The sequence below is a fragment of the Carassius carassius genome, chromosome 47, assembly GCF_963082965.1.
Source record: "Carassius carassius chromosome 47, fCarCar2.1, whole genome shotgun sequence".
Taxonomy (NCBI): Eukaryota; Metazoa; Chordata; class Actinopteri; order Cypriniformes; family Cyprinidae; genus Carassius; species Carassius carassius.
In genome coordinates this window covers 10,274,280-10,418,458 of record NC_081801.1, presented here as the reverse complement: position 1 = coordinate 10,418,458, position 144,179 = coordinate 10,274,280, and the positions used below count along the sequence as shown (strand labels likewise).

Genomic DNA, 144,179 nt, shown 5'->3' with positions numbered 1-144,179 from the left:
GACTGGTTCATGTCAATAGATCTGAAGGACGCGTATTTTCAAATACAGATAGCGTCAAATCACAGGCGATATTTGAGATTCGCCTTCGAGGGCCAGGCATACCAGTTTACAGTCCTGCCGTTCGGCTTGTCCGTAGCTCCTCGTACGTTTACGAGGTGCATGGACGCAGCGCTCGCTCCTCTCAGACTCAGAGGCATGCGAGTGCTGAACTATTTGGACGATTGGCTAATTCTGGCTCAGTCATGGGCGGAGCTCGTGGAGCACAGGGCCGTTCTACTCGATCACCTCGAGAGACTCGGTCTCAGTGTCAACTGGGCGAAGAGTTCGCTGAACCCCAGTCAGACGATACTGTTCTTGGGTTTAGCTCTGGACTCGCGTTCCATGACGGCGCGGCTGTCACCACAGCGCGTTGAGCATGCGGCGCGCGGTGAATTCTCTCCGCTGCAGCGTGACTGTTCCGCTCAGAGAATGCCAGAGGATGCTGGGTCTCATGGCCTCAGCATCCCCGGTTCTGCAACTGGGCCTGCTCTGCATGCGCCCCCTACAGTTCTGGCTGAAAGCGCGGGTACCTGGTCGACTGCGTCTCAAGGTCAATCAAGGCTGCGTTACAGCCCTGAAACCCTGGACAGAGATCGACTGGTACCAATCAGGTGTAAGCCTGGGGACTTCCTCGACAGTGAAGATGGTGTCGACGGACGCCTCCACGTCGGGATGGGGAGCGCTGCTCGAGGGCAGACCGTCCTTTGGCCTGTGGTCAGAACGGGAAAAGCTCCAACATATCAACTGTCTGGAAATGTTGGCAGTGGAGAACGCGCTGACGCGTTTTTATCCCCAAATCAAATGCCACCACGTCTTGGTCCGTTCGGACAACATGTCTGTGGTGTCCTACAGAAATCGCCATGGCGGTCTCGGGTCCCGAAACCTGTACAGGCTGACGGAACGCCTCCTGGTTTGGGCTCAGTGCAACTTGCGCTCGCTGAGAGCAGTGCATGTGCCTGGGCTACAGAATCTGGGGCCAGACAGGCTGTCCAGAAACAACATTCCCACGGGCGACTGGTCTCTACACCCGCAAACAGTCCGGCTGTTGTGGGAGAGATTTGGCAGGGCGGAGGTGGACCTTTTTGCGTCCCACGAAAACGCTCACTGCCCCGCGTTCTTTTCCAAGAACAAAAGCGCGCTGTCACAGAGATGGCCGTGCTGCCCGCTTTATGCTTTCCCTCCCGTCTCCCTCCTTCCGCAGGTGATAGAACGGGTGAGAGAAACGAAATGTTCCATACTGCTTGTAGCACCTTTTTGGAAGAACCAACCATGGTTCCCAGATTTGATGCGGTTAGCAGATATCGCCCCGTGGCCAGTGCCTTGGAGGAGGGACCTCCTATCGCAGGCCAGGGGCTCGATTTGGCACCCTCAACCGGAGTTGTGGTCCCTCCATGTGTGGGCACTCAACGGTTACCCGCTGATCTCTCAGTGGGAGTGCTAAATACTATCACTCAGGCTAGGGCTCCGTCGACGCGACGGCTCTATGCATCGAAGTGGTCGGTGTTCTCCAGCTGGTGGACAGCTCGGGGATGTTCACCCTTTAGTTGTGAGGTGACGGAGGTTCTCTCCTTCCTGCAGGAGCTGTTGGATAAGGGCAGAGCCCCATCCACGCTCAAAGTCTATGTGGCGGCCATCGCAGCGTTTTCTGAAACGGCGCTGGGTCAGTCAATAGGAAGGAACGATTTGGTCATCCGCTTCCTTAGAGGAGCTAGGAGGCTGAATCCTCCCAGACCTCCGTCAGTCCCTGTATGGGACCTCGCGACGGTTTTGGAGGCCATGAAGGGTTCCCCCTTTGAGCCTATCCAATCGATTAGCCTCCAGCATCTGTCATTCAAGACGGTATTCTTGTTGGCTCTCGCTTGTGTGGGTGACCTGCACGCGCTCTCGGTGAGCCAGTCGTGCTTGGAGTTTGGGCCTAATGACTCTAAGGTCATACTCAAACCTAGGCACGGTTATGTGCCAAAGTTCAACACGCCGTTTCGGGCCCAGGTTATTGCCCTGTCTGCCCTGTCGGTGTCAGGAGAGGATGGAGACTTGAGTTTTCTTTGCCCTTTTAGGGTTTTAAGAGCTTATGTGTCTCGCTCTGCTATTTTTCGACAGACTGAGCAGCTGTTTGTCTCGTTCAGTGGATGTTCCAAGGGAATGGCTGTTTCAAGACAGACTCTATCCAGATGGATAGTCGACGCCATAGCGTTAGCTTACGCTTCCAAGGGCCTTCAGTGCCCGCTGGGCGTCAGAGCACACTCCACAAGAGGCGTCGCCTCGTCGTGGGCGTGGTCTACTGGGGTCTCCTTGCAGGATATTTGTATGGCGGCAGGTTGGGCCTCACCGCCTACATTTATCAGGTTTTATAACCTGGAGGTTCCCGCCTTGCAAGCATGGCTGCTGTCGGTGTAGCCGAATCAGGGCCCTGATGGGAATTCTGAGTTCGTGAGCGTTATGCGCTACCGACTGTTATATGGGCAGTATTGTGTAAGACCCGGATTGCCACATTGGTCAGGCCTTGCCTCGACTGTGTGATGGTTGTATTGCCGCATCTACGGGTGCCGCTAGATATGGGACGGAAGGCTTTCCCCCCTCTCCTGTCCTGGGCTCTCTGTGAGTCCCTCGGGTGACTGTGCACTGTTGCTTCAGGTTTATTGGTGTGTGATCCCTGCGCGCACGGCGTTTTACATGGGGTTCCCGTAGCGTCTTAGCTAAGACGCAGTACGAGAGAACTCTCTTAAGAGAACGTACTCAGTTACTTACGTAACCTCGGTTCTCTCTAGAAGAGGGAACGAGTACTGCGTTCTCTGCCGTGCGTATGATTCACTCTGGTTCGCTTCGGCGATGAAATAAATCAGGTGAGTCAGCCTTTTCGAGCTCCTTTTATAGGGTTGGGCCACACCCGTTTCGGCGGGAAGTGGCGTGATGGGCGCGAAGCGTCCTAATTGGTCTGATATTGCATCAGCCTGTGCTCGATAGGCTGTGCACTTGCTGCAGAAGCAGCCAATGAGCGAGCGAGCCATCTCGCCTATGGCTGTGTACTGCTGCAAATGCGCTTTACAAAAATTCAAAATTAAGGATAATTTTTTGCTTCAGTATTTCGTGAAAAAAGACTTTTCCCGTAGCGTCTTAGCTAAGACGCAGTATTCGTTCCCTCTTCTAGAGAGAACCGAGGTTACGTAAGTAACCGAGTACGTTTTCTATCCATAATATTTCTTTCTCCAGAGGAAAAAATAGTTTTGTCTGAATCAGGAGATCAAGCACTGTTTAAAGGCTAAAACAGTTGTAAACATATGTCAGTGGAGTCTGATGTGGACAACGGGAGGAAGTGTTATTATTGTGGACTCATATTTTGGCCATTAGCTATGTTTGAAGTCAAAACATGTTAATAATGTAATGTTACCACTGTCAAACCATCATTTTTGCAGCTTTACAGTAATCTAAATAAACAATTCAAATAAGTATAGACTAATTATACTAAATTTATAGTCAGAATGATAAATATTTAGAAAATTATTTCTACAGTACTTTTGTTTTGAAGGCCAGTCTACTATCCTTTCAATATATATATATATATATATATATATATATATATATATATATTGAAGGAGTGGATGCCGAGTTGCCATATCCTTCACACTGATATTAATTATATTATTACATGATTTCTTGTTTGACTATTAATCAAGTTATGGCAAGAGTGAAATGTGTAACCTTATGTGCGCTTATGAGATATTAAAGAATCCTGTTCTACCCTGTATTTCTTTTCCTCAAGATTAATGTCCACATATTATGTGTGTGTATCCAACCGTAATGATAAGACACTCGTCAGTGCTAGAAAGCCTTGAATTTTAGATAAGTTCTCTGTGTATGTGTGTTAGTATCTGTCTGTACAGGGAGAAGCTCAGACAGTCCCAGGACAAACGATCAACTGCCAGTGTCCAGCGTATCAGATATACGTCTTTGGAGAGTTTATCTAGGTTTTGGAACCAATCAGAATTTTGTTAACTTATGTATTGACGCAATGAGTATTATACCTCTGTCAGGGTAAAACTGTGGTTGATTTGGAGTTTTACGGGGACGGCCTACAAACTCCGTCGAGAGTATTGAAGCTGACTTCTGCTGATGAAATTGCAAACTATTTTCTTCAGTAAAATTATTATTATTAATTGAACTCATCTCTCACTCCTGGTCTTCATTGCGACATATCTGGTCCTTGGGGTTTAACTGTAAATTCCCCTACAATATATATATATTTTTTATTTATTTATTTATTTATTTATTTATTTATTTATTTATTTATTTATTTATTTATTGTAAGAGTTCGTTTTAAGTTAAATGTATGTTGGTCTGTACTATTTCTTCTTTGAGTGGTTATCAGATGTAGCTACACTTTCTTTAGGGCCAATGAACACGCTGATAGAAGTGTTTAATTATCTTGAAAGTGATTCAGTGATAAGCAGTAACTGTTAATCATACCATTTACATTTTTCAGTGTTTCTTTGGGCAGCCAATTAGGAGGGTTGAAAATTAGAAGCATAATGAGCAGCCAATCAATCAAGGAATTTAGTTTTGCAGTTTTTTCCACTTTGACATAAAGTATAGTAGCTGATCTCAATGTGAAAAAACAAAAAAAACACACAAACGTCACATTTTTCAATATGTTCTTAGGCCAAAGAGCACATTTAAAACACATCTTTAAGCTTCCGTTGTCAAATATGCTTAGACCGATTGACCTATAAAAATGCAGACTCTTGTCTTTAGGCTGTAAAATAACTTAATAATTGTTTTCCACTTGCTAACCATTACAGTGTGTTTGTGCTAAAGTGAGGTGTGGGGTTGTGTGTGTTGGGCCAGTTAAATATCAAACTGTTGTGCTGATTAACAAAAAGCAGGAAACTGATTAGTATTCTTGTCTATCCATTGTGACATGAGGCATAATTGGTGTGAGCTTTTTGGTGTGAGTAATTGGCTTATGCATTCTAACCAGGGACGCTATGGAGGATTTATTTGGTCAGATTATAAACTAAAAGTCTAAAACTAAAAGCCTTAAACCAAATCTAAAAATCTAAATTTGAAACTTAAAGTCCAAGTCGAAAATTAATTTGGTATTTAGGATTGGGCATTTGGTATTTAGAATAGGGCATTTTGTATTTAGGATTGGGCATTTTCTATTTAGGGTTGGGCATTTGGTTATTTAGCCATTTTGGATTTAGGATTGGGCATTTGGGGATTTAGGATTGGGAATTTGGGTATTTAGGATTGGGCATTTAATCATTTAGCCAGTTAGGATTGAGGATTGGGGATTTGGGGATTTAGGATTGGGCATTTGAGGATTGAGGATTGAGGAGTGTATGCAAATTAGGAGGCGTGGCCCAAATACTGGAGGCTGGGTTTGAAATGGCTGGTGCGCAGAGGCACTTTATGGACAGCAGAGGGAGCTCCCAGTGCTAAGGAGCACACTGTAATGAAAGTAATGTAATTGTAATGTAATTCTGTTTCTGTAATGAAACAGAGCGAGTGAGCGGCTTGAGCGAGGACTGTGTGGTAACTTCAACTTAATGACAGCTTTGTAACATTTGTGGCCTCAAACACAAAGTCACCAATGAAAGGAGTGCTATCAGTCTGACAACGAGAAAGCAGCAGACAGTGCAGCAGGTAAGATGCTAACATTAGCTACTAGTTATATAAGCTGAAATTGCTAACATGCTTTAGTAGGGTATTATTATATTGGGACATGCTGATTTGTTTAGTTTTTTGTGAGAGAAAAGAAATTAGGCTTGTTCGACTTGAACCGGCGCTGCACACTGCAAGACTGATCGGTTTATTAAAATCAAAGTACTCATTAGTGATTCAAAAGCATAAGGAGCGTCTACTCTCTTTGATGTCATATGTCGGGTGTGTATGTATATACTCAGACCGGCCCGTCTGGCACCAACAACCATGCTCATGTTCAAAATTGCTTAAATCACCTTTCTTTCCCATTCTGACATCCAGTTTGGAGTTCAGGAGATTGTCTTGACCAGGACCACACCCCTAAATGCATTGAAGCAACTGCCATGTGATTAGTTGATTAGATAATTGCATTAATGAGAAATTGAACAGGTGTTCCTAATAATCCTTTAGGTGAGTGTATACATATACATATATACATACACACACGACATATGACATCAAACAAAGTAAACGCTCCTTATGCTTTTGAATCGCTCTCGCAGTACTTTGATGTCATAAACCGATCAGTCTTGCAGTGTGCAGCGCCGGTTCAAGCCAAACAAGCCTAATTTCTTTTCTCTCACAATCTTTATAAAATATATATAGGCTATATAGCAAAAAAAAAAAAAAAATCAGAAACAAGACCATCTAGTGCCAATGTGAAAGGAGTGTATCTACTAATGTTAGAGGGGTTAACCATGTTTAAAAAAACAAAACAGCATGTCCCAATATAATAATACCCTACTAAAGCATGTTAGCTATTTCAGCTTATATAACTAGTAGCTAATGTTAGCATCTTACCTGCTGCACTGTCTGCTGCTTTCTCGTCGTCAGACCGATAGCACTCCTTTCACTGGTGACTTTGTGTTTGAGGCCACAAATGTTACAAAGCTGTCATTACAGAATTACATTACAATTACATTACTTTCATTACAGTGTGCTCCTTAGCACTGGGAGCTCCCTCTGCTGTCCATAAGGTGCCTCTGCGCCCCAGCCATTTCAAACCCAGCCTCAGTATTTGGGCCACGCCTCCTAATTTGCATACACTCCTCAATCCTCAAATGCCCAATCCTAAATCCCCAATCCTCAATCCTAAATGGCTAAATGATTAAATGCCCAATCCTAAATACCCAAATTCCCAATCCTAAATCCCCAAATGCCCAATCCTAAATCCTAAATGGCTAAATGACCAAATGCCCAACCCTAAATAGAAAATGGCCAATCCTAAATACAAAATGCCCTATCCTAAATACCAAATGCCCAATCCTAAATACCAAATTAATTTTCGACTTGGACTTTAAGTTTAAAATTTAGATTTTTAGATTTGGTTTAAGGCTTTTAGTTTTAGACTTTTAGTTTATAATCTGACCAAATAAATCCTCCATAGGACGCTGCACAAGATCCCGGGCCCTAATCGAGTCCTAATGCCCCCCCCCCCCACCCCCCACCTTGAAAATATATATTCCAGACTTTTCAAGGGCCCTCTCTTCCTTTGGGGCCCTGGTAATCAGTACTGGTTTTACCCCCAGTCCGACGCCCCTGATTCTAACAGGTAATATATTTTTATTATCTCCAACGAAAGTGGATTATAAATATGATTTAATTGACTACTTTGCCCTTTTTTATCTCTGCAAGTGCGCTATTATCTTACAAATCTGCATTAATAGTTGCAGTCCATCTATCGTATTTTAGAAGTATCCACTCTTTTATCACTGCTGGATGAAATTCCATTGTGTGAACTCTTGCCTCTGTGACAGTTGTCAAAGGACATCTCCAGAGAGGTTTATAGCATGACCTTGGCTTAAGTTTTGAATATGGAAATTGTTTTCCTTTTTAGGCCTTGATTAAGTGGCCTTGCACACAGCATTCTATGCCTATTAAGTATTTAATGAATGCTCTTATTAAATATCTCTGATGAGTTCTGAAACCTCATAATGAATTTGACACAGTGGCCATGAGCTTCTGTGAAAATTAGCCGTTTACTCTCATGTCTGATCATGGTCCATTACATGTCCAGCTGTGGTTAGTGGATCTTACCTGCGATGCAATACAGTGGATTTTGGACCTTGGCTGAAGGATTTAAAATGTAGGTCATTTGTTTGGTGCATTATATTTTGCTATCATAGTAGGAATGGAAAAAGGATATTAAAGTAGGTTCAGGAGGTGGCCGAATGACCAGAAGGAGGACGAACAACAGAGTCCATGGTGGCAACAGAAGGGAACTGGAGCCGGAGGAAGAGCCAGGCAGGAGCCAGGCCACAGCCATGATGGCGGCCCACGGTGGAGCCTGCAGAGGGAGGAGTCAGGGTGGAGGAAGAGTTGCCGAGAAGAGTGGTGGATTAGCCCGGTGCAGAGACGGAGAGCTGATGAGCCAGGGCAACACAGAGGATCCAGAGGGCCTACTGTAGGTGGAGCAGATGGCATCGACAACCGAAGAGGGGATCTGGAAGGCCGCGGTGGAGCCGGAGCGACTGAGGACCAAGGTGGAGCCAGAGGGAAGGAGGAGCCTGACAGAGCCAGAGGGGTGGAGGGATGAGGTGGAACCAGAGGAGTGGAGTCCCAAGGCGATGAATTGTCGATAGCAGACCAAGGTTGAGCAGGAGGGATGAGGGAGCCCGGTGGAGCTGGTGAACTGATGGGCCACAATGGAGAGGAGGGAGCTAGGAGCCATGGTGGTGCCACTGGGTCGAAGGGAATCCAGGACTCAGAGTCTAGAGGCGGAGACAAGGGACCCTCCAGCCACGATGCCAATGGAGACTGGAAGACCCACGACGAATCCAGCACACAGGTGGTGAGCTGAGAGTGAGCAGAGGTGAAGACAGGAGACAGCATTTGCTGTGGTGAATCAGGGATGACAGGTGGAGTCAGGAAAGGGGGGAAGGGTGGGTGGTAGTTCAGGATGCTCAGGGGGCTTATAACCAGTATGTGCTGTCCACACACACCACAACGCTAGACTGGAGACTGGACAACCAAAGACTGAACAAAATGCGGGGATCGTAAATGAGGATAATTACTAGACACACCTGAACATAATGACACAATCAACAGGAGACAGAAACTAGGTCACAAAGAAAACATGGGGAATGAAAAACACACCAAAACGTCTGTAACTTTGACAATAGTTTTGTATAATTTTTTAATTTATTTATGTTGTATTTAATATATATATATATATATATATATATATATATATATATATATATATATATATATATATATATATATATATATAAATGTATTTACATTTTTGTTCCAAATATAATGAAAATGTTCACTGGTGGTTTCAGACCTTTTGACCCCACTGTACATGTAATTTCTGATTACAGTGTTATTGTTAATAAGGCTCTGACTTTATCTTATGTTTGTGTTATTATAGTTATTATCTGGTTTACTGTAGTTTCACTTTCCACTTTCTACGTGCCCAGCAACAGTTAGGCCAATCAGCAATCCCCCTTATTTTTCTCCACCAATCAGACAGTCTCTACTAGCGCAACGCCGAACTGTTGTCAGTATGCATGTAAATTTCATCGGAGACACTCGCTCCATTCCTGATCCGATATATCTAGAGAAAATATCTTTATTCTTCAGTTCTGTTTCATGCGTCCATGAGAATGTGAGTCTATGTAAATATTGTTATCTTTTCCTTGCTTAGATTAATGGTGTATGTGTACGATTCCGTACACTTTACATTGCCTATTGATGTGTGTTTTCCTGGAGCTAAATAACCAAACCAAATTTAGGCTACATTATAGTTTCACACTTTCCCATTTCTTTGATAATGTTTAGGCAGTTTAATCATTATATCTGTGCAATTCAAGATAGTATTGTATGTGCCATTTGTATATGTACTAGTTGTATAATGTTTGGCACTGTTGAGATTGTTTATTGTTATATTCTATCCATTGTAGCGATTTAGAAATCTTCTTTTCATACCTCAACTGCATTTAATGTTACAATGGTGATGAATACTTATTATTCATGAGTCCACTTTGATTTTCTGTTTTATTTAGAAACCATGAACAAAACCATGAACAAAACCATGGACAAAACTCACATCGTCTATGTCAAACTGTTTCATTAAAGAGTGGCATGAGAGTGTAAAATTCGTCCTCATTATTGTTCTGACCGGACAACCTGGGGAGATTGAAGATTTTGTATCAACCCTAAGTACAGTCCTTCTCAGAGGTCACAAGTTTGGGTCTCCTCCCTGACACCTCTTTTATATGGTCCTTCGAGCCGGATCTTCAGTTTCCTCAGCTCTACAATGGAGCACACTCGCCCTCGCCGTGATATCCGTCGGCCTCGCTACCTCGATGACTTTCTGGTGAATATTCCGCCACGTCATCCTTCTTCTCTCACACTCCATGGCCACTCCAACGAGGGAGCAGCTTTTCAACCTCATGCTCCAGTCATCACTCCAGATCCAGTTGGACCTGCATCTCAGAACCTCAGCTCTGAAGCAGTCATGTCAGCTTTGCAGGAGATGAAAGAGGAGAACAACCAGCTCAGGCGAGATATGCAAATCCTCTTCAATTCTCTCTCCCTGAGATCAGCGCCTCAGCCTCAACCCCTCGATCCAGGGCATTCTGCTCAGTTTGGGGATAGCGCCACCACATATATGCCTTATCAACTTCCTGAGAGAACATCCACTCCTAATCGCAATCTTCAAGCAGTAGTGGATGATCTTCCGCCCTGGCCTGACGCTGTACCAATTCCTCCCTGGATCGAGCCTCTACCTCCTCCACCTCCAGATGACGTGCCACTACCTCCTCCGCCGCCTCCGATGTCATATTTGCCTTCATATGAGGGAGGGATTCACTCCACTCCAGCGTATGTAGAGCCGTATACTCTCCCTCACAATACATACTCTGTGGAGGCGACATACAGAGGTCCAAAGCCGGACATTCCATGTTTCACACATGATGATCCACGACAATTTGCCCGCCTCAAGATAGCGCTTGACAACCTCTTGCCTAGAGATGCAACTGAGCGGTTCAAATACCAAATACTAGTTGATCACCTCAAGTTCGAAGATGCGCTCCTCATTGCAGACTCCTACTGTAATAGTCCAACCCCCTACTCGAAGACAATGGCCTCACTGACTGAAATGTATGGGCAACCTCACAAACTAGCCCTGCAGCGCATCAATGAAGTCCTGGCCGAGCCTCCAATCAGAAGTGGGGATAGTCAAAGTTTTCGCATCTTCGGCCTCAAAGTCAGAGCTCTGGTCGGTATGTTAGATCAACTGGGCAAGGAGGGCAAGACTGAGCTGGATTACCCCATCCGCACTCCGATACCTACCTTGGTGCACTTCTCTAATTGGCTTGAGTACGAGGTCCGTGTTCAGGATGAGGACTATCAACCTTACCATTCACGGTCTCCACGAGATGAATATCAGAAGGGCTTTAAGCCCAAGTTGCAGAAGTCCAGTGCACGCCCTACCACAGTTTTGCTTGGCTCTGATCCTTCTCCTAATTCACCTGAATCTCTGTCACAAGTTCGACCTCACGTCAGCACTAAACTTGAGAAACCTAAGAAGTATTGCCCCTTTTGTGACGACATTCAACATTACTTCAATCAGTGTTCAGAGTTTAAGAAGTTTTCCACTGATCAGAGAGCGTCATGGATCAAAACTGCCAAGCGCTGCTGGAGATGTGGCAGAAGTCACCTTGCTTCTCAATGCTATCTCAAGGCTAAGTGTCAGCAGTGTAATCAGACACATCTTGATATACTGCATGAGGTCAACACTCCCGCAGCCAAATCAGCCCATCCAACTGCAGCGACTGGACAACCAGCTACCTACTACCTCGATCCAGACCTCAGGAGTAGCTGTGTATTGCTGAAGATGGTCAAAGTTCTTCTCCACAATGGCAAACGCAGACTAGAGACTTATGCCATCCTCGATGATGGCTCTGAACGCACCATCTTGCTTCACAGTGCCGCTCAAGAGCTACATCTCAAGGGACAGAGTGAGGACTTAGCGCTCAGAACTATCCGTCAAGATGTGAAGACTGTTTCAGGAAAGTCAGTGTCATTTTCCATATCCTCATCTGCCCATCCTCAGAAACAATTTCGCATCCACAAAGCCTTCACTGCGGTAGAGCTTGGTCTTTCCAAGCATTCTCATCCTGTTGAGGCCCTACGGAAAACGTATCGTCATCTCAGAGGCCTCCCGCTACATTCAATCAGCCAAGGGCAGCCACTTCTCCTCATTGGTTCAGACTACCCCCATCTTCTCTCTCCAGTTGAGCCTGTGCACCTAGGCCCACCAGGGGGCCCCGCAGCATTGAAAACTCGTCTCGGCTGGACTCTGCAAGGTCCTGCCAAAGTCCTGCTGCACCAGACGTCCACCCCCCAGTGTCTCCTTATTAACACTCCCACTTCCTCTAATGACCTTCTCAATCACGTGTCCAGATTATGAGAGATGGACATTCTTCCCTATCGTAGCGAAAGGCTCATCACCAGGTCAAAACAGGATAAGGCGGCCATCAAACTGTTGGAGGAGAAGACAGTCAGAGTTAACATTGACAACGTGCAGAGATATGCCACCCCACTGCTCTGGAAGGAAGGTCTTCCTCCTCTCAGTGCCCCAAAAGAAGCTGTCCTGAGTCAACTACGAGGCACAGAGAGTCGTCTCGCCAAAGACCCAGTCAAGGCTGCATCATACAGCCAAGAAATCAAGAAACTGGTGGATTCGTGTTACATCAAGAGGCTCACATCACCTGAAGACCAGAGCAGGCAATCGTGGTATATCCCCCATCACATGGTCCATCACAATGGAAAAGACCGCATTGTCTTCAACTGCTCATTCACCTTCCAAAACACCAGCCTGAATGAACATCTACTTCCAGGGCCAACCCTAGGTTCCAGTATTCTTGGTGTCCTGCTCCGTTTCAGGCAATATCCCACTGCGGTGAGCAGCGACATTAAGGGCATGTTTCATCAGGTCCGCCTCCTGTCTGATGATCAGCCCTTCCTCCGCTTCCTTTGGAGGGACATGAACCGCAGCAACAAGCCTGACATCTACCAGTGGCAGGTGCTCCCTTTCGGCACCACCTGCAGTCCCTGCTGCGCGACCTTTGCCCTCCAAAAGCACGTCATTGACCACAGCAGCCATGATGAAGATACTTGGTTTTCAGTGGAGAACTGTTTTTATGTAGACAATCTTCTTCAAAGCTTCCCAACCATCTCAGAAGCAAAGCAGCTCATTCACAAACTTCAGACTCTGCTCCAATCAGGTGGTTTTGAGCTGCGTCAATGGGCCACCAACGTTCCAGACATCATCAGTCATCTGCCACCTGAACTCAAATCCGAGAGCAGAGATCTGTGGCTATCAATGGAGGGTGCAGATCCCCCAGAACGGACCCTAGGGCTGCACTGGCACTGCAAAACAGATACTCTCACCTATCGCCTTCGCCACACAAAGCAATCTGAGCCCACAATGCGCAACATTTACCGAGTCCTAGCTCAACAATATGACCCTCTAGGACTGCTCATTCCCTACACCACTCGGGCCAAAATCCTGGTGCAGAGCCTCTGGGGAAAGAAACGGGACTGGGACGATCCTCATCTTCCCGAGGATCTGCTCCAGCTGTGGCAGGCGTGGGTGAGTGAACTTCCATTACTTTCTAACGTTACTGTTAATCGTTGTTATGTCCACTCAGATACCGACCTCCCAGCGGCCTCCCAGAGCATCCACATTTTCTCAGATGCATCAGAGAGGGCCTATGGATCGGTCGCCTACCTGCGTACTGTCAGCGCCGCTGATGATGTCCAGGTAGCGTTCCTAGCGGCCCGTTCCCGTGTTGCTCCAGTCCGCCAGCAGTCCATCCCCAGGCTGGAACTCTGCGCTGCCCACCTCGGGGCCCAGCTTGGTGCAGTCCTGAAACGAGAACTCACAGTCTCCATCTCCTCCGTCACCTACTGGACCGACTCCACCACCGTGTTGGCTTGGTTGCTGTCTCCTTCCTGCCGTTACAAGGTGTTCGTCGGTGCCAGAGTTGCGGATATCCAGGAATTAACTGAGAGCAGCTCATGGCGCTATGTCCACTCCAGTGAGAATCCCGCTGACGATATAACTCGCGGACTGACCCTCTCACAGATCCAGAGTCACAGCCGCTGGAGATCTGGACCTGCCTTCCTTCATGAAAGTGAGTCAACCTGGTCTTCCTGTCCAGACATTACATGCCTTGATGATTCAGCAGAGCTGCGCAAAGCCAAGTTTTGTGGTGTCATCTCTACTTCCCCTCATCCACCTTTACCCGACACTAGCCAGTTTAGTAGCTTCCCAGAGCTGCTGGAAGCCACAGCTCGAGCATGTCACGGGGCGGCCACCGACTCTAAACCCACAGCTGAGTCGTTCAGACAAGCTGAACTCTCTCTCTTCAGACAAGTGCAAAGTGACTGTTTTCCAGAGGAGTTTGCTCTCATCTCATCCCAAAAGCCCATTCCATCCAGCAGTAGGCTTATCACTTTGGCCCCAGAATACGACCCAGAGACTCAGTTAATCCGTGTCGGGGGCCGACTAAGACACTGTGAATATCTCAGCTCAGGCACTTTGCATCCCTTTGTCTTAGACCCTCATCATCCTATCACAAAGTTGATCATTGCTGATTACGACAGCAAGCTTGCACATCCAGGCCCAGAAAGAGTCTTCGCTGAGCTACGCAGAAGGTTCTGGATTTTGCGAGGCAGAGAGGCTGTGCGCAAGCAGCAACACCACTGTCCAGAGTGCCGCAAGTGGCGTAGCCAACCCATTATTCCCAAAATGGCCGACCTCCCGCCTTCCAGTCTAAGGTTACACCATCCAGCTTTCTACTCAACTGGCATGGACTGTTTTGGTCCTTTCCTCATTAAAATAGGGAGGCGCAATGAGAAGCGATGGGCCATAATATTCAAATGTCTCACCACACATGCAGTCTACCTAGATCTGCTGGCCAACATGGACACTGACTCGTTCCTCATGAGTCTACGTCGTTTCATCTCTAGACGGGGAAAGCCTCATGAATTGCTGTCCGATCAAGGTACAAAGTTTAAAGGTGGCAGCTCAGAACTTCAAGAGGCCTTCAACTCACTTGCCCCCGCTCTGCAGTCACAACTCGCTAGCCAGCAAATCCATTTCCGCTTCAACCCACCTAGTGCCCCTCATTTTGGGGGTTCCTGGGAGCGAGAAATCCGCACCATCAAGTCAGCGCTGCATGCCATACTGGGATCACAAACGGTCACCGAAGAGGTCCTCAGAACCATCCTTACTGAAGTTGAGAGTATTATCAACTCCAAACCGCTTGGTTACACCTCTTCTGATGTGGCAGACCCAGATCCAATCACTCCAAATGTGCTGCTGATGGGGCGGCTGGACCCATCTACTCCGCAGGTTGTTTACTCAGGTACAGAGCTCCTCAGTCGACGCAGATGGCGACACTGCCAGGTCTTAGCGGATCATTTTTGGATCCATTTTATCAGGAACTACTTACCATCCCTCCAGAGCCGCTCCAAATGGCAACAAGACCAAGAAGACATCCGTATTGATGACATTGTTCTTGTTGTTGACCAGCAGCTTCCGCGTGCCTTGTGGCTTGTTGGCAAAGTCACAGAAGTTTTCCCTGGAGCGGATGGCAGGATTCGTATTGCTCAGATTCAGATCAAAGACAAATCCTACACCAGACCTGTCGCCAAGCTCATCAAGCTGCCTGCACTTCCTCGAGACATTCCTGACTGACTCGTGTTCAACTTTGCTGCCCAAAGTTGGGGGCGGCTGTTAATAAGGCTCTGACTTTATCTTATGTTTGTGTTATTATAGTTATTATCTGGTTTACTGTAGTTTCACTTTCCACTTTCTACGTGCCCAGCAACAGTTAGGCCAATCAGCAATCCCCCTTATTTTTCTCCACCAATCAGACAGTCTCTACTAGCGCAACGCCGAACTGTTGTCAGTATGCATGTAAATTTCATCGGAGACACTCGCTCCATTCCTGATCCGATATATCTAGAGAAAATATCTTTATTCTTCAGTTCTGTTTCATGCGTCCATGAGAATGTGAGTCTATGTAAATATTGTTATCTTTTCCTTGCTTAGATTAATGGTGTATGTGTACGATTCCGTACACTTTACATTGCCTATTGATGTGTGTTTTCCTGGAGCTAAATAACCAAACCAAATTTAGGCTACATTATAGTTTCACACTTTCCCATTTCTTTGATAATGTTTAGGCAGTTTAATCATTATATCTGTGCAATTCAAGATAGTATTGTATGTGCCATTTGTATATGTACTAGTTGTATAATGTTTGGCACTGTTGAGATTGTTTATTGTTATATTCTATCCATTGTAGCGATTTAGAAATCTTCTTTTCATACCTCAACTGCATTTAATGTTACAATGGTGATGAATACTTATTATTCATGAGTCCACTTTGATTTTCTGTTTTATTTAGAAACCATGAACAAAACCATGAACAAAACCATGGACAAAACTCACATCGTCTATGTCAAACTGTTTCATTAAAGAGTGGCATGAGAGTGTAAAATTCGTCCTCATTATTGTTCTGACCGGACAACCTGGGGAGATTGAAGATTTTGTATCAACCCTAAGTACAGTCCTTCTCAGAGGTCACAAGTTTGGGTCTCCTCCCTGACACCTCTTTTATAGTTATATACTCAGCATCTAGGTTATAATTGCAATAATGAATTGCATGCATACATTTTCATGGTGTTTGGTGGTCATAAATGGCTTTTCTGCTCGATTCTTAGTGCCCAAAGTTTGAGAACTGCTTTCCTACCCCCCACCGCTCTCTCTCCCTTCTCATAGTCACAACCTTTCTATTTGACTTACAAAGGACATAAGGATAGTGAGAAAGTCCTTTTGCCACTGATGAGATAAATATTTATGAGCGGGCGTGGAGGCAATTGAAATGACTTTCTTTAGACTGAGGGGCTTCATTAAACGCCAGGGCAAATCACTGAGGTCATGCGACTGAGTGAGATCCACGTCTGAAGTTCAGCGCGTGGGCTCTCTGAAGTGCCCATCAGTGGGCTGCTGTGTAGACATGTAAAAAAAAAATATATATATATATATCTACATGCTGGTATCTTCATATCAAAGAGAGCTGATTACCACCAAATATTTCAAATTGCACTTCCCTCTTTCCCTCTTCAGCATGAAGAGTCCCTTCAATCCCAAGTCCATGCACGGGGGCCTCAAGAACTTACGACAAATAGCATGAAATAACCACATCTGTTGGTTTATTGCAATGTTGGTGAATTTGCTGGACTGTTAAAATGAGACAAGTAAAAGAAAAAAAGAGGAAGATTTTCTTGTTTGTATTGGTTTGTTGTTGCTTTTATACAATTAAAAACTTCTAACAACTTTCAGGAATAACTTTCAGTTTCTTCTTTAGGGTGATAAGGCAACGCACAATGGGAGGGAATTTTTTTTTCTATCACATTCAACCACAGTGTTATGCCAGCTGTCACTGTCCTAGACTGTTTGTTCTGTTTAGTCCAATCAACGTCAAGTCACTTTACATGGAGTACTGCCCCTTTTTGGGAGATTTCACTCTGAGAATCGTCCAAAGTGTTCTTATAGACTTCCATACAAATAATTTTTTTTTAACTGCATGGACTGCTATGCAATTTGTCCCGGGAGGAAGGGCTTGCACTAACGTGCTTTTGTCATCATACGTAAACTGAACTTGTGCAAAGATTAGTGGGAACAAACATACCTCTGTTTGTTACCTTTAAGCTGAATAATGTTTTCTGTCACTCGACCTGCACCCTCATCCTTTGGCAGAATCACAGCTGTGCAGATGTACAGCCATATCGCACTCCTACTTATGTGATATTGCTCATACAGTCAGGTTAAGGCGACTGGTATTGGTCTGTTTGCATCTCCATGTGATGTATGTGAATACCATGTTTGGTATTGTAGCTTGACTTGTAGAACAAAAATGCTCTAAATAAACAAATGTAATGTTTATTTTTTCCTTACAGTTTTTACTGTTGCACGATATACATAAATTGTGAATTATGAAAATTATATATTTTTTTTAATCTCGAAAAATTATTGCAGAAAACATAATTTTGTGAGAATCATCCTCAAATGTAATCTCAACCTTGATAAAAAAATCTTTATTTCAAATGTTTCAAGTCTTGATATTTTTCCTTTTGTTACTGGGATGTATGCCAAATTTGTTGGACGTGGCACCCTATCCTAAAAAAATTCACCAGCCGCCACTGCTTATGAATGATTCTATGATGACATAATACTGAACCATTTAAAATAAATACACAATAAATAATTAATTGAGTTAATTCAATTTATTGCTATACGTTCTACAAGAAAATAATATTTCAGTATTTCTAACTCAAAATTTCACATTTAATTCAATATGTTACTTACAGAATTTGTAATTGTTTGTGAAATTTACCAGCAAGTACTGACTGAAAACTGCCCCTGTTCATAAGACAAAAGACATATATAACATAGACCAATATAACATACTACACATCTTAATACAACAAGGGCGTCACTCAACTAAATAAATAAAATAAAATAAAAACAATCAACTAAATTTGAAGTTGAAAAAAAAAAACTATCCTGACATTATAAAACAACAATAATGTAAAAAAAAGTCTAAGAAGGCAACTGTAATTATTCATCATTATTCATGTTATTTAAAGAAACCAATACTCTATTAAAATTGTTTTTTAAAAGGGTGAAAAAGTATTTAAAATATAAACATCAGATTTTAAATTCAGTCTATACATTAGCTATAATAATTTTTTTATAAATTATATTTAAATTAAGAGTCATAGAAACTACTGTCTTGTTATGCTTTGTAAGTTTTACAAACACTGCTTTTTTTTACTGTTTGTGCTGACTTCTGCAAAGTTTTCCAGTCTTTTCCCTCAGTTGTGAGTGAGTTCCTCTCTGTGTATTATTGTAAAGTTTCTTCAAGTAGTTTGGGTTGGTGGGAAAAGTCAGGCATTCTTTCAAACAGCTGGTGCCGACGGGTTAACATATGTCTAGAGGTGATAGCTGGATGACCTTGTCCTGTCCATCTCTGTGTGATAAGATGATCTGACAGATAACTCCCATGAGCCCCTGGACATGTGTTGCTTCATAGAACTCCAACCCTGACAACAGCATGTTGTTCTGAGAATATTCGTCTTCTCCTTGGAATGCCATCTTGTTCAGTTGAACTATTAATTATACATGAGGAGAGTTGTTTGTATGTGTATGAAGTGACATCTCAATACGGCAAACACCACTGCTGATCAGAACTTAATGCTTTATATACACCTGCAGTTGTAATGGATTCCTGATGTTCAACAACTCTTAATAACATGGGTGATGTGATGAGTGTAGTTTTTTGCTGACACTGCAGTCGACACTTTTAATGTCACTTTTTTTCTCAGAAGAACACGTGTGTATTTTTAAACCTACACTTCCTGTAATGCTCAAAGTATGATGTTCCTTATTGTGATAGACTGGACACAACTGCCAGTCACAACCTTCCTACAACTTCAATGTTCAGGCATCACATGCTTCCCTTTAGGTCCAAAGTACTGATACCACTAGTAAAAATGCTTATATTTATATTTTTTCTTAACTGTTTTGAATAATTTCTCATTACAAGAGCAATTCAATTGTGTTGGAACATTTTACGTGTGGGACTGAAATGAATTTAAAGTCTTAATATTTGGTTTGTCTTTTCAGGTCTCAAGTCTATGGCTAGAGTGGGTCAAATGAGTTTTTTTATTTTTCACAAATCTCTGCATAATCTGCAAAACTCATACATAATGAGCTTCCGAAATGTTTGGCCCCTGGTAGACCACAGAGGTATTACAGGGCACCGATTTCCCAAGCTAAATCAATCCAATTAAAAATGTCTGAAATGTTTTTCTTATAATATCAGTTTAAAATATATATCAAAACTAACCAATGGAGATTTTGCTTAATTATTGTTATTTTTTATTTTATTTTTTGGGAACCTTACACCTCTGAAGTTTGTGAAGCTCAGCTCTAGGGATATTGTTATTGCAAACAATAAAATTTTCAATAACAATTTGTGTATGTCCACATACAATTTATTCATATATTAGAATGGTCACAATTTTCAATTTGTGGAAAAAAAGAAAAGATTCTTGTCAACAGGTTTCTTTAAACTCAGTTCAGAACATTCACAGAACAGACCTGGACTGAGTTTTTCAGTTGGCGGTTTGAATCAGACTCACATGGTCAATGAATCAACTCTGTGAGTATTTTTCAGTTATGTCAATACTGAACCATTAATTGTTACTGTGATGTATAAACTTACATCAGTCTATTTTTTAACTAATTGTTCATATGACGTTAGATGCAAACATTCACAACAGAGTTTGATTGTAAAAAAAATAATAATAAAGTATTCTATAATAAATGTATGTCAGCAGGATCATGTGAAAGTATGACACACCTACTAGGAATAGTTCTGAAATTTTTTTTATTGTAAAATTGTTATTTTAAATTATTATAAAATTAAACTTTTTAATTAAAAAACTGCTTACAAAAATGAGACTTTACACCACTTTAAAGCTGTGTAACTCAAGTGATCATTCAGTCGTCCTCTTATTGTTTGTCCATTATATGCCATATTTATTTTAACGATTAGTCTAAATCAAGAGCATCTTCTCCCCAGCAATTTAGACAAACAACACAATCTTGTTTCACTCTCATAACAAGAAAAGCAATTATTTTTCTGAGCAACATCTAAATGGTTTCACACAAGGACCTGTTTTTGTCACCTAAACACCTTTTTGAGGCTAAATGGAAATTTTCGGGTTATGTGATGTAAAGAGACAAGAAAACTCTTGGTCCAGCACACACTCATAGCTGGCAAAAATATATATATACACTCACCTAAAGGATCATTAGGAACACCATACTAATACTGTGTTTGACCCCCTTTCGCCTTCAGAACTGCCTTAATTCTACGTGGCATTGATTCAATAAGGTGCTGAAAGCATTCTTTAGAAATGTTGGCCCATATTGATAGGATAGCATCTTGCAGTTGATGGAGATTTGTGGGATGCAAATCCAGGGCTCGAAGCTCCCGTTCCACCACATCCCAAAGATGCTCTGTTGGGTTGAGATCTGGTGACTGTGGGGGCCATTTTAGTACAGTGAACTCATTGTCATGTTCAAGAAACCAATTTGAAATGATTCGAGCTTTGTGACATGGTGCATTATCCTGCTGGAAGTAGCCATCAGAGGATGGGTACATGGTGGTCATAAAGGGATGGACATGGTCAGAAACAATGCTCAGGTAGGCCGTGGCATTTAAACGATGCCCAATTGGCACTAAGGGGCCTAAAGTGTACCAAGAAAACATTACACCCCCACACCATTACACCACCACCACCAGCCCGCACAGTGGTAACAAGGCATAATGGATCCATGTTCTCATTCTGTTTACGCCAAATTCTGACTCTACCATCTGAATGTCTCAACAGAAATACCAGTCTTCAACTGTCCAATTTTGGTGAGCTCGTGCAAATTGTAGCCTCTTTTTCCTATTTGTAGTAGAGATGAGTGGTACCCGGTGGGGTGTTCTGCTGTTGTAGCACATCCGCCTCAAGGTTGTGCGTGTTGTGGCTTCACAAATGCTTTTCTGCATACCTCGGTTGTAACGAGTGGTTATTTCAGTCAAAGTTGCTCTTCTGTCAGCTTGAATCAGTCGGCCCATTCTCCTCTGACCTCTAGCATCAACAAGGCATTTTCGCCCACAGGACTGCCGCATACTGGATGTTTTTCCCTTTTCACAGCATTCTTTGTAAACCCTAGAAATGGTTGTGCGTGAAAATCCCAGTAACTGAGCAGATTGTGAAATACTCAGACTAGCCTGTCTGGCACCAACAACCATGCCACGCACAAAATTGCTTAAATCACCTTTCTTTCCCATTCTGACATTCATTTGGGGGTTCAGGAGATTGTCTTGACCAGGACCACACCCCTAAATGCATTGAAGCAACTGCCATGTGATTGGTTGATTAGATAATTGCATTAATGAGAAATTGAACAGGTTTTCTATATGATACAGTGTGTATCATATAGAGTTGAATATTTCCAACAGATTTATCTATGGAAGCCAGTTTCTGCCCAAGGATAAAAAAGCAATTGAGACTTTATTTATTTATGTTTCCCCTCAATTGCAAGTTTATAACTCACAATGTGACTTGGTCTTGCTTATAAGGCATATCAATGTGATATTGAATTATGTTTGTATAGAGTCCTGCAGCACCTAACGCTGATAACCTGCAGTGGCCTCTTAGAGCTTTTGCACTTTTTTTCCATTATTGCTAGGTTCATACTGACCCACCTGTTCATGGGGAACACACATGAGTGATTGTGAGCTGGCTTTAATCTGTCTCACTGCACTATGCCTGGGGAGGGCTGCAGGTGGCTCAGACTACAGTGGAGCCAATGCCAACAGCACAGTACTTCCTAATACACAAAATCTCTAGATCAGCACCACTCCAGCACTGAAGTGTGTGCTTTTCAATATCTGCAGATATCAGAAAAAACTGCAGTCCTTCAATTAATTATTAGATTTTCTGTGTCTGTGCCTACACAGTACTGTGCGCAAAAAATATTGATATTCATTAGAGACGTCTCTCACAAGACTTTTCAGCTGCACAGGAAAACAAGTAATCGATGGATAATTAAAATAACATTGAATAATCTATCATTTTGAATAAGGGTTTTCATTAATGATTTCTTGGATCCTTTATTCTGCAAATTGAATCTTAGTGAAGAAGAAAAGGAATGCTCTGAGACAACATTTAACAAAATTTAAAATCTTGGCATAAATGTAAAAATGTATAATATAGAAAAGTCAAAAACAATATAGCATTATGACAAATGAATAAAAGGATACTTAAAATGATGCACTATTTCTAGGTCACTAATCAAAAAAGCAATACAAAGCTACATTTATTTGATCAAAAAACACAGTAAAAAAAAACATTAACACGGTGAAATATTATTACAATTTAAAATAGCTGTTTTTGTTATTTTAAATATTGTAAAATATAATTTATTCAGAATCTATACTCCAGTCTTCAGTGTCATATGACCCTTCAGAAATCATTTTAATATGCTGATTTGCTGCTCAGGAAACATTTCTTCTTATTAGTGTTATAAATGGTTCTGGTTCATTATTCTTTGATAAATAGAAAGCTAAAAAGTACAGTATTTATTTAAAATAGAAATCTTCTGTAACATTAAAAAGAAATTACCGTTAATTTTGACCAATTAAAAGCATCCTTATTGAAGGAAAGTATTATTCCTTCTAATAAATTGTACAGTGTGTTCTTTTTTTATTAACTTTAGGATCTGAGACATTTATGTGACTTTAAAATAATACGTTAATTGAAGTCACAAAAAGTAAACAGTACTGTACAAAAATGTCAGCAACCTTTAATCTAGTTTTTATGTTTTGTTTAAAAGTCATTTCACACTGACCTGTGCCCCGATGGCAAGCCTGCGTTTTTTGATAAGTCAGTACTTTCCTCTCACATGAGAATACTTCTGCCAAACAGACCAACATCCTTTGCCAGTTTCCTGTAACCATAGAGATAATGAGTTCAGCCAATCCCCAGACAGGACTGTGTGGAATGTTTTCCTGATCTCTCTATGAATTTCCTTCCACGACAAACGCTCTCTCCCACATTTTTAGAGCACAACTCTCAGTTCCTCGTCAGGAATACTTCTATGGAATTCTGAGGAAAAAGTAAGTTTTCAAAATTCCTTTAAAGTTTTATTTCTGCACAAATATTTCAATTCTACAGTGTTATAAGTTGTATAAACCTCAGAAGACTGGATGATTATGCTGTTGCAAAGTCTGTATGTCACACACTCCATCAGTTCGACTGCCTCACAAATGCTTCAATATTGGCTCAGCCTCAGCAGCTCTCTGGTGTGCAAGATTCACAGAAGCCTTTGATTAAATCTATATTAGACCCGAGATCTCCACAGGATGGCCATCTTACTAGACTGATCTCAGCAGGTTAACCACTTATTACTTATTACACATATTTCAGTCCTTCACACAAAGGTTCATTCTGTTCCATTGCTGTTTTAATTGAGCTCCAGAAGTCGCCATCAAACCCTGATCCAATTCCTGGGACTGCACACCAGGTTCTCCGGAATAGATGTTCAGCAACGGTCGCCTACATTTGCCTCTGCTGAGACACTTTCAAACGGGGGATTTTATAGCAATGCCATAGAAGAATCATTTTGGTTCCCCTAAGAACATTTCTTAAAAGAACCTTTTTAAAGAACCTTTTTCCACTTTAAAGAACATTTTGCTAAATATAATGTTCCATAGATGTTAAAAGTTCTTCATGGAACCATAAATGCCAATAAAGAACCTTTATTTTTAAGAGTGTGTGGTTGTGAAACAAATGTCTGGATTGACAGGAGCTATGCCCACAGACAGAAACTTGATTATTTGCCCTGTGTTCTTCTCAGGAAGCCATCATCTGTGAATCAATCATCCATGGAATGTGCCTCATCTCTGCCCCATGTTTGCAGGGACTTTGAGCTCCGTTTGGCTGTGGTGTTGATGGTCTTGGCTGGGATTTTGATCTTGGCATTGCTGTACTGGGTGCTCTTGCTGCGCCACAGGCTCCGCATCGCTCAAGCCAGGAATGCTCTGGAAAACTTTGGTTTCTACCACATGGCTCAGTATGATCTAAAAGAGCCCAACCTGCCTGTAGTGACCCCTTCTCTTCCCTCCCCACCTCCACCTGTTCCCCAGCCTCCTGTTCACTTCACTCCACCTCCACCGCCCATGCTGAATGCGTCTGCCCCCATCATCCACACCACCCCACGCAGCCCTCACCCGTCATGTGGAGCTGGCTCGTATGCAGAGGTGTATTCGCGGATAGGAGTCCTACGACCCTCAAGACTCTCCAGCGTGAGTCAGACCCAGGTGATCCTGTTTGAACACTCTGCTCTTTGACGGACTGATGCTTTCAAGTCCATGCACAGCTGGTTTCATTTCAACTGTGGTTATTTTGGGCTGTTTTGTCATATTTAAATTGTCAGGGGTAAATCAGACAATCACCATCTTTCAAGTACATTAATGGTTGAATTATTGGGCCCCTTTTATTTTTTACTAGATGTGTTACATTTAAAAGCTTTCAAATGTGTTTCCTATGTTAGGAAAAGTAACAGGAAAAGCATTCCTATTTTTCCTGAATCTGCCTTTGTAATTTCCTTTAAAGGGTGGGATTTCCTGAGGAGACTTTCCATTGCTTTGTTCCTCTCTGCCTCTTAATGTTCAATTTTCTTTCACTCTCACTGTCTTAGCAAATGTACATCAATTAAATATGTATTATAAAGTAAATAAAATAAAGATAAATAAATAAGTCAAATAAATATATCTAAATATATGTACTACCATTCAAAGGTTTGAGTTTGGTTAAGTTTTTTACATGTTTTTGAAAGAAGATTTTTATGCTCACCAAGGCTGTATGCACTGTTATTATTATTATTTGTGTTTTGTTATCATGTTTTGAAAGACAGCTGTTTTCTATTTTAATATATTTTAAACTGTAATTTATTACTTCCTGTCATGGCAAAGCTGAGTTTTCAGCAGTCATTACTCCTCCGTTTCACAAGATGTTTTTAATTGGCTTATTTGGAGCTCAAGAAACTTTTTTTATTATTATCAATGTTGAAAATGTTTTTCTTGAAACCATGCAACTTTTTTTCAGGTTTCATGTACAAACATTCTAAGGCCACAACGTATATCTGAATAATTGATGACTCTCTACCACTTCCCTTTCTCATAATGTATAATTTAGCATTGTGAAATAGCTGTGGGAGGAATATGATAACTGTGGAGCAAAAGTTCACAACCTTTTTTTAAACTGAAAACTTGCCATGGATTTTATATTGCACCCTTATGAAAAATAAGTTTATTCGTGTGATAGTAGTATACTTCTTTTAAAAATAGGAAAGTATGCTTTTAGTTTACTTTTTATGTACTTCTCAGAAATAAACTTAAAATTACTTTTAAGTATACTTGACTTATACTTACAAAAGTAAGTATAATATATTTGAGCTATACTCCTAGAATCCGTGTTTTCATTATTATAAGGTAGAGGGCGCTAGTAAACATCTTCTGCAAAGAATTTCCAAAAAAACACAAGTGAAGAAGAAAAAGAAAAAACAGATACATTATATAACACATGTAACATGATCATTTGACATGAAACAGCATCAAAACTGTAACGTTATGGAATAAAATGTCGACCAATGAAGAGGTAATAATTACAGTAAAGTTTTGGGGTGTTGATAGACTCCTCTACATTTTGATTATCATTCTGAATCCTTTTTTTCTGGTTTTTGATTTTGTTTTATGAAACTTACACACATTAAAGTGTTTTAAAAAAAGAATAAATGAAGCTAGAATAAAATGTTTTTGTTCACGAGCAGATACCCTGTTCTTTCTTTGGATTTTTTGTATGTTCAGATATTCATAGAACAAAATAAATACAAATTACAACCTAAATAGGGACATAGTACGTAGTATACTCAAAGTATGATGTAAAGTTCACTTAAAGAAAACTTATGAGTATACCTACTTGCAGTATAAAACTACTAAACTAGTAGTTTACTGAGACTATACTTCAAAGTGTACAAAGTATTTAATTAGTGAATGATCAGTAAACCTATAAGTTCACTTTTACTATAATTGCAGTACGAACTACAAACATAGAGGTAAACTAGTAGTGTACTCAAAGTTTGCTACTGTTATACTAAAAGTGTACACTTTTATATACTAGAAAGTGGGTCAATTTAGTCCCAAGGAGTATTGAAACCGTACACTTACAAGTATACTACTACAAACCGAATTCCGGAAAAGTTGGGACGTTTTTTAAATTTTAATAAAATGAAAACTAAAGGAATTTCAAATCACATGAGCCAATATTTTATTCACAATAGAACATAGATAACGTAGCAAATGTTTAAACTGAGAAATTTTACACTTTTATCCACTTAATTAGCTCATTTAAATTTAATGCCTGCTACAGGTCTCAAAAAAGTTGGCACGGGGGCAACAAATGGCTAAAAAAACAAGCAGTTTTGAAAAGATTCAGCTGGGAGAACATCTAGTGATTAATTAAGTTAATTGATATCAGGTCTGTAACATGATTAGCTATAAAAGCTTTGTCTTAGAGAATCAGAGTCTCTCAGAAGTAAAGATGGGCAGAGGCTCTCCAATCTGTGAAAGACTGCATAAAAAAATTGTGGAAAACTTTAAAAACAATGTTCCTCAACGTCAAATTGCAAAGGCTTTGCAAATCTCATCATCTACAGTGCATAACATCATCAAAAGATTCAGAGAAACTGGAGAAATCTCTGTACGTAAGGGACAAGGCCGGAGACCTTTATTGGATGCCCGTGGTCTTCGGGCTCTCAGACGACACTGCATCACTCATCGGCATGATTGTGTCAATGACATTACTAAATGGGCCCAGGAATACTTTCAGAAACCACTGTCGGTAAACACAATCCGCCGTGCCATCAGCAGATGCCAACTAAAGCTCTATCATGCAAAAAGGAAGCCATATGTGAACATGGTCCAGAAGCGCCGTCGTGTCCTGTGGGCCAAGGCTCATTTAAAATGGACTATTTCAAAGTGGAATAGTGTTTTATGGTCAGACGAGTCCAAATTTGACATTCTTGTTGGAAATCACGGACGCCGTGTCCTCCGGGCTAAAGAGGAGGGAGACCTTCCAGCATGTTATCAGCGTTCAGTTCAAAAGCCAGCATCTCTGATGGTATGGGGGTGCATAAGTGCATACGGTATGGGCAGCTTGCATGTTTTGGAAGGCTCTGTGAATGCTGAAAGGTATATAAAGGTTTTAGAGCAACATATGCTTCCCTCCAAACAACGTCTATTTCAGGGAAGGCCTTGTTTATTTCAGCAGGACAATGCAAAACCACATACTGCAGCTATAACAACAGCATGGCTTCGTCGTAGAAGAGTCCGGGTGCTAACCTGGCCTGCCTGCAGTCCAGATCTTTCACCTATAGAGAACATTTGGCGCATCATTAAACGAAAAATACGTCAAAGACGACCACGAACTCTTCAGCAGCTGGAAATCTATATAAGGCAAGAATGGGACCAAATTGCAACAGCAAAACTCCAGCAACTCATAGCCTCAATGCCCAGACGTCTTCAAACTGTTTTGAAAAGAAAAGGAGATGCTACACCATGGTAAACATGCCTCGTCCCAACTAAAGCGGGGTAAGCGGAGCGGTCTGCGTGCTAGGCTATATGCTAATCCACACAGACCGGCGTTGCCCAGCCTTCTCCTCGCGAATGCCAGGTCTCTCACCAACAAGTTGGACGAGATCCGCTTGAGGTTCGCTTCGGGGAGGATGGACAGCTGTGTGGCGATCGTCACCGAGACCTGGCTGGATAACAACATACCCGATGCTGCGGTAGAGCTAGCGGGGCGTTCTCTGTTCCGAGCCGACAGGACCGCAGCTTCGGGCAAAAACAAAGGCGGAGGTTTGGTGCTTTACATTAATAACTTGTGGTGTACTGCTACTAGTCTTATTGGAACATTCTGCTCCCCTGATCTGGAATATATGGCAGTGAAGTGCAGACCGTTCAAACTGGTCAGAGAACTTGGCTCTGTTATAATCATAGCAGTTTATTTACCACCGAGGGCTAATGCTAAATTAGCACTGGAGGAGCTGTACTGTCTGATTAGCACGCAGATGAACGTTAATCCAGAGGCAGCTGTGATTGTAGCTGGGGACTTTAACCATGTAGAACTGAAATCAGTGCTTCCCAAATTTTACAGATTCGTTGACTTTCCAACCAGAGAAAATAATACACTGGATCAGGTTTATTGTAACATTCCGGGAGCATACAAAGCTCATGCAGCTCCACACCTGGGCATGTCAGATCACATCACAGTGAAGCTGATCCCGGCTTATAAACCTCTGATCTGCAGGACTAAACCCACTACTAGAACTGTGCAGATCTGGACTGAGGAGGCCTCCTCAGCACTACAAGACTGTTTCGAGCATACAGACTGGGATGTGTTCAAACAGGGCGCTAATCTTGAGGAATATACTTCTGCTGTTCTGTCCTATGTTCATTACTGCACTGATGTTGTCCTGCCCACAAAGACCATTATGGTTTTTCCCAACCAGAAGCCATGGATGGACGGCACAGTGTGGCACCTGCTTAAAGCCCGGGAAGCAGCTTACGGGTCAGGAGACAAGCTGGCTTACAGTAGGGCCCGGAAAGAACTGAAAAAGGGTATCCAATTAGCAAAACTCAGATATAAACAGCGCATTGAGGAGCATTTCAACAACAACAATCCACGTAATATGTGGAGAGGTATAAGGACCATTACGGACTATAAGCACAGTGACCGGCAGGTCATCCATGACCCCACTCTGCCAGATACCCTGAACAGCTTCTTTGCACGCTTTGACTCAGTGAGCAGCAGAGAGACTGTACACTTCCCCCAACTAGAGGAGCAGCACCAGCCCCTAGTCCTGCAGCGGCACCAAGTGTGTTCTACCCTAAAGAACATCAATATCAACAAGGCTGCAGGACCCGATAAGGTGTCGGGTTGGGCTCTGAAATCATGTGCTGACCAGCTGGCAGGAGTTTTCCTGGACATTTTCAACCTGTCCCTGCAGCTTTCTATGGTCCCTGTTTGCCTCAAAACCTCTATCATTGTGCCTGTACCCAAAAAATCAGTCGCCACATGCCTCAATGATTATCGTCCAGTTGCCCTAACCCCGGTAATTATGAAGTGTTTTGAGAGGATCCTCCTTAATTACATCAGAGATGCTATCCCTGTTGGACTTGACAGCCTTCAGTTCGCTTACAGGAAGAACCGCTCTACGGAGGATGCTGTCTCGCTAGCACTCCATATAGCCATGACACACCTGCAGCACCCCAACACTTATGTTAGGATGCTATTCGTGGACTTCAGCTCAGCTTTTAACACTGTTCTCCCGGATAAGCTGGTGCTGAAGCTCCACAACCTGGGACTATCAGTTTCACTGTGTTCCTGGATCAGGGACTTTCTCACAAATCGTCCACAGTTGGTGAGGATAGGGAACTATACATCTTCCACCCTGATCCTGAACACTGGAACACCGCAGGGCTGTGTGCTCAGCCCGGTCCTCTTCAGCCTCTTTACTCATGACTGTTCTGCTATTCATTCCACAAACACGCTCGTGAAGTTTGCAGACGACACCACCGTGGTGGGTCTCATATCTGACAATGATGAGACTCAATACAGAGAGGAGATCCAGCACCTGATACATTGGTGTTCAACAAATAATCTTATTTTGAACACCAACAAGACCAAGGAGGTCATAGTGGACTTCAGGAGGTCCAGGAAGACGAAGCACGCTCCTCTTTGCATACGGGGGGATGAAGTGGAGCGTGTGGATAGTATTAAGTTCCTGGGCGTCCATATTTCATCTGACCTGTCCTGGTCTGTCAACACATCACACCTGGTGAAGAAGGCGCAACAACGTCTTTTCTTCCTCAGGAAGTTAAAACGTACTGGACTCTCCTCTCAGCTGCTCAAGAACTTCTACAGTGCTACAATAGAAAGCATACTTTGCTTAAATGCAACGGTGTGGTATGGCAGCTGCACTGCAAAGGAAAGGAAGGACTTGGCACGGGTGGTGAGAACTGCTCAGAGGATTGTGGGCTGCCATCTCCAAGACCTGGACACGATATATGCTGTCCGAATCAGGAAGAAGGCCAGCCGCATCGTGGCCGACCCCATCCACCCGGGAAATGGACTGTTTGTACCGCTTCCTTCAGGAAGGCGGTACAGAAACATCAAGACCACCACAACCAGACTCAAAAACAGCTTTTTCCCCAGAGCTGTGAAAGCTATCACCCCCCTCCATTCCCTCGCAGTCAAACACACATGCAACCTCCCTATATAGCCACACACTTACTCGCTCACATGCACCCTACTCCTACTGATGCAAAATACTTACTTGAATACAAAAACTCTGATTGTTTTGCATTGCTGCACTATGTTTTTAATCTACTTGATTTTAATACTCTAGTATATATATTTACTCTGCTGCTATTGAATGTATTCTGGTGTCCGGTGTTTACTTGAGGTATTTATTTCTATTTTATATTTATATATTGCTTGTGTTTATATAATTGCTGTGTCATTTTTTGTATGATAACTGTTTTAAGCCGAGAGTCTCACACAAAATTTCGTTATGTGTGAGCATAATGACAATAAAACATTCTGATTCTGATCTGATTCTGATTCTATTTTGAGACCTGTAGCAGAAATCAAAATTGAAATGAGCTCATTTTGTGTATAAAATTGTAAACTTTCTCAGTTTAAACATTTGCTATGTTATCTATGTTCTATTGTGAATAAAATATTGGCTCATGTGATTTGAAAGTCTTTTAGTTTTCATTTTATTAAAATTTAAAAAACGTCCCAACTTTTCCGGAATTCGGGTTGTAGAACACTGATATTATAATATTCGATGTATTTAAATCAGTTGTATGCTACTCAAAGCTGAATTATTCAGTCACAGTTTAATGAATCAATGCTCAAAGCACTTGCTGCTCAGATGTACAAGCTCTATTCTTCCCATTTAATCGCTGCAGGTCTGCTTGTGTATATGATGAAAGAGAGTTGTCCTTTAATATATATATTACATAACATTTTATTAAGCAAAAAGAAATTTGTCACTTGAAGTATTTGTGTAAAAAAGCAATATATTTTTCAACACTGAAATATGGCTAATAACACATGCAACTGTCTGTCGAATTTTTGTTGTTCTGGTTTGTAAATAGTGAGGTAATTCTTATTTAGGAAACAAGCTAGAATCAATTCCATCCCTGCAAAGATTGTAAATGTGCATGATTGCATGTGTGTATGTGAGTGTCTTTGTATTTTACACAAAGCTCCATGTCTGTGATTTGTACCTGACTGTGTAAAACTTTTATTACAGGAAACAAAAGTTTTACAGGAGAAGAGAATGTATAAAATGAACAGTATATATTTTTTTCAGTGGTGAAAATATACTGCATTTTTGGAGCCATAGCCATGTACGTAGTTAATGTTTCAGACTCTCTCTCTCTCTCTCACACACACACACACACACACACACACACAAGTGGCTCCTATACAGCAGTACATTACTTTGATTCTAGTAACACATACTGATCCTACTTTCCCTTGCTTTCATTTCCTGCATGCTGTCAACTTTGATTAAAAATAGCAAAAGGCCCAAGCATAAAATAGCATGGACAATAAATTTCAATTTTATGGTATACTGCCCGTCACTTTCTTATAATATGTGTCTTCTGTGCTGATTTTGTATGAAGTGCTAAAAAAATCTTACCTTTCATATGCCCTTTAACTGAAGCTGGAATACTAGCACCTGGCACCTCTGGGAAGGCTTTCATTGACATACACTCCAGCTCTAATTGTGAACAACAGAACCACATTTTGTGTTGTTTTATTTTAAGTCTATTTGACAATTGTTTCTAGTGTGCACAAGACCCAAGCAGGTTTTTTTTGGATGTACCAATTCCCCTGTGAATTATGTATGGCTGATCTGAGTTCTTGAGTTTAAACCTTTGTCTCTTGTCCGCTGTGAAGACAGCCACACGAGAATCAGCACTCAGCTTGCTGGATTACATTGGACTTTCCAGAATCTCTTTTTATGACAGTGCATCTGCCTCTGATTATTCTTGGTTGAAAAACTGAGAAATATTCAGAATTTATAGACCTCAAACTTAATAACCAACTCAGTTTATGAAACTCAGTAAAACCTGGATATCAACTTAAATTTTTATATTTCCTCACACTAAACAACTGAATGGATTTTGAAGATTTGGAATACAGCGCTGGGGACTACAAAACTATTTCTGGTGCTTTTTTGCCTCTTTCGGAGCTTGAAAGGATGAAAAAGTTTATTTGTTAATCAGTTTCTAAACTGTCTCTACAGTACATCTGTTAGTAAGCTCTCAAGCATTTCTTGCAGAGCTGTAACCCAAAATAGACATCTATGGACATGTTTGTTGAGTGATCTGCAGTGATTTCTCAGCAGGGTTCTGGAGATTTATCATTGTCAATAAATAGCTGTGGATCCTCAGGTTGCTAAATCATGCCAGCTGTGGGTGTGCACGTGGGCTCTGTCTATTATCCTAGGCCTTTGATCAGTTAATTGCACCTCAGACCCAGAGTTTGAAACATCTGAGAGTCACTATGGTGACCAGCATCACTGTGTCTGCTCTGTTGAGTGGCTTTTAGTGATTCAAACACAACTCTTGATGGCAGCTGCTGTAGCAACTTTTGAGACCATACGATCCTAGCAGTAGAAAAAAAATAAATAAAAATAAATAAATAATATATATATTTATATATATATATATATAAATATAGATAGACAGATATAGATATAGATATAGATTATTATTATTCCATAGATTTGTTGACAAAAGAATTGGAGTTTGAATGCTCAAGTCATAATGTAACACAGTTGCTTGTTTTATTGACTTTTCACATTTTCCTTTTCAGCACTTGATGGCACAGACGATTTTGTTTCAACAAGAATTCATCAGTTGACATAAACAGTGCCAGCTGGGGACCTGTTAATATAATTCATTGAAACAATTTGCACTGGCACATTCCTGATCATGTAAAAGCCTCTAGATTTCTATCACCGCAGAAATGAAGGGATATGTGCGGTGGAGCATTTTGTTTTGAAAACATTCTTATATGAAGGGATTTGTTAAGAGGATCTTTTGGCCTCTCCATTGCTGCTTTGTATCCATTGTTTCACATAGGCTTTCCACACGGGACGAAAGCACAAGTCAGGATTAATGGGTTTTACAGTTCTTGGCAAAGAGGAAAAGTATAAGGATTTAAATGATGGACTAAGACTGACGCATCTATAAATATATAGCTGTCTCTTGAGAAATTAAAAGCTGCCATATTTATATTATTGTTCAAGTGGCAAATATTGATGATGCACTTTGAATAACGTCATGTGAGCAAAGGGCATCTGATTATTGATCTGTGAAATATTAAATGTGGTCATGTAACATCAGACATAATATGAAAAAAATAAATATGTTTACATTTACAGTATAACATACATAATGTATATACTGATACTTATATAATGGATATGCATATGCCTCCTTCCAACCAAGTCAGTCTTATGAAAGTGTTAATATCTTCACAGGCGTAAAGTTTAAGGTGACGATTCATAAAAAGGTACATAGAATTTTATTTTCTTGCTATTATTTAATGTGTTAGACAGCAGTAAAATATAATATTCCTCAAACAATTATTTATTTTTAATTATTTACGTCAATTATTTTTCTTTGTGACTTGTACAGTGTGATCTCATTCATATACAGTATTTAGGCTATCAGTTTTGGTCTGTGCATCTGATTATTTAAACAATACATACAAAAATAGAAGGACAAGGACAGGAGGTAAACATACAGTGGGACTTTTTATTTTTACATCATGGACATGATCTTTGTTTTCAATACACATTACGTTACCTGATATCGCATACATCTGATAAATAAAAGCAATCATATGTTTAGTGGTCCTATGTTTCCTGTGCTGTTAAAATACATCATATTGTTTTTCTGAGCAATCAGTACTGTTTAAACTCGTGTTTCTGACATTTAAAACTGAAAAGACAGTATGTTTATGGTCTGCAAAAATGGCATTTAATGATTTTCTTGAACGCGCTCTGAAAGTCTTTATTGAAGTACGCGTAAATGATGGGATTCAAAAGCGAGTTTGAATACCCGAGCCAATTAATGACGTCGATGAGCCACAAAGGCATATCACAAGACGGACAAAAAGGCAGCACGAGCGCTTTAATGAAGAATGGCAGCCAACACACAATGAAAGTGCCCATTATAATGCCCAGAGTCTTCACTGTCTTGCGCTCGCGCGCCAAGGCGAGCTTCCTCTTCGCCTCGGTGTTCTTCTCGTGTTTGTTCTCGAACAGAGGTACAGAGTTTGGCGTGTTGGGCAGAGGCAAGTTGTTTTTGGACTTGCTGTGAACCTCGATGATCTCCAGAGACTCGCCGTCCTTCGCGTGCTTAACCGCGCCGTTTACGCACGCGGCGGGCTTGGGTTCGACTGCGCTTTTCCAGTTTTTGCCCAGCTCTCCGTTGGCTCGCTTAAAAAGCGCAGGTGACACAGTCAAACACTTCACCCTCTTTTTCTCAGGTTTTCGAACGGTTTTGCGAATGCGAAATCTTGCCGCTTTGAATATGCGTCCGTACAAGACCAGCATGAGAATCAGAGGGATGTAAAATGCGCAGAAGGTGGAATAAATAGTGTACCATGGGTCGTGGCTGATCATGCAAGCTTCGGGATTGGCCATGTCTTCTGCTTTGCTCTTGGGTTGAGATTTCATGATCAACATGGGTGGAATTGATATCGAAAAGCCGACAAACCAGGTAACGGTGATTAAAAGAGCGGCACGTTTTAATGTCCTTTTCTTCATATAGTCTATTGGGTCGGTGATCGCCCAGTATCTATCCAAAGCTATAGCGCACAGGTGCAGAATTGAAGATGTGCAACATAAAATGTCTAAGGAAATAAAAATATCACAAGTTACCTGTCCAAGTGTCCACTTGTCTAAAACTTGGTAAAGAGCTGCCATTGGCAACACAAGCACCGACACCATGAGGTCCGTCACAGCAAGTGATCCGATCAGGTAGTTTGCAACATTCTGCAGGGATCTTTCCAAAGCAATAGCCGACACAACACAGGCGTTTCCAAATATGGAACACAGAATAAGCGCCCCGATCAACAAAGACGTGGAGATCTGATAATTTAGCGGAACTTTCACCAGTAAAGTCACATTGTCGATTTGGTGATCTAAACCACTGTCGTTCTGAAAGAATAAAGACGTGTCGATGTATTCTTCCATGTCCTAGAACGTAAAATTAGCAAAACCCCATTAAACAGCACTACTCCTTTCAGAGGGGCTCATACACTTGAAAGCGATGCCAGCCATCAACATTGTTACTGACTACTTGTGACGACGCGGCTCTGTTTATATCAGCAGTGACTCCAGACGTCAGTTACGCAGGTGTACCGGGTGGGCTGGCATAGAATATGCACACTCGTTTCACCAGAATGTCTTCCAGGTAGGTCCATCCATCATCATCATCATCGGATTTGTAACAACAACATTTTGGAGCATTTCCAACAGGTAATGACATAAACAAAAACTGCCAGGATGGGGTCCAATTCCCTGTATTTCCAAAGGATTTAACTTTTTCTTTAGAAATCAACTTTTTCTTCAGGTGTATAGCCCGTTCGGCACCGCAGTCAGCGACACCAGTCGAGCTGAAAATTCTGTTGCTGCTGCTGCTGTCACCTGCTGTAGCGCGTCTGCTGCTGAGAAAACTGAAGGTTTGGCCCAATCGCCTCTTCTTCATCCAGACCCCAGTTTATACTGTCTGTCCCCATACCAAGTGTGCGAATTATAGGCTTAAAGCGTATTCAAAACATTTCAATAGCCAAAAATTAAAAAATAAATAAATGAAATGAAATGAAAAATAAAAGTTTATATTGGGCTAAATATGCGAAGTCGCAGTCGCCTGAAGAAGCAACAGATCGCTGCATTTCATCGTCAAAACACTGTCATTACTGACTTAATTATATTTTTACACCACAAATATACCACAGGTTTAGAAGTTTAAAAAATCTTGATTGATTGAATAAATGAATGAGTTACTTTATTAATTAAATAAATATATTGTGCACCACTCACAGTATTTACGCCTGTTCCAATACTTTTTGTCCCTCTGCGGCTTCCGCTCAATCCGCTGTGAAGGGAACTGTACCTCGAGCAGTAAAAGAAGTACAGAGCTAGCAGTGTGTTGTTGTTAGCCTTTTAGCCAAACAACTTGAGGTGCTCTTTAGAAATCGGGTCGAAGGAAATGGCTACCTGTTTAGTAGTATAGTATATTTTTGGTACATACGTAAAACAGATTTACTGAGACAAACAGGGAGTATTTAATGTAACGTTACATCATAATGTTTGGAACAACACCAGTCAGTACAGAAACTATCACTGAATATTATTATTTTTTCATTAAAAAACTTAACTGTTTAAATCTGCGTACAAACTTGACGTGAAATTCAGTGCGAGGTTAAATAGTAAATACAGCGAATGTTGTTGTGTTGTGCTAATTTTGATATTTGTTGCAAGAGTTTTTACTGGCCTTTTTTATTATCAAAAATAAAGTTTGGTAATTTGCAAAAAAAAAAAAAGACAGATAAAGAAGACATACAAAGATGACAAATGACACTACTTACAGAGTAACTAAACCCTAAACCAACTTTTTTTAGTTAATGATCTATAAGAATGGGGCTTTATTAGTGCTGTTCATTGATTTGGGTAACTTTTTTGACATTTGAGTATAAAGTGTTTTAATTCTACAATATATGGTGTAAAAACGTGTGAGTGCTGCCCTCTTCAGGTTGAACGGTGGCTACTGCAGTTGATTTTTCCTATTGGATGTTGCGGTGGCAAGTGACGTAAGCGGTGGCAGGTGACGTAAGCAGTTTCCAGCTCACCACGCCCCTTGGTACGAGCTACCACGCCCTTGCCCTTGACAGTATAAAACCATCAAAATCATTGTAGTGAGTCAGGACCGGAGCTGCAATTGCGAGTATTGGTAACTACCAGGATAGACTAATATAGCATCTATTTAGCATAGCAATTATATAGTTATTTAGATCTTCAAGTTAGCGTAGATTGATCTGTATTTACTACAGTGGTCAGGATGGTACGGAGGTGTGTTGCTGGTTGCGACTGCACTGCTGGACTGCATAGTTTACCAGCAGACTTTAAAATTAAGCGCCAGTGGTTGCATGCATTTGGCTAGGAAGACTGCAAGTTCCCGCCTAGAGCTTGAGTGTGCAAACTGCGTTTTACACGGGATTGCTTCTCCAACGCAATGGAGGTGGAAATGGGCTTCTCCACACAGCTCGCGCTGAAAAGCGACGCGGAGCGGGAGTTAAGACCGCAGTTTGAGCCAGCGGCTCGAATTGATATGAACAGACACCTCGACACCCTCCACTTCAGGTAAAAGTGGGGGAGAAAAGTCCTCTACTTCAAATGATCGCTCTGTTGCAAAGCTACTTGCGTCATTACAGTCACTCTCCATTTTAGCGTCTCTGACAGCAGCTGTCAATCAATCCGTCATGGCGAGTCTCATGTTCACGCCGCGCTCGCTCAGCCCCGCCCTCAGTTCGTCCCCTCTTTCTCCGCTGTGATCTGCCCACTTTTCAGCATTTTTCAAATATTGTCAGTGGGTGGAGTCAGGCTCTGAGCAGGGGTTTAGTTACACTTTAAGAACAATCAACTATTTATGCATGCATTATTTTGTTTGTGGTACTTATCTACCTAAGGATTGATATAAGAATAAAATATGGTTTTCTAATGCACATTTCAAATAGACCGAAGAAGATCAATCAGGACATTAGAAGGTCCAGTAAACCTTCGCTGCAGAAAGTGCCGTAAGGTGGGTAAATTATGATCCAAAACTAATAATCTGTATTTAAAAGGTAAATGCAGAATATGACAAATTGGGAATGGTTAAATATCTTCATTTCTGTAAAAGGAATGGAAATCATCAGTAAAATATTCTTAAGTGACAATGCTTTATACTAATACAGGTAAGGAAGGCTGCAGCCACATGCAGTTTGTGAATCTTTGCCAGATTGGATTTTTGCAAGTGTTGATCAGGTAATGTTACAGTGTTTTTATTTTTTATTTCTTTATTTTTTTTAATTAATGCAATTTGGGCTGGTGACATCTGGAAGTGATATATTCTGATAAAACCTGCATTTCTTTGCAGGCCAATTACACAGTGGGGAAATTAAACTCAGTACTGTGGAGCTCGCTTAGGAGGGTTTAATTTTGTAAATTGCTCCAAATACTCCTGTGGACATGATACGGCTGTGCGTCTCAGTAAGAGTCTTGTTGATCAGGATTTAAAACCTCCAGTTCATTTGACAAGACTAGGAAGGACTAGAGAACAACCTGTGAGGAAGGAGAATGAGGTGGAGTCTCTCTCTCAGACAATAAGCTCATCCTCATCTCCTTCCTCAGCCCTCAACTTCTCCTGTACTGTGTCCCATGTAGCCTCTCTTGAAACTGAATTTGAGGTTGAGTCAAGTGAAGAACCACAGATTCTTGGGATTGTTGGGAGAGGAGCAGATGTTTCTTTACCTTATGAATTGCCACCACAGCTGTCTGATTATCTGGAGACCTTAGAGGAATGGCAAGTGTATTCCGCTTCCCAGAGCAGAGCCTCTCTGGACAGAGATGTGAATCCAGAGGAGGTCAGATTTAGAGTGATGGAAGAGCCATCAAGAAACATCTCACCCGACCTAGAACCAAAGCTTTCCAAAAGAGAGAAGAACCGCCTGAAAAGCCTAAGAAGGAAGAAGGAACGTTGGATGCAAAGACAGCAGGAGGAAAAATATCTGGTGAGATGTTTTAAAGTCGTGAGTGGTGCCAAAGTCTTACTCGCTTTGTTCTTATGTGTGAAGTTAACAACTACCAAGAAAGGCCAGACAGTATTCAGAATTTAGGAAATGGCTTTGTTAAATTCAATTAAATCAATTTGGCTCCTCCTCAGGGTGTTCATTTGGAATTTATTGAATTGCAATCAAAGACATTCAAAACAGTCACACATATTTAAGAGTCCAAAAATAGTTTTCTGACAAAACAAAAATAATTGTATAATTATGGCTCTTTATTCCCTGATATGCATTTTCTTCTGAAATAATTATAAATTGTTCTTAACACAAACTTTAGACATTTTAAAACAGTATACCAATTGTTTTAAACAGTGTCCAACAGTATTCTGTTTTTGGATAACTTTATAAAAGTAATTATAAACAATAAAGTTTGTGTGATTGCAATTCTAAACATAATGTCAACTCTATAATTATTTGCAACCTTCTTAAATATGAACAAAAATTAATATATAATTCACTAAAAATATATTATTAAAAGTTACACTGAAAGATGTTATATGAGTTTCATTTCAAGGGTCCATTCACATCAAGAATAGTAGCATCCATACCAATTATTTACAACATTCTGTGTATTATAAGAATAACATTCTGTATATTATAATTGCTGCAGTTGTGTTAACATTTTTATAACTGATCAGTCCATCAGGCAAAATAAATGTTCTGAAATTGATTCCAATGACATCATTCCCCTGTGACATCACTTATTAAAACTTATTAAAACTTTTGAAATATTGTTACATGTAAGCATTTGGGAGATGATTTTATACAAAGTGACTTCCATTGCATTCAGTGTGCATTCAGTTTTATCAGTTCACGCGTTCCCTGGAAATTGAACCCTTGTCTTTGGCATTGCTTGCTGCGTATGTTGATGTGTCGTACGTATATATATATATATATATATATATATATATATATATATATATTATGTATGTATGTATGTATATGTTTGTTTCATATATTTATATATTTTCATATATATTCATTTGTATATATTTGTAAATAACTTTTCAATAAACGGTCCTCAAACTCGATACTGCATGAGTTAAATTGTTCACCATTCAAAGTGAATTTGTGCCCTCACAAGACTTGGAGTATAACACATGGGTAGCATTAACTACAAATTATATATGATTTTTTTGGTGTGCTTGTACTGTCATTTATTTATGTGCTGTCCCATTTATGTGCATTCATTTGATAGACAGAGCCCTGCCTCAGCGCATTGAGATCAACATGGAATTCAGGAATCACAAACGGTACTCAAACTCGATACTGCATGAGTTAAATTGTTCACCATTCAAAGTGAATTTGTGCCCTCACAAGACTTGGAGTATAACACATGGGTAGCATTAACTACAAATTATATATGATTTTTTTGGTGTGCTTGTACTGTCATTTATTTATGTGCTGTCCCATTTATGTGCATTCATTTGATAGACAGAGCCCTGCCTCAGCGCATTGAGATCAACATGGAATTCAGGAATCACAACCTATTTTCCAGTAAGACGGACTTCTTTTTACAACAAAAATCCATATTTTGTATAATTATGTTTTTTTATAAAAACATTTCTGGATTTTTCTTCTAACAATGAAATTCATTGGTTACCATCGTTTTTAAGTCCAAATCAATGCCGTTTTGCTGTACGTGATCACAGCTGAAGAAGAGGTTGTTATCTAGCGAAACAATTAATCACAAAATTATAGACTTTTTACCTTCAATAGTTCGGATTGAGCTGATCAACAAACGGACAGGGAACTACATCATCACGTTGAAATGTCACGCCAGCGCTGGCAATACTATTTAAACTACTATTCATATTCATCAGAATGTTATTCATATTCACTGAATACCTTTACTATATGTATATATATATATATATATATATATATATAATAGTATCCTGCGCACGGTCGCATTGTAAACTTCTGCTGGCACCGGCGTGACCTTTCATCGTGATGATGTAGTTCCCTGTCCGTTTGTTGATCAGCTCAATCCAAATTATTGAAGGTAATCAAGTAGTACATATAAAGGGTTATGCTATGTTATGTTATGTTATGTTCTTACACTGCAGTAAGTAATGCATTCATAAAGTGATTCTCTATTAAAGTAGTTTAAATGAGAAAAACTTTGTTTATTAAATTTATTGCAAATGAAGATTGTGGTGTGTTGTCGTTATTTTCTTTCAAGTATTTTAATTTGTACAGTTTAACTTCTTTTAAATCATTGATTGTGGGAAAACAAAAAATTGCTTTCTTTTGCTCTCATTCTTTTCTTTTTATCAAGGACAGTTTTGCCACTTTATAGGTACAATGGCATCGTCGCTGGGGTGGTACCCCTAACGAGAACAAATTGGTACCATCTAATGGGGTACATTTTTGTACCAGTGGATTAAGGTACAAATGTATTGCTAAGGTACCAAATTGTCTCTCAAAAGGTACAGTATAAAAGGGTACAACTCTGTACCTATGGCAAGGGTACCATTGCTGTACCTCGGGGGTACCACCCCAGCGATGAGCTATTTGTACCCTCAAAGGTACATATTTGTACCTAAAAGGCACAAACTGTAGGGGTACTTCTTTGTACCCAGTAATATGGTACAATTTTTTTTCCCCTTGGCGGTACTGCCCCAGCGACGAGCATTTGTACCTTTTTTTTTGTCTTTTCTGTACCTTTATTTCTGAGAGTGTACTCTACAGTTTGAGCTACAGAAAAAATATAGTTGTGGACCTTGGGGTGAATGGGCCTATATGTTTTTTTTCTTCCTCATTTGAATTACAATTCTGCATCTTGTTTGCTTCCTCAGTTCTGAATGCTACACAGCTCTGGTTTTTTAATGTGTGAGGTGTTAGACAAACAAGAAATTGATGTGAGCTGTTAAGTAAGGAGCTCTATTGTACTAAAAAGAGTTCTGGCAATAATAGATCCGTGGATCAGAACAGGCATAAAACCACATAATTAGGCTGCTGCAAGAATCCTGAGGATCTGAATAAGCCATTCACAGCTGCATGTGGCTCTTCCAACAGGTTTCATTTTACTGTAGTATTTTTTTTTTTAAATCTAGTGTTTCAGTTCTTCATTGTTTTATGCATTGCTTCTATCTGTCAGGCTATGACATGGGACCTAACGGGTAGCGATGATGAAGAGAGGGAGGGATACACATGTGCCGTGTGTTTAGACGTATATTACAGCCCTTACAAGTGCCATCCTTGCAGTCATGTGTTCTGTGAGCCCGGTTTGAGAACTCTGGCTAAGAACAGGCCAAATAATACCCTGTGTCCACTCTGTAGGACCCTCATATCCCATGTGCTCTTTCAGGAAGGTCAGTCGAACAGATAAACTCATAAAAATGATTTTTTAAAAATGTCATATCATATAATTGGGAAGAACTTTATGTAACTACCTTATGAACCTCTTGTTTCAGAGCTTAATCAAACTACAAAGACATGCTTCCCAAAAGTGTATCAGTCAAGACACAAGACTTTTCAGAAAACCAACTATTCCAAATGGCCCCTGCCCAAATGTCCAAAGCATTTCCACATCTTTTGGGGTTTGTCATTTGACACTAGGCATTATAAAGTTTTTATTACAAGTTGCAAATTTATTTAATTGTTCTTTGCCATTTCAGGATTTCAGAGACACAGAGGACCTGCCAGTCGCTGGCAATTTCCCCACAGAGCATTTGGGCTGGATGCATTGGATCTGGGGGACATGTGGGGCTGGCCATTTGACATTGACTTTGTTATCATCTCCATCTACTCTCTGCATGGGTGATGGCGTTCCTCATCTTTTGTGGCCTCTGCTCCTTCCTCCTCCTCTGATGTATGGAGGATTAAATCTCACTTCGCTGTTGCAGGACAAAATGTTGTTGACAGTGGACATCTCATCTACTTTTATTTCAATGTTGCCTTAAAATATGATGAAATATTAAAATGTTTTTCTTCCTGTGGGAATCATTTGTGTGTTTTAGGTCTTACAGGGTTTGTGCAATACATAGCTATCACGTTAAGCAATTACCTAAATATCATCTGTCTATTTGACCTGTAAACAGTATAATGCAGTAGAAAAGAGAAAAAGCAATAATTCAGGGTATAAAGCTTTGTTCGTCTGTACACTTGAATATGCTGACTCTTTTTCATTTGCTATTGGAGTGTTTAGATGCTTGTCTAATGCTAGAACACATGTTCTTTCACTAAGAACAATCTGTTGTACAGTGAATTTAATGGCTTGTTATAGGCTACACAGTAAAATGTTTGAGACAATTTTGTTGTGTCAGTTCATTCTTCTGGAATGAGATTTATTTAGTTGTTAAGCTTTGGCAATGGCCTAGAATGCCAAATACCGTTTGGGAATTTATCAAGTTTTGGAACCAATTCCAGTCGTTTTAAAAACATTATTTTGGGGGGTTTTAACCAATAACTAACATTCCCAAGAATGTTAAGTTTTTGTGTGACAACCTAACTACGTAGCCTATTGTTTTCTAATTAGTGTCTTTAAAGGTGTTTTAACTGTTTCACAAAAAGGGGTTTTGACTTAGTGAAGTTCTTTGTCCAACATTACAAATATCAAGCAGTGATAGTATGTTTGTGTTCGCTTACAAATAAAATCATGACTATTTATTTTTCCTCACACTAAGCAATTGTGTTTCTTCGACGAACACGTCGTTTCATGGATCTTAAAGACCGCAGCTGTGGTGTTCCAGCGGCGCTCGGCCCTCGACAGGGGTGAAGGTGACTCGCCTGTTGTTAGGGGGGAGGCAGAGGAAGCATCGCGGACGCTCGCTCGGCTCCTTCTCATCGCTCTAATCATCGAAACAATCGGCATCCAAGGCTCGACCTCACCTTCTCATCGAGGACAGACGAATTAAAGACATTTTCTTATTGAGGTGGTTTTATTCGTGGATGCGTATGCATGTGTTCTGCACCGAACGGGCGAAAGAACCGCCCCAGATCCGCAGCCAACATTTTTCAAATCGGCAAGACTTCGGTGAGGGATCCGGAACGCCGAGAGAGCACCGAGAGCACGCGGAGAGCTCAGCGGGCGATGGATGACTGTAGAACGGTGAGAGTGCTTTTGGACAACCGCCGTCACTCTAATGCGGATGCTATTTTTGGAAAGTCTTTTTTTTTCTTTTTTTCTTTTCTAAACATTAAACTTATTGTCAATTATATGCAAATTGACAGTTTTAGCGTTAACACTATTTGCGAATAATTGCAGTAAGCCTGTAGCCCATCGATATTGATACTAACACATACTAAATGCCAACGTATTGGGGATGTGGTGTATTGAAATGATTAATTATTGGATCTGTACTTGTGAATTCCTTACAAGGCAGTTGTTGTCATTATGTTTCTCATTGGCTATTTGTGTTTTCATATTGCACCACTGTTTAGAAATTACATTCCTCCCTTAGACTGATTCCTCCCCACAACCCCATGTGTTGCTATGTGGCATCTAGATGATGAATGCCAAACTGGTGTTTACCCTGCTGGAAAATCCAGTTTAAGCTGCTAGTTGTGTTTTGGAACACCGGTTTCTAGTTAATTCAAAATGAACAACCAGCTATCATGTTCCAAATGACAGCTTGATCAGGCTTGTAGCTAAAAGGGATACAGCTACAGTCCGAAAATAACAATAACTTAAACTTGCTACCTATTAGATTGTGTTTTATTAACATCTATTCCTACCCCAACCCGAAGCCTAACCTCACAATAATGCAAATACTGTAACTAATTGTTGTTCAGCGTGACAAAAATGATGCAATATTGATGTGCGCATGCCCAGTAGGACAATCTGATAGTAGATGTATCCCTTCTAGCCCTAACCCTTGACCAGCTGGTAACTGGTTTGGTGCTGGTCCAAGATGGTCTACCAACCAAACCACCTACCATTCTCCAAAACATGCCCGGTAGCTAAATCTACAAACATTGATTTTCTAAAAATAGACTGAGCAAGGTTTGTCTCAATTTTTAGACCGTTCAGGAGTTCAACACTCTTGTGGCTCTCCATCGTGAGCAGGTCATCTCCATAGGCGAGAATACAATCGACTGTCCTTCTTTAAGGGCTCAGATGCACAAGACTCGAATTAAAGGATGCGCCGTAGCCCAGGCTGCCTATCAAAACCTCATCGCAATCTCTGGGTAAGCATGTATGTTAGAAAAGCTGTGTAGTTTTGAGAACATGGCTGTAAGATGAAATTTAATGTGGTTTTCTCTCTATGCTTGTCTTAGGCCAGAGGATGGCGAAATCCACCCAGAAATATGCCGATTGTTCATCCAGCTTCAGTGCTGCCTGGAGATGTACATTACAGAGATGCTCAAGTCTATGTGTCTGTTGGGTGTTCTGCAGCTCCATAGGAAAGGTGTTGTGTCAATGACAGCCAGCAGAGGACAGCAGATTCTTTACATAAGCAGACATGAGTACATACAGCTATGGTGAAATAATACTGACAGTTTGAAGGTGGCAGGAATGGCACAATAAATGCATAAAACAGCACTTTTGAGCATTCCTTTGTTTTGGTTATTGTAAGCAAAAAAAGAAAAAGAAAAAAGAAAACACACACATACACAAAAAACGCACAACTTTATAAAAGCATCTTGCCCTGTTTTGTTTCACTTGCTTCAGGAAATGATGTGTGTCCAGAGCCAAACATGGACTGCAAGATCGACGAAAGCTCTGATGTGCCGATGCTGGATGATCGATCATCGTCACCTGTGGATTTTCCACAGGATTCCTGGGTCGTGTGCACAGACATTGAGAATATAGAGCGGTAACAAACAAACAGGATGAATAGATTAGCAAAGATAGTTTCCAAATTTTCACAATTTTTGAAGTACTCTTCAAATTAATTTACTCCATAGGGATATGAACCTACCAAAGTCCCTTTAAGATGAGTAATTTCACTCATCGGCCATCTTTGAAATGCCTCTAGGGCATGCAAAGTGCAGCTCCTGTCTCTTTAAATGGGGAAACATCAAATTCTCCAAAATTGTTGACTAATTTCAAATTTGAAATCACTAATGAAATCTGACAACTGTCTCAAAAATGTTGTTTCTTATACTACAATACCATTAAAAAAGCTTTTTTTTCAGGCAAGTCTTAGTGTTTGTCTCAGAAAGCTGTTTCTATAGCAACAGCAGCTGCAGTGATGCTATGACTTTACAGATTAACCATTGGCTCTTTTACTCAGAAGGCGGGGCTTCCCTTGATAGAGTGGCCAGATTAAGCTTTGTGTTTTCCCCAATATCTAAACAAGACACAATTTAAATGTTGGGGGTCAGTATTTATTTATTCTTTGGGAACAAAATGTAGAATATTATTAATCAAGGATGCATTAAATTTATCAAAGGTGACAGTAAATGCATTTAGAATGTTACAGATTTTTATTTCAGACTAATGTATCAATAAATCCTGAAAAAAAAAATACATATATATATCCCGTGGTTTCCACCATATATATTGCAGCACACATTTTTAACATTGATAATAATCAGAAATGTTTGAGTACCTAATTAGCATCTTGGAATGATTTCTGAAGGATCATGAGACACTAAAAACTGAAGTTTACTGAAAATTCAGCTTTGCCATCACAGGAAATTTTTTATTTTTAAATATATTAAAATAGAAAACACTTAAAATTTTAGTAATACTTCACAATACTCCTGTTTTTACTGTATTTTTAATCAAGTAAAACCAGCCTTGGTGAGCAGAATCGATTTCTTTAAAAAAGCATTTAAAATTTTTTTTAAATTGTGATGTATATAAAATGCTTGTCCACCAATTTAATGGGTTCCTTAATTACTTGACTTGTACTATAAATCCTGTTTAATGTAATCTCAATTGACATCCTATGTTGTGAAATTTCTTTCTCAGTGATATGCGAGAAATGAGAAACCTTCTAAGCAAACTCAGGGAGACAATGCCTTTGCCACTGAAAAATCAAGGTGCGTCTCAAAATCTTTTTGAAATGTATTCTGATATAATAAGAGTTTTTATACCTTCCAATAATATGAGCACAGCTAGAATTGTGTTTATTTTTGTAATGCTGCCATTTCATGTGTGTAGATGACAGCAGTCTGCTAAATCTGACTCCTTATCCACTGGTGAGGCAGAGGAAGAGGCGATGCAGGCTTTGTTGCCTTGTGTCTGGCTGAACCTTCAATACTCTCAAGTCTTCTTTTCTGATCATTGATCAATTAACTTGTCCCTGAACAGTGTCAAACTACTTAATCCCTTGTTGGAGGACAGAATCCAGAATCAAACCCCCTTCTATTTAGTTTTTAAGCAAAATTAATTGTCTGTTTTTAGTTTCCAAGTGGTTCATTCTTTGACATGTGCTGTGAAATCATATGATTGTACCAAAAAAGCAAGAGAATGAAGTAAAATGACATTTGCCGCTGATTTTCCTTTATCATAATCATGGAGTTTGTTGTCAGTGAAAGGACACGTTTAGTTATAAGATTGCTGTATTTCATCTTCTTGCTTCTTGTTTTTTTCTTTTCTTTTTTCTTTTATATAAATTTAGTCACTGTGCAATGCTTTTAATTTAGTCTTCCATAAAGAGGGAATGTTGTAAAAATTATATTAGTCATTTTAAGGGCACAAGAGCGCTCTGCACTAAAGCCATTGTATTTCATTCTAAGCTTGAAACAAATAAAACACAATAAAATTCACTATGTATATAATACAAAAACAATTGTAAATAAAACATTGTATTTATTACAAATGATTTTAAAGATGTATTTTTCATTTATCCATTCAAGACAGGTTTTTGTGTGAATGCATATCACGGTTAAATGAGAGTTTGCAGCATGATTTTTGCTCCTAATTTTGTGTCTAGAAAGTATGCATAGTTACAGCTGATATAAGCTATGTCATTTTATAAGGATAATAAAGTTTTTTTTTATTATAATTGTGTTTTATTGTTGCCTACAGTTATTGGCATTGAGGTTTTTGCCTTTAAAATGAACCCTTCTAAATGTTATTAAGAAATGTATACGTTTAAAATAAAGACCAAAGTGATTATGAAAAATTAAGATAAAGTGCAAAAGAGACCTTTTGGCATGAAGAAAGGCAATAACTTTCTTCTGTAATAATATGTTATGCACTGTTTCCCCTCATCCATTCTTCCCTTCACCCAGCTCACTCAGAATGGTCAATAGCAGAATATAATGTTCTACATGAATGCAAGTGATATTTACAGTCATGCTTGGTGTCATTTGAATTGTCCCAAGGCGACCAGTACAATGGTCTCAATCTGACAATATAAAGGTAATAGATGCACAAATTTACTCTTTAATTTACATAAGGCTTGTGTTTTAAGTTATATAAACCCAATTTGAAATGCACATGTCCACTTCAGGGTCAATTATAAAAGCAGCAGAGAAGTGTATCACATCGGTGCAAGGAGGTAGAGCTGTAGATTTTGAGGTTAGGAAGAGAAACCTGTCAAACATTTGGGGGTACAAAATACCCTTTTATTCAAAAGAATTGCAAATGAACTTGACATGAATAGGTACAATAATTCACTGTAAGATTATTCTTATTCATATTGATTTGTCAATGTCTTATCTAGCTTTTGCTTTTAGTGAATCTGGTGCGTGGCTTCTCTTGTGCTCTGACAAAGAGATGGCATCTTCATAGTGCGCTGGAAGAGTACCAGATCGAATTTGATTCCTGCAAATGTGCCCCCTGCCCAAAAAATGCTCGGCCTGCTCTTTCTGGAGTGCATTTGTATTTGCCAGACTGGGACCTATGGACCAAACTATGAGAAACGAGCCCGGGACTACACTGCAGAATATCTGTATGAAATAAAAAGCAATAATAAATATATAATAATTTATTAATATTAATACATCAATACATTCTAAAATTATTATAATTAAAATAGGTGCCAGTAATAAAGTCTGTCCACATCTCGCAGACGAACTTGATGGGCGCTGGAGTTGCTGGAGCTCTTGGAGTACTTGTGACTTGTGAGAAGCTCTCGCTCATGTACCTCTAACAACCCTGCACCGCAGTAAGACAGAACCTGCCAAGGCCCTGAGAAACAGGTGGAGTAATGTACCATCTCCATTTTCCAGACATAAGTGCCCTGTCTTGTCTGTAGACTACAAGCAGAGGTGTCACTGGGGTCACTCATTCACTAAAAATTCATGCAATTGCAATTTGTGCATAACTACATGTGCGAACACATATACATTTTTTCTTACCTTCATTAGATTGTTGATGAATTTGCATTGTTCTAAATTAGGTAATGTGTGCCTGCAGCTAGTCATTTGCATACAGTCCATGCAATCTCACATCTCTCTTCTGTTCTCTGGCGCTCTATCACACACACACACACACACACACACACACCCACACACACACACACACACACACACACACACACAATCTCTCTCTCTCTCTCTCTCTCTCCCATGTGATTGTACATGTGATCATGCTTTAGAAATCTTATTTAACAGCTGTGTATATGTCTATACGGGTTGCTTTTTTTTAGTTTATTGATCCTCAGACATAATATTTTTGCCATTTTGTTTAGTTGTAAAGTTTCTAATAATATATATTTTCAAAAAAGGATAGTCCAACAAAAAACCTATGATTTACTCACCCTCATGTCATTACAAACCTGTATGATTTCCTCTCTTATGGAAAATACAAAAGATATTTTGAAGAGTGTTGGTAGCAGTTTCGGTTCCCATTGACTTCCATTATATTTTTTGACCATAAATGGAAGTCAGTGAGACCCGAGTAAGTGATGACATTAATTGCAAATAATTACTTTTTAATGATTAATAATTAATATTTAATTATTAATATTTGCATGTAGTTTCAGTTGGCTCACAATTTTATTGTAATGGTATGCATTTAAATGCATTTTTTATGGATGAAGCGCAATTTCATGCACAATGTGACATGTCTTTCACAGGCAAAATGTGTGCATTAATGATTTATATTATATTATTTATTATAATGACTTTGAGTCAAGTTCCAGAAACTCCAAACCCACAGTACCTGATGGCATGACGATATACCCAGAAAAAATGGAGTTTCAAGTTGGAAGTGACATCATGCTGGTCTGCATGTGGCTTGGGCCCTTCAGGGCATCAATATTACACGTGTGGGAAGAGTCTTGTTTGGGAGCCAAGTATCCCACAAGACATACACTGCAAGGTTGGCACTTTGACAGAATAAATGTGCTTTTGTATTATATTTCATCCCATTCACAAAGCATCCTTGAGTATAAGTGATATTCATTCACATTCATATCTTTAGCTCCTTTGACGCAAACATTGTTGAACATTTTTCTGCAGATAAACCCTTTGTACCAGATAGCATCTGTAAACTTGGAGAGATGCATGATGGGACTAAATGCGTCTGCTTGTCCAAAGAGAGATGCAGGTATGAATTTGTCCCAGATTTATTTTGTCAATAGTTTCAAGTTTTGTGTACAATAATTACTTATGCCGTGGTCTATTGGGAAACTTGACAATTAAGTATTTTGACCATGTGTTTGTGTATCCTGCGGAAATTACAGCAGATTTGTGTGTCTTTGACGCTGACAAGGAGACTGCCATTATGATATCCCTCTGTGCTTTTCATGCTGACCGTTGTCATGGAGATAGGTTATACTTTATGAATAATGGACTGTGCAAAACTGATGCAGGCATTCTGGACTGGGCCTAATTCAGGGCCAACATATCTAAGCAGAGCTCAGCGCAGGAGGAGCCCTGTGGTTCAGACACCAGTTACGAGTGGGAGTCATGCTCAGGTACAGATCTGATAAATCCAAATCCTTAAGTAATGTATTATTTCAGAATCAAAGCATCTTTGATTTGTATTCAATTGAAATAATCCAGCATTGTCTTTTCTTTTTAGTATCAAAAACATGCGAGTGCAAAATCCTCAGAGAATATTCAAAAGATGAGAAGCAAATGTACTGCCTAAAAATTGTGAGAATTTAAAGCACACAGAGCTTGAATCTGTGCTTCATGGCTGCCATGAAGTGCAGCAAGATGGAGTTTGAGCTTCTGCATGAAGGTCCTTGCACAAGTTCCTAATTGTACACCAATGAAAAAATTTAAGCTGAAATGCTCACTCATTATTGATTTATACAGATAACACATTATTGCTTTATAGCCACTTACAGCATGCTATTCAGGTTTTGTTTTAGAAATCTGGATATTGATGTGGAACAGCACAATAAAATGTGTTTTCAGATGTGTTTTTGTATTTTTAACTGTTAAAGCTTAAGTATATGTTTTTGCAATATTAAAATACTTTCTTCCATCCCAGAAAATGCAGAGACAAATATAAATAAGCCCTTTTATGTTGATTACACTGACAAGCAGATCAAATTCACATTTACACTTTTCAATCACATTGCCCACAATTTAAGAACTATTTTATTAATGAATGAGCACTTATTTACAATATTTATATATATATATTATTACATATTACTACACATTAAAGTAAAAAAAAAATCATATAGATGCAACAAGCAATTGAAAGAAGTTGTTTATGCCTGACAATCTCCAATGCGGAGTACTGTGATGTTTTTGCCTTGACATCTCCAAGCTCCCGCCTCACACTCTGAAACCACCTCAGGAGCTCCGCCCATTCGAGAGACACACAGGTGGGTGGAGTCATCTGAGCAGTCCTCAGGATCTTTACATTCACATTTCGAACCTGGGGATACATTTACATGTTTTACATACAGTTTCGTTTTCCTTCTGGAGCATAAGTGAGCGTTTGAACCTTCTGTAATAGTTGCATATGAGTCCCTCAGTTGTCCTCGGTGTGAAAAGATGGATCTCAAAATCATACAGTCATTGTTGGAAAGGTTTTAAATCATAGACTGTATAAAAACAGGTTCAAATACATAAAAATACAAAAAAACTAAAATCTAATAATGTGTGGGACCTGAGGAATTTTTCTGAAGAAGATCAGGCAGTTTAACTGTCTTAACAGTACAAACATGTGACTCACGAACAACTATCACAAAAAAACATGTGGATGTGGATCATCAAGGTAACTGACAGTACTAAGAATCAAGGGTATGTAAACTTTTGAACGGGGTCATCTTTATAAATTCAACTATTATTTTCTCTCTTTCAGTACTTACTAAAAAATAACATCCGTTTCGTATGAGCCCACTATTTTTTGTAAAATAATTATCATTTAGCAGATTCTGCAAGGTGTATGTAATTTTTTGACCTCAACTGTATACATTTATGCACTTATTTTCAAGCTATGACTTTTTCTGCACAAAGGGGAACAGTTTCAAACCACTGAGATATGACTAAAATGTCAAGAATAAATAAATATTTCATATCTGAAATACACTAAGGTGTACACTATATATATATATATATATATATATATATATATATACAATTATACATATATATATATATATATATATATATATATATATATATATATATATATATATATATATATATATATATAATTTTACACATTCACACAGATACTGTATGTATACACACCCACTTTTACCCTTTTAAAAAGGTTTTAATGTTTTACAAAAAGCCTACCATCACATGTCTCCCATTCATGGCAGTCCTGACAAGATGTGAATTTGGTTTCAGGCCAACTGCATGCACTATCTTGTAGCAAAGTAAATGTTTGCCCCAGACACTGCAAGGCCCCAAGCTGGCAGATGCTCATTCTATTCACGCGTCCAGGACGCACAGAGCCACAAATCTGCAATGACATCCTGGTCAACATCAGACAGAGATTTGACATTAATTCATGCTGCTTTGTATGGCCATTATTCCTTTTTGTATCGATAATTCATTTTGTATTCAAGATCATAACTAATAAACTTACATGCATTCATATGGCATTTTGCAAACACATTTGCCCTTTGCTGGTTTTTCCCATGGTTTGCAGAACAGGCTTGGTTGACTGGGCACTGCTTCCACTATTCAGAAAAACAATATAATAATTGAACCAAGTGCCTCCATGGTGTTTATTAGGAATCTACAGCCTACCTGGGATGCATCGGACACTCTCAGGTGTTGGATACCAGCTGAGACCAAGACGGCACATGATTTCTGCTTCGCCTTCTTTCTGCATCCCACTTGGACATGACAGGGCCACACTTTCCCCGATCAGATAAGCTTGTTTTGAGGGTGTTGCAATGACATTACTCAGAACAGCTGGAGGATCACATGCTGTTTCTGGCGCACAATGAGAAGAAAATACATTTAAAGAGTAAGTAATCACATAGAAATGCCTTAATAACTGCAAAGTTCTGACAACCATCCAAAACTCTTCAGATTGACTCATACAGCCAATAAATGAATAAATACTAGACAAAATATATTTTAAATATATGCTAAATATTTGTTGTAAACAGTGAAGCTAAATATATTTTTGAAATTGAACATTCAGCTTTCATATACTTCAAAATGTATTTCAGGGGAAAATAAAGTTTTCCTTCAAATGTGAAATGTGATTATATTTTCTTGGATTGAAACATATGGAGGGCAAAATGTTTTAAAATGCTTAAAAAATACATTTTTAAAAATATATATATTTTCAAAAATATGTTATATACAATGTTATATAATAATATAATTTCAGAAAAATATAAAATATATACAAACATTAAATTTGAAGATATATATTCTTGTTATATGGGGAATTTCTTTCTTTTGTAGTTTAAAGAATTATACTTTTGCACTCCATGGGCGATATCCTCCAGGTCAGGTTCTCTGTACACTCAGCGACTGGATTGCCAATGTGATCATATCCGTCTGTGCAGGTGTACTCAATCTTACTGCCTACTGGATAGGTGTCTTTAGGGTCCTGAATACATGATGGGTGAGATGTAAATTACATGTCTGTTGCAAGTTTTGTGTATTGAAATGGTTTTCACTAATGTGTGTACACCCCCACCCCCAGTTCCCTTCATTAGGGAGACAATTACCAAAACAAATCCATTCATCAAAGGAGGTGGAGTTTTACATGTCTTTACTGGTGTCACTGAGGGATCAAAGCAGTGGGGCTCCATCATTCTAGAGTATGAAAAACTGTCATGAGTCTAGGTCTGAAAAAACAAAATCTATATAATTGTTGATCGTTAAATTGTTGATCCTCACTTGAGGTGTTCAAAATCAGGGTCCTCACAGTTTTTACGCTCTACAGTCTCTCCTATGCAATTCCTGCCTCCATTTCTTGGAGCAGGATTATTACACAAACGAGTCCTTGACTTTTGACCCTGAGAGCACCTACTCCAGGCAGACCAACAGCTCCAGACTCCTTCAATCACTCCTATAAAGCAGGACATGTTTGACAGGTTTGAGACAAGATGAACAGGCTTGTTACTTTTAACAAATAAACTGCTTTCAGTAATATTCTACTCATGTAAAATCTTACACATAAAATGCTGAATAAATGCTTTCGCTGCTGACTCTTTAACGTGACAATAAAAAAGAAAATCTTATCTGCATTTATTGTAAATGTGAGTAGTGAGCAGGCTGTATTGAATGTGTTAAAAAGAGTTGTTGTGTGCACATCCCACCTTCTGGCAGGTGCTGGACAAAGAAGGACTACTGAGGTGAAGAAATGTGATGATTCACAAATTGATTCTCAAAATCAATTTGCTTCCTAGATGAGTTTTATATACAAAAGAAAGGCATTGCCATGGGAAGCAAAATGGCCCCTAATTATGCTTGTTTATTTATGGGTCTTTTTGAGAATCAATTTGTGCTGCATCAGAGAAATCCATTTTACTCTAAGATCTTATTTTACAAGAGGTTTATTGACGATATTTTTCTGATTATTGATTGCACAGTGGATGTATTAAATGACTTTCAGGAGTATTTGAACTCTTGTAATGAACATTTAAAATTTACTCTGGAATATGATAAACAACGCATCAGTTTTCTGGATATCCAGATATATAAAGATGGTACGGTCTTATAAAACTGATCTTTTTCGCAAGCCTACAGATCGCAACACTATATTGCATGGGGTTTTCATACCAGGCCGTTGGTCAAAAGTCTCCCAATAAGTCAGTTTAATCGTGTACGCAGAATATGCAGCGATAACACATCTTTCTCAAAGCAGGCTGCGGACTTGACAAAAAGATTCCTCAATAGAGGGTACAAACAAGATTGGGTGGATTCGGCAAAAGAACGTTTTGATCAGACAACGCAAGATGAGTGCCTTCGATCAAATAAACGCACAAAACCCCCAAATAAGTCTCCTTTATGCTGTGTAAAATACTCTCCACTTGTATCAGAATTTAGAAAATCTGTTTACAAACATTGGCACATTATTGATTCGGACCCCAAACTAATCAGAGTCTTCCCAGAAAAACCTAAGCTTATTTTTAAGCGTGCTTCTAACTTAAAAGACCATCTAGTTAAGAATGATATACGTCCACAACTTACAACTCCTTTTTTTAACATGCCAGAGGGTAATTATAGATGTGGAAGTTATGCCCAGTGCTCGTATACGCATAAATGTAAAAATTTTAATCATCCACACACTGGTAAGACACTATCTATTCGCGGCACCATTACATGTAGTACCACACATGTTATTTATTTAATCAGTTGCCCATGTGGCTTATCATATGTCGGTAAAACAACGAGAGCGCTACGGACTAGGATCAGTGAGCACAGAAGCACCATCAGAACAGGAGATGAACGTAGTCCTGTTGCTGCTCATTTTAAATTAGCTGGGCATAATATCAGCGCCCTTAGATATATTGGGGTGGAGCGGGTCAACAAACCGTTTAGAGGAGGTGATCATGGTAAAAAGCTTCTCCAACCGGAAACTTTTTGGATTTACTATTTAAACACATTATCTCCTTATGGTCTTAATGAAGATTTTGACATAAAGCCATTCTTATGAGTACATTTGTGTTCGAGCCATGCTTACAATGAGTGCATTTGTGTTTCTGCATGTAGGCTATGTATGTTGATTGTTTTCTCCATACAACTTTTCCCTTAATTGAGTAATGAGTGGGGTTATTATGACTTGTAATTGTCACATGACTTGTATTTGTGTATGTCTAATTAAGGTGATTTCACTTCACATTGATATTAAGCCTGATGAAGACCTGAGGGTCGAAACGTTGCTTGTTTTTAATAAATTATGGGAGTTAGCAGTGTATTGAATGTGTTGCAATAAAAATGGAAGAAAAAAAAAACGTACAATGAAAAAAAATGATATTGAGCTGTTCACAACAACTTGCAGAAGAACAACATTTAATGCAACCGGTGAAAAGTGTTTCATGATCAGATTAGTAATTTTTGTGTGTGAGAATTACAGCATATAGTGTAGATCATTCTGAATCCTTAACAAATTAGTGCAAAGTGTAGTCTGATTTCCAAACTAATAACTTATCCACAAGTTGTTTTAATGAATAGTTGAAATTCAGCAAAACTTACTTAATGAACTACAAGTTTTCATTGTTTTCAGAAATGTCTATACCGAAAAATACTTTTTGTCCATATAATTACTGACTGATTGTTCAGATGACAGTGTGCCATGGAAGATAAAGATTTGCATGAGTTTATCTGTAATAAACTAACAAAAATTCTTACCTGGCTGTTCTCCAAGGACATGGCCATTCTGGCAGGCATTACCGCTGGTGCCTGGCCTGCACACACAGGTGCACACACCATTAGTGAGCACAGCCATGCCATTGCTCTGACACGGTCTGCAGTGACAAGGGCTCTGATCCTCCAGATAGGCCTCCAGTGCCCTCTTGAGGTGGAGTTTCTTCAGCCCGGCACATGGCACCTCTTTTACCAATTCAAACAGTGGCCGCAACTAGGAATATGACACCATATGATGAATGCTTCTATACTTACTTTATACTTGTTTTACTATGCACATGTTTTGATGTCTTAATTCTGACCTACCTTCTGTTTTATTACTTTAGGGTACTCCTTCACTGATCCAGCCCATTTGGAATACATCTGTTTGTTACTGTCAGGGTTTTCCAAGTCTAGAAGACCAAGGCCAGCGATATAAGAGGGATGTCCTCCGATAATGTCTGTTTTTACTGGCATCTTATGATTTCTGTTCTCTGTAAAACATTTCAAAGGGAATGCAGCTAAATCTGTCAGGTTGTAACATTCAAGTCTGATATTCAAAGGACATTAATTGATAAAGAATCAGTCACTTGGACTAACCGCTGAAACTCTCAATTGTCTTCATTAGTTTCGTACATGTGGTTTTTTTCTTTTTATAGAAGAGCCGCCGCTTCACACGTGTAATACATTGGTGGAAATCAATATCCGTTCTACCTGCATTAAAAGAAAACTATATTTAACAAAATGAAAGATTCACACATACCTCTTACAAAGGGGTTAATAGAAAATTTGGTGATTTAGGAACTCTAAACTTTGATGGTCATTCTGGCATCCATCAAACAAAATCTGGACTGAAACATGCACAAAATGGTCTTGACTAGACTTTTTAATACAAAAATCAAACTTGACTAAGGGCTGTGGGCCAAAAGTATTGCATTATTTCTGAATATATTATATTGAAATGCATTAAAATTATATAAATAATTAAACAAAAATATAAATAACTTTAGTTGTTGTTTTATATTTAATTTTATATTTAATTTCAATGCAAAAAAAACAACCTGTTAAAACACAAATATTATTCAGAAATTATACAATTCAGTTACTTTTTTTTTTCTCTAGTGATATGGCAGGCCAAACTGAACTATGGTCATCGCAGTCTAACGTTTTTTTCAATTTAAAAGCATTAGAAATATTTCTGCCATAATTTAATATCCTGCCTATATAGTTCATATGCCCTTATAGAATATCACAATTACATTTTAACAGAGGAAAAATGGAAGTTAACATACTCATCTCCATCATATAACTTGCATCCAGCTCCATCAGGCTGCGATACTGGCCACCCAGAGAGCCCTCTTCCATGTAGTGTGTGCCGTAACGCTGTATAAAGAATCTATAGGCTGATAGGTCATATGTGCTGGGCAGGGCCAACAGATCCTTCCAGAAGTCTTCAGATAGAGGGAGGTACTCAGGTGCATTGTTCTGGAACTGAGCCACCTCTACTTCATTTCTTATTATCAGAAGGTGATACGCCTTTGAGACAGAAAGAACAAAATTTTAAATCTAATCCAATCTTATATTGTTTGGCCTTTTTCCAGTTTAAAGTACTGAATCCATCATTACCTTGTCCTGTTTCAATTTATTATGAAAGGTTTTATGATCATGACCTCCTCTTATATTTTTTCTTTCCTCTTCGTGCCTCATGTATGACCAGGAACTGTTATAGTACTCGTCAGTGAAATCATTTTCAACACTGACCTGAAAGGAAATAATGGAAACGGTTATATTATAATAACCTATGGCTATCATTTAGTGGAGATGGGCCTATAATTAAAATTTCACCTGAAAGCTATATCTGAGTAGACTCCGTGGAAGTCTGTAGAAATCTCTGTGGTCCCCGCTAAAGACTTTCCTGCACTGTCCACCAAAGCTATGAGTGTTGATGACACCAGCTCTCAGCTCACCCGTCAACACATCAAACCTAATGGATGACAAATAACACTGTATTGTATTTGACCATGAATAATTTATTTGTACAATTATTTATATTGTGCATAAAAGCCGTATTGTACCCTCTTCCTGTGAGGTCAGAGTTGGGCGGTGGCTTTTGCTCATTACACACTATAGTTCCACTGCCACTACAGCGCTGCTCATCTAAACCATCTTCACAATCATGATCCCCATTGCACACCAAAGATGGACTGATGCACTGACCTATAAATAAACAAACCAATGAAAACTGTAAACTGACTGCAAACTGTTCACACAAATTCAATATCACAGCCAGAAAAAAAATTACTCTGGATCCCTCTCATCCAAGTTACCCCATCTATGAACTTTTGCCATCTGGCCGGCGCTTCAGAGCCGCAAATTCCAGGACAGTCAGGCACAAGAACAGTTTCTTCCCCCAGGCAATCTACCTTATGAACAGTTAAATGTTCCCCACTTATGCAATACAAATGTGCAATATCCTTATATTTATTTCATTAAAAATGTGGAATATCCTTATATTTATTTGTTACCCTAGTACACCCATCCCTGCATCTTACTCAGTTCTATTCCATTATCATCTATAGCAAAATTGTTTATACAATTAATTTATTTGCATAAATATGTATATATTTTTGTGTGTGTGTGTTGTTGTTTCTTTGCACCGGAAGCTTATGTCACTAAAACAAATTCCTTGTATGCGCAAGCATACTTGGCAATAAAGTTCTTTCTGATTCTGATTTTGATTCTGAAAAGTGACCTACCAGATGTGCAGCGAAACCTGTTTCCACATCCGGCCTGTAGAGGGCAGGATTTCTTTGGTGAACAGGGTTGTCTCTGGGTGGCCTCGCCTGTACAAGAGCTGCCTCCAAACTGAGGGAACGTCTCTATGGGACTCATTCGAACCTGAGAGAAACCCCCATTAGGAGGTCAATCATTCATTTGTGGCCAGTAGCAGTTATACTCTCTAAACCTGCTTCAAACAAAGCTGTGTTTATGTGCTTACTTGTGTCTTGGTACAGCCGTCACACTCTGACCAGTCCCCATACGGTCCCCACCTGCAGTTTACCGGCTGCTCACACCTTTCGTAACAAAAGTATGCATAAGAAAGGAAATTAATAATTGCAAAATGTCCTAACATTACTTATTAACTTAATTTTCAGCACTCACCAAATATAAGGCAGAAACGTGAGAAGAACTAATAAACAGGATCTAACGTTAACAGCTGGGCACATCTGAAAACATCAGTTATTTTAGAATTATTTAAAGATATATTTTTTTTATGTTTTACTAGTAATTTACTTAAACTTAGTTCAGTTGGTTAAGGCAATATTTCTAATATTCGTTTAAGTTTTTAAGTCTAAAGTCCCGTTCACTGTGATAACTACTACAACCCCTTACGAAAAATAACCATGGTTTTATTATAGTAAAACTGTAGTAACCCATGTTTTTTTGGCGTGTTGACTACCATTTGTATAACCACAGATTTACTACAAATACCATGGTTAAACTATGGTTAATTTAGCAAAACCATGGTTAATTTGTGGTTACCATGGTTTAACTATAGTAACCATGGTTTTTTGGTTTTATTTGTAGTAAAACCATGGTTAATTTTCATAAGGGATGTTTTATTCAGCTGTTGAACACTGACAGCCAATCAGAATCGACCTGACTTTAAAGCGCTCGAGCATTCAAAGGCAAGCGACAGAAGACAAAATACACTCAAATCAGAGCGTTGTCGTGTGTTGGTGCATATGGAAGCATATGGGTAGCAATATTCAATTTGGGATGTAATATGCAAAATGACAATGCAATATGTAAAATGACAATGCATTTCTGTATTTACATTTACATTTTCCAATACATTTGTGCAACGTTTGGTGCAAAATGAAAATGAAAATTAAATTACATAATTTTCATTTGCCATTTCATACACCAGTTTTATTATGTAAAATGAATTTTTACTAATTTTAACGTTTTATAAGTTGCAAAATTAAAATGAAAATGTATTACAGAAATGATTAGCTATGTCTAACATGTTCAAGCAAAAACTGTGGCAAAATGATCATTTAAATGCTATTTTTCTTAAATGCATTAACACTCACAGTCAAGACACTTACGATTGCATGTTCATTCAATGTCCCGCAATGAATGTAGCAAAATTCAATGCACATTGAAAATGCATTCCGAGCCGATCACGTGTCCGCCCCCTCCCGCCATGTCAATCACTGCGTGAACAAGGCGGGGCTTGCAGAAAGTCAAGACACTCAAGACTCAAGAAGAGGATTCAAGTGAGAGAACATGGACAAGACAGTTGGTCCGTGTACGTTTTGATCATTTCGGTTTATGGCTTCAATATTTTATTCGCACTTGTGGGCGGCGCTGAAACACTGCTTTCATCTGATTGGTCGAATCGCTCCACCTTCAGCTCGGTCTTTTCATTCTTTCAGGCAGAATAAGAGTCAGTGCGAGTGAAGCACTTTAATGTCTGAAACCACCGCTCACTATTAATTAGCATAATATTTGAATCAGATGTAGCTGGGCACATAATTCGTGCTGTTGAGACCTGCAAATTATTTCTAGGTTGTAGTATTGTATGAATATTGTCCCACTGATAAAAACAGTGCAAATAGTTCTCTCTCTTTGGACAAAAGTGAAGTGGAAATAAAAATCAATACTGCACTGAACAGTTCCATGTCTGTAACATTTACCACTCTCATCTTTTAAGTCATAAGGCACTAGGTATGTGTGTGTGTGACATTAATAAATAATTGTAAAAATTAATATAGTTACATTTCTAAATAAAAATAGTAAAATTAGCTCTATGCTGCTCAGTGCTCCTGTAGCCTACCCCAGAGCGCCCTCTCGCGGCTGTAGACGGTAATGTTTTCTCTTGGTTCTGAATAAATGCGACTTATAGTCCAGTGCGACTTATATATATGTTTTTTTCCTCGTCATGACGTATTTTTGGACTGATGCAACTTATACCGAAAAATACAGGTAACATTATTATTATTATTTATTATGAGAGTAATTGACACAGACTAGAACTTTAATGTTTCACCAAATTCAGCTCAGATATTCGCTTGACTCATGTTGCTGTATAACTGGCCAGACTTACCTTCCCAAAAAATCCTATTTAATTTTATTTCATAAATTTAACTATATTTATTTCCACTTCACTGTTATCCAAGGAGACAGAACTATTTGCACTGTATTTATCAGTGGGACAATATTCATACAAAACTACAACCTAGAAATAATTTGCAGGTCTCAACAGCACAAATTATGTGCCCAGCTACATCTGATTCAAATATTATGCTAATTAACAGTGAGTGTATTTTCAGACATTACAGTGCTTCACTTGCACTGACTCTTATTCTGCCTGAAAGAATGAAAAGACCGAGCTGAAGGTGGAGCGATTCGACCAATCAGATGAAAGCAGCATTTCAGCTCCGCCCACAAGTGCGAATGAAATATTGAAGCCATAAACCGGAATGATCAAAACGTACACGGGCCAACTGTCTTGTCCATGTTCTCTCACTTGAATCCTCTTCTTGAGTATTGAGTCTCTTGACCTTCTGCAAGCCCTGCCTTGTTCACGCAGTGATTGACATGGCGGGAGGGGGCGGACACGTGATCGGCTCGGAATGAATTTTGCTACATTCATTGCGGGACATTGAATGAAAATGCAATCGTAAGTGTCTTGACTGTGAGTGTTAATGCATTTAAGAAAAATAGCATTTAAATGATCATTTTGCCACAGTTTTTGCTTGAACATGTTAGACATATCTAATCATTTCTGTAATACATTTTCATTTTAATTTTGCAACTTATAAAGCGTTAAAATTAGTATTCATTTTACATATTAAAACTGGTGTATGAAATGGCAAATGAAAATTATGTAATTTAATTTTCATTTTCATTTTGCACCAAACGTTGCACAAATGTATTGGAAAATGTAAATGTAAATACAGAAATGCATTGTCATTTTACATATTGCATTGTCATTTTGCATATTACATCCCAAATTGAATATTGCTACCCATATGCTTCCATAGGTGCGTAGTCTGCGTACGCTAATTTAGTTATCTTTATCATTTCGTTTTTGTTGTGAACGGGACTTAAGTTTTTCATCTAGGTAATATTTTTATTTTATTTCATTTCCTGAAAACGATTTAACGACATGTTAAGTTGGCTTGAAGTTGGACGTTCGATATTCGCAAATTTAGGGAGCGTCCCTATTGTACGATACGAAACGTTTCTAACCTCAGTAGCATTTTAAGAATGACATACAGTCAAACACAGCCAACTGTAAAGTGTTCATGTAGGTGTCAACTATAAATGCACACCTTTTAGAATCTAGCCTTGACTACCGTGCTATACTTTGCATTTAATTTATTTACCTTATTAGCTTTTTGTGTAAACAGCTTCTTACCTTAATGCTGTAGATGGTGAAGACTAGACAGATTGTGCGTTTTGGCAGATGCAGGGATGGGACCTGCTCATATAGGCTACAGGAGCTTATGACATCATTCTGCCTAGGTCAGGAATACCCAGCATGCCTCAACTGAGGGACAGTTTGTGCTGGCTTGTTTTCCCTCATGCTGACTTTGCCAGTTTATCTTCCATCTCTGGGATTACAGTGTCACCATTTCACAATCTGTCCTATAAATCTGTAAATTCCAGTAAACAGTAAATGTTGTTTTTGTCTCTAATTTGAAAAAAAAAAAAAATCATGGGGTTCATTAAGTATTGTGAGGAGGATGGTGAAATAGTGTTATGTCCTAAACCCTGTGGAACACATAGACCTCTGTCTTCAGACAGTTGTGCAATGTTTGTTGTTCAGATTGATGACCAATCTCAGAGTGACACTAGGGGCAAAAGTTGTACTGAGCATAGGGCCACTGAATGGCCTGTTTTTATGTATCACAAAAAAGCTTGGTTCATTTGTTTTGATCTATTTACATTATTGGGTTGCATCTTACAGTAATGAGATGACTGTGTTGACAAAACAGCAAAAAATTCAAATCATCACGCCAACATTATTTATTTTAAACTGGGGCAAGAACAAATGAATCAGTATGAAGTTTTAGAGACACAGTTGCATTATTTCATGCTGATTAGCTTTAGTTTTTTACTTGCAAATTGACATTTAAAGAAATGCAGTTACCTCCAACAACCATTAACACTCATGATTAAAATAAGTTTCAGTGCATAATAATGCTTAACAATATTATTACTAAATAATTTAATAATAATAAAAAAAAAATTATATTAAATGTATTCAGATTCTCATCGCTTGTGTTAAAACGGTGTAATTTCAGAAACAATAGTTTGCCAATGTTTTAAACCAGGGGTCTCCAAACTCGATCCTGGAGGGCCGGTGTCCTGCAGAGTTTAGCTCCAAACTGAATAAATCACACCTGAACCAGCTAATCAAGGTCTTCATAGACACACTAGAAACTTCCAGACAGGTGTGTTAAAGTAAGTTGGAGATAAACTCTGCAGGACAAAGAATTGTTGAAATGAAGGCAGTCCAGTCCTTTCTCTTGCTCTGGTCCTGTCTCGCCGTCAATATAAATCCTCAGTGTTTCCTCATATCTGCCACATTGGTCATAAGTCTTGAGACACCTGGAAAATACCAGAATGACTTAACTGACATATTTCATATTTATACACAAACCTTTCCCACAACGTTTCAACAGCTCATAATCTTGTTTACTATATGAATAATTTTAATTGCATATAACTTTTCAGCACAGCCACCATTAAGTAATTCAACAATCATGACCGAGATAGTCCATGTTATTATTATTTTTTATTTTTTTTGCACACTTTATCAGGTTGGTGTCCGTCAGTCTCACCTCAAACTCCGTCCCAGTGCATGCTTTGATATCATCCGGTGTCAGTCCTGTCAGTCAGTTAAACCCTTGTTCTTGTCGACATCAAACACTGTACACAAGTGTGTACTTCTCTAAGAATTTATGCTTCCCACCCTTTAAATAAATGTTTTACAAAGAGAGACAACAAATGTTAAAACATAATGACAGTAAGTGAGAGATTAATGATTCTACTTTTGTGGCATCATTAGACACCAGATCCATTGCACCACGCATTCCCTTCACCATTTTACCCCGAGAAACACATGGTAACTGAGCAAATGAAAATATACTTTCTAGGCGGCTGCATATATGAAAATAAAACACCTAACCCTAAAAAAATTCTAACAAAAGCTTTCTCAGCTGTTTTTTGTAGTATTAGGTGTCCTTAATAACATACTAAAAGTTTACCAAAGTTTGACCACTAGAAAGGTGTAATTTTCACCATTTTGCTCAAACAAAATTAATCCTTGAATACTTAAAGGAAAAGTTCTTTATTTTTTTGTAATTTAATACAAAAAAGTAAACTTTTGTATATTCTAGATTCATTGCACACAAACAGAAATATTTCAAGAGTTTTTTGTTTTAATTCTGTTTGTTACAACTTATAACTTAGGAAAATAAAAATTTCAGTATCTCAAAAAAAATTTATATTCCATTTTGAGCTTGATTGGTTTTATTAATTATAAGTATAAATACTGGGTACCTCCTGGGCTAGTTCAGAATGTGCAACCACAATTATGGGAAAGACTACTGACTTGACAGTTGTCCAGAAGACAGTCATCAACATCCTCCACAAGGAGGGTAAGCCACAGAAGGTCATTACTGAAAGGGCTGGCTGTTCACAGAGTGCTGTATCAAAACATATTTATAGAAAGTTGACTGAAAGGAAAAAGTGTGGTAGGAAAAGGTGCACAAGCAACAGAGATGACCACAGCCTTGTGAAGATAGTCAGGAAAAGCAGATTCAAGAACTTGGGAGAGCTTCACAAGGAGTGGACTGAAGCCGGAGTCAGCGCATCAAGAGTCATCATGCTCAGGCATCTTCAAGAAAAGAACTACAGCTGTCACATGCCCAAAACCAAGCCACTCTTGAACCAGAAAAAAAATAAAACATCAGAAGCATTTCACCTGGGGTAAGGAGGAAAAGAACTGGACTGTTGCTCAGTGGCTCACAGTCCTCTTTTCAGATGAAAGTAAATTTTGCATTTCATTTGGAAATCAAGGTCTGGAGTCTGGAGGAAGACTGGAGAGGCACAGAATCCAAAGTCCAGTGTGAAGTTTCTGAAATCAGTGATGATTTGAGTGGCGTGACGTCTGCTGGTGTTGGTTCATTATGTTTTATCAAGTCCAAAGTCAATGCAACCATCTACCAGGAGATTTTGTAGCACTTTATGCTTCCATCTGCTGGCAAGCTTAATGGAGATGCTGATTTAATTTTGCAGCAGGAATTTAGCTCCTATGTCAGGGATCTAGGAGGGAGGTAATAAGGTTTTCTTGATAAAACAGACTGATACAAGAGGGTAGTGAAGTTAACAATAGATACCACAACAGGAAAAACCGTAAACAGGAACAGCTAGGGGAGGCCACTGGGAAGGCTTCAGGAAACAACTAGCAGAATACTTGGCAACAGAGGGGGCAGCAAAACCAGGCTGATGGAGAAGACCACAAAAGGCACTATAGAGCAGAGCTCAGACACTTGTTGACCACGGACTCTGAAACAGACCAAGTGCCAGGTAGGTAGAACCAGGGCAGGACACACGGGGATAGGTCAGGAACTCGAACACAAGACTAGACAGGACAAAGCTCCACAAAAAAAAAAAAAAAAAACACCCCACACACAAATTAAACTCAAGACAAGGAAAGATATAAGCCAATGAATTAATAAAAGGTTAAGTAACAATACAAGTAGTTACCAATTTAACCAACTTAGAGAATAATCAAACAAAACCAAGAATCAAGACTAGAAAAACTAAATAAATATTACAAATAAAAGCCAAAAGCAAGAACAAACAAATTACTAAAATAAGGAGCAAGACAAAAACATAGAACTACAAGAACTAGACAAGGGCACAAGACCAACCAGACAAGGAGGAACGAACACATATTCAGCCAGAGACAGAGGGGGTGAGAATGACAATGAACCAGCAAACACAAAAGTGTAAGGGGCACTATAAATAGGGAGGAAAATACATGAGGGGCAGGTGAGCACAATAAGACTAACAATTAACAAGGCCATGTGCTGACACTAGACACAAGAAACAAAACATAAAACAAAGTGACAGTGCAAAACCCTGACAACCTACCCACAGTGCCAAAACCACTTCCAAGTGATTTGCTGACCATCATATTACCGTGGTTGATTGGCCAGCCAATTCACCTGACCTGAACCTCACAGAGAATCTATAAATAACATCTGAAAAACAATACAGAGGAGCTGAAGGCCATTGCAAAAGGAGCCCCAACCAAGTATTGAGTGCATAATTAAACCTATTTTGGAGATCTTGAACATTTCTGTTTTGTAAATCTTTTTTTGATTGATCTTTGAGAAAATAATCTAATTCTTTGAGATACTGAAGCTGTAAGTCGTAACCATCAGAACTCAAACAAAAAAACTCTTTAAATATTTCAGTTTGTGTGCAATGAATCTAGAATATAAAAAGTTTGCTTTTTTTAATTAAATTACAAAAAAATAAAGAACTTTTCCATGATATTAATTTTTTTTTTACATGTACCTGTACTAAAGTGAAATTGTACATATTTTTCCCATAAATATGCTTGTAACCAATTGGTTTAATATATAATTGGACTTGTAATCACTTATCTATCATGCAAATATGCTAATTAGAATATTATATGGCCAAAACATGTATCAGGCACCAATATTTCTGGTCTAGGAGGAATACAAAGGAGTAATGGTCATTTTAAGGACCTGGCGGCTGCCATTTTGAGAACGGGGCCATTCATAGACAAACTTTGAGTATGTTTTTAAGTACATGTGATACTACTGATAACCACTGAGAAACGTTTTGTTAGAATTTTTTTGGGGTTAAGACACATTTGCAGTTGACTATTCTATGAGGGTGATAATACAATAATATAGAGCATGAAACTCATACAGGAATCATCCATACTTGGAAACCTGCATTGCTACTAACATGGTCAGGTCAATGTGACCTCTAAACATAAGGGTAAAATAAGTGAAAAAAATGAAAGAAACATAAGGGGGATCAACACAAAAATGTTCCATAACATTTGCCCAAATAGGTGCACATTTCTCAATTTTCCCATTAAAAATAACTCATTTCAAGTGACGTTTGGATGTAGTTTATTCATAGATGACTGATGCATTCAGACACTCACCCTCTGATCATGGCAAAAGATTCATCGCTGGAGAAATACACAGATCCTGGATAAACTGTTACTGTCTCCTTACCTGAACACAAACAAAAGGGCCATGATCTGGGTTGTAAAGGAGGATTTCATTTCATTTTATATTATGTAATAATTCTAATAATTTATTTCTAATATAACATAAATATAGTATATTTATATAATGTATATCATATACAATAGTATTAGTATTATATCTATATTGAACTAAATAGCGAAGCAGAAATATTGTATGTGGCGTTGACTTTCGTGTTCTTTCTTGTAATTTCTAACTCTGTCATCAGTTTTATTGTTTACATCATAAATGATGTGTGTAATCTGTACATTATGTGTAAAATGTGTATGTGTATACTGTGCGTAACAAGCATATTGATTATTCCGTACACCTTTAATCAGGATCCACTTCACTGTCTGTTTGGATAGGGACCCTAAAAATAAACGAAAACAGGGATTGGAAATTAAAAAGCAAAAATTAGCTTGAAAATGACTTGCTCGGGTTCTTTAATAGCGGAAACTCACCAGTCCCAAAATTCCATTCTCACTCTGCAAGTGGACAGTGATTTCAGGGTTATGTAATTGCTGGCCAGCATAGGGATTCCAATGCCAAGATTTGCAGAGAGGGTTGTCAAGGTATGTTGGAACAGGACTGTTACAAACTTGTACATTTTGATATCTATCATGTCGATAGTGATTCCGTGGTCAGGCTACTGAAGGATACCATACATCCCATCCTCAAACTCCAGTGCAGTTCGCTGGATGATTCTCTCCCGGGTAACATCTGAGTCCTGTTTCACTTCAGGTTTCTCTTCCTTGCTAGACTGAACCATCCTTTTCTATAAACAAAAGCAGTCCTAAACGTGACCTACACATTCTTGTAAAGTTAAATATGTCATTAAATGTGAGAAGAATTAAATAAACAGCTCTAAATGTGACGATCAGAGAGGTTAATTGTTTTTCTCACCTCAATTCGTCTTTCATAGCTGGTTCCTTCCACTACTCGGTCTACATATATGGAAAGAATGTGAATGTCTTCAGGACCAAAACTATCAACAATCTCCTCAACCTGCGCACCAAAGAAAGTAATTTTCATTTTTAAATTATAGGGCGATTATAGAAAATGTCAAAGACCATCACAAATGGAAAGGTTACAAACCTCCACTATTGTAAGCTGCTTTACACATGGGCTGGTTAAAATTATGAGTTGTTTTCCTGTAAAAAAAAACAAACAAACAAAAAAATAATAATGTTCAGCAAAGGTAAATACATTTTTTTGTAATTATATATGAATAGTTATTCTAGTAACAAAGAATCATAGATCAGTACACAGATAACCCTGGCAGTAGTAGGTAGTAGGATCTTGATTGATATTGATATTGAAGTAATAATGTAAAAAAGACAAATGGTCTTAAAGTGTCATAAATTAAATAATTTAAATACACAAACTTTTTGACCTGAAAATAAGATTTCCTGCTTTGTCACATTTCCAGGCCTTTATCAAAGCAAAGTCACCCCTGATGGCTTTCTCCATGACATAATTTTCTGCCATTAAACTCTCGGACCTGGACCAAACAATCAAAGGACAACAGCTTAGATATATGCATGTCATTTATTTTTATTTTTTTTGAGAGTGAGAAAATTACAACAATCAACAACAAGTTTTGACAGTTCTATGCTTTCTGCTTTCACGTTAAATGGCAATGCTGCTATCTTTGTTGTATTTTATGGGTGATCCACCCTCCTGAATGAGAGTGCCACACCCAGTGGGAGTAAAAAATGCTGGGATGCCTGCACCGTCAGCCCGTATCCTCTCTGCTAATGTGCCCTGGGATAGAATCAAATCAATGTGAATTATTGTTTGCAACCCGTTTGTAGCATGATGTATTTCTGAGTGAAAAAGTTATTCAGTGTTGAATTTTGAAGATCGTTTGTATTGTGGGTGTTACACACAATGGGTCTGAATGCATATTTGCTAAAGCAGTGCCTAAAAAATAGTCAGTGTAGACTTGGAGAATGTAAACTGTGAGTTAAATGATCTACCTGAGGAGTAAGCTCTAATTCCAGCTTGCCTGATAGATATTGTCTCTCAAACTCAGCGTTTTCCCCAACGTATGATGATATCATACCTTTTATCTGTTTGGTTTTCAGAAGCATAGGCCAAAGTTATCAACCCTTCCATCAGAAACAATCACTTAGTTATTTAGTCACACATGAAATCACATTATACACTCTGGTGTTCCTTCAAGCCTTTATTCTTGAGGCCCTCTTTCCCTTTTCCCCTCTTTCCTGCCCATTGACCCAATCAGATCTTATTTTCCCAGTGTGTTTAAGGGTACATGACAGGAACCCGTTGTAAACATTCCAGTGAGTTCATCCACATTAGGGAATTCTCTGGAAATGCTGTGTCCCTTCACTGACTTTACTGAATGTTAATTAGAGATCTCTCTTACCCAGCATTGTTGCTCACGACTTTGATGTCTTTTATTGCTGTTTTCAACAGGCTGCTGATTAAATTCTCCGGGATCCCACACACACCAAAGCCTGGGACAAAAAAGGGAAATTGAGCACACACAGTGCAAACATTATGTTCTATATGCAGCAGAGGATATCAGGGGAGGAAATAACTCTTAGCTGTATGAACAACTTATCAGATAGGACTGCATCCCAGCTGTGCAGAACTACATGTATAGAGGCCACATTTCAGTGGGCACATGTTTTGATATGCATAAGCATTAAGTTCATTATACCTCCAACAAGAAGCATGGAGAATGTCCCTGACAGCCTCTGTGGGGTATAAAAACATGCACTACATGGCTGGGAGGTTGAGAAATAAGAGCAGTTGAATTCCTAATATGACAGGGAGAGCATGACACATTTTTAGGCACAATTAAAATGAAAATGCATGTTCCAGCTAACAAAGCTCATTCTCAGGACTAATGTTCTGGCAAGGTTCTCTCAAAGTTATGAACAAACTTTCTTTCAGTAATGTTAATAAAAATAAAATGTTTGTTCAGCGTTATCTGGTTTTTAATAATGTTCTCAAAATATTAGCACAAAAACAAAAAATACTTTTTTATACTTATTTGATTATTTAGCAGACACTTTAATCCAAAGTGTCTTAGAAATGAGGACAATAGAAGCATTCAAAACCAACAAAAGGGCAATAATATGTAAGTTGTACCTTTATCTAAATGTTTTTTTTTTTAATGTTACAAATTTTTAGGTTATTCAAATGAAGGTTTTGATAATGTTTGCAAAATTGGAAAAACAATTGACAGTTCCCTTAACGTTTGCATAAATAATAATAATAAATAATAAATAATAAACACTAGGCACTATAATACAGACTATGAAATAAAACACTACGTGTTGATGCTCACAGTGATGTAAATATAGCTTTTTGCTTCGGGGAAAACCTTAGCTCTTTGAAGACAAGTTCAAAGCAAACAGCAACGTATTCGGAAGCTAAATGTGAATTATACAATATCACCCATATATTAATTTTAATATTTTATTAGTGCTTTTAAAAAGAGCTGCTTTAATAAATCATTGAAAATCAACGCATACTGTGATTTTAATTATGCAAAATGAAACATACAGTATGCCAAGCTTCATGCATCACAAACAACCTGACAGCACAATGTGGACATGTGGACATACTGATAATCTGTGCAAACATCATTGCTGTTCAAACAATCAATCAATACAGTGGAATTTATTGAATTTAAAGTCTATTTTTTTAATCTGTTCCTTTGTATATGCAAAATATATAACTTTACAAAGCTAATTGTTTGAAAGATTTGCATCATCTCCAAACTGATTATAGAATAAAAGCACTTTAGAAACAAAGATATCAAGCATTGGCATATATTTATTTTAGTTCCAACAAACATTATAGTGAACACACATAAAGAAATAAACTTCAACGAATTCAAATGATTCTGAAACTTAAATTAATGCAATTATATTCACTTTTTATATTCGCCTAAATTTAACAGTTACTTACCTGACTATGATGATAAATACATCCCTAGGGTGTTAATGATATTAGTCTGCCTCTGAGAAGAGTCTCTGACCTTGATAGTAATCCCTGAAATGACATTTTCAGAACAACTTAAACTTTTTACTGTAAAGTAATCACTGTCTACTACAGAACCTGGATCAATCTTGCTCCGTTTTAAAATAGGGCAAAGGGTGGGTGTTGGGACAGTTTGAAGAGCACTTTTGTGCTGTGGACCCTGCTTCCATACATCAATAGAAACTAAATGCTTCAAAATCATAAACCACAGTTTACATTAAGTTAAGTCTGACAGCTGTTGAGAAATTTCCAGACTTCCACAATAATATTCGGAGTGGAACATTTAAATTCTGACACTGGACACAACAGACACATGGTTGAGTTAATATAAGATATTTGTTGTGCCTGTCATCCTGAGATTTATGAGAGTTTAAAAGTGGATCATGAGATTTTTCTGTAAATGTACACAATTTTGATTCTGGAAATGACACTTTTTTCATATCTACAATTAATAGTATGCTTGAATGTCTCCAGGAAACCAAACATTTAGCAACAGACATGAAGAATGGGTTGTAGTACGTTTTGGTAAAACTCGGGTGCAGACAGGGTGCCACAATTTCAGAAGTGAGGAGATATATATATATATATATTCCTTATCTCTTACCTCTAATTGGCTAAGAAATCAAGTACACCACTGGACAATAACCAACCATTTGTATTATAAATCTTGTTTTGCATATATTTTCCTAATGACAAATTCATGGTTCGTTTATATACAAACATTTTTTCCATTTTCATCACAGAATAAGGTAGAAAATATATAGTTTCTGTACTGTAATAAATTATATGAAATTAGCACTTCATCATTCAAGTCGGATCTATCCAAAAGGTTGCGAGTTCAAGTCTCGGGCCAGCAGGGATTGTAGGTCGGAGGAGTGAATGTACAGCACTCTCTTCACCCTCAATACCATGACTGAGGTGCCCCTGAGCAAGGCACCGAACCCCAACTGCGCTGCAGCATAAATGGCTACCCACTGCTCCGGGTGTGTGTTCACTGCTGTGTGTGTGTGCACTTTGGATAGGTTAAATGAAAAGCATGAATTCTGAGTATGGTACACCATACTTGGCTGTATGGCACGTCACTCACTTCATAAACTTTATTCATTTATTACCTGGATATGACGTGAAAAAACACACATTGTTTCATCAGTCAAAATGCTTCTGCTTTTTATTCAGCTCAGCTACAGCAATAGGATGCCTTTGTCCATATTAGGGATTTCCTTGCACACCAAAGTTATTACTTTTGAAAACCTCTCTGCGAACACAATTGCCTGAAAATGTGCAGGAGATGAATTTACATCTTATTAAAAGTTATGTATACAAAACTTTTGTGTTAAAATAACATTTGTGCATTCAAAAAGTATAGGAAATGTTTATATTAATTAAACATGCCAATTTGCAAAAATAACAGAATGCATAGCTGATATAAAAACTGAATGACTAGTAATTTCCTACTGCTGAAAATTATAAAAAACAAAACAAAACAAAAAACAGAAGTATTAATTATCGAGCCAAATGTCATCTACATTAGAGTTGTGACGTTCGCGAACGAACCGATTCTTTTGAACGGCTCATAAACATGAACGATGGGAGCCGAGTCGCGGCTGGAGGGGAGCCGTTCTTTCTGTCGTTCTTTTTTCCTATGCGTATTTCACACAGATGCACACAAATGAGCTCCTCCGCGAGACAGAACAGTTATAGGGGGAGGGGCGCACCCAGCGCAGGCAAACCCTTTATAGCGTGATGATATTAGTTATTAGTTGCGCATGTTCATTGCAGCTCACTTTGTTATTGTTCATTGACTTGAAGGGGCTGATGTCCTATTTGCAAAGTTTACAGTAGTAATAGTATGTAGTATGTAGACATTTCCATTTTATTTATTCTAATTTTATCTACTTTAAATATTTTTTGTTTTCTATCAAAATGTTCTTGTGTGATAACAATGTTCTTGTGTGAAAGTGTTTGTAGTAAAAGCTGTTTTGCACAGAAATTCATTGCAGCTGGCTTTGTTTTTGATGTTTATTCGTGAGTAGGTATTGTATGAATAACATAAGTCAACATAGCTTTACACACACACACTTTGTACTAAAGGTAAATCCAAAATAGTGATGTCACTGTCTAAGCAGAGGGATTTGTGCAACCCTATGGAATATAGTCCACACATGACAAATGAGGTAATAATCAATATTTCAGAATAATTCAAACTCAGATATTGGTGTGTGATATCTGAGTTTTAATTATTTGGCTACAAATCTCACCTCATCATTCCTCCCAGTGATTATGTCCAGGCAAGGGCGTAACTTTGGGTCTACCATTGGGGGGGTTAAACTCGCGGCATATTTATTTATTTATTAATTTATTGTATTATTTTCTTGTGTAAAAGGTAACATGCTAATTTGCATAATTTAATTATGCAATCCCCCCCCAAAACGGGTGACTGTATTGGAGCAAACAGCAGTTACAATTCAGTGACATTGGTTCTACACAGTCCCTGGCACCCTCTGGCTTTACCTCATAGGACACTGGCAAACGAACATCTAGCCAGCCAACTCCAGTCAACAAAACAAATCATCAGCTAACTCAGTGTTTCTCAAACTTTTCTGCCATTCCCCACTTCAGAGGTAGGAAAGGGTTCCGAGCCCCACCTGTCCCCAATCACCCCAACAAAATGTTAATAAACTAGGCTTTAAGTTTAACTGTTAAAATGTATTTTATTAACATCACATTTTAAAAACTTAACATCAAATAACAGCATTAAAAAATTTCAAATAAAGAAAATGAAAGTGCAATTATATTATCACTTTGCATGAAATAAGACTCAAAATTAGATAAAAAAATAATAATAATTGTGTTTGCATTTAGCTTCTGATAACATCAATACAAGTGTGGACTAACATTAACCTAGTTGTGCTTTGATTCATTTTGACACTTTGCAAAATCCATGCAAAAAGAACAACAAAAAAACAAACAAACAAACAAAAATAAAAATAATCTCAAATTGAACCAGAGGTGGTAAATTCCTAATAATGTACGTATTTTTTTAGGTATTTTAATAAGATAGATACCTAAAATACGTTGCGCATACAGCTCAAGTAATGCGATCGTTATAAAGGTGTTTGAACAACAAAACACATCCACTTGCACATATTTGACAATCGGAATATCAGATATATCCTGCTATAGCTAACACATTTGTGAAATTTTGAATAAAAAAGGAAATAAAAGCAGATCATCAGTCATTCAGCACTATTGTGGCTACGGTGTGACAAGCAATGAATGGCGCGTCTCCATGGGAACCATAAAGCGATACTACGATCAATAACGGTAGCCTTGAAATACTTTTAAACTTACGTGTGAAGAGGTTAAGTAACGTCAAGGCTTACATTTAAATGTGTCTTTGTTTTGAGTGTATGGTCAATAAATAACGGAATTTAAAAGATGGGCACAAAACCTGTTTGTCATGTTTCTATTCCCCACACTTTGAGAAACGCTGAGCTAACTTAACAGCTAACTTAAGGGTACCTCCGTTTGGTCAGGATTTTTCGTTTTTCTTTTTTTTTCTTTTTTCTTTTTTTTTGGCTGGTGTCGACAAACAATAAAAAATCGTTGTCTGGCTGCCTTTCAGTGTCCTTTTCATCTTTCCGTCAGCTTTCTCCAACCATTCATCCCATCGACTGCGCAAAATAGTGAACAAACTTGGTACAGAAAGCGGGTTGGGTAATACCAGAGACTTTGGTAATACCAAATCGGTGCGGTGGGCGGGGGGTACATTACAGATTATTTAAAATATGATACTATCTTTCTTGCTGGCAAATGAAATTAATAAAGAAAATGAACAAAAGTATTCATTCTGAATATTTCATATCTATTTTAATCTGAATGATGTGATGATATTGGGGGGGTTATATTAGCTGGATCTGATTTTTGGGGGGGTCATGACCCCCGTAACCCCCGTGCAAATTACGCGCATGTGTCCAGGATAAACTGAGATGCCCCCAAGCTGGCTTCTTAAAACTGACTAAATATTTAAAAAGAGCCAAAAGAGCCGTTCTTTTGAACGGCTCTTTGAAAGGAACGGATCGCGAAGATCCGGATCCCCTCAAAGAGCCATAAATCCCATCACTACAGGATAAACTGAGATGCCCCCAAGCTGGCTTCTTAAAACTGACTAAATATTTAAAAAGAGCCAAAAGAGCCGTTCTTTTGAACGGCTCTTTGAAAGGAACGGATCGCGAAGATCCGGATCCCCTCAAAGAGCCATAAATCCCATCACTAATCTGCATGTAATAGGCTAATCTAGAAACCTGTCTAACACTTGATGGCTGTGCTGTCAATTTTTTGTAATCAGTTAGTAATTAAATTGTGCTATTTGATACCAACCTTTCCTTTGATAGTCATGTTTATTTGTAAAACTTTTCCATTTTAAAAAATATATCTAAATTATGACCTATGCTCTAAATGTCAAATGCAGAAACACATGTTGATGTTAATCATGTTAATTCATGCATTCATGACCTCAAGGTTAGATTATTGTAATGCTTTATTGGGTGGTTGCTTTGCACGCTTAATAAACAAACTCCAGCTGGTCCAAAATGCAGCAGAGTTCTTACTAGAAAAAGGAATTACAGTATGATCATATAAGCCCGGTTCTGTCAACACTGCACTGGCTCCCTACTGAACATAGTGTTGTGTTTGCGAAGGACTCAATAATCACACCGTGTAGCTTTGTTTATGTTGCCGTTTATCAACTGACGTGAAACTTACATTCTACGACCTTTGCCGTAAATCAATGCCATAACCTTTAAAGGCACAGTAACCTGTCACTCGCAGTGCATAACCAAACATAGTCCAACGGGACCCAATGCTGAACATTTTCAGACATAACATTTTCCCCCCACCCCCCTGGAAACTGTAACATAACTTTTAACCCACATTCCCCAGTGTCACTCACTATCACCCTGTCACATAGTCCCCATGCCAGACAGGCGGGACCCTCATTCTCTGAGGGCGTGCTGGCCGTGAAAAGGCGTCAGGCAATGCTGGTGGATTACCCCCCAACCGGTTAGCTCTTGGCCTAGGCTGCCAACCCAGAGCCGCTGCTGTGGACAGAGGTGATGCAGGTGCTGAGGGAGCTGCGACTCTGTGCAGGCGGTTAGAGTGCCAACGAGTCCCATTCTCCAGTCTATAAGTGGCCGGCCCCAACTTCTTAGTCACCCTCAGGGGTTCTGACCAGTATGACTGTAGCTTATTTTGGCGGTGGAGGTGTTTGATCCTGACCCAAACCCCTGGAGAAAGTGAGGGGATCTGCACTCTGTGCGTGGCATCAAACCTTTCTTTCATCCGAGCCTGTGAACCTTTTACCTGAGCTCTGGCTTCCTGGAGCCCTGGGCTCCCACGAGCAGGAGCTGGCTCAGCTCTCAAGCAGTCCAGTGGTTGCTTTAGTTCACGCCCAATCATGAGCAATGCAGGTGACACTCCCGTGGTGGAATGCTTGGATGCCCGGATGGTCAGGAGAGTTTGGTTGAGTGCATCGCTGAAGGTTTTCCCTTCCTCCAGACAGGCTCTGATTCCATTTTTGAGAGTTTTGTTCAGTCTTTCCACCCCCCCATTACTCTCCGGGTGATACACTGCCGTCCTGATGTGCTTGATGGACCGTACCGTGAGGAACTCCATAAACTCTCCAGACACAAATTGGGGCCCGTTATCCGTTGTGATGACCCTGGGAAGGCCCCAGCGCCCAAACAGTTTGTCCAGGCGGTCGATGATGGAGTGAGCAGTGATGGAGCTCAGCTGAAAAACCTCTGGCCACTTCGAATGAAGGTCGTGCACAACCAGCAGGTAGCGAGCGTGAGCCGGTGCCCCGTGGAGTTCTCCACAGAGGTCGATCTGAATATGTTCCCAGGGTGAGGACGGCCAAGAGGTCGGGGTGAGAGGGGCTGTGGCAGGCTGACCAGTTTTCCCACTCAGGAGGCAGCAAGCGCAGTTACATACCAGCTCCTCAACATCCGAGTCTATGTGGGGCCACCACACTGTGTCACGGCAGCGCTGCTTCACCTTAACCACCCCCAGGTGCCCCTCATGCGCCATGTGTAGCACTCTGGGCCTGAGAATTTCAGGAACGACCGCACGGTGGCCACGGGCCAGGCACACCGCTCCCCAGCAGGAGAGCTCGTTGCGGAAGCGGTAATAGGGGAGCAGTCTGTCATCTACTTTGGCAGGCCAGCCGTCCTGGATGTAGGTACGGAGAGTTGTGAGGGCCTCGTCAGCAGCTGAGGCCTGCTGCAGCTCCGCCAGAGTGACTACTGAACTGAGAGGCCCATGCAGGATGTGGACCCAGTCTTCATCGCTCTCTGTGTCTGATGTCACCCCGCCTGCATCTTTCGTCACCGACACAGCTCTAGACAGGAGGTCGGCCACCGTGTTGGCCCGCCCAGGCATAAACTCCAGACTGAAGTTATACTGGTTCAGCCTGTCAGCCCACCTTAGCAGTCTCATGGGCCTGTGCCCCGAGCCTTGAGTCGCCAGCAGTGCCGTCAGCGCTTGGTGGTCTGTGCGGATGGTAAAAGGCCTCCCATATAGGTAAACATGCCAGCGTTCGCATGCCCACAGGCAGGCCAGGGCCTCCCTCTCCCCCACCGAATACTTCTGCTCAGCTGTAGTAAGTGCCCGTGAGGCGAAAGCCACCGGGCGTTCCACCCCCTCTTGAGTCTGGGAGAGCACAGCGCCTAGCGCCACCCCGGAGGCGTCGCAGGTGACCATGGTGGGCGCGGTCAAGCTGAAATGGGTCAGTGTGGGTGGGGACGTGAGCTGCCGTTTGATGATGCGCACAGCTTCGTGGCAGGCCGGGGTCCAGTCCCAGGTAACATCCTTCCTGAGCAGCCGGCGCAGGGGGGCCGTTGAGTCAGAGTAGTGTGGCATGAATCTGAGGTAGTAGGCGGCCATCCCCAGGAAGGAAGACAGCTGGGATGGCGACTGCGGGTCTGGTAGGGACAGAATGGCCTCAGTGTATGACATTTTCGGGGCGATGCCCTCTTTTGAGAGCCTGAAACCCAGGAACTCGACCTCCTCAACACCGAACATGCATTTCTCAGAGTTCAGTGTGACCCCATGCTGTTCGAAACGCTGAAAGACCTGCTCCAGGCGATCATCATGCAGTGTGGTCGAGGGCGCATGCACCACCACGTCATCTAAGTAGATGGAGACACCCTGGATACCAGCCAATATGAGTGACATTATCTTCTGAAAACAGCTCGGGGCTGATGACAGTCCAAATGCCATGCGTTTAAATCTGAAAACCCCCACGTGTGTGACAAACGCTGTCCATGCTGGCCGGTGCTAGAGGAACCTGCAGGTAGCCGTTACGTAAGTCCATCTTACTGAAAACAATGGAGCCGTGGAAATGGCTAGTGAGCTCCTCCGCCGTTGGTAGGGGGTACTTATCAGGAATGATGGCTTTGTTAACGTCTGTGAGGTCGACACAGAGTCGCAGTCCGCCCCCTTTTCTCTTGGCTATCACCAGGTTAGACACCCACGGCGAGGCATCGACGGGCTCTATAACGTCCGCCTCCACCAGGCGATGCAGCTCGGCCTCCACCGCGTCACGGAGAGCCAGGGGAATGCGCCGTAGGGGCTGGATAACAGGGCGGACTGCCAGGTCAACAGTGGGCTGGTGTACAAATCCAGTCATGTGGCCCAGGCCGTTGAATAGTTGTGGGTAGCGGTCAGACCAGGAGGTGGCAACCTGCAGGACATGCAGGCCCCTAGCATCACTCACAGTAAAACCCAGGGCAAGGAACAAGTCTAGGCCCATAATGTTAGCTCCCTTCCGGGTAATACAGAACTTGGTGGCAGGCGCACATTGTTGATCATATCTGACGGGAAGGCAGGCCACACCCAGAGTAGAGATGGGAAAATGGCCGTAGCCTAACAGGGGTTTAGCCGCTGCTTCCAGAGGCACGTGACTGAAGAAGCGGTCATATGTACATTTGTTCAGGATTGACACTTTAGCGCCTGTGTCCACGAGGAGTGGAATGAGAGCTGTGCCCACATGGCAAGTGCAGAGCTTGAACGAAGGCTGTGAGGTCTGTACAGTGTTTATGGGAACAGCAGCAGTATCATGGCAAGCTGGAGAGGAGCGACAGCAGCGTGCAAAATGGTTCAACTTGTTGCAGTTACGACAACGTTTTCCCTGGGCAGGGCATGACTGATCTCTGGTTGCATGTTTAGGGGAACCACAGTTGCTACAGCTTTTGTGCCCACTCTCCCTGGGCCCCCTGTCCACTCTCTGTACGTCCAAACTGTCACTCACCCTGTCAGCCGCTGCTGCCGTCCCTGTATGCTGAACTGATGGTGGTGATGACGTCACAGGCTCGTGCGCAGCGCGGCCGAACTTGCGCGCCTCCATTAGAGCCGTTTCCAACTGCTTCCCAATTACTAAAGCGTCCGCTAGTGTCGTGGAGTCTGGCTCTAGTAAAAGTCTCTCCCTCAGTTGGTTACATGACGTTTTCTCTATTAACTGGTCAACTATAAGTCCATCCTCCAAAGCCCCAAACTCACAAAGTCTAGCCAGCTCACGTAATGCTGATACATAGTGGGCAACGGTCTCACCCGGCGTTTGTGTCCTCTGACGAAACTCAAAACGGTGCATCCGCCGGCTTCTTCCAGAGCTGAAGTGAGCCTTCAAGGCCGTGGCTGTGACGTACTTATCATCCGATAAGGTAAGCGTGGCGAAGATTCGCTGTCCTTCCTGCCCGAGGCAATGGCGCAGAAGCGCGCACTTCCTCGCCTCCGCTAGATCCGAGTGTCCTAAAGCCAGCAAATAATCCTCAAACGACGCCAGCCAGCGATCCCAGGGAACAGCTGGATCACCGGGAACAGGTAGGAAAGGTGGCGGAGGTGGTAGGACAAGTTCAGACATCCTCGTTCGCCAATTGTTGTGTTTGCGAAGGACTCAATAATCACACCGTGTAGCTTTGTTTATGTTGCCGTTTATCAACTGACGTGAAACTTACATTCTACGACCTTTGCCGTAAATCAATGCCATAACCTTTAAAGGCACAGTAACCTGACACTCGCAGTGCATAACCAAACATAGTCCAACGGGACCCAATGCTGAACATTTTCAGACATAACACATAGTATACGTTTTAAAATCTCGCTGATTCATTATAAAGCCCTGCATGATACTTGAGCGAGCTCTTATCGCATTATAGTCCTTCACTACCTGCACTCTCAAAACTCTGTCCATTTGATAATACCTCAGAATTAACTGTGGGTGGCAGATCCTTTTCTGATTTAGGGCCAAACTCTGGATTAATCTACCTAGCATTGTTTGGGAGGCAGACAAACTCTGTCGGTGTAAATCTAGATTAAAGCCCTGTCTCTTTAACCTGGCATACACATAACACACGATCACTGTTCTACAATTCAGATCCGTTAAAGGATTGTTAGGCTGCATTAATTAGGACTACCAGAACAGGGAACAGTTCCCATAACACCCAATGTATTTGTTACATCATTAGAAGAATGGCAAATATACGCAAATATTAGCCTGTAACAGAGTCCATGTCAACTAGACGATCCTTAGAGACAGATCCCCGTGAAGACCTCGTCTGCCATCAGCACAAGACCAAGACAACCAGATGAGTCCTCTGCTCAATCTGATGTGCATTGAAGCCTGGAAGTTAACCCCACCATGCTGGTTTAATCTAACCAGAGGAGAAACTGATTCTGGTTTCTCCCAAGTTTTTATTTTTATTTTTATTTTTTCATTTCTGTCACCAATGGATTTTTGGTTCCTAGCCACTGTCTAGTTTGGGACACAATTTCTGCTCACATTATTGACTTGACTGCACTATTGGAAGAGAACTGAACTGATTTGGACAATTACGTCACTGAATCAACAATGAACTGACTTTAAATAAAAAATGACTTTTCTATTGTGCTCTTGCATTAGCACACGTTTTTCCTATTTAACATTAAAGCTGCTTTGACACAATCTGTATTGTAGAAAGTGCTATATAAAGGTGACTTGACTTGATCTTTAAATAAAATATTATTTTAATCGGCATTTACAACGAATGTTCATAATTATTATATATATATTTTTTTTTGCTTAAATTTTGTTAAAATTACTTTACACTGTAGTAAAATGTAACAACTAACATAAAATAAACTGCAAGAATCTAACAGAAAGACAAACTTTTGAATTCTCCACTTTGACCCACAAACTTTTCCACTACTCGTTTGTTTTGTGAATCTCTCTATGTTGGACCACAAGACCCCTTAAACACGTGCCCCACTCCAGTCACGTGTACCCATTCAGCTCTGCATTGCTTTATCATATGTTAGCGTCTGTAAATGGAGTACAAAACACCACAAAACCTGCCAACAGCAACTAGGAATAAGCAAGGATTCGATGGCTTTGTGGAAACCTAACTACACAGTTCTGATTCTGAAAATGTTTGTTAATATTTGCAGCTTTAGGGGGAGAGGAAATAATCTCAGCTCTGACCGCAAGGCTCAATTGATATATTCCGCTATGTTCTTCTAAAACCGCGCGATTATAAAGATCAACACGCACGCGAATACTGGCGTAGAGAAATAAATAACGTGCGTAACGTACCATTTTTCATAGTAAAGACTGGGAAAACATTATGACGCTTGTCAGGGCGGAGTCCCGTGTAACGTTACATTTATTTTTTTCGCATGCGAAACTCTACATGCAATAAACCGATTAAGAGTGCCTTGCTGCTGTATAAGGTTTACTTTTAAGCTCCCTTCGCAGGGTGCTTCAAGGAAAAGTGGCGCCTTTCTTCGAATGTGCCCTAGAAAAAAAAACTATTACGGATGCTGGAGCCACATACCCAGAGGTCTGAAGTCCTGTCAGAAACACAGGACACGCTTTAGGCTAAGGGGCAGAAGAGAAAAGAGGTACAATTTCTGATGCTTGTTCTAAAACGTTGATAGAAGATATAAACTGAACGTGCTACTATCACATGAAGAAATCGAGCTTCCCTGAGGAATACTTTCACAGAAGTTACGGATATAACGTTACGTTACTAATCTGAATCGCACTCTTGGAAAAGGTGAGTTCAGTGCAGTAAGAACGTGGGATTTATTCACTATTTTTTCGAATTTAAGATGTTGTGGAAGATTACCATTATGAAATTAAATTTTAGGGGTAAATCAAAAAAGCATATAATACAGATTTATCATGTAAACGTGTTATTTTTAATGCATGTATCACCATTTGGAATACTTATTTATTTACGTTTTGGTTATGCATGCATTATAACCAATAAGGATTAGTTTAAGGCTAATTTTACATCACAGCTGAATCGTTTTCACGTCGTGTTGTGGCCAGATGTGAATGATTAGGCTGATATTCAGTGTTTTAAGTTAAATATTGCATATTGGCATGATTGCAAGTTTGATATTGCTTTTATGCAGGTTTTTATATATAGTTATTAATATTGATTATCGTTGTTATTTTAGACATATTCAGGCCTTTTAGTTTATTTCTTCTCCATGAAAATTCCAATCGAAATAAGACGACCTTTCACAAGCTTCCAGAGTCTCCAAGCAACACACGAACTAAAAACCGGACTGGAATCCGGCTGTGAGTGGAGCGGGGCAACTGAGATCTCTATTGCTCCATTTTGAAGGGCTCATCCCTATTCTCTAATCTCTTCAAAGGTTTACCCTTCAGAGTAAGAGATTCAAAGTGTGTAGGACACCTTGGAACCCAATTATGGAGGCGCCATCCATCGTCACACAACTTACACATAGAATCATGGAAACAAGGTGTCCAACATCTGTTGTACACTGCGAAATCTTTCACACCAAAGGTCCCTCTGAAGTAGCCAAGGGGTCTGTTCTTCATACCTTGCTTAATACAGATACAGATAATTCGACAGATGTCAGATCTTTTAATCCCAATAACTGATTTGGTTCTTCGAACAAGTTAGCGGATTTGCTTAAGATCTGGATTACGTTGTATGAGATTGCTCCATGTTGACATGTTCATTGGGAACAGCAGATATATCGATACTCGAAACCATGATCAGCAATGCAGTGACTGGCTGGCAGTAAGACAGTAACGTAATGACATCATATAATTAAGATCAAGGAAACAGCGAGCATAAAAGTTCTAATAGATGTAAAAAATAAAAATAAAACATGTTTTTTAAAATGATTTCTAAGTATTTTTCGCCATTTGTACAGGATTTGCAGTTTTCAATGTCAAAAGTATTGTAATTAGCAATCAATTTAATTTTGAAGTGGGTTTGTTATATATGACAGCATTAATTAATGTTTCTTAATCCACAAGATCCATTTTAAGACATAACCGACTGTTTAAATTAACTGTGCATCATTAAAGTATTTTGATATTTGAGAAGTGGCCTGCATCTCCTGTAATGCATCGAAGCCACCCGCATACAAGCTCAACCTTCAAATAAATGCATGGCTCAGACAAACTGTACGTAATGTGTGTATGACTGCATATTTATTATTCACAAGTAAATCTGTCAATGAGTAAAATTGGCCATCTCTATAATTATATTACGCAACATTTTAATTATTTTAACTGCATAATCCACGTATGAAGAACGGACCACAGTTTTGAGCACAACGACTCTTCAGTATGGAAGACATGATTGCTCTTAGTTTGAAATGCTCTTCGGAGATGGATTCTCTCGTTTGGAATGCAGTGTTCCACTCCCTCACGGACTAGCTTCAGCTCCACTCCGGAATTTCCAATACACCCACCTCTAGAACACTAACAGAGATCCTGAAAAAAAAATTTTAACTATAAAATCCTGCTTCTGCTGGAGGCAAAAGTAGACAACTTGACATTATTTGTGTGAAAAAAAATACTATGTGTTAACACTCTCCACTCACAAACTCTGAACTGGAACGCCATGAACACAAGCAGGTCTACAAATGGAGAGAAGTCCCAGGGGACAGAATGTACTACTGAAATACTATAAAGATAGTTGTTTGTTTGTTTGATTGATAGATAGTCTCTTGGTGTATTGTGGTATATAGTTTAACTGTCATGTTAAATAATAAAGGCACGCAGACTCTCACAGACTCCTTTCAGGAATCTTCATATCAAACACACAGCACTCCTATTATCAACTTTCTAATGAAGCATTTGACATTGTAGAACAGCCTGTACCCATTTTATCTAATAGAGAAGGGTTGTGATCCGCGTGCAGTTGAAGTGCAGAGTCAATAGATGGATTTCTAAGAAGATGTTTTCCAGAAGCTGGCTGGAGCAAAGCCATGTTGCAGTGAGGATGTATTTCACAACCGCTGACTAGAGCCTTTGGCTTAAAATGGTTGTCAGAGGACTGTGTTAACTGTGATTTCATAATCCTTTCAGTGTCATGGACTGATTCATTTCCACAATTAAACAAATTAATAATATAGCCTAACTTGGTTATTCAAATAGAAAGGGAATGGCCTAACACTGCTTGAATTGAATCTGAGTAAAAACCATGGCGGTTTAGAACCATTAGCTTGGTGGTTGCTTCCATTTTTAGCTATGTTGTTAACTGATTTCATAATGGACCTAATTTTGGTTTTCACAGGAACTAAATCATGGAGACTGCCCTTCTCATCTGTATCTTGTTGGCCTGTGCTGTGGCAACACAAAGTGTGCCTCCTACAATACAAGGTTTGCAGTTTATCAGTTTCGTGTTGCGGTTTTAATGTTTTGCACTAACACGACTTGTCTGGCTTGAGAGGTTAGAAATGTCTGTCAGAAGTCTTCCAGTGATACGTCTGCCATATAATTGCCACACTTTGCCACTTTCAGTGCCTTTTTTCCCTACATACTCTTTTAAGTTGTACAATAGTTTAGTCAAACAAAAAGAAAACAGGATGCAGATCTTTAGGAACAGATCTTTAGGAACCCACCCTCTCTTAGTCGGGGAGCCATTGTGAAACAATAAGGCAGGTCCTTGGCTTTCTGCAAATACCCAGGGAGTCTTAAGGGCCTCTGCATAATACACATTGTTTGACATAAAATAAATCCATTATGTAAAACAGATTTTTAATTACAGAACTCTTAAACGCAGGCTACAGAGAAACTGTATCTTTAGTTAAGCCCACAGATAAAATATTAAAAGGCTGAAATTTGAGCTGGAACCAAGATTTAGCCATGGCTCTTTGGATGGAGTTAATTAACAACTCTGCACACTTTTATTTCAGCTTTTACAGCTGCACTCCTGTTCTTCACCAGACCATTTTTAAATGCTTTCGTTTTGAAGTACTGTCTTTTGATCGGCTCTGTCCATTATGAGTTCCATCAAACATGTTTTCTGCTCCGTTTTATAGAAGTGGGCTGCAGTAAGTGGGAGGGAGTGCATGTTGCTATATGAAATGGATGGTTAGCTTCACACTATTACTCTGCAGGTGCTATTTGCACTATATATTAGTTTTTAATGGGAACATAGAAATGACAGCTCTGATTCATTACTATCCTTTATCAGACAGATTATTATTAGTTTACAAAAAATACATGCATACATAAAGTATCTCACAAAAGTGAGTACACCCCTCACATTTCAGCAACCATTTTAGTATATCTTCTCAAGGGACAATACTATAGAAATGAAACTTGGAGATATTTTAGAGTAGTCGATTTGCTGCTTGTATAGCAGTATAGATTTACTATCCTCTGAAAATATCTTAACATACAGCCAATAGAGCCATACAGTCAATATAGCTGACAACAAAAAAGTGAGTACACCCTAAGTGACAAAAAAGCCACGTCTATTCATCATGTTCATGTTTTTGCCTGCTTGACAGGACCATACAATTATGTGTATGTTGTATTAGAGAAGTTAAGATTTGGTGTTTTGAGTACAATTCTCTCGCACTGCATGCTCAACATGGCACCTCATGACAAAGAGCTCTGAGGATTTAAGAATTAGAATTGTTGCCCTCCACAAAGATGGCCTATGCTATAGGAAGATCGGTAACACCCTGAAACTGAGTTATAGTACAGTGGCCAGGGTTATACAGGAGTATGATATATATATAATATGGAGTTTTTCCAAGATGGTTTCCACTTGGAACATACCTTGCAAGGGTCGCTCAAAGAAGTTGAGTCCTTGTACTGTGCATCAAGTGCAGAAGCTGGCTTCAGAAAACAGATGCTTGAGTGCTGCCAGCATGGCTTTAGAGGTTGCAGAAGTGACAGGTCAGCTTGTTAGAGCTCTGACCATAGGCCACACGCTGCAACAAGTCGGTTTGCATGGCCGTCGTCCCACAAGGAAGCCTCTTCTGAAGCTGGCTCACAAGAAAGCTCGCAAACAGTTTGCTGAAGACAAGTTGTCCAAGAGCAAGAATTACTGGAACCATGTCCTGTGGTCTGATGAGACTAAAATAAACTTGTTTGGCTCAGATGGTGTCCATCATGTGTGGCGACACCTTGGTGAGGAGTGCCAAGAAAATTGTATCTTGCCTACAGTCAAACATGGAGATGGTAGCATCATGGTCTAGGGCTGCATGAGTGCGGTTGGTGCTGGGGAGCTGAGCTTTATTGAGGGAAACATGTACTGTGATTCTGAAGCAGACCATGATGCCATCCCTTCAGAAACTGGGCAGAATGGCAGTTTTCCAACATGATAATGATCCCATACACCGCCAAGATGACAACTGCCTTAGTGAGGAAGCTGGAGATTATGGCGTGTCCAAGTATGTCTCTAGACCTGAACCCTATTGAGTGGAAGGTGGAGAAGCACCATGTGTCTAACATCCAGCAGCTCCGTGATGTCACTATGGAGGAGTGGAAGAGGATCCTAGCAACAACCTGTGCAGCTCTGGTGTATTTCATGCTCAGGAGGATTAAGGCAGTGCTAGATAACAAAGGTGCGCACACTAAATATTGACACTTTGGACACAGTTTTGTCATGTTCACTTAGTGTACTCACTTTTGTTGCCAGCTATACTGAGGATAATGGCAGTATGTTAAGTTATTTTCAGAGGATAGTAAATCTATACAGCTATACAAGCAGCAAATTGACTACTCTAAAATATATATAAGTTTAATTTCTATAGTATTTTTCCCTTGAGAAGATATACCAATATGGTTGCTGAAACGTGAATGTCTCACTTTTGTGATATACTGTACATATAAATGCATAAATATATAATTAATTTATTATTTATTAAATTAATTTACATGGCCAATTTAAAAAAATTTAAAAACAAAAAAAATAACACTGAGAGCAAGAGTGTTATTGCAAGAACCTGATCAAACTAAAAAACAAGAGACTACTTGTTTGCAAATCAAGCAGGTAATTTAGCTCTGTAACTAATACAAATACTGATTCATCAGTAATCCCAAACAGACACAAACCAAGTTTAATGATCTTTACTCTGTATTTCCTGAAGAAAATAAGAAAAATAACTGCACAATAAGAGATGATGAGGTAATAACCTGTAAAACACTGGCAGTGTAAATACAGATTGTGCTGTGGTCTATAAATAAAACCTTAATAGTTTATCAATTAAAGTTTTATCAGTATTGCTGTCTAAATGCAGTAAACTGAGCAGCTCGGGAAGATCCTTTCAAGGATCTTGCAGGCAGTAACGGCACACTGCCACTCAAATGCTTCTACATACGAAAAATGCCAGCACACATTTCCAGGAAAACACAGCTCACAGTTATAGCCCAACTGGGATTTATGTTACATCCTGTTAGTCCAAAGCTGGTTTATACTGAAGGACATTCACAGAATTTTGGCCTTTCTTCAGAATATTATTCTAGTTGTAAAACATTTGATCATTCTCATCGGTGCTTAAATAAAGTATAATTAATAAATAACGTAAAAAAAAGGTAAAAAATTTAAAAAATCAACCTTATTCCTTTATCATTTGTGAGTTATTTAAAAAATATGAAGCTATAGAATTGCATTATTCATATCGTCTTTTGAAATAATTTAATAATAATTCATTACATTTATATAGCGGTTTTCTAGGCACTCAAATCGCTTTACATAGTCTGGGGGTATCTCCTTATCCACCACAAGTGTGCAGCATCCACCTGGATGATGCGACGGCAGCCATAGTGCGCCAGAACGCCCACCACACACCAGCTTACTGGTGGAGAGGAGAGTGATGAAGCTGATCAGTAGACATGGGGATTATTAGGAGGCCATGATGGTCGGAGGCCAATGGGCGAATTTAGCCAGGATGCCGAGGTCACACCTCTACTCTTTTCGAAAGACTTCCTGGGATTTTTAATGACCGCAGAGAGTCAGGACCTCGGTTTAACGTCTCATCCGAAGGACATTGCTTGTTGACAGTATAGTGTCCCCATCACTACACTGGGGCGCTAGGACCCACACAGACCTCAGGGTGAGCACCCCCTGCTGGCCTCACTAGCACCTCTTCCAGCAGCAACCTAGTTTTCTCAGGAGGTCTCCCATCCAGGTACTGACCAGGCTCAGCCCTGCTTAGCTTCAGTGGGAAACCGGTCTTGGGCTCCAGGGTGATATGGCTGCCGGCAACAACTATTTCATAATTCAATTTCATAACTAAATATTTCATTGCTGCAAATGCAGCAGATGTAGTAACACATTATAATAAAGTCCAATTAAAAACTTGACATTCCTGATATTTTGTTCTGGTCCTTCAGACTTCTTGGAAGCATTCCTTACAGCAAGTATGTTCAACAACAGCAAAATTTCTTTCACCTTTTTTTGCAGGTCAGACTTCAACACTGCCTCATCTGACTGGCTGCTTTTCACGAGAGCTGATAACGTTCCGTTGTCAGTGGGAGACTGGATCCCTCCAGAACCACACAGAACTCGAGGATCTGAGTCTTTTCTACATGTTAGAAAAGTAATTAGTAACACATAACATCACAGAATGAAATGCATTATTGATCCATAAAAAATGCATGATATTCATTATTATTTGTTTACACAATTCATTTGCACCTGCAAGTACAGACTATGAATACAATCAGTGAACCAGATAAGTTGTTAGACAAATGACTGTTCTTCCACTTAATGATCAGCAATTTCTCATGTCTGCAGGGATTCTAAGAAATGGGTGGAATGTCCAAGTTACAGTTCCATAAAGAAAAATGAATGCTACTTTGATTCCAGTAATACCATTATATGGTACTCTTACGTGGTCCAGCTGCGTTCACGCTCTCTTGATGTTGTTTATGATGAAATGTCCTTCAACGTGGAAGACATTGGTAAGCCATGTCGTAAACACAAATCCTGACTGTTTTCTTCTTTCTTGGCATGCCTTCAAGTACACATTCCCATGTGGCAAAACGGTTTTCAAATTATTTTCACATATATTTTTTTAATATTTCAGAATATACAAAAATGTATTGCTAATATAGATTCTGATAAATATATTTTCAATAAGTTTGTTACCTGTTCATGTTTTTTTTTCATAATACATTTGTCACAGTGTCTGGGTTGTGTTCCCTGGGGTTCCACTAGGTGTCCTCAGTTCCCACGGTGTTTATCATATTATCACTTCCTGTCTCCTTATTTGGTCACCTTCCTCCTTGTTTAGTTAATTGATTGTTCCCCACCTGTCTCCTGTTTCCCCATTATCCTTTTGTGTATATAACCCGGTCTGTCTTAGTATGTGTCACAGAGTCGTTGTTTATTCATGTCCGTCAGTTCGTGCCCTTGCCTTGTCTTCTTGTTTAGTTTATGTTTTGGATGGATGTTTCCTATTGACCCCTGCCTGGACTGTTTATGCTGTTTGGATTACCCCTTAATAAAAGACTTACTTGCAATTGGTTCTATCTCCGTGCTTCATTGGATCCCGGCCGTGACAGAACGACTCTGTCATTCTAGGAACCAGCGGTATGTCGTCTTTCCGTTCCCCAGCCAAGATGGCGGAGCGGCGAGCCAAGTATCTTCGGTTGATCGCCCTCCGCCAAGAGGGAAATGAAGTGGGTGCCCTGGCTCAGGTGTTCTGGTCCCTGGCCGAGGGCATGGGCTACAATGATGCGGCCCTTAAGGACTATTTCAATGGCGGGCTGGATGATCCAGTGTCTCAGGAGGAGATGGCGCAGTTAGAGACACTGGAATTCTGGGAATTTGTGCGCTACCTGCAGCATCGGCTTCGGTGGGATGCCCCAGCCACTTCTGTCTCTTCCGGCGGGGTGGTCGTCAGCCCAGCACCACTGCCCAGGATTGCAACCAGCCAAGCGCCACAACCCAAGATGACCGCCAGTCCAGCACCACTGCTCAGGATGGCTACCAGCCAAGCGCCACAGCACAAGATGGCTTCTAACCCAGCGCCAATGCCCAAATTGGCCACCGTTCCAGCGCCACAACCCAAGATGGCCGCCAGTCCAGCACCACTGCCCAGGATGGCTACCAGCCAAGCGCCACCATCCAAGATGGCCGCCAGTCCAGCATCACTGCCCAGGATGGCTACCAGCCAAGCGCCACAGCACAAGATGGCCGCTAACCCAGCGCCAATGCCCAAATTGGCCACCGTTCCAGCGCCACAGCCCAAGATGGCCGCCAACCCAGCGCCAATGCCCAAATTGGCCACCAGTCCAGCGCCACAGTACAAGATGGCCGCCAGCCCAGGGCCAATGCCCACTTTGGCCAACGGTTCAGTGCCACAGCCCAAGATGGCCGTCAGCCTAGCGCCACAGCACAAGATGGCCGCTAACCCAGCACCAATGCCCAAATTGGCCACCGGTCCAGCGCCACAGTACAAGATGGCCGCCAGTCCAGCACCACAACCCCAGATGGCCGCCAGACCAGCACCACAGTAAAAGATGGCCGCCTGTCCAGAGTCATGGCCCAAGATGGCTGCTTGCCCAGCGCCGCTGCACAGGATGAGAGTCTCAGCTGACCCTTCAGAGTCGAGTCAGGTGCCCGTGGACCCTCCGGAGTCGAGTCAGGTGCCCGTGGACCCTCCGGAGTCGAGTCAGGTGCCAGTCACCGCTGATCCTCCAGAGTCAGGTGCCAGTCACCGCTGATCCTCCAGAGTCAGGTGCCAGTCACCGCTGATCCTCCAGAGTCAGGTGCCAGTCACCGCTGATCCTCCAGAGTCAGGTGCCAGTCACCGCTGATCCTCCAGAGTCAGGTGCCAGTCACCGCTGATCCTCCAGAGTCAGGTGCCAGTCACCGCTGATCCTCCAGAGTCAGGTGCCAGTCACCGCTGATCCTCCAGAGTCAGGTGCCAGTCACCGCTGATCCTCCAGAGTCAGGTGCCAGTCACCGCTGATCCTCCAGAGTCAGGTGCCAGTCACCGCTGATCCTCCAGAGTCAGGTGCCAGTCACCGCTGATCCTCCAGAGTCAGGTGCCAGTCACCGCTGATCCTCCAGAGTCAGGTGCCAGTCACCGCTGATCCTCCAGAGTCAGGTGCCAGTCACCGCTGATCCTCCAGAGTCAGGTGCCAGTCACCGCTGATCCTCCAGAGTCAGGTGCCAGTCACCGCTGATCCTCCAGAGTCAGGTGCCAGTCACCGCTGATCCTCCAGAGTCAGGTGCCAGTCACCGCTGATCCTCCAGAGTCAGGTGCCAGTCACCGCTGACCCTCCAGAGTCAGGTGCCAGTCACCGCTGACCCTCCAGAGTCAGGTGCCAGTCACCGCTGACCCTCCAGAGTCAGGTGCCAGTCACCGCTGACCCTCCAGAGTCAGGTGCCAGTCACCGCTGACCCTCCAGAGTCAGGTGCCAGTCACCGCTGACCCTCCAGAGTCAGGTGCCAGTCACCGCTGACCCTCCAGAGTCAGGTGCCAGTCACCGCTGACCCTCCAGAGTCAGGTGCCAGTCACCGCTGACCCTCCAGAGTCAGGTGCCAGTCACCGCTGACCCTCCAGAGTCAGGTGCCAGTCACCGCTGACCCTCCAGAGTCAGGTGCCAGTCACCGCTGACCCTCCAGAGTCAGGTGCCAGTCACCGCTGACCCTCCAGAGTCAGGTGCCAGTCACCGCTGACCCTCCAGAGTCGAGTCAGGTGCCAGGGATCTCTCCAGAGTTAGGGCTTATCACCGATGACCTGCCAGAGTCAGGGCTAGTCACCGATGACCTGCCAGAGTCAGGGCTAGTCACCGATGACCTGCCAGAGTCAGGGCTAGTCACCGATGACCCTCCAGAGTCAGGGCTAGTCACCGATGACCCTCCAGAGTCAGGGCTAGTCACCGATGACCCTCCAGAGTCGAGTCGGGTTCCAGATGACCCTCCAGAGTCGAGTCGGGTTCCAGATGACCCTCCAGAGTCAGGGCTAGTCACCGTTGACCCTCCAGAGTCAGGGCTAGTCACCGTTGACCCTCCAGAGTCAGGGCTAGTCACCGTTGACCCTCCAGAGTCAGGGCTAGTCACCGATGACCCTCCAGAGTCAGGGCTAGTCACCGATGACCCTCCAGAGTCGAGTCGGGTTCCAGATGACCCTCCAGAGTCAGGGCTAGTCACCGTTGACCCTCCAGAGTCAGGGCTAGTCACCGATGACCCTCCAGAGTCAGGGCTAGTCACCGATGACCCTCCAGAGTCGAGTCGGGTTCCAGATGACCCTCCAGAGTCAAGGCTAGTCACTGTTAACCCTCCAGAGTCAGGGCTAGTCACCGCTGATGCTCCAGAGTTAGGGCTAGTCACCGTTGACCTTTCAGAGTCGAGTCAAGTCACCTTTGACCTTTCAGAGCTGAGTCAAGTCACCGGTGATCTTCAAGGACTGAGTCAAGTCACCGGTGATCTTCAAGGACTGAGTCAAGTCACCGGTGATCTTCAAGGACTGAGTCAAGTCACCGGTGATCTTCATGAGCAAATGCAAGTCACCAATGATCTTCATGAGCAGTGTCAGGCCAGCACCGATCTTCTGGAGTCCAGTAGAGACACCATGGAATTACCAGAGTCTCGTCCTCCCGTTGATCTGACTACACTGTTGTGGTGGTCTTCCGCTCCGCCCTGGAGGGCTCTGGCCTTGACCACAAGGGTGTGGTGGTCTTCTGCTCCGCCCTGGGGGGCTTCATGTTGTTTTTTCCTTTGGTTTTTGTGTTAATGTCTGTCCCTGTTCCTTTCTGTCAGTCTGGCCCTCCGTCCCTCCCCCTGAACCTCCTCCTGTCCTCCTCCCTCCTGGTCTTTCTGTGTTGTGTTTACATTCTGGTGCCTGTTCCCCATGTTTTTCTTTTCTGGCCCTCCGTCCCTCCCCCTGAGCCTCCACCTGTCCACCTCCCTCCTGGTCTCTGTTTTGTGTCTGTCTTGGAGCGTCTGGGAGCCGCTCCGTAGAAGGGGGGTACTGTCACAGTGTCTGGGTTGTGTTCCCTGGGGTTCCACTAGGTGTCCTCAGTTCCCACGGTGTTTATCATATTATCACTTCCTGTCTCCTTATTTGGTCACCTTCCTCCTTGTTTAGTTAATTGATTGTTCCCCACCTGTCTCCTGTTTCCCCATTATCCTTTTGTGTATATAACCCGGTCTGTCTTAGTATGTGTCACGGAGTCGTTGTTTATTCATGTCCGTCAGTTCGTGCCCTTGCCTTGTCTTCTTGTTTAGTTTATGTTTTGGATGGATGTTTCCTATTGACCCCTGCCTGGACTGTTTATGCTGTTTGGATTACCCCTTAATAAAAGACTTACTTGCAATTGGTTCTATCTCCGTGCTTCATTGGATCCCGGCCGTGACAACATTTTGCATTAGCCCAAAAGTTTACATTTTGAGTTCTTGGCCCTTAAATGTAATGTAATGTATTTTGTAATATCATTCATTTTGGCATTGGGAGGGGGGGGGGCGTGGCCTAGAGAGTTTGACTCCTAACCCTAGGATTGTGGGTTCGAGTCTCAGGCCAGCAATACCACGACTTAGGTATATATTATTACTATTATTATTTTTGTATTTATTTATTTTTTGATGCTCTATAAAACGCTAAGCATTCCCACCTTCCTTGCATATAACTTAATCACCTTTTACATTGTGTTAATGTGCAAAATATTTGCAAGCATGTCAAATGTTCATTATTTTCTCAGTGTTTCCAGACCCACCTGTGGGACTGAACTGGACACTTTTGAACATGGGCTCAACTGGCTTAATCTATGACATGGTTGTGAGATGGGATCCACCCCCATCTGCTGCAGAGAATGTGAAAATAGGATGGATCTTGCTGGTATACGAGACACAGTACAGAGAAAAGGGTTCAGACCAGTGGAACTCGGTGAGTCTCACACAACGTTGTGCAATTAGCACCACCAGATTTTTCTAACAAGCTCCTACTGAGTAATAGACTTGAAGTCAACTGTTTTTCTTGAGGAGTTCCTCTGAAGCTTGATTAAAAGTGATTTCTAAGAACACTCATGAGTCATTACATTTGATTCACTATGTTGAAGACTGTGACCTGGATTTTGCAGCCATAATAAGACGCGTTTGGAGCTCATTATCTTCAAGGTTGGAGTGTTATGAAGTGTCTTATTCTTGTTTGTCTCTCTACAGCTGAATAATGACAAAGACACACAGGCGCACATCTATGGTCTGCGCAGCAACATTGAATATGAAGTCAGAGTCAGGGCAAAAATGAGAGGCTACAACTTTGGTGTCTTCAGTGACTCCATCTTTATACTTGTTCCTAATATAGGTCTGATTTAAGATCTCCTGTCTGTAGATTTTGGAAGGAAGTTATTTAAAAAAAAAATTAATTGATTGATGGTCTGAATCTCCTGTTTCAAATTCAGAATCAAGAATTCCTATTACAGCTGTGTTGGTCTTCGCTGCCATTGGTATCGCGATTATTTTGATGCTGGTGGTAGTTTCACATCAACAAAAGTAAGTACCTGTTGTTATATAACCATGTAAAGGAAATCTGTTAGCATTATGTATGAATACAATGATTTCCTGTGATATTTCTACATAGCCCCTCATTAGTTTCTTCCGTCCTTTCCCTTTCCTGCTGAACCTGTAATGTTCTACTGCATTTTTTTTTTTATTGCATTGCAAATAAATTCCACAATATATAACTAATTCATTCCACTTTTCTAAATTCATGATCTGAAAGTTGTGACATATATATATATGTATATATGTATGTATATATATATATATATATATATATATATATATATATATATATATATATATATATATATACAACCCGAATTCTAGAAAAGTTGGGACGTTTTTTAAATTTTAATAAAATGAAAACTAAAAGACTTTCAAATCACATGAGCCAATATTTTATTCACAATAGAACATAGATAACATAGCAAATGTTTAAACTGAGAAAGTTTACAATTTTATGCACAAAATGAGCTCATTTCAATTTTGATTTCTGCTACAGGTCTCAAAATAGTTGGGACGGGGCTTGTTTACCATGGTGTAGCATCACCTTTTCTTTTCAAAACAGTTTGAAGACGTCTGGGCATTGAGGCTATGAGTTGCTGGAGTTTTGCTGTTGGAATTTGGTCCCATTCTTGCCTTATATAGATTTCCAGCTGCTGAAGAGTTTGTGGTCGTCTTTGACGTATTTTTCGTCTAATGATGCGCCAAATGTTCTCTATAGGTGAAAGATCTGGACTGCAGGCAGGTCTCCTTCCTCTTTAGCCCGGAGGACACGGCGTCCATGATTTCCAACAAGAATGTCAAATTTGGACTCGTCTGACCATAAAACACTATTCCACTTTGAAATAGTCCATTTTAAATGAGCCTTGGCCCACAGGACACGACGGCGCTTCTGGACCATGTTCACATATGGCTTCCTTTTTGCATGATAGAGCTTTAGCTGGCATCTGCTGATGGCACGGCGGATTGTGTTTACCGACAGTGGTTTCTGAAATTATTCCTGGGCCCATTTAGTAATGTCATTGACACAATCATGCCGATGAGTGATGCAGTGTCGTCTGAGAGCCCGAAGACCACGGGCATCCAATAAAGGTCTCCGGCCTTGTCCCTTACACACAGAGATTTCTCCAGTTTCTCTGAATCTTTTGATGATGTTATGCACTGTAGATGATGAGATTTGCAAAGCCTTTGCAATTTGACGTTGAGGAACATTGTTTTTAAAGTTTTCCACAATTTTTTTACGCAGTCTTTCACAGATTGGAGAACCTCTGCCCATCTTTACTTCTGAGAGACTCTGCTTCTCTAAGACAAAGCTTTTATAGCTAATCATGTTACAGACCTGATATCAATTAACTTAATTAATCACTAGATGTTCTCCCAGCTGAATCTTTTCAAAACTGCTTGCTTTTTTAGCCATTTGTTGCCCCCGTGCCAACTTTTTTGAGACCTGTAGCAGGCATTAAATTTTAAATGAGCTAATTGTTTACAATTTTATGCACAAAATGAGCTCATTTCAATTTTGATTTCTGCTACAGGTCTCAAAATAGTTGGGACGGGGCATGTTTACCATGGTGTAGCATCTCCTTTTCTTTTCAAAACAGTTTGAAGACGTCTGGGCATTGAGGCTATGAGTTGCTGGAGTTTTGCTGTTGGAATTTGGTCCCATTCTTGCCTTATATAGATTTCCAGCTGCTGAAGAGTTCGTGGTCGTCTTTGACGTATTTTTCGTTTAATGATGCGCCAAATGTTCTCTATAGGTGAAAGATCTGGACTGCAGGCAGGCCAGGTTAGCACCCGGACTCTTCTACGACGAAGCCATGCTGTTGTTATAGCTGCAGTATGTGGTTTTGCATTGTCCTGCTGAAATAAACAAGGCCTTCCCTGAAATAGACGTTGTTTGGAGGGAAGCATATGTTGCTCTAAAACCTTTATATACCTTTCAGCATTCACAGAGCCTTCCAAAACATGCAAGCTGCCCATACCGTATGCACTTATGCACCCCCATACCATCAGAGATGCTGGCTTTTGAACTGAACGCTGATAACATGCTGGAAGGTCTCCCTCCTCTTTAGCCCGGAGGACACGGCGTCCGTGATTTCCAACAAGAATGTCAAATTTGGACTCGTCTGACCATAAAACACTATTCCACTTTGAAATAGTCAATTTTAAATGAGCCTTGGCCCACAGGACACGACGGCGCTTCTGGACCATGTTCACATATGGCTTCCTTTTTGCATGATAGAGCTTTAGTTGGCATCTGCTGATGGCACGGCGGATTGTGTTTACCGACAGTGGTTTCTGAAATTATTCCTGGGCCCATTTAGTAATGTCATTGACACAATCATGCCGATGAGTGATGCAGTGTCGTCTGAGAGCCTGAAGACCACGGGCATCCAATAAAGGTCTCCGGCCTTGTCCCTTACGCACAGAGATTTCTCCAGTTTCTCTGAATCTTTTGATGATGTTATGCACTGTAGATGATGAGATTTGCAAAGCCTTTGCAATTTGACGTTGAGGAACATTGTTTTTAAAGTTTTCCACAATTTTTTTACGCAGTCTTTCACAGATTGGAGAGCCTCTGCCCATCTTTACTTCTGAGACACTCTGCTTCTCTAAGACAAAGCTTTTATAGCTAATCATGTTACAGACCTGATATCAATTAACTTAATTAATCACTAGATGTCCTCCCAGCTGAATCTTTTCAAAACTGCTTGCTTTTTTAGCCATTTGTTGCCCCCGTGCCAACTTTTTTGAGACCTGTAGCAGGCATTAAATTTTAAATGAGCTAATTAAGTGGATAAAAGTGTAAAATATCTCAGTTTAAACATTTGCTACGTTATCTATGTTCTATTGTGAATAAAATATTGGCTCATGTGATTTGAAATTCCTTTATTTTTCATTTTATTAAAATTTAAAAAACGTCCCAACTTTTCCGGAATTCGGGTTGTATATATATATATAATGTATATTTTTCTTTTTTTAAAACTTCTAATTGCATAGTTATTGTCTTCATTGTGGCTTGTTATAGGTTAATGGTGATTTTCCTGCCACCAGTCCCTGGACCAAAAATCAAAGGAATTGATCCTATGCTTTTACAGGTATTTGACTTAATGTCCATTTTTGTAGGACTTTGAGGGTGTGTTCTACAAATGAAAGCTTTTCTTTTTGGTTTGTTTCTTCACAGAAAGGTCAAATGAGTGAATTCACGTCAATCTTAGGCACCCAGTTGGGCTTGCGGCCAGAACTGTACAGCAACGATCCATGGGTAGAGTTTATAGAGGTGGACATCGACGAACCACATGACAGCCAGGAGGAGCTTCTCGTCTCTGATTCACCTCAAATGTCCAGTAGTTTCAGGGATGATGACTCGGGTCGGGCTAGCTGCTGTGATCCAGACCTGTCAGATCAAGATCAAACAGATCTACATCACCCTTCGGCCAGCAACCATGATGGTTTCCACCCATTGACACGTACACAATCTGGGCCAGAGCAACCTGCAGCTGTCTGTCCACAAGACACTACCTGGTCAAACAGCCTTTACTCACAAGTGAGTAATGTCACTCAATGTGGTGAAGTTGTGCTTTCTCCTGAACAACAAGAAATTCGGAAGGATAAAGACCACAATAAAAGGAAAGAAATCCAACAGTTGGTAGTGATTCCTGATGAAAGAGGCTACACCTCTGAGTTTGTTGCCAGCACAATCAGCACCAACCAAAATAATCCAAACCCACCGGCAGACCAATCACAGAATCAAGAACAACACGGTGCATTCAGGGACCTTCAAATCCCGGGCAATGAAACCGTTATGTCGCCACAGTCCACTGCATTTCCCATCCTTGCACTGCCTACCAGTCCAGAGTACACCATGATAGATGGCGTTGACTGGAAAAACAGTCTCCTCCTGAAACCTAATACACCAACGGCCTCACAGAAGGCAGCGGTGAAGACTTTGCCCACTCCTGAAGGGTACTTGACTCCTGACTAGTGGTCGACCGATATATTGCCAAGGCCGAGATATCGGCTGATATTTCGCATTTTTTAAATCTCGGCATTTGCCGATAAGTTTTTGTGCTTGGCCGATATGTTTGAGGCGGAACTTTTATTTTGACGTCGCTGAGAGTGGCATCGCTGTCATTGTACAGTTTGTCTAATAATCAGAAAGAACTGTTGAACAAATTAAAATGCATACAAAAAGTATTATAATGACTGATTTTATATTATTAATAACTGAAAGGCAAACATAATACTATCTCATTTGCCGTCAGCATTCAGCAAATACGCATATCATTTAAACAAACCTTTAAATGACTAATGAAAATTTAATTTCAAAAACCTTGCAGACGTAGTCGAATCCAGCTGTAAGATCTTGTGAAGTGTGTATTTGTATATTGCCTGATCGCGTGTGCTCTGTGTGACAGTCGATCCATGCGAATTGAATCCGGAAAGGAGAGGTCAGGTTCACTGGAGATGCGCAATCAACTTTAAACTCGTGATTTCAAACTATGTTGATTTATGCAATTGCGCACTGTCATATTCATGCCAATTTTACTGTGTGCTGCATGTAAAATAAGTGTTAGCTTGGCTTTTGTTGAAAAAAATATGATTCCCAATGCACACAAACTTGTTGTAATTAAAATAGAAATATATTTTTACACACATATATATATATCGGCAATCTGCCACCCTGCTCTCTTAGATATCGGCATTGGCTGTCAAAAAAACAATATTGGTCAACCACTTATCCTGACCTATTCGACAACATTACACCTTAACTAAAAGTGGAGTACATTTGCTCTTCTTGAGATATCTGATATGATTAGCCAACACCAAACAAGATGTTTCATCCACGAGGAGGGATTTTTGAAAATAAGTCAGTTCTCAAGCTTTTTCCAGTGGAATGGATTTCATGAAACTTACAAATCTATTGGCAAGCTAATAAATGTCTGTATTAGGCCTAGAATCTTTTCTTTATTCTCCTGATTTGGAGGGTTAACAGCTTCAGGGGTAAGTGTGGGAAGATATGGAGCAGAAGAATATTAGCTGTTTACTACAAAACGATAATAACTAATGTTTAATGCTCTCACATGTGGTGTAACAGCTATATTGCTCTATAACCGCTCCATATTTTATGCGCTTATTACCGTATTTTTCGGACTATAAGTCGCATCAGTCCAAAAATACGTCATGATGAGGAAAAAAACATAAGTCGCACTGGACTATAAGTCGCATTCATTTAGAACCAAGAACCAAGAGAAAACATTACCGTCTACAGCCGCGAGAGGGCGCTCTATGCTGCTCAGTGTAGACTATAGGAGCACTGAGCAGCATCTCTGGCCGCATAGAGCGCCCTCTCGCGGCTGTAGACGGTAATGTTTTCTCTTGGTTCATTTCTCTCGGTTCATGTCAAATTAATTTTGATAAATAAGTCGCACCTGACTATAAGTCGCAGGACCAGCCAAACTATGAAAAAAAGTGCGACTTATAGTCCGGAAAATACGGTATTTATTTTCACTGAACTAACTACCAACTATGTCTGTGTAAACTGTAAAGTGCCTACTTTAGATTATATTTCATCATCAGTGTTAAAAATAGTGCACATTTAAATCAAAAGGGATTTATGTGAACTGTTTATGTGAACTGTTACTGCCTCTTGTCCTCAGTGCCATTTTTTCCATAAGAGACTGGACCGGCTTTTGTGCCACAGTGATGTAAATATGTAACAAGCCTTGTTGAAACACACACCCACACAGTAAGGTTTTTTTTTTTTTTTTTTTTTACGAAAACTGGGTTTGAATACTCATTGCTATGTTTTAGCCTGGGTTCAGTTTTAATTATCAGTGCACGATGTTTTTAAAGCTATAATGTGACTACCTTGACTCTAAATAAATGGCAGCAATGAACTTAGAAATACTGCTTTTGCACTCTTGTCACCTGTGCTTCTTCCAGGGAACACGTGTTTGATATTTTGGAGCATTTTCCAATATGCTCTTTTACAAGATTGTTTATCTTGGAAACAAACACACCGTGACTATCCGTAGTTTACTATGCGTGGTTTACTTACAGCGTATTCATCTTAAAAGCGAGGAAGCGTTAATTAGTTATCCATTGTTGCATAATTAATTAGACTAAAGATGAAAAAGCTCACTATCGTCGACTTGACTACACTTCAAAAGATTTTCTCCAACTGGAGTAATGTAAGGCCTTTAAATGTGTATATAAGATATTAAAATAGGACTTGTGAAGAACGTGTCGTTATAAAAGCTTTACGAGTAGGATACTAATGTTCTGAGGTAAAAATGACTGTTTTGCATAATTAAGAAAATTATGAAGATGAAGGGAAAATGATACTCTTGAAATACAGCTGGACGAGATAAGCAGACTTCTAAAAATCGCACAGAACAAAGAAATAGTTAACCGAAGTTAAGACAATTATAAAAAATATATATATATATTTTCAATATATATATATTTTTAGGGTAAAAAAAAGGTTTAATTTGTGTTTAGGTTTTTTATATATATTCTCATACTTGAATTGTACTAAAGTAATTAGTAAAAAGAAAAGTTATTCGTTAATTGTATCATTATAAACTGTAGCCTAAATAATGCTGTTTCTTCGACATAGTTTTGTTTTCTTCACAGAGGTGCTTTTTGAAACTGTCAAAGTCTACAACAAACCTTACAACAACAGTGCGATCGAGTATTAAATCGTATTGAAGAGTTCACTTCCAGAATGAAAATTCTGTCATCATTTACTCAGCCCGCGCTGAAAGAATATATTTTGAAAAATGTTATCTGGCCTATCTGAACAGTTGATGTGGTCAATGGTGATTTCATTTCACAACTCTATATAGTTGAAAATGAAAGGCTGAAAAATGCTCTTCAAATGAAGAAAGAAAACGAAGCTAAATTAGAGGTAAGATTGGCTTGTATTCAGATCTATTACTGCTGGGATAAGCATAAAATGTAAGAAGTTTTGAGCGTCTGTGCTCGATCCTGCCCCCGTGTGGTTGTGGGAAAACACTACTCGGCTTCAGATGATGGCAGGCATCTGAGATGAAAGCCCAACAAGATCAACACCAGAGGGAGATGGAAGACTGATAAAGAAACACAAGAAATGTGAGGTCAAGTCACAACATCTACCATCCTTATCAACCTGAATAAAACCAATGGGATCCTTGATATCCCTGATAGCACACGTACATCACGGACACGTCTATCTGATATCTGCATTTACATCTGCAAGATGTATTATTTAGAGTTTTTGCTCATCTGCAGTACGTCTATAGGACGTTTGATATCAGATGCCAAATAGACTTTTAGAAAATGTCTTGATGTTTCAGATTATGAATATATATGTAAAATTGTCATCTTAGAGACATATTCCATTTTGTTTTCAAAGTGGATGCTAAAGATACTGAACTGAAAGTGGAATTGAACTGAAAGAAATGCATGCGCTTTGGAGGAGATGACCGAAAGCAGATGAGAGAGAAGGAGAAAGAAATGCAAAGCCAAATCATTAAACTTCAAATGTAGGTAGAATTTCATTTGAAAACCTATTTTTGTGCATGAAACTCTAATAAGTTCTCATACACTATGGGTTTCTTCATCTGTTGAAGGTTACATTTTTTTCTTCTTAATACTTTTCATTTTGCTTGGTTTTGTTTTATGGCTGTAAAAAAAAGTTTAATATTTTGCAGTTCGGTGCTAATCTTGCCAGGGCCCAGACCATGTCCAGAAAGAGTCAGCTGCAGACACAATCTTCTGCTCCTCGTCCACAGAATATCTTTAAAAGAGTGAGTTGTACTGCAGCTTTCATCAAAACACCTCATGTCATTGAGGAAAGAAAGGTTCTCTCTATATATTGAATCGTTCTGTTTGATTCTCCAGAAGCTCCAGTTCATTCAGGAAGAGAAAAACAAAGATATTGAGGCTCTGCGTCAGAGGGTGAGAGAGCTGGAACAGCAGAGCCTTCACGGATTGATGGACTCTCGTCTGAAGAGGAGAAAAAACTAAGACTGCTATATGAGGTCATTCAGAAGGGGAGGATACGGCAGGGGACATGGACTTGCAGGAGATTACGGCCTGAGTGCGCTTGCATTTGTTCAGGACACCTGTAAACACAACTGCCACTTTCCAGATAAAGCTTGTAATCTCATCAACAGAGATGGCTGGTAATTCTGTGCCTTCTTCAGGAACACACACATGCACATGCTTACAATACACAAAGGAATTGCCTTACATCAAATACTAGGAATATGCTTGTTCATTCAGAGAAGTTAAATTAATTACTTAAGTAGAGTTTAAATCACAAAAAAATATATTTAAAATAATTTATTCCATGCAGACATTATTGCATGCAACATTATTAATGTTATTTTAATAATATATAATTTAAAAAAAAAAAAAAAGTTTTATTAAAAGTTTAAATAAAAATCAGTTTTCATTTTAATAATGAATATTATTAAATTTAAAATTTAATAATGTATTTTTGTAAATATGTGTGCTTCAGTCATTTTACTTTTTTTTTTTATCGTTTTATTTTTAGTTAAGTTTTAGGTCATTTTTAATACTTTAAAATTTGTCAACAAACTGTAGTTTTTTAAATTATTTAATATATATATATATAATCAGTATATATCAGCTTTATTTCAATTATCCAAAATGTTTTTAATAGTTTTAGTCAATGCTAAACATTTTGACATATTTTGCACTTATTTGGTAGAGAATAAAAGCAGATATTATACACCGAAGAAAAACAGCATGCGGCATCATGCTCACGAGCAGCACACATGCTCTCCAGCATGAAAATGTAAAGCCTCATCATTCACACTGAGAGGCTAGCGGACTTGTAATAATCATATGAGCCAAACCCCTTTATGTTGTCCTGCAGTAATCTCATTAGTAATGCTGTTACATAACATATGATCCTACACTGCACAGTCAGAGATCAACCTCATTAAGATCACTGACAATCATGTCCCTAAAGTCTTCTGACCTTCTGTATGATTGTATGTGTCTCACCAGATTAAACATGCCATATCTCCCACGAGAGCTTTAAAAGAATCAGCGGTGCACATGTTTGCTGGTTATTTGGCTGCGGTCCTTGGCTTTTGTTCATCACAGGCATCGTCTAGGACAGTGGGGAGGATTAAGGTAACTCTAAATAAAGCTGGCAGATTAGGAAACATGATACCAGCATGTTCTCTTTCACTTTGAAAGAGTCATGGACAGAGAGAGCTGAAGACTTCCCTGGAGACAGGAAGACTATCCAGGAGAAACCACATCAATGATTTTTATTCATGCAGTTACAGAAGAGGACAGTTAAAATGAATGCCTGCGTTATGGGCATACATTACCTTAACAAAAACATAATGTAACTGATTTTTATTTTTTATTTTTAGATCTGTTAAAGAAGCTAAATATTATTATTTGACTTTAGAAACTCAATATGAACATGTGGACATATTCTTTGACTTCTAATCCTATAACAAAGAAATGCAGCCATGCATTGGTCTTCTACAAGAGCACAGCGGTAAGGTCATTTATTTTACATGCTAATGTTATTTATACATTTAGAGTCAACAAAGTGCAATTTAAATGTTTGTTAACTTCTACAGTAATATAAATGATTAATAATCTTATGTAAAACTTCTTATTTATACGATTAGTGTTAGTATGGGCTGTAATTAAATGTTCATGCCAGCTAAAAATGTTCAGTCTGACTGTTAAAGAACTATGGTTTTAATGGGATAGTTCGCCCCCAAAATGTAAATTCTGTCATTTACTCACTGCCAAGTTGTTCAAACCTTGTGTGAGTTTCTTTCTTTTGCTTGTAACCACTGACTTCCATAGTATAAAAAAAATTGATGATGACAGAATTAAAATTTTTGATTGAAACATCCCATTAAGATTGCGTATTACAGAGTTGTTCCTCAGGAACAAGCATATATTATAATATTTATTTCGGATATTTTAATATATTAAAATATTTTCGACATGCAATGTACAGACTGTTTTCTCATTTCTATGCATAAAAATATTGTGACTTGTAGCTAATTTTTCTCTTGGTTACTGTTGGTTCCTGTTTTTCAGCCTTAAGCAGCTGTAAAATGCCTACAAGGGCAAGTCAGGTGTTGCCGCAGGTGCATCGGCACAACATTTACACTCTGACGGACAGCTCAGAATGTGGGTCAGAGCCGGAAGAGGATGCAGACCCTTCCAAGCATCTAACACCCCTGGAAAAGTTAACTCTGGAAATGTGCAATGATGAAGATATCATAAAGGAACTGACAGTGGGCAGAAGGGTGGGCTTCTACAAGGTCCGTGGTCAGATCGGCTGTGGAAACTTTTCGAAGGTCAAACTGGCCATCCATGCCCTCACCAAAGGTAGAAGAGATTTAGCATAATCTAGCTAGTTTTGAATAAACACTTTTTGAATCTAGGTTAGGAAATGGAAAATGTGGGTCAGATTTAAGAAAGTAACAGGATTAATGTGTAATGACCTCATCCTGATTTTATTCCACATGCATTTCCTGTAGACAAGGTTGCCATTAAGATCATGGATAAGATGAGGCTCGACCTGCAGACCCAGAGGATGCTGTCTAGAGAAATCTCCAGCATGGAGAGCTTATATCACCCAAACCTACTGCAGCTCTATGAGGTACTGGAGACGCCAAGTCGGTTGTACCTGGTTTTGGAGCTCGCCGGAGGAGGAGATCTCCACACCAGAATCAGCTCCGTTGGAAAACTCTCTGACCAAGAAAGCAAGATTGTTTTCGCCCAAATCCTGTCAGCAGTTAAATACATGGTTAGATCTTCTATATCAATAATATATCACTTTTTAAAGTCTAGATTATAGAAAACACACCAATAGTAAGTCATAGTAAGTACAGTAAAACTGTTAAATGGTTTATTGACATGATGCTCATTTTTATCCAGATCTTTTACATTTACATTTAGCAGACACTTTCAGACACAGATGGAAGCAATCAAAATCAGCATAAGAGCAATGATATACAAGTGCTATAACAAATCTCAGTTAGTTTAATGCTACATGTAGCAAAGGTTAATAAATACGGTAATATAATAAATAAAAATTAAATAGAGTAAGAATAGAAAAAGAATAGAGCAAGCTAGTGTTAGAGGTCTTTTGTTTTTTGCTTTTTTAAATTGTATAATAAATGAAAAGAAAACAGATAGAATACAAAAAGATTAGAAAGCTAGTGTTAGTTTTTTCTTTTTTTAAAGAAAATAAGCAGCAGATGAATATAGCGCAAGTCTAAAAGATACAACTGTTTTTTTAAAGAATAGAATTAGAATATTCTAATAATGAATATTAATAATTAATATTCTATTAATTCAAAAACACTTAAAAATGCAGTGCATGGTTTGAATACACCTCTTCTATGAAGAGCCAATTTCCGCACTAAAATGTATTTTGAAAAACTAAATTAAATTTAAACAAAATTTTGTCTAACACACACACATTTTTGACCCAAATAATTTGAATCACTGGATGAGAATGTTGAATTGACGACAGCTTCTTGAATTTATATATCTGTGTTCATTTCAGCATGAGAAAAACATCATCCATCGTGATCTGAAGGCGGAAAATGTTCTTTATACAACCAACTCCTGCATAAAAGTGGCAGATTTTGGCTTCAGCACGAGGGTCAACAATTGCAACCAAGCCCTAGACACCTTTTGCGGTTCTCCTCCTTATTCAGCTCCAGAACTTTTCAAAGATGAGTCTTACATCGGGCCACCTGTGGATGTGTGGGCAATGGGCGTCCTGCTTTTTTTCATGGTGACTGGCACATTGCCTTTCCGCGCTGACACTGTGGCCAAGTTGCGCCAAAGCGTGCTGGAGGGTGCCTACATTCTGCCAACCTGGGTATCAGCTTCATGTCAGCGGCTGATCAGGGGGATCTTGAAGGCAGAACCTTTAGAGCGATGCGCACTAGACCAGATGCTGGGCTGCGAGTGGCTGCTGCCAGTGGAACTCTTCCGGCCTATACCTCCCTTATACCAGCTCAACCCCATTCATCTAATAGAGGCCGGCCCAGGGGAGTTAGACAGAGACCAGGAAGAGGTAAAAGGTATCCTGGAGAAACTGGGAGTCACTCAGGAACATATTCTCAGTAACCAAGGAAAGCGTATGCGCAGTCCCATTACAGGGGTTTTCCGCATACTACTGCACAGAGTTAAAAAAAACAATGGAGCCGAGTCTGCGCCTATAATCAGTGGAGTCGTCAAAGATCCTAAAAGAGACAGTCTCCGTGCTTACAGGAACCTACGACACTCCTCAAAACTGTGTGTGCTTTCTTAAAGGCATTGTTCATCCCTTTTATTCAGTCTTTTTCTCAGTAGTACAATGAAAGTCAGTGGGGTCCAAAGCAATACTTGACCACAATGGCTGCAAATTGCAAGATTTTTAAACTATCTTCTTTTCGTGTTTCACAGAATAAAGAAGGTACAGATTTGGGATAACATGAGGGTGAATACGTTAGCAAAGTCTTAATTTTGGGGCACACAAACCATTTACCAACCTGCATATTACTGTGGGAGTTACTGAAGCATTACTGATTATCACTTGTAGCACAACAAATTTAATAGATCAAATCAACGTGAAACTACATACTAATTCAGTACTTTTAAAATAGATTCCTTTTACACAAGAAATTGTACGTAATTGTCAGTGGCTTAACCTACGTAATATTTATATTTCAGTCAGCTTTTATATTTTTATTTTTTGCAAATAAAAACGTATAACATTTGTCTGATTTTACTGCTTTGCTCCATTTTTGTTTACAACATTTCGCTAAATAGCCCTACATATTCAGTGTGCGTTCATTCAAGTCCCTCTCTCAACGCTGAGAGCTGCAGCAAGCCGTGCAGAAGCCACGGGCGGTTTGTTAACAATACAGCAACTGACAGCGAGCCATACGAGTGCAGCCCAACACTCACCCCCGCGACACCGCCTTCACCTCCCATCTGCGCTACTTGGCAGATGGAGTAGCGTCGTGGCTCAGACATCTGCCGAGGTAACAATGAATTCCTTGTGCTGGCCTGGGCCCCCAATTTAACGGGACAGCGCTCTTCTATTGTGCTGTAGCTATACACATGCAGATCACCAGCGACTGCAGATGGCAGATGACACTATATGCTGCCTCACAATCCAGAGTTACTTAGGAATGAAAACTTTAGAAATGGACATTATTCACTAAAGACGTAATTTTACGTTTCGGGAATGAAAACGAGGCTGAGTGATACGCGTGCAGCGAGTTAAAGATATATTATATCTACTTTAAACACGTTTCTGGAGTATACTATGTCAGGAAATTGATGCATTTTGCAATGCCGTGTCAGCTGAACCAAATATAGGCTAGCCTACAGCAAAAAAACCCAGCTACTGAACGGCGATCCCTCACAGCCTTGTTTTCATTCTCGAACTATAGCCTAAATATCCATGTCACAGGCTACCAGCTATGGTGTGTTAATATGTTGTTAATGCAATTAAAAAGTTTGGCATCTGCTGAAGAGAGAAAACATGACAGTTGTTCATTTTAAATACATTTATTTGTATGCACTCCGACATTTCTACAATGCAAAACAACATTTAAATAGTTTTCTTACATATCAAATATTTCTAAAGGGAAACCTTCAGAGATTTTTAAGTTAGTTTTTTTTTTTTCTTTTATGTCATTAATATTTCTAAAGTGAAACCTTTAGAGAATAAGACAATTCTGGAAAGTGGAAAGCACATTGCCCGACAATAAGGTACGTTATATTGTACGGCAATTCCATTTTTAAAAATGTCAGAGATGTTGAAGTCCATTTTTTAAAAACGCTGCTTCGACGCACCGCCGCGTCCTCTGCGTGTCCAACGCATGCGATATTTGCTCTGTGGAACAGAGGCAAAACTCGCTTCTCCTTCCTCTCCAAACCTCATCCGCACAAAGAATGAGGGCCATTGTGTCGCTCTCGTGGCATACCTGACCTCATTTACATAAAGAATGAGGATCATCTTGGCATGGACGGGACGAGGAACGACGTAGAACCGCGAGGGCCACTCGGGCCTGCCTCGCGCTGCCTGGACGGTTCAGCCTCCTCAGGAGCATCCAGGGATGTGGAAACATCAGCATCCTTGCTTCGAAGGATGAGTCGAGTATTCCTCAAGGTTTACAGCATCTCAACAGAGAAGAGTAAAGCTCCAGATCAACGCTCGGGCAGAGTGATCTCAGGAACCCACTCGTTATAGCTGCGACTTTCTTCACAGAACAGGTGAAGCTTCTCCAAAGATGGATCCTCCCAGGAGTTCTCAGCTGGTTTCTGTTGTGATGAAGACAAATGCATGTTTAGCTTGGCACCTAAAACGTTGCAAATGCATAAATATAGTTTCTGCTTTGGCTAATGGGTAAATTAAATTTTTTTTCCGCATACATACCGTGATAAGAACGCAGTGAGCATCCTCAAATTGTTCAGCATTGTCACCAATAATCTCAGAAAGACGTTGCATGTCATTCACACTGACGATGCTGATGTCGTTGTCGAAACAGAAGGCTTGGATGAGAGTGAAGTGGATTTGGAGAGCGATGTCGCACTCAAACTCCTCATCCATCGCCAGGACGCAGAAAGACACGCTGTCTGGGTCACTGAAATACAAAGAAAGGCAAATTATAAGCACAACTTGTACTAATAAATCAGTCAAAATGCTTGATAAAAAAGGCTGCATGAGGGAAGAAACAATGGACATTATACTCACACATTCATAACTTTGGCAGATTCGTAAACGCCAATGGTAAGGCAGTCGTTCGCTTTGGAAGAAACCAAAACTTCCTCCAGTGCTTTTCCAGTGCACTGAGCTCTCTTGATGGGCTTCTGGATGACAACTTCCTCGAGAGTCATGATGATGTTGGTTTAGTAATTCAACAAGGAGCAAATAGCAGGGTTGTTGCTGGATGTAGTCCGAAAGGATTGGTGCTCTAACGGCGTGGGCTCGCAGGTTTTATACTCTCTGGCTCGTAGTGGCTATGAAAAGAAGCGTCCTCTGATTGGTTCCTTTGAATGGTGCATTGGTATGCTAATGTTATTGTCACACTCCGGCTCGTGGCAGATTGATGTGGGCTGTAATGACACTTTTTTAGACTTTCTGCAGACTTCAACTAATTATTTTGATTATTTCTTTTTTATATCATAGAACCAAATGCATTAATACGTTTGAGCTGTATCTTATTTTTAGGCCAATTTAATTTTTTTATTTAGATAGGCTATTAGTCTTTCATAAAAGCATATTTTATTTATTATCTTATAGCTGTATTAAAATGATTTATGATCTCTTTAATTCCGAACCAAATACACGTTACTGTTTGAAAGTTATTATCTCTCTTCACTCTCAACACATTTGTGTATATCTCTTTTAGAGCTATATTTTGTTTGATCAAATATATAGTAGGTATTAAGCAATGTATTTAGTAAAATGAAGTATATTACAGAGAATAAAATTACACTTCTATTTGTTGAGTGCGTTTGCGTAAACTGAAATATTTATTTAATGGTGAAAGTGAGCAAATGTGGATAAGGGGATTGCATCCCCCCGCCCTCAGCGCAAAAGACAGGTGGAGTGTGGCCATCTGTGGAAACGGCCCTATTGTGAGCTCAGAAACTTCTATTATTAGAGGCCTTTACAAATGCAAATAAGATGCGCGTGCCTTGACGCCCCGCTGCCCAATCTGGCCTGCTACGTCCACGGACCACGTGACCAGAGGCAGCTTTCCAAATTTAGGCCACCCTGAAATTTTAGCAGTTTATATTCGTACACTCCAAGTGCAGAAACATTCGCAGCCTTAACGCAATTAATGATGTGCGAATAAACGACTTGGTTTAAATGCGCGTTTATTTTTGTCATTTTGTTGACAGGTTTTAATAAACAACACTTATGAATGACGTAGAAAAACATCAGAATCACAGAGCATTACGAATGCAAGGTTATATGGAAGGAAATATATATTTTTTTGTTTGTTTGAGAGGCTAAAGATCACAGCTTGACAATGACTGATGCAGGCCTATTGTTATACCCCGCAGAACAGGAGCAGATGGAGGATGCCCCCATTGGCCTCTCGCAGCCCAGCAGCGCATATGACTATTGTGTGCAAGGTTTTTTTTTTGTCTGTAGTGAGGCTGCAACAACAGGAAAAACTATGTAAAAACTTGTTTTACATGTTTATTTATTTATTTTTTGGCAAATTAAGTTGCATACATGCAAACGATATAAATTATAGCTTAAAAATATAAAAATACACTTACAATAAAACAGAAAGTTCTACCGAGCGTAAATTTGTGCTTTATTTACCCAGTACATAGTACAAACAATGAAAGAGAAATAACTGATTTCAAATAACAAAGACACTTGCAACGAGTGTAGATGCATTGTTCTAGTATCACATCTGCAGGCCGGGCATCCCATCCCTGCCCCCCTCAGTGCGCGAGAGTGACAGGTGTTCCAAGACTAACCTGTTCGAGCGTAAAGCAGACTAAGCGAACAATTGCTTTTACTTTTAGTCTCTCCTGCAGCTGCAGATTAGGACAGTCATCTTTTACAAAGCCATTGCATTTTACTCTCTATGACATAGCTTTCATCAAAGGAATAAAAGTCAGTTTGTTCAGATGTGTTCAAGACGATTTTAATGTAAGTTATAAGCATAGGAACTAAACAAATATAGGCCTAAAGCTTGCACATTAAACAATTAAAGATCATGATTTTAAATGTAATTAAGAATATTTATATCAAGTTTATTATAGAAAGGCACTATAAAAAGTGTTTGTGTCTGTAGGAGTATATAGAAGTCTCAGTTGCTAAATACAGCAGAAATTTGCTCTGCTGATTCTTATCTTCCCCCATCAGCAGATGGGGAGTGTTTCCATAGCAAAAGAGAAGCACGTCCAGATGCCACGCGCCGCGAGTCCGGGCACCTTTGGGTATGCAAATTAGCCACGCGTTTGTGATACAATCAGCAATAGGTAATAAATAACTTTCAGCACATAAAATCAACCTCAAGAGTTGGATAAACTCACCCATCAGTGATAACCACATTCTCCAGATTTTTTTAAAGGCTTGCTCGAACTATATTTCTATTGTCATTAATACATTTAAATAAACCCTTTTCTTTTTTTTTTTCTAGAAACACTAAATACACGCCAAATTATGCCTAACTATTCTCAAACTGAGCAATGATGGAATGTCTAGGCCTACATGTTGGTTAATTCACTCATTATGCAGGCATATTATTGATTGTTTTGGTCAACGTCGATATTTTAGGTTAAAATTTATATTTTATTTAAGTTTATCGTTCTGAAACTGGTCAGCATTCGCCAATATCAACCATTTTTACATTCACTATAGTTCATAAAACAGAAAAAAACATGTCAATGAACAAAATGTATTTAAAAACAAAAATAGTAAAATGCTTAAATGTTTTAACTCATTTTCGCAAAACGTGAACTTTTCTAAACTATCTCATGACAGCTACCCATCAACATGCGCGTATTTCTTCTGATCTTGTTGAATTTATGCCACGTCTTTTGAGTAGAATAAGTTGGTCTATTTAATTAGGACAAAGGTGAAATGATCAGAGTTTGATCCTTTCTTACAGTTCTATAGATGTCACGCAAGTCTAAAGGCACGCGCCTTGAATACGTCCTTTTTCCTTTATTGTTTAGATCAGCCAATCAGCACGCGGGGTGCAAACGCGTGCCACTATCCCTCTATAAGTAGCCTACTGTTCGCGTGTCAGCAGGAAACTCACTCACAACTTATTTCGCTCTGCTCGAGCCACTAATATACTTCAAACACAGCTTCGTCCTACTTTAATACAAACCAAGATGGTGAATGAAGGAAAATCTCTGTCCGAAGCCCTGCTGTCTGCCAAGGCGGAGGGGCGCCTTACTGTTGGCGTCTATGAATGCGCAAAAATAATGAACGAGTAAGTTTGGAGGAACTTTTCCATTTCCTGTCTATTTAACCATGTCATGCTGCTGTACGGGTTAACTCATTTCAAACCTACTTTTGTTTTCACAGGGATCCTGATAGTGTGTCTTTCTGCCTGTTGGCCACTGATGACTTTGAGTGCGACATCGCTCTGCAGATCCATTTTACTCTGATCCAAGCGTTTTGCTTTGACAACGACATCAGCATCGTCAGAGTAAACGACCTGAAACGTCTCAGTGCTCTTGTTGGTACCAAGGGTCAACTCGAGGACGTGCATTGTGTCCTTATAACGGTGAGAACATGTTCATATCTAACATTTAGGTGCAAGTTAATTTGTGTCAACACTTGTCCTTTTTTTTTAAAACCTTCTGCTCTGTGTTAACAGAAACCATCTGAGGACTCATGGGAAGATCCATCTTTGGAGAAGCTTCACCTGTTCTGTGAAGAAAGTCGCAGCTATAACGAGTGGGTTCCTGAGATCACTCTGCCCGAGCGTTGATCTGGAGCTTTACTCTTCTCTGTTGAGATGCTGTAAACCTTGAGGAATACTCGATTCATCCTTCGAAGCAAGGATGCTGATGTTTCCACATCCCTGGATGCTCCTGAGGAGGCTGAACCGTCCAGGCAGCGCGAGGCAGGCCCGAGTGGCCCTCGCGGTTCTACGTCGTTCCTCGTCCCGTCCATGCCAAGATGATCCTCATTCTTTATGTAAATGAGGTCAGGTATGCCACGAGAGCGACACAATGGCCCTCATTCTTTGTGCGGATGAGGTTTGGAGAGGAAGGAGAAGCGAGTTTTGCCTCTGTTCCACAGAGCAAATATCGCATGCGTTGGACACGCAGAGGACGCGGCGGTGCGTCGAAGCAGCGTTTTTAAAAAATGGACTTCAACATCTCGGACATTTTTAAAAATGGAATTGCCGTACAATATAACGTACCTTATTGTCGGGCAATGTGCTTTCCACTTTCCAGAATTGTCTTATTCTCTAAAGGTTTCACTTTAGAAATGTTAATATGACATAAAAGGGGGAAAAAAAGAAAGAAAGAAAAGAAAAACAGTAAAATCTCTAAAGGTTTAACTTTAGAAACATGTGATAAAAAATGAAGACATTTAAGAGTAAGATATTTAAATATGTTCTTAAATAAATGGAAATGAAAAAAATGGTAAAAAAAAATGTGATTATGCTTTTTTCACTTTAGACCTTTTGTAGGAGACAAACATGAATAAAAAAAACTGTTTAAATTAAACTTGTTTGTGCAGCAACTTGTTTTTGTACATGTCATGAAAACTACTGAGTCAGCAGTGACTTTACAGGCCTCATCTTTACTTCTTTGTCATCTTTTTACATTGTATGTGTTCGCAATGTTTATGTGAGTTGACTTTTATATTAAAACTTTGTGGTCTTCCCACAAAGGCCTAATTACTAAGATTACTTATAATCTACATTTTTTTAAATCAACCTGATAGCCTCTCTTCTAAAATTAACAATAACATATGTGTTTCTCTTTTATATAGAGAATCATTAATGTACTCAACAGAGGCTAATCTAATCTGTAATGGTGTAATGGTCTGTCATCTATAAAAATATAATTTTATAGTCCTAATTAACTAACCAAAGCATCTATAGTATAGAATTGGTAATATAATTAAGAAATAAATTTAGTTATTTAACAAATTACAGGCCAGGCTGAGCCAACCACAGGATAAATACATTGCTAATGTACAAATAATAAAACAATCAAGAGGCCCTAATTATATATTCAGAATCATGAAATGAAATATTTTCTTTGAACAGCTTCAAAATGAAATAAATAATTTCCCTGGCTTAATAACTCAATATTACCACTCACCATCTCAGACTGCTGATGTATGGTGACATGTAAGTGGTTGTTAGTTCTGTCTCCTGTTGTTGATATATATATATATATATATATATATATATATATATATATATATATATATTAACAATTTTAGGCAAATCAGTTGAAATGATTAAGAAGAACTATTTCATCCAATACTGAACACATTGGACGTAAACTTTACAGTAGTTTATACTTCATTGCTTTAAAGCTTGCAATTTCCTTTTTTTTACACATTAAAGTTAGGGTTTAAAGTGCATTGTTTATTTATACAATGACATTCTTATACAAAATATTAGACAACAGTCTCATTTACCTTAGGCACATTGTGATAGAATATGTGTAAATTTAAGCTTTTCCACAAGAGCAATAAATCGAGAAAGCTTGGTGAGGAGTAATTATCTGCAAACTAAACAAAATACACATATTTTGTGATTATAGCTATAGACTATAGCTTCTATTGAAATGTGTCTGATTAACGACAAAACCTTAAATGAATCGTCAGCTTATATTAGTGTTCTGATGTAAAAGAATATCTTATACTGACTGTACTTCCTCCTGCATATATTGGTGAAGTGTGATTTCCTTTGCTCGGCTCAGATGACAGAACCTTCCTAACAACAGTGTCTGATTGGTTAGGAAAGTGCCATCTGGTCACCCTCCCACACTTCCCCATACAATCTCAAACGTATTATGTTGTCAAACAAGAAAATAATTCAGTATTTGAGATTGTAGTTTTTAGCACCTTATAGGTCATTGACATACTGTCCATAGACTTTTAAAAACTAAATATTTATATGTATTTTTAAATCTGAATATAAATGAAAATATCCAATAACTCTTAGATCATTTTCCCAATTTCTTTAATTTTTCCCCCACCATTTTTTACTTTTTACCTTTAAAAAGATTCTGCGGTTAAAAATAAATAATTCCATGAAGTCCCTCAAATAACATGGAGCCATAAAAACTGTACCATGTATAATTGTGCAAGAGTTAGCAGAATTAGTTTTTTAACAGACTTAGTTTGAAATAGATTTAGATTGATGCAAGGAATCTGAATTCATACTCTCATACTGCACATTAAAATACTGCACATGATTGCAAAAGTTACAAGCAAAGCAACTGTTTCTCAACCTATCTCTTTTAATCAACTATATGCATTTAACATTTTTAACATTCAGAAACATATATTGACCTTGCCACAGAGTGCATCTGAACTTGCATTTCCATGCAGCTTTGTTTTAAACTACCAAAAGAGTAAAGAAGCGATCAAATAAACCCCTGCAGAACAATATGTCAGCATGCAGGCAAGCTCCATTGTACTCTTTCTGACAGTCAGCGCCTGCAGAATACAAATAAAGCCAAGCCCTAAAATCTAAAACCTACTCAAAGACTAGGCCACAAAAACCTGCTCCATCTGCTCTGCTGCATAATGAGCCGGAGTGAAGGTGCCTAGTAGGGGGAGGAGAGAAAGAGGGACAGGGTGGCCCTGTGCCTGGCACAAGCCAGTCGCTATACAACAGTCACCCCCTCCACCACAGAGTGGCCCTCACAAAGACCTCAAATTGGGGCATGTTTTTTACTGGTGGACCACTCAGGGAGGGCCTACACTCGATCCAGAGCTGAAGTCTGCTGTCACGTCCAGACACTGATAGATATAAGAGCATGCCATCTATGTGGATGAGTGCTGCTCTGCATACCCCCAACCCCCCCCCCCCCCCCCCCCCCCCAACTGTCTTGGCCTATAAAAGGCTTTAACTGCCTTATTATAATATTACATTATCCCTTGTGGTCCTATCGCATGGCCTTTTCAGCCAACCCTCATCCCCTCCTCCCAAAGTGGAGACACCCCAGAAACAGCAGCAGATGGTGGTGAAGGGTTGTCCTGTTGCCCAGGCTACTGCCATTGGTATTTCTGTTGTCCCAACAAGCACCTTATCAAAAACCAGCCCTGGGGTGATATAAAACATTGAGGGTGCAAACGGAGGAATGTTTTGATTGTGATGTCAACAAAATCAACAAGGTTTTCCATGAGCTACACCGTTAAATGTGTTTGTAAACACTACAGAGCACTTGACGCATCAAACAGCACAGAGCATCATGAGGTCATTTATTCAAAATTAGATTTGTCAAAATTTATATATAAGATTAATTTGAATATATATATAAATACTATCAAAAGTGATAGTACAGACAATTTATAATGTTACAAAATATTTTTATTTAAACTAGATGCTATGCTTTTGCACTGTCTATTCATCAAAGAATCCTGAAAAAAATATTTCATGGCTTCCACAAAATATTAAGCAGCAAAAAAAAAATAAACAAATAAATAAATAAATAAAATAAATACAGTCTTGTTGAGCATAAGAGAAGCCTTTCAAAATGATTAAAAAAATCTTAATTACTCCAAACTTTCACAGTTCATTCAGGCTAATTCATTCTGGTCGTGTGTTGCTGGAAAACAGGCCTGCAGGCTCCAGTCTGCAGTGTATGGTAATCACTCATTATGTGAGCCAGCTGTCTTTATGAACAGGGTCAGAAGGTCAGCCCTCTTGCCTATAATGCTGACAGCCCCGCATGAGCGCCAGGGCATCCACATCACCTGCTCAAACACTCAACTGCATGTGGAGCTTTAGTCTTAATAAATCTCATTTTGAATTAACAGGCAACCCAAAATCCTAGCTTGATTTATATGGTAAAAAATGATGCAAATAATACACTTTAGCATTTAAGTTTCAACATCTAAAAACTAGTTAAGATGGCAGCAGGCAACTATTTACACTTAAGTTGGTCAGATTAGCGCAATTTTACAAGCAAATAATGTTAATAGTGTAAAGATGCTTGAAGCACAGCTCAAACAGAAGTCACTTTCAAAACAAGTAGGTTTCTGTTGGTGAGCAACCTGAACCCGCTGCAAAATCTGCACGGGGAAATCTTTCGCCCTCACACGAAATTCCAACTTGTGTCGATTCCATGCTGAAATAACTGGATTTTGCTGGTAAAAATTCACTGAACAACAGTAAATGTGACTAAAATTTAAGTTAAAAAAGGTAGGTGCTAATTATACAATGTCAACAGCAGATATTTGCATCAAGTATAAACAGCAACAAACTGCACTGCATCTTTGCAAGTAGTGATAGATGCAACAAAGCAACAGTGGGTGGAGTAAAAACCTTTGCCAAAAAGAAATAATTTGTAATACATAAGTTGACAATACAAAGCCACATCGCCCAAATAGGCTTTGGACCTAATTTACTTTCATTGTATAATCAAAAAGAATTAAAACATCCTTCTTTTGTGTGGCACAACATGAGGGTGAATAAATGAAAGTTTTCATGTTTAGGTGAACTGGCCCTTTAACAGGTGTTGATCACTAATTGCATGTACCTCTGTCTCCGTCTACACTTGCAGCGATAAGAAAGCATGTTTGTATGTGAAAACATTGTCTCGTTACAAAAGTGTCAGCCTCATATCAGCACCAGATCAAGGGCGTGCAGAGCTGATCCATGCTGGCAACTGTTGACAAAATGCAGCTCTATCTGCCAGACATTGTTATGGCTCTTGAAGATTGCTGGAGGCTTACTAGCTTTTGCAGACTGTCTTGATAGTGCTGGACTAGGCCGTTTCGGTTGTGCTTTTTTTGTGTATGTTAGGGGGGTTGGGTCAGGGAGTTTGTCTGTAGTTGCCAGCTGTGCTGTGGCTCTGTTGTCAGGCCCAGCTTGGGCCCTGAGGGTTGCAGAGGAGCCATATCAGATGGTTAAAAGGAGGAGGTGCAGAGAGGCTCCCCCCATCTATGAGCAGACAAAAGCTGCAGCCTCCTCTCTTGCTTCTAAACTCAAAGACTCAAGTAGGGGGGAATCATGGGTGTGTTAGAACACAAAAGTGCACAGAGTCTTCTGTCAAAATGAAAAAAAGGGAAAAAAACACCCCTCCCTTTGTTGAACTTCTGAAAGAATAGCGTGGTCGCAGTGGCAGCTGCTGCGCCTGCACAGGACATTTGAGATGCCCCCTTTTCATAAATACAAAGTCTGGAACTGGTGGGGGTATGTAGAGGACAAAGGGGAATTTAGGATTTGTGTTCAAAACTAAAGGCACACTTTGGAGATACGACCATCTCTTGGCAGTAAAGGGATGCGGGGAGGGAAGGGGTGAAGGTGTGATCTGCTGAAAAAAAAAAACTTTTGGAGAGCCTTTAATGCGAGTATATCCATCACTTAACAAAAGAGTCCCACAGGGCGGCCATATGGGCAGAGGATCCTTGTCTTTTGTCTGAAAATCACCAGTACCTTTTATCACAGCTTAAACATCCACTAAGAATTCAGCAGACAAAGTCTTCACATTAAGCTTTGGAGTATTTATGAATTTATTTCCCTTCAAAGCAAGTGGTGTGCCGTATAAAAGTGGGTGCAGCTGTGAAGCCTTTAGTTTTGATAGGAGCAGAACTTATTTAGCGTTAAACAACTACTTTAGGTCTACTACTTTAGCAGAATTTCGGAAAAATTAAAACAACATAATTGAAATATCTGCAGTTCATATGCATGCAGTTTGCTTTGTTTTGGAGAGTGCACGTGAGAAGAAACTACGCAGTCGCTATTTTAAGGAGAAAGTTCACAGAGGCCCAAGATAATTAATCTAAAGCACCTTGAGAAGCTCTACAGATCTGGTGCACTTACAAATAGTACTGACTCATGTATAATGAGCGCCCCCTAGTGGTGCTTCTATAAAATACATTACAGGGCTGGTTATTTGCATCAGCTTCTGTTTCCTGCAGAACATTCAGTACAGCGCGTATAGATAGCTAATATAAAATGTATACATATCAACAGCAAAGATACCATTGACAATAATAATAATACATGTTATTTATTTGCATATATGCCACATTTATAATTTACATTTGTATTTATTTTGTAATGGCGTTCTTTGTTTATTCATTGAAATATTGGCTACACTTCTATACATAATATCATTTATAATGTAACTACTTAAAAACAATTGTGTTCTTGTCACACATTGCAGGTACTTATTTCAGTAGCCTAATAACAGTACATTATGTGTAATTAAATGCATAATTAAATTAAAAGCAGCTAACCCTAACCTAAACCCAAATATTAGGATATATAGCAACCCTAAATACATGTTGTTCATTGTTATCACTGAGTATTTAAATGTATAATTACACTTTAAATAAGGTGACTTCAGCTGATGTTGAGAATCTCATATGTGTTGCTGTCTCCACCTAGTGGTTAGAAAAGCCACTTACAGGTTATCTTATAGGTTCAACAACTTTATATTTATATAAAACCACAGTTGCCTGGGACTGGATCATATAAGAAAAGATGTGTGAACAGATCACATCAGAGCTGTTTTTTTTTAAGTATTTGATATAAAGTCCCTTATGCAAGTGCCACCCAGTCCATTTGATCCCTAAATAATATATATATAATTCTTCATCAGTGATTTATGGCATCATTAGTACAATCAGTGCCATTTCTAGGCATAAGCGAGCTAGGCGGTCGACTATGGCATCAATAGCCGCATTTCCACTGTCGGGCCTGAAGCGGCCGTGCTAGTGAGTGTCAGGGCCAGTCGTACTCATACACATCTGAAGTGATGTACAGCCAAGTATGGTGACCCATACTCAGAATTTGTGCTCTGCATTTAACCCATTCAAAGTGCACAAACACAGCAGTGAACACACACAAATCGTGAACACACACCCGGAGCAGTGGGCAGCCATTTAAGCTGCGGCGCCCGGAGAGCAGTTGGGGGTTCGATGCCTTGCTCAAGGGCACCTAAGTCGTGGTATTGCAAGCCCGAGACTTGAACCCACAACCCTAGAGTTAGGAGTCAAACTCTCTAACCAACAGGCCACGACTTCCCCCATACTGGCACTACATTGCTACATTTTAGAAGGGTTAAAGAGTGAAATGTGAAATAAAGAGTGAATATGACTGCCCCCCCCCCCCCCCTGAATCCCCCAACATCATTGGGCTAGATCAGTGGTTCCCAATCCTGTTCCTGAAGGCACGCCAACACTGCACATTTTGCATGTCTCTTTAATCAAACACACCTTATTTAGGTTGTCAGTGCATTATTAGAGACTCCAAGACCTGTATAGGGTGTGTCAGAGAAAGGAGACATGCAAAATCTGCAGTGATGGGGTGCATCCAGGACCAGGACTGGGAACCTCTGGGCAGAGCGTCACATTATTTAAAGAGGAAGTTCAGGGGTTAATGATTAGCAAAGGATTAAGTGGCTGTATTGATTACTTTTGTGCCATTGATCAGGCTTTTATATGTAGTTTGGGGTAACAAAGGGTTTTATAGGGTTGACTGAAATAATAATGCAATAAATGACACTTTAAATCAATGTTTCAATCAACAACAACAAAATGTATCCAAATCCAAATGTAATCAAATGAATTTATGTGCAAACTATGTGCAATGCCTTAGCTACTAGGAATTGTTACATAGGGCTATTTACAGTCATCTAGTTGCAACACAATGATATTACTGCTAATAAATTGTGCAAAATGTTTATCTTAACAGTCAATTTACAAATAATGCATTCAGATTTGTGGAACTCACAATGCGCTGAATCTCCACAAAATAGTGTTGTTACAATGACAACCAATTTGAATGTGACAAGAAACTGGTGTCTGAAAAAAAAAATATATATATATAAATATAAAAAAATCTGGGCGAGCGCCAATAGGAATATCTGCGGGCGTCAAACAGGCTAGAAACAGCCCTGAGTACAATGGTGCATGGGATAAAAAGATGACTTGCAGAGATTTGTGTTTCTTTTTAACAAAAAATAATTGAGCTCAATCCTGGCCAAGACTCAACCCAAAATCCCATACCAGTGCAAAGAGCTGTGCTCAGACTCCCTCTGAGGAGCAGGAGATCAAAAGAATTCTTGTGGAGTGCTGTGTTGAAGTTCAGTGAGGGAGTACACATGCACCACAGCTATCATACTACATGCCTGGTGAAAATTATCATCTTTCATTTCTGGATGATGTCATCAGTATAAAAAGCAAATTTAGCAGTACAGCTATGTTTGCAGGCCAGTGGATCAGAATGTACATGGAAACAAAGAGCATCGTGAATTATGCGTATCCAGATACAGTATGACATCATAAATTAAGGTCTTGGCATTTCATGCATATTGCATGAGCAAAATTTTTTTTCATGTTTTTCTTGTATTGAAATATTTTTTGCTTTCATCTAGGCATGTTATAAAAAAAAACATGTCTCATGATATTTACTTTTGAGCAAATGCTTAAGGCTGAAAGCACCACTATCAACAAGACATTGGTGCTCTATTTCATCACTTTTTATTTTGAAATATAACAAGAGCAGTCTTAAATAAATAAAGCCTTAAAAGGAATATTCCAGCATCAATACAAGTTAAACAAGTTAATGTTTATTACCACAAAACAATTTCCACCCGTACCTTGTTTTCTTAAAAAAAAAGAAAGAAAGAAAAAAATATTGAGGTTACAGAGAGGCCCTATTTCAGAACTGAATAGGGAATATTTTTGAAGGAAACGTGAAGCTTATAATTATTAAAACCATAAGTTATAATAAGTTATAATTTGACTTAAAAAAACAAAAAAAATGTTTTGCAAAAATTCTCATTACAGGTCAAATAATTCTGACAAGAACTGCAGTCGTCACCCTTTTTCTGGTTATTTTAGTGTTTTAGGCATTGCATTGTCATGGCAACTAAGTTAATTGAAAATGTTCAAATTGTTAACTAAAGGACTGAAGTCTTGACGATTACATGCATTTTGACGGCACCCATTCACTACAGAAGATCCACTGGGGAGCAAGTGATGTAATGCTAAATTTACATATTGGATGGCCTGAGGGTGAGTAAATTTTCAGCAAATTTCTAGTGTGGGTGACATATACCATGCTCAGTGTAGATTTACATTACTGTACAAGCAAAGTGAAAATAACTGTGACCTTGCCTTTAGCACAGCAGGTCATCAAACTTACATTGTCTTCTGTAACAAAATACAGAAGACTACTGCTGTTTAAATGATAACTTTAATCTGAAATAAAAGTGATCGAGTGAAGTCATATGCTGTGATCTACATCCATACTTTTACATGTTATGCATAATCAAACACATTAGCCCACAAGCAAACTCATCTGAATGTCATGGCCATGCCAAATGCCTCATTGGACCAACAGAAAACATAATGTGAGCTAATAATGTTAGCAGCAAATTATGCAAAGAGGGGGCTGGGAAATTATCCACTTCCTAAATGATGAAATAAATAAACCCTGATGAGTTCTTTCTGTCCTGAAGCGAGTGTTTGACATCACAGAGGTCAGGTTGTCTAATGAGGCAGCCAAAACGGCAGCATTTATAAGCTTGATTAGAGACATTTAAGCGTCAATGGTTCTGAACTGCAAGGAAAACTTTGATGAATGTTAATTTGATTTTCATAAGAGGCTTTTAGAAGCAGATGTTTGAAGTGCAAACAAAGAGAAAAAAAATGCTTTGACCTGTTGTGTAATCTACAAATATTTTATGCAGCTTTAAAATTCAGCATTTGCAGGAAACTAATAAAGACAAACTTAATAGCCTCATTTGTTTTTATGTGCTTGGTAAAATGATTCTCTATCAAACTTGCATATCAAACTGATTCTATTGCAACAATTCTGTTTTATCATCTTGTTACTCCTAATTCATCAGTGTGCACTCAATACTTAGTTTGCCTGAGGAGTCAAGCATTAAAAACGCATTGCCATTATTCCCAACATTTTGCTTTGTTAATATATTCAAGTGCTCCAAGCGCCACTATGTGTCATTGGTGATAAATGGAAGCAAAACAAATGCAAACTTGTTGCATATTTCATATTCCGATAAATGATATGCTGATGGTCCATTATTACCACGCTGAAATGCAGCCATTCATTTACAGTGAGGAATGTTTTTAAACCCTGGCCATCATAAATAACCCCCATTCACACACACACACACACACACACACACACACACACACACACACACACACACACACACACACACACACACACACACACACACAGGGGGCTGTAATAAAATCCCAAATAAGAGTTTTTAGCCTTATATCACATCATAATTCTTAGGAGACCCTTAAGGCAATAACGTTTTGAGTGTGAAATTTATTACCACTCAACTTAAGTACATGTGAACATCTGTAAAATACAGAGAATGTGAAGTGATTAGATATTTTTGATGGGCTAATGATACAAATGATGAAATTAAGTTGCACAGAACTACAGTACAATTATGACAGCGATAATGAACCTGCTTACACGTCAGCCCATCATATAGAGAGAGATATTCTTTATCATCCATACCCTCCTAAACTGCCTCGTTTAAACACACCCCCACATGTCTACGTCACTGTGTGGGTAGATTTGCATAATATTGCATAAATGTTTACGAAAAGAAAGAAGGTGTGACTTTATTCTCGCTGTTGTCATATCGTGGAGATGCTGTGTGTTTCGTTGTGAAAGCAAAACGTCTTTGTTTGGCCTTCCAAATGGGGACACAACAAAAATCAGTTGTTGTGTCTGAAATCGATCACTCGTTCACTCATTCACTCATTCACTAATCCCTGTATAGTGTATGGCAGTTGAGTTCACTATATCAGGAAGAAGTGAACAAATAAGTGAACAGATTCGGACGGTGACGTATACACTGCGCGTGAGACTTGAACTGTTGCAAAAACATTGTCATATGTACTTTTATATTACGTGCACCTTATTTTAGAAAATAATATTAATAGCAATAACACTAAAACACTCAAATGACTTTATATTGCAATTATACATACCTCCCCTTCAGCTTTGTGGTTTCATTGATGGTATATAATAAATGTTTTTTAATTCTTTTATGTTCATAATCATTTAATGCTATTAAAATACTGAGAACAAAAATGAACACATTAACACGTCCATAATTGTGTATTTATTATTTTTAGTATCGTGACGCGCTCAAGCAGCGTTTTGAGCTCAGAGATGGTTGTAGAGTGTCCTAGGGTGATCGTTGATTTTACATCAGAATAGATACGCTACCTACTGCGAACATTTTTAAATTATCCACCACATTATTTACAGTTAACAACGATGCTACCTCAGTAAATTAGTAAAATGTTAAACTGAGTTATTGCCTGCATAACATATTTTAATATAAATAATGTATGAAATAAACGTTAAAGCAGAAATAATAAAGATGTAAACGGCATCTTTCATTTAAACTCACTTGCTCGCGCTCTCGCTTCCAGCTCGACTATACTCCGCATTGGATTGTGGGAAATAGTGCTTCAGCGAGTGTACATTGGTTGTAAACTCGAAATCAGAATGAATTGTGGGTAAAAAGTAGTGGACGAATGTAGGGAATGGTCATTCACTAAAATTCGGACAGCACTACAAAATGGCTGACACCCGATATAGTGCACTATATAGTGGATAGGGAGCGGTTTCAGACACAGCAAGTGTTTAAGTTGTATTTACAACAATGTTCCAGAACAGTTCAACCTAAATATTCGGATGTGTGCAGTGCATTTTATGGAGGAGTGTTTCTTGGACCTGGGAAAGTAGCCTTCAATGCCTTCTGTGCACAAAGGTTGTTTCTGTAAAGTGTCCTTTGCAAAAGTACATTTTCATATTTAAAGAATTTGCCACTGACAATTCAAACACATGTTTTTAGCAGTGTGGAGTAGCGTTTGTTGTATGTAATTTCTCCGATCACAAATGCAGACATGGTTGTATGTTTACACGGCAGGATATGCAACGCAACACGTAAAAAGACAGTGTAAGTCATTATAATCAGTAATTATGTCCCCGCTGGATGCAACAAATGCCTTGTTAGTAATGGGTTTTATTGGTTTTGTCTCATTGCACAGGGACACAGCATCACAGTTATGTTAAGGGATGTAACATTTCCGTCACAAGCTTGAGGTATTCGGCCAATCAACACACTGGATAGCTGGCCAATCAGAGCACACCTCACCTTTCAGAGCAATGAGCATTGTAAAATTCGATGCATTTCAGAAAGGCGGGGCATAAAGGTGCAACAATAATGTACTGTATGTGCAAAAATAATGTTTTTTTTAACCTTAAATCGCACATAGCATTACACCAAATACACAAAATAATGTTCTTTTTAACAACATCATATATGATCTGATATACAGCATTGCCACTGACAGCCAATATTACAAAATATCAGGCTACTGATTGTAGTAAAACGATCAATCAGAATTAAACATTTCAGTGCCTGCCCACTTTTTCCACCGACATGGTTCTGTTTTATCCATTTTTCCTTTTTTCCTTGCTTCTACATTAATTTGAAGACTGTGAAATTTTTGCAATGTAAAAGTATTTTTAAAAACTTTAATGGTAGGTGGGATTAAATCTTAATTAATTTCAGAAAAGGTGTGATTAGTTCATTTTAATCAATTGACAGCACTAATATATATGTATATATATATATATATATATATGTCTGTGTGTTGAAAAAAAACCATATACCATTGATTACTTTAAACGTTTATTTAAGCGTTTAAGTTATTGTTTACAATCAATTCCCCTATGGAGAAAATTTATTGGATATTTACTTCCAAGATCTGACTGTTGTACTCTACTGAAATCAGCTGTTTGTTGAATGCAGCTATTTATCATCCAAAATCGAGTATTCCAGAGAGCTGTTTAACAAAGTGAAAATGTTAAGAAACAAGTATTTCCATTTTAGACAACAGCATTTCTACTTTAGTATAAACGCTGAGGTCTGAACTTGCTTTTTGAGTGCTTCCTTTTTCCTTTCGCTGAATGGGTAAGAATTAAAATTTATAGAACAATGTCAATCTCATTGCTGCACATATGGCTTTTACGAAGGCTGAAATAACAATACAGATTTGTGTATATACTAATAGATGAGGTGAGGCAGGCTCTCCCTCCAGGCAGCTTTTATTGGTTTGGCCTCTGTTTTCCTTTTCTCTCCCTTGGCTTTGTATGGCTCAGAACTGGAGGTGGAGAACTGATGGACTGAGTGAAATAATTTATGGAAGGGGGAGTGAGATCTAAGAAACGTTCCACTATAAATAAAGGTGGAATTCTGGCATGTGTGGGTGAGTGGGTTAGTACAAAGTACACGCATTAAAAGACCTAATCCAGGAGAGACGTGGGGTGTTCGGTTAACTGACAGAGGGTTTGGCAGATCCCAAAGCCAGCTAATCAGACAGCTTAACTTGTTACTACCTTACTGCAGGAGAACTGCATTCACTGCCAAATGTGCGAGAGCGAAAATGCCAAGTGCACATTCCACGGGTCAGCACTGAGAACCACATGCCTTGAATTGGGGTTTAAGCAGTAGGACCACATGGTACGTGGCCAGGTCTTAAAATCCATCCATGTGTTTGGATAGGGTCTGATTCTGTTACATTTCAGTCAGTTATGAGGGCAATAATACCTTCAGTCAAACTCTGTCCAAAAACACTTCAAAAGCTCAAGCTGTAATGTTGTCAAACTAATTTGAGATATTCTATGTTGGATTCCTTTTGGACATTTTCTTATTCATCCATTTGGCCATTTTATTGAATGTGTACACATTCTTAATATTGACTACTGTTATTGTATGACAAGGTACAAAAAACATGAGGGCTACGCCAGGGTAAGCACATAAAGAGTAAAACTTACCTTGTTAAAAAGATTATAAAAAGGTTGATAGTGCACACTGGACAAAATACCTTATCATGGGACAACATGGGAAAACATGAGTTTTTCTGGCAAAGCATGAAATACACTGCAGTTTCCATGTAAAATGACAATAACAAATTTTGGTCTGTTCATCAAAAAAGTTATTACTTGGCTTAAGATGACTTAATTCTGAACAAATTATATTCTTAAGGGGTGTTTGTTTAATTTTCCAGTAAAAATATCCAAACATCATTAATTTAAGAAACTTGAGAAGCAGAAAACCATGACTTGGTTTCAGAGAATGTAACAATGTTTTTTTTTATTTTATTTTTTTTTATTACTGCACCAGCAGTATACACAAACCAGTAAAGCAAAAAAATAAAATAATAATAATAATCTGCCAGTGCATTAAGACAAAATATACTAATATTTTAATACTATATTAGTATATACTAATGCTATATACTAATATTTTCAACATACCATCAATGAAAACGAGTCTTAACATGCAATGCAGTGTTGCTTGTCAAGTAAACAGATTTAAAAATTTTAATTGAAAGATTAACATTTTCTCATTTGCAGTGTAGTATATGAGTTGTTTGCAAAAGAACAAAATGTTTTTTTATTCAACTATTGTCACTGTTAACTAGTTGTTGATTAGCATGCATCTTCTTTGTCCTAGCGTTTGTCCCGCGCAGGTGCAGGGTCCGCTTTTTGGCAGGCCGCTCTCCATTTATTCCGGTCTGTAGTGTCCTCCGGGGCGACTTGCACGTCCTTCATATCTTGCTTGATCCGGTCCATCCATATCATCTTTGGGCGGCCACGTGGCCGGTTACCGGGTGGGTCAAGGCGCATAGCTGTCTTCGCCACTGAATTCTCATGGCTGCGTGTTACATGGCCGTACCAGCGAAGACGAGCCTCAAGCATCTTCTCCGTAATCGGCGCTATTCCCATCCGCTTCCTGACGTCGATGTTCATGACGTGGTCTAGCCTTGTCAGCCCGAGTGACCAGCGGAGCATACGCATTTCCATGGCGTGTAGAAGCTGGCCATGTTTGGCAGTCGCTGGCCAACATTCAGCTCCATACAGGGCTACAGGGCGTACAATGATCTTATAGATTTTGGACTTTAGGCGGATGGGCATTCGGCGATCGTATAGCACTCCCGTGACTTGGCGCCACTTTGACCAGGCGGCACTCACACGTGCGCGGACATCTGGGAGGGTGTCACCGTTCGATGAGAGTATTGATCCGAGATACTTGAAGTGTTGAACTTTCTTTAAATCCGTTCCGTTGATGCAAATGCTACCATCAGTCTGGGGGCCACACTCCAGGTACTCCGTCTTTGTGAGGTTGAGTCGCAAGCCATTTGCATCCAGGTGATCTTTCCACTGCTGCCCTTGGTCTTGGAGGTCTTGCCGCTCCCTGTCGGCAAGGAACACATCATCAGCATAGAGTAAGGACCATGGATGGGGCGTCTGGAGGTCCTGTGTCACTGTGTCCATGCATGTGATGAAAAGCAAGGGCGAAAGAGCCGATCCTTGGTGGACTCCTACATTGATGTTAAAAGGAGGTGATATCCCAGCTGTGCATCGAACCACGCTCCTGACGTCTTGGTATAAGAGTTGCACCCAGCTGATGTAGGTTTCGGGTACGTGGTGACGTCGGAGGGAGGCCCAGATGAGGTCATGGGGAACGCGGTCGAAAGCCTTCTCCAGATCCAGAAAGACCATGCGGACTGGCTTGTTCTTTTCCCGGTGTTTTTCCATCAGTAGGCGGGCAGCGTGGATGGCGTCTGTGGTCCCTTGTCCTTTGACGAAGCAGCATTGATTTTGGCTGATTTTAATAATGCTGCGGAGGCGGCTGTCCAGGATGCGTTCAAAAATCTTCATGGAGTGGGATAGGAGTCGAATCGGCCGATAGTTCTTACATTCAGCAACGTCCCCCTTGCCCTTCCAGATCGGCACCGTGGTACTGATCGTCCAAGCGTGTGGGACTTTGCCCTCAATAATGATCTTGTTGAATAAGGTGGAAAGGACCTCGGCTCCTCTGTGCCCCATCAACTTCCAGGCTTCAGCAGGAATGTCGTCTGGGCCGGTGGCTTTGCCATTCTTCATCCTCTTCACGGCCTTCGTGACTTCAGAGATGGTGACTGGCGGTACAGGTCCAAGGGTGGGATCCAGGCTGTGGATAGGCGGATGCGGGAACTCTTCATTTGAGATGGCTGCGAAGTATTCGCTCCAGCGGGTGAGTATAGCACACGGGTCTCGCAGGGCTTGCCCATCGGCGTTCTTGATGTGCATGACTCGACCAATGGCTTGGGTCGCTTGGTGGCGGGAGTTAGCAATGCGGTAGATCATCATTTCTCCCTCAGGTGTGCCTAGCCTCTCGTATAGATCGTCATAGTGCACGGCTTTCGCCTTGGCCACTGCCCGTTTTGCGGCTGATTTAAGTGCCCGATAGTGTTGGAAATCATCATCCAGCCGTGTGCGGTGCCAGGTCATGAACGCCAGTTTCTTTGCCTTGATTGCCTCTTGGACGTCCTCACTCCACCACCAGACTTGCTTGTCCATAAATCGCCGTCCTGGCTTCGTCGAGCCAAGGGCACCGGTGGCAGCATCACGAATGCTGGAGGAGATATCGTCCCAGATTTTTTCAACTGATTGGTCGAAATTGATATCCAGTGCTTGGAGGGCCATCTCAAGCTGCTGCTTTTGTTTGTTCAATTTCCACCACTTGACCCGCTCAGGCCCAGTGATTCTCGGTCTGGGTTGTCACTGCAGATTAAGTTGGAAGTCGAGGACGAGTGGCCGGTGTTGGGGGCCAATATTCTCTGAGGGGATCACCTTGGCGTCGAGCGTCAATTTCAGGTCACCGCGTCGGATCATCCAGTAGTCAATCTGGGTTCTGTGGCCGCCACTGGTGTAGGTGGCCAGGTGGCTCGATCTCTTTTTGAAGAAGGTGTTGACGATGACGAGGTCATGGGCTTCGGCGCAATCCAAGATGCGGGCTCCCTCGTCGTTGCGTGTACCTAGCCCCTGTCCTCCATGGACTTGGTCATATCCTCCACGATCTTCGCCAACATGGCCATTTAGGTCTCCTCCGACCAGGATGTGTTCGTCTGTGGTGATTATCTGTAGGTGAGCACAGAGGGTTTCCCAAAACTCATCCTTCTCTTGCTCGGTGCAGCCGACTTGAGGGGCGTAGCATGAGATGACTCTGAGGGTGGTTGGGCCGGAAACAATCTTAATCGAGATTAGGCGGTCAGAGATGTTTTCGACTTCGACAATGCTGTCTCGTAGTTGTTGACAGACGACCACGCCAACTCCATTTCAGCTCGACGTGACACCATGATAGATGAGTTTGTACCCTTCTCCAATGTCTCTTGCCTTGCTCCCTTTCCACTTGGTCTCTTGGATACACGCGATGTCGATGCGTCTGGTCTTGAGAGTATCAGCCAATTCACGGCTACGGCCAGTGAGGGTTCCGATGTTAAGTGTGGCTAATCGGATTCGGTGGACTCTCTTCTTTAGCCTGCCCCGTCCTTGAGCAGGTAGCACTAGTCCATTTCTCACACCATCCGGGCGTAGATGACGCGCGTCGCCTAGGGGGAACGCCCTAGCTTGATCGGTTTCTTAGTTTGCTGCTGCCATTTGATGTGACCAAGGAGACCCAGCCGATGTGTCGCCTCATCTGTCGCTGGGACCAGAGCCACCGTTAGCCGAGTCCCCGAGGGTCCTCGTTTCCAGCCGACGCCGCGAGGAGGTGGTGGTTGGCTTTTGACGGCCGTTGATTAGCATGCATATTACTAGCATATTGGTTGTTTATTAGTACTTATAAAGCACATATTAATGCCTTATTTTACATGATCATATTTTAGATCCCTTAATCCTATAACACATCTAAACCTAACAACTATACCTTACTAACTATTAATAGGCAGCAAATTAGGAGTTTATTGAGCCAAAAGTCATTATTAATAGTTACAGTAGTAAAAGTGAGAATGGGACCTTACAATAAAGTGTGACCGATGGATGGAAAATAATGTATCTGTATTGTTGAAAAGAAAACTCACTTATCACTGGAAACTGCAGAGATGTGTTCCTGGTGCAACAAAACGCACAGCAACAATGTATGCATGGTCATGCTTTTCTCATAAACGAGTTTGCATCAAGCATATTCATGCAGCTTGACCAGTGTTTAGAAGAGAACTGATAGGATTTATGAGTAGGCTGATTTTGTTATTATAAACTAACACTATTATATATACCCGAGTCAAAACCAGTTGTTTCAGACCTCTGATCTTCTGCACTGCTAGACATAACAGCAGATGTTCATGAAAGATGAGTTACATGGACTAAATGTTATGGTTTCAAAAGAGATGGTGTTTATTTTATTACCATCATCTGCAGATCTCTAGATTTAACTTTTATTTTTGTCATAACAAAAACAAAAGAAAAAAAAACTGAAAGGCTTGTGAAAACAAAACAAGTTTGTTCTTGCAAGAGTCTGAAACATTTCTGGAACAATCCATGTTTTTCTACACAATAGGCAGCATTTTCAGTCTGGTTTCAAGATGGTTTACACCAATAACAGGAGACTCCAGAATTCAGCTTTTGAATGTTTGCTAACATATTGTTTAGGTCTGTATAAGTTCAGACATCAATGTGAGTTTGAAATAAAATACCAAACTGGATCAAACACAGACTCAAAGCTTCCCCTTCACCCTCATTCATACTTTAACCTGTCAAACTTCACATAGCTCTCAGACACATTCGCTAATTAAATACCCACTGCTGAATATTTCAAAGAATGTGCTGCAATTAAATAGATAAAATCACATGCTGAACAAAGTAACAGGTCTAAGCTACTACTCACGACGTAATGACCAAGGAATGGAACATAAAATCTTCACATAGATAAGATTCTGTTAAAGAAAAACATCAGATGTGCCAAATAAACCACAGTGATTCATGTCCAAACTATGCATCATTATTAACAGCATATGCTAAAAAACAACGACACTATTCCCTCTGCTTTCTATCTTTTGTACTCCTCTACTGTATTTAGACAAAGGTAGCTGGACTCATTAGTTTCTAAGCGGACATAATTTGGAGCCGTTTTGCAGATACCATTTCTTTCGAAACTGCTGAAAAGGTAGGCAGATCAAAGACAGAAGAGAGATATTCTGAACTCATACACAGAGAAAGTCAGGGGGGGAAATAGTGCCATGTGAATAATTTTAAGTTAACAAGACCACCATGTAACGAGATGTTACAAATCACATTCATGGCACCAGTGGAGAGAAAAAATAAAATAAAATGCACAAATTGTGCAAGCAGTCACTGAAATACTGCAAGTCACCTTCAAAAGCCTCATCATAGTGGATTGTGAAACCCCAAACTTTTCTTAATCCTGTTAATAACCACTAGAAGGCTGCGATGTTTAAGGACCATTCATAAACCCTCACGCTCCGGTGCTCAGGAGTCCAATTTAGATACATTCTCAACCAACTGTGAATGTACACAACCTTCAGTTCAGTGAAAATCTCCCATCAATGACTCCTAACAGCCCTTAATTGCGCTTTGAGTTTCATGGTTAACAATATGTGGTAAACAGAAATTCATTCTATCTGCATCTACTTGTGTCCTTAGGTGTCAGCACCTTGAGTGTACCAGACATTCACACATTACATTTCCTTCATTTTCCTATTTACTAGCTTCTGCTGGGCTGTTTATAAGCACTATATATAAGTCTTAACTCTAAATGGGTCTTTGAGCCAGCAGCTGTGTTGAACAAAACACATTTCAGACAGTGTTATTATTCTATTTCACGCTTTTCCATTCTGTACCTGGAGTTTTCAGATCGGCTGTGGCAAAAGGGAAGCGTTACTTGACCCATCTCCACACGGGCTATTATCTTTTTGGCCAAGAGTGAAATAGTGCCTTATTGAAATCCCACAGCCAGATCCGCTTGGTCATATCACACAAAACATGTTTTGGGTTAATCCTGTAGGACCCCTGCGAGAGGAACATGATAAGGGATCCTGTGCTATGCTGAGAAGTAAGTATTAATATAAATTAAAAATTTTTAAACAAACAATGGTGAGAGGAAAAGCTATTAGAATATTGAGCTTTTGGCAAGAGAGGAACATAGAGAAATCCATTTCTGCCACATAAGAAAAATCATAATTATGCAGCCTGATCTCATGTCAATTCTTACATATTTTACAAGGTGTCTAATTCGTATGTGCTAAATCGTATGTATTTTATGAATTGCACAATTCATATAAATTTGTAAGAATGACCTACACCTAACCCCACCCCCTTGTCTCATAATTTTGACTATGTCAAAATTTCATAGTCATAAGTTTGACTTTATCTCATAATTAGAACACTTATGACATAGGTTTAAATGATGAGATAAATGTCATAATTATAAGATATGTAAAACTAAATTTAATACATTAAGTTATTAAGTAAATTAATAAACTTTGCTTTTCAGAAATATGACTTAAATATGACAAAGCATGATTTTTTATTTTCTAATGCAGAAGAAATAGGCTTCCATAGGGAACTGGATGCACGAGGGTACATTTAAAGAACAAAAAAAAAAAAACTAATTGTACCTATTATATGACAGAGGCAAATGTACACATGGATAATGATCAGACAGTAGGTCCTAATGGCCAAATAAACATGTATCATGATGCCAACAGAGATCAAATAAATACGCGGACGCAAAATATTTACTTGAATTAAAATAATAATTTTATAATTCTGCCTGTATATTATAGTAAAGCTTCAGCTAAAGAAAAAAATTACTTAAGTGCTCTGAGGTCAAATTTTATAATATTAGACCGCTAGCAAAGCCTGCTTTCTGATTGGAAGTTTATATTAGGGCCAAAGCAAAATCCATTTAAGAGCATATATTCATGCTATCTGCGATTACATTCTCAGTGACCACCACTGCTTCTGTCTCCCAGCAGCCCCCAAAATAATAACCTTATAACGTTATGCTGAAATCAGATGTCTGGCATGAAATCTGGTTCATCTATCAATAGTATATCATCCAACTATGATATCTAGTATTTGGGAAATGGGGCCTGAAATGACATCTTCAGTAATACTTGCTGAGCCTTACAGTCTGGACCTCCCCAGCAAACATGCCCGCGCGGGCCCACTGCGGGTTTTCTGTGGGACAGTGTGGGCAGAGCAAACCCACACTAAACCCACGTGGGCCCCATGTGGGTTAGCCCATGCGGGGCCCACAGCCAAGGCCGTAGATTTGGTTTGAACATTGGGGGGGTTGAACGTTGTATGCTGCCCGTTATTTAAAAAAAAAAAAAAAAAAAAATTTTTTATGTGTATTGTTATTGGATAATTTATTTCTTCTTATCTATCTATCTACCTATCTATCTATCTATCTATCTATCTATCTATCTATCTATCTATCTATCTGGCAACATGCTTTAACTGATTACAAATTCAACATATAGAAATATGAAAGAGACAACATTTAGACATTTATTTTAAGATTTTTACATTCCACCTTAATGCATTTAAAAAAAAATTCTAAAGGGAAACACATCTTTAAAACATTAAAGGCATTAATGTATAGCCTAACTTTACAAAACTGCTGTTTTTCTATACTGTTTCCAATTTTATTTTATTGATTGAATGGCATCTTCTTTACCTGATCACCTGCTCCTCCTCTCCCTCTGCTGACTTTTCTACCCTGCAGCTATATTTACCTCGAATCTGTTATAAAAACATGTTAAGAGATTATACACCTCATAACGTTATGAAATTTGTGTATAATCATAATTCATAAAATTCTAACATAGTAGAGATTATCAAAAGAAAGAAATTAATTATTGAAACCGCCAGTAGGCGGCAGTGTTTCACTGTTTTAATGAGTTAGCCACTTAAATCGTTAATTCATCCAATTCGTTCAAAAGTCAGATTAATTTAGTAAGAAAACAAACACCGATGTGAATACTTTTGTCGTTGATAATTACAGACACTATTGAAAAATATACTAGCAAAACAGACAGCTGCTTTGGTAACTTGTTATACTGATAGTTATAGCTAAATACATTGCAATGGATTAGCTAGCTAAAATATATGTGGTGTGTACTAACTATTACACAATATTCTCATACCTCATTCTCAGTACATGCTTTATTTTTTTTGCATCCCTCTCTGACCAGCAGTTAAATATAGTCCGCTGTGCAGCGCTTTCTTCATTTTTGGCGCTAACATTAACCGTGTGCTCTCCCATTCAAACACCACTCGCTTGTTTTGGTGAAAGTGCGACTCATTGGTTGGGCGTTACCAATCGGTTCAATGGAGGGGGAGTATTTTTTGTCTGTGGGCAAGCCCACAGTGGGTTGGCCCACACAAAACCTACTTGGGGCCCCCTGTGGGTTAGCCCATGTGGGGCCCATAGCAGTTTGGTCATTTGGGGCCCTATGGGGATTTTCTGTGGGCACCCTGGGTTTTTTATTTTTTTTATATATATGTGTGTGTTAAGTGTATATTTATTATGTATATATAAATATACACACATGCATGTATTTAAAAAAAATTAATGTTTTTATATTAAATATATTTATATATAAATAAATGTTTGTATTTATAAACATAATAAATGTAAAAACATTATGTAAACAAAAACATTTAGTTTGGATGCGATTAATAGCGATTAATTGTTTGACAGCACTAATAGCCATTAATTGTATTTTTTTTTTTTAATTATATACATTTTTGTTTACATAATATATGTATGTGCAGTGTGTATTTTAAATATGTATATATAAATGCACACATATACAATATATATTTATATATTTTTTACTGTAGGCCTATATATTTCCATGTGTATATACGTTTTTATATGTACATTCTTATATTTTATATATAAATATTTAATATATAAACATAACAAAGCGACGTACATATGAGGACAATGAAAGCAATCAAATCTAATAAAACAGCAATGATATATAAGTGCTATAACAAGTCTCAACTTAAAAGCAGTACTTTTTAGCAGTTTTTTTATATAATAAAAAGAAAACAGGTAGAATAGAGCAACTGAAATGGGGAGGTCATTCAACCAGGAAGGAACATTTAATTTAAAAGGCTGTAAAAGTGACTATGTGCTTCTTTGGTATGAACAATCAAGCGACGTTCACGCAAGCTTCTATAGGCACATAAGTCTGAAGTAATGAATTTAGGTAAAGGGGTGCAGAGCCAGTGTTGGATTTGTATGCAAACATCAATGCCTTGAATTTTATGTGAGCAGCAATTTGTAGCCAGTGCAAATTGATAAACATGTATACTAAATAAATATACACAGTACACACATATTATGTAAAAAAAAAAAAAAAAAAAAAATATATATATATATATATTTATATTGGATACGATTCATGATCGATCGTTTAATTATTAAATATTTCTGAAAGGAAAAAAAGGAAAAAGTAATATTTAATAATATAATACATTAAATTTGCGTTAGCTCTTCAGCACGTGATTAATTCTAGCCAATGAGAGCAGGAACTGCCGGAACTCTGCATAGTTAATGAGCTGTCATTCCGACTTCAACTGATACCACCCAGCTCCGCTCAACCAGGTAAGATTTTTAAATTTCTCAGTTAATTTCTTAATTTTTCATTACAATTTGTAAAATTCGTCAAAATAGTTGTGAATTAATTATTTAATAGGAATGAAATTACACATTTTAATTTTGATTAACAATGTTGCTAGTGGCATTTTTAAATGACCAACGGTTTTAACGGCAGACTTCCGATCGTTTTCTGAGGTAACGTAATCTCTGGTAATATATCCTTTCAAATTGCACATGAACTCATTAAATTAACATTTTTTACGTCCATGGCGGTGTTAATTAGGTTTAATTTCCTTTTCTGTCTTGTTGTTTTACAGCGAGCAGTAACGTTAGGCCTAACGTACATAACGTAGTCTAATGGAGTTATGTTAAGTCCGTATAATGTATCTTATAAAGTCCTAAATAGCAACATAAACGAAGATTAATATAGCATAATACAATACCTCAGCTACACACGCTTATCAAATCTCGTTATCATTAATGTACGGCTGTTCATAACTGATAGATTTCGGTAAACTCCACGCTGTCAGGTAACGTTACGTTACGACCGCTTCGCAAACAATATACATTCGCTTAAATATTATTACAAAGATACAGTCATTTTTCTGTCATGTTAATGTTACTTAAAAATAATTGATTATAAATATATTTAGGAAGAGTTGCGCGTCTCACACACGAGCTGCACGACCAAACAGAAAGAGAGTATAGTTGACTGTATAGTTAATTTGTATGTACATTCATTCATAGTATGAAGTATGAATGTATGAAGTATGTATGTAAGTATGAAATAGTATGAATTTCATACAAAACCTATGTAATATTTAAGTGATAATTTCTTTTTTCTCCCTTTTCCATTCTCAGATATTAAACCATATACTATTTTTTTTTTACTTTAGTTTTAATCCATTAACATAATGTTTGTCTTCTCTCTTTTGAGTATTGATTGCCATCTAGTCCTGGTTGCAGAGTTGAGCTCCAGTCTCAATCCTGTATTGCTGAAGCAGCTGATCGAGGTCTTCAGGATCACCACACACTTCAGACAGGTGTGTGGACAGACCGGAGATAAACTCTGCAGGATGCTGGTCCTCCAGGACATCACTGTTGTAAGTGATCAACCTAGCAGTCATCCTGCGTCTCTTCTCAATGGTGTCAAAATAAAAATACATTTTAATTTGTATTGATATATGCAATATTTCACTGATATTCATTGATGTTTTTTTTTTTCTTCATTAAGTTTGTGTCAGATGCAGATAAAGAGTCACTAGGAACAGGTCATGCATCTTTTGTCATGTAAGTACACTTCAATTTATTTAAAGCTGCATATTCATGCATCAAGTTAAAGTCATTAGTTAATTTTGAAAGCGCTAATTTTTCCAAAAATGAAAGGTCTGTCATTTACTTATACCTGTATTACTTACTGTATTACAATAATAAGCTACACTGTTAGACCTTACCGGGTTTTTTTTTACAGTAAAATACTGTTCCCAGATGATACAGCAAAACACTGGCTATTTTAGAGTTATTTAACCTAGAAAATACAGCAAGGGTTAACAGTGTATTTTTATCTGTGACTCAGACATCCACTTGGGATCAAGTCTCAAACCCAGTGAACACCGTAACGTTAGTTTATAAAAGTGGTAATATTTAGGGGTGTCCTCGACTAAGGATTTTCATAGTCGAATTGGAATTTTCTAATCTTGCCGATAATCGATAAGATACTTTTTTTTAATAATTGCGCTCTCATTATAACGTTATGTATATGACAGTAGGTATTAAAGGAGTCATACCCTCGTATTACCTTGGATACCTACTGCTGTATTATAGTCTTTCAGGCCCTTCTAAAAAAGAAAAGTGGAAAAAAAATAAACACAGAGCTCCTCAGACCCTTATTTCTAAAGGCATTATTGTCTCGCGAGATCTGATGCGATATTTTGGCTGTCGTGGACGGTCATTATAATAATACAAATGAGGGGCGCGTTGATTGGTTGCAGGAAGTGGGGGGGTTGACAACGCAGGTAACGCTTTAGCATATCATTACAAACTGACATCATGGCGCGAGTTGTGAATGAACGCGACCGGCTTCCCGGCCAGTGTATAAGTATGAGGCGCCGTTTAGGGCTTAAATCAAACTTCATTCACGCACACATATGAAACACGCTTGCATATATACTAAGTGGTCACACATACATGTATCTGAACTCACGCACATAACGTTAATCATATGAGACACGAGCACAGCACACACACACAAATATAAGACGAGCACAGCACACACACACAAACTAGACGGCGCCTCATATATAAGCGTTAGGCAACAAATAAACAATAACCGAATTCATGATGATCTCAGTCATTTGTTTTTTGCAAAGTACGTTAGCAGCCATTCCCCATACCTCGAAGCTAATACTCCTGCCAGTGTTGTGCCTGAACGCGTTCATTGAATGATAGTTCATGAACTCGTTCATATTTTGGGCGAACATGAACTGAACGTACCGCATTACTGCCTGATGAACGTTACTGTGAAGTCGTTCATTCTGGTGTCTGTGAACGCCACGCTCTCTCTCAGTTTAACTTCGTTCAGTAGGATGCCAGATTTCTATAAAGCCTTCTAGGCGAAAACACACCTAAAACACACCGTAAACCGGCCTTAACATGTAGCGGAAAAAACACCCAATCTGGCAACGCCAGACTCTTAATCAAACTCGTTCATCAAAATGAACAAATCTTTTTTCGAGTCATTTCGTTCACTTAAGGGGCTTTAAATGTTACTATTAACTGGCAAATTCCCCAAACACATCAACCTACACAATCTTGATCATATTCTGAATTAAGAAATCATTATAATGCAGTCAAAAGTCCGTTTTTGCAGTCAGTTTACAGGGAACATAAATAATTACTTCACCACGAGTCTTTCGTTTATTTGTCTAGTGACAGATGCAATAGCATACAATAGCCGCATTAGCAGTTAGATGCTGTTTGTTACACACAGTAGAGCAATAAAAAACACAGTCTTACCGTTTCAATTGCAGGCAATTTTGTTGGAATGGCGCTTCTCCCGAGCTTCGATGCCAACTTCGCCTGATATTGCCCCAAATTTGTGAAGGATTTCAGCGTACAATGTGTTTAGCACAAACACGTAACGATAAGCCAGTGGGAAGGGTTGAAGGAACCGCTTCATTAAAAATGAATTTAATCCACTGGTCTCTGATAGCTAGGTCCGTTCTTGGTAGAGAAAACACATTTACATGTTGATTCTGGCAGTCAACCACAGAGCAACTCACGTGTGCACTAGTTCCAGCGTCTTTCTCGACTGAATATGAGGGGGAGAGGGGAAGGGCGAGCTTCCTGCTGCGGTGTCCATATATGGTATATTCTGCCGCGTCTTGACGTCAAGACGAGGAAGAAATCAAAATCTCGTATTTGAGTGCGCGTGCACGTGGGCTATTTTACAAACCCTGAGGTAAACAAACGCTTCACTTTTAAATATCGGCTTCCCGGCCAGTGTATAATCGTTAGGCAATCATAACATACATTGATTCTCGTGGAAAGTGCAAATTGTGGGTCATGACTCCTTTAATGTTCTGCATGTTTTAATGTTATTTAATGTTCTGCATTTTTGCATTCACCGTACCATGAAGCACTTTACTGCAGCGCGACTCAACCGAATGCATCTTATACGAGATAAATAATATATACACTATATATTTAACTGGCAGAAATGTTTTGAAATCACTTGTACCCTACCCGAGTGTAAGAAATCCAGTCTTTTACTCTGTGTCTGTGTCAATTTGAGTCTTGTTAAAGTTTTAAATCCCTGCCGCCAAGATGCTTCTCTGTTTGGTCTCAGATTATAGAAAGTGAAACTCAAATCTATAGGAGTGGTTGGATTTGATCATGCACGTTGAAATATTTAAAGCTTCTTTTTCAGATTTGTATTTACAGCATTATCTTAATAGGCTGAATATAAACTTATTGGGTGAACACCGGTAGTTTTGTGTGAAATCAGACATTTGAGCATTTATAGCCAAAATGGCATGATCATAACAGCCGTGAATATTCAACTGTTAGATTGGTGGTCAAATCGGGCTCCTCCTTTCGAATCATTGAATCGTCGACTATTCAGGGTCACCCCAGTAATATCGCAGTATTTTGCCAGAATATAATTCAACCTTGTGTTAAAACAATTTTTAATTATGTACTCAATAATGCCTTCTGTTGTTGAAGTGGGAAAAAAATTAACATAACAAACGCATATTGGATATGGATATGTATGTGAGTCAACGTCTTCAGAACTGAAATTTCAAAATGTTGTAAATGAATTATTTTAGTCTTTCATTGAGTTTTCCCTTAATCTCACTCTCAATCTCAATCAACCACTGCTCTCTCATTGTATCATTTAGTCATTCACACTCTGTCACTCTCTGTGTATCTCTGCTTTCAGTAAAGCATACATTTATTTATTATTAACATTAAAAAATGTTCCACAAAAAAAAAATATAAGTGCCCTGGGAGACTTCCTGAGGAGGAAACTTTGACTTTGGGGTTTTATATATATATATATATACATTTTAATTGTTGTTTTCTTTCTCAGGTAGATGCTGAAATAAAAAGCAGCCAGGCTACAGCATCTAAAATGGAGACTTCTATTAACGTGGCTCTGTAACATAAGAGACTTGAGACGGTGGAAGGAGCAGAAGATCAGAGATCAGGCAGAGCTCTACTGGTGCCCCTTAGGGGATTGATTCATCTATAATTATCTATAATATCTACTTAATGTTCTAATGAAGTTATAATTGGTCATTATTCTGTTTTATAAATCTATTCAATATATTCTAGTGTTCAAAAGTTTGGGGTCAGAAAGTTTTTTTTTTCTTTAAGATATTACTTGTATTCAGCAAGGGCGCTGTCAGTTAAACTGATAAAAAGCAACAGTAAAAACTTTTACATTGTTGGACAAAAATCCTATAAAAAAATAAATGCTGCTCTTTTAAAACCTCTATTCAAAGTAACCTGAAAAAAAGATATTACTGTTTCCAAAAATGAAGCAGCACAACTGTTTTTGAGATGCTAAAAAAAAAGGTTTATTGAGCACCAAAACAGGATATTTTAATAATTTCCTTTGGATTGTATGACACAGAAGACGAGTAATGGCTGCTGAAAATTAAACATCATAGTAAAACAGTATTTTTTTAACGGTTATTTAAAATTGTAATGTTTCATAATGTTACTGCTTTAACTGTATTTCTTATCAAATAAATGTAGTTTTGGTGAGCATACGAGACTTGTTTTAAAAACATTTACAAATCTTACCTATCCTAAACTTTTGAACAGTGTTTTTCTGCATTTATTACATGGCCGTGAATAAATCAAAGTATTAGAAATTTATGACTCTTTAATTTATTACTTCTACTTTCATCTTATAATTATTCTGCATGTGATTTAATAGTAATATTGCAGCATTCTGCCGGTAAAAAGTTTTATTTTTTAAGGCCACAAAGGCCATACACAGGTTTATGTCCACATTTCCCTCCAAAGTGTGGGCATACTGTGAGGATTGCTGGGGCCCTAGTTCCACATTTTCAGCTAGGACGCTACTTTGGACGAATAGAGGGTATACTTTTGGCCCACACTGTCCCCACACTCTCCCCACTGTGCCCACACTGTCCCCACACTCTCCCCACTGTGCCCACACCCAGCCCACACTGTACCCACACTCTTACCACTGTGCCCACACCCAGCCCACACTGTACCCACACTCTCCCCACTGTGCCCACACCCAGCCCACACTTTACCCACACTCTCCCCACTGTGCCCACACCCAGCCCACACTGTACCCACACTTTTCCCACTGTGCCCACACCCAGCCCACACTGTACCCACACTCTCCCCACTGTGCCCACACCCAGCCCACACTGTCCCCACACTC

At 39.7% G+C, this 144,179-nt stretch overlaps 8 protein-coding genes and 3 pseudogenes across 8 annotated transcripts; 7 read left to right on the top strand and 4 right to left on the bottom strand.

The window, feature by feature from the left end:
• The first annotated feature begins 23,447 nt into the window (after positions 1-23,447).
• Positions 23,448-25,192, top strand: LOC132130717 (adhesion G protein-coupled receptor B1). Its single transcript, XM_059542513.1, has 2 exons — positions 23,448-23,510; positions 24,314-25,192. Exon 2 carries the CDS (start codon positions 24,345-24,347, stop codon positions 24,741-24,743), a length of 399 nt encoding a protein of 132 aa, XP_059398496.1. The 5' UTR covers positions 23,448-23,510; positions 24,314-24,344; the 3' UTR covers positions 24,744-25,192.
• An 8,995-nt stretch (positions 25,193-34,187) lies between these two features.
• Positions 34,188-35,966, bottom strand: LOC132130703 (5-hydroxytryptamine receptor 1A-beta-like). The gene has a single exon (XM_059542496.1). It carries the CDS (start codon positions 35,741-35,743, stop codon positions 34,502-34,504), a length of 1,242 nt encoding a protein of 413 aa, XP_059398479.1. The 5' UTR covers positions 35,744-35,966; the 3' UTR covers positions 34,188-34,501.
• LOC132130298 (E3 ubiquitin-protein ligase RNF180-like) lies at positions 35,953-43,101 on the top strand (annotated as a pseudogene).
• An 815-nt stretch (positions 43,102-43,916) lies between these two features.
• On the top strand, positions 43,917-47,572 carry rgs7bpb (regulator of G protein signaling 7 binding protein b). The gene is made up of 6 exons (XM_059542506.1): positions 43,917-44,431; positions 45,344-45,510; positions 45,601-45,731; positions 45,995-46,139; positions 47,243-47,313; positions 47,435-47,572. The coding sequence occupies exons 1-6, from the start codon at positions 44,282-44,284 to the stop codon at positions 47,521-47,523; spliced, it is 753 nt and encodes a 250-aa protein (XP_059398489.1). The 5' UTR covers positions 43,917-44,281; the 3' UTR covers positions 47,524-47,572.
• A 2,529-nt stretch (positions 47,573-50,101) lies between these two features.
• Positions 50,102-51,694, top strand: LOC132130297 (complement component C6-like; annotated as a pseudogene).
• A 65-nt stretch (positions 51,695-51,759) lies between these two features.
• c7b (complement component 7b) lies at positions 51,760-63,455 on the bottom strand. Its single transcript, XM_059542485.1, has 18 exons — positions 63,386-63,455; positions 60,118-60,182; positions 59,954-60,029; positions 59,712-59,853; positions 59,031-59,172; positions 58,801-58,939; positions 58,582-58,716; positions 58,248-58,491; positions 57,556-57,669; positions 57,283-57,449; positions 56,962-57,190; positions 54,505-54,676; positions 54,333-54,420; positions 54,079-54,211; positions 53,392-53,580; positions 53,228-53,321; positions 52,933-53,114; positions 51,760-52,063 (listed from the first exon to the last, which is right to left on the bottom strand). The coding sequence occupies exons 2-18, from the start codon at positions 60,180-60,182 to the stop codon at positions 51,894-51,896; spliced, it is 2,481 nt and encodes an 826-aa protein (XP_059398468.1). The 5' UTR covers positions 63,386-63,455; the 3' UTR covers positions 51,760-51,893.
• A 3,718-nt stretch (positions 63,456-67,173) lies between these two features.
• On the bottom strand, positions 67,174-72,663 carry LOC132130296 (succinyl-CoA:3-ketoacid coenzyme A transferase 1, mitochondrial-like; annotated as a pseudogene).
• Positions 72,664-82,939: 10,276 nt separating this feature from the next.
• Positions 82,940-100,730, top strand: ghrb (growth hormone receptor b). The gene is made up of 9 exons (XM_059542492.1): positions 82,940-83,383; positions 85,895-85,980; positions 90,023-90,158; positions 90,356-90,522; positions 95,272-95,456; positions 95,732-95,873; positions 95,971-96,061; positions 99,102-99,171; positions 99,258-100,730. The coding sequence occupies exons 2-9, from the start codon at positions 85,905-85,907 to the stop codon at positions 100,056-100,058; spliced, it is 1,668 nt and encodes a 555-aa protein (XP_059398475.1). The 5' UTR covers positions 82,940-83,383; positions 85,895-85,904; the 3' UTR covers positions 100,059-100,730.
• Positions 100,731-104,897: 4,167 nt separating this feature from the next.
• Positions 104,898-108,484, top strand: LOC132130702 (serine/threonine-protein kinase NIM1-like). Its single transcript, XM_059542495.1, has 4 exons — positions 104,898-105,605; positions 106,166-106,459; positions 106,612-106,880; positions 107,646-108,484. Exons 1-4 carry the CDS (start codon positions 105,569-105,571, stop codon positions 108,399-108,401), a joined length of 1,356 nt encoding a protein of 451 aa, XP_059398478.1. The 5' UTR covers positions 104,898-105,568; the 3' UTR covers positions 108,402-108,484.
• A 1,145-nt stretch (positions 108,485-109,629) lies between these two features.
• Positions 109,630-111,037, bottom strand: LOC132130715 (growth arrest and DNA damage-inducible protein GADD45 gamma-like). Its single transcript, XM_059542511.1, has 3 exons — positions 110,838-111,037; positions 110,520-110,727; positions 109,630-110,404 (listed from the first exon to the last, which is right to left on the bottom strand). The coding sequence occupies exons 1-3, from the start codon at positions 110,978-110,980 to the stop codon at positions 110,291-110,293; spliced, it is 465 nt and encodes a 154-aa protein (XP_059398494.1). The 5' UTR covers positions 110,981-111,037; the 3' UTR covers positions 109,630-110,290.
• Positions 111,038-113,865: 2,828 nt separating this feature from the next.
• Positions 113,866-115,162, top strand: LOC132130716 (growth arrest and DNA damage-inducible protein GADD45 gamma-like). The gene is made up of 3 exons (XM_059542512.1): positions 113,866-114,054; positions 114,150-114,351; positions 114,445-115,162. The coding sequence occupies exons 1-3, from the start codon at positions 113,954-113,956 to the stop codon at positions 114,556-114,558; spliced, it is 417 nt and encodes a 138-aa protein (XP_059398495.1). The 5' UTR covers positions 113,866-113,953; the 3' UTR covers positions 114,559-115,162.
• Positions 115,163-144,179: the final 29,017 nt, after the last annotated feature.

Bases quoted from the DNA above. Each gene is read 5' to 3' on its own strand.
- LOC132130717 (XM_059542513.1), top strand. From the start codon at position 24,345: ATGGTCTTGGCTGGGATTTTGATCTTGGCATTGCTGTACTGGGTGCTC.
- LOC132130703 (XM_059542496.1), bottom strand. From the start codon at position 35,743: ATGGAAGAATACATCGACACGTCTTTATTCTTTCAGAACGACAGTGGT.
- rgs7bpb (XM_059542506.1), top strand. From the start codon at position 44,282: ATGTGTTCTGCACCGAACGGGCGAAAGAACCGCCCCAGATCCGCAGCC. The intron at 46,140-47,242 runs GTAACAAACAAA...TTTCTTTCTCAG, and splicing joins GACATTGAGAATATAGAGCG to TGATATGCGAGAAATGAGAA. The intron at 47,314-47,434 runs GTGCGTCTCAAA...TCATGTGTGTAG, and splicing joins TTTGCCACTGAAAAATCAAG to ATGACAGCAGTCTGCTAAAT.
- c7b (XM_059542485.1), bottom strand. From the start codon at position 60,182: ATGTGCCCAGCTGTTAACGTTAGATCCTGTTTATTAGTTCTTCTCACG. The intron at 54,421-54,504 runs GTGAGGATCAAC...TTCATACTCTAG, and splicing joins CCTGATTTTGAACACCTCAA to AATGATGGAGCCCCACTGCT. The intron at 53,115-53,227 runs GTAAGTTTATTA...GATGTTGACCAG, and splicing joins AAAATGCCATATGAATGCAT to GATGTCATTGCAGATTTGTG.
- ghrb (XM_059542492.1), top strand. From the start codon at position 85,905: ATGGAGACTGCCCTTCTCATCTGTATCTTGTTGGCCTGTGCTGTGGCA. The intron at 90,523-95,271 runs GTAAGCCATGTC...TTATTTTCTCAG, and splicing joins CTTCAACGTGGAAGACATTG to TGTTTCCAGACCCACCTGTG. The intron at 99,172-99,257 runs GTATTTGACTTA...GTTTCTTCACAG, and splicing joins TTGATCCTATGCTTTTACAG to AAAGGTCAAATGAGTGAATT.
- LOC132130702 (XM_059542495.1), top strand. From the start codon at position 105,569: ATGCAGCCATGCATTGGTCTTCTACAAGAGCACAGCG. The intron at 105,606-106,165 runs GTAAGGTCATTT...CCTGTTTTTCAG, and splicing joins TCTTCTACAAGAGCACAGCG to CCTTAAGCAGCTGTAAAATG. The intron at 106,881-107,645 runs GTTAGATCTTCT...TGTTCATTTCAG, and splicing joins TGTCAGCAGTTAAATACATG to CATGAGAAAAACATCATCCA.
- LOC132130715 (XM_059542511.1), bottom strand. From the start codon at position 110,980: ATGACTCTCGAGGAAGTTGTCATCCAGAAGCCCATCAAGAGAGCTCAG. The intron at 110,728-110,837 runs GTGAGTATAATG...TTTGTATTTCAG, and splicing joins TCTGCCAAAGTTATGAATGT to TGACCCAGACAGCGTGTCTT. The intron at 110,405-110,519 runs GTATGTATGCGG...TCATCACAACAG, and splicing joins CTCACTGCGTTCTTATCACG to AAACCAGCTGAGAACTCCTG.
- LOC132130716 (XM_059542512.1), top strand. From the start codon at position 113,954: ATGGTGAATGAAGGAAAATCTCTGTCCGAAGCCCTGCTGTCTGCCAAG. The intron at 114,055-114,149 runs GTAAGTTTGGAG...TTGTTTTCACAG, and splicing joins TGCGCAAAAATAATGAACGA to GGATCCTGATAGTGTGTCTT. The intron at 114,352-114,444 runs GTGAGAACATGT...CTGTGTTAACAG, and splicing joins TGCATTGTGTCCTTATAACG to AAACCATCTGAGGACTCATG.